General features: G+C 43.5%; 1 long non-coding RNA gene across 1 annotated transcript; it reads left to right on the plus strand.

The window, feature by feature from the left end:
• Window positions 1–115,516: 115,516 nt before the first annotated feature.
• On the plus strand, window positions 115,517–118,241 carry LOC115346364. The gene is made up of 2 exons (XR_003925114.2): window positions 115,517–115,722; window positions 116,600–118,241. It is a non-coding gene; the product is annotated as an uncharacterized LOC115346364 (long non-coding RNA).
• Window positions 118,242–144,179: the final 25,938 nt, after the last annotated feature.

Below are 144,179 nucleotides of genomic sequence, written 5' to 3' on the forward strand. Positions count from 1 at the left end.
TTATGAAAAGCTGTTGCTAGATACCATGTGTCACACATTAGGATGGATCTGTCCCTGTGTGCCCAAACACCTGAGACCCCGAGCAAAGGTAACGTGTATCTGGAGAGACAGAAGGAAAGGGTATTTCACCCTTTGGTCCTCCAGCAGCATGAAAGAGCGGCTCAAGTCTGGGCTGATAGTGGTTGTCCCGGCCAAACCAGCGTATAAGCAGCAGCACGCACAATGTAGAGGAAAGCACGTGATGATGAGGGTCCCAGAGGATGCATCTGCATTTGGAGAGAAGTTTATTCTATCCCATCTGAGACTGCAAGATCCTTCGCTCAGTATCTGCGTGTGTGTGTGTCTGTCTATAGGCGGTTTTTGGCCCCGGGTGAGAACAAGTACAGCTAATTCTAAAATATAAATGCACGCACGCGCGTGCAGAGGGAAACCTGCTGATCTGAGCAGTGACTGTCGGTCTCAGCAATCGCTTTGGTGTCTGAATCACCGTCAGCAATGTCAGGGGCTTGAAAAGGAGCCAGGAGCCCTTCGCGGCAAGAAGTGACATGCTTTGCTGGCCGTGCCGGCGGCAGCAGCGGAGGTCCTCGCCAGCACCAGCAGCTGCCACCCCACCCTCACCATCATGCCCCCATTCTTCCCAGCAAGGGGGAAGGCAAACGCCGTGCAGTCCCTGCAGATTTAATGCTAAACGACTCTTTTTCCAGGTCCGAGAGCTGCCAGGAGGGACTCGGGGGGCTGATGGGCTGCGTGAAAGGTGCTCCTGTCCGCTCAGCACAAAGCCACTGATCAGGGCCAGGAGGTGGGAAGGGGGAGAGTTACTGTACAAACAGTCATTCAAGATTAATTGCTTTTCATCTCTCAAGCAGGAGCTGGCCTTTCAGCCCCGGGATACAATAAGGGCCTGTTCTGATTGTATCTTTTCAGGGGCCGTGTACAGCCAGGGGTGTTTGGCAGGGGCAGGCTGAAGTTTTTGGGAGAAATTAATCGGGCTAGCAAGCCCCGCCGCTGTCCTCCTGGGGCTGGAAACTGTTATGATGCTAATGGCAGTGATTACCGCGTGTTTACAACCACAAACGGGGTGTTTCTGTCATATCATTTCTCTTCTCCCCGGATTTTGTGTTGTGAGACCGTTTTCACCCCCAGCTCCTGCTTGTCATGGTCTGTCACTGCTTGACGTGCCCTGATCTTGCTGATAAATCCCATATATCTGATAGGTGATTCATGCGGCTGAAGTTGTGGTCCTACCAGCTCTGGTGCCTTTCTTACAAATCATGCAACATTCAGTGCTTCCTTTAAAGCTTCAGCAATGAGGGGCAAACAATTACATGAAAATCTCAACATTCATTGAAAAAATGCCTAGGTTGCCTGAGAAAAATCTTGAAAAAAATAACCAAAAAGTGCCTAAATGCATAAACCAAAAAAAGCTGGTATTAAAAAAATCCCAACTTTCACTCTATTTAACTACTGTCATGGGCTTTTGAGGTTGTTTCACCACTATGGAACAGCTGATGGTAACCATCGTGAGAGCTCCTTCTGATCCAGATTATACTGTAAAATCAGTGAAACACAGATCATGGATTGCAGTACAGTGATGATGACTCTGGACCAGAGGACTAGGAGGTCTCTGTGGGTCAGCAAGCCCAGAGCTGTGCCTGTGTGGGCAGCTGTATCATAGCCTTTGGAGTCACCGCACATCCACTCCACACCAATGCTCTTTCCACCAGCCAGAAAATGTAAGACCTTTTGTTCAAATCCCAGCTGCCTCATTCAGCGTAACCTGCTGTCCTTCCCATGGGATGGGCTGTGTTCCCCCAGCGTTGATGCAAAAATTCCAACCACAGAGCAGTCAGGTCCCTACCTGCCCATCTGCCCCACCACTCTGCAGGGCAAAGGGGCACCCTTGAACCTGACAGTGTCCCTACCCTGCCGCTGGGTGTGATGCCGAAAGCTGATGCCAAGAAATAGGGAATATCTTCCTTTACTAGGCTGAATTATGACTGCACCCTCCCAAAACAGTGTCTCTGCCTGCAAAAGGGTCAACAGGTAGTGAAGCAATTTGAGGTTGTTTCTGACATGAAGTATTTTCATTTGTTTCTGAAGTGATTTCGGGCCCTAACTCCACTGTTCTGATTTACCCATATCTCCCCCTGAATTTGCACTGCAGGGGGAAAAAAAAAGTGCTTCAGTAACTTAATTCAAAGCATGTTATAGTAAGTTGCCAGCATAAACCCGTACTGACTTGTGGTTGAGGTCAGTGCTCATCCATATTGACCCAGGAGATAAATATAGACCAAGTTAAAAACCAAGATAAATATTCTCCTTATGGGACAATACATCTTTATATTGGCTAGAAATCTCAAGTCAATTCTTCTTATATCCTCAGAAGAGAAAAACTGGAAAACAATAAAGAGAAACAAGCGCATTTTTAAAGAAGGGAAAGATACACTTTTTAAGGCAACATAGTAATTTTTCTGATTTCAAAACCACTTGCCTCATTGATTTTTGATCCAAACCACATAAACTTCACATAAAAATACAGCCTGTCCCTATAGGGCATTTAAAAATATACACTCCTTAGCTCTTTGCTTTTGTCAATATAGCATGTGTCAGTGTGGAAGAAAAAAACCAGAAATAATAAAAATGATAAGAGGGAATTATCTGCATTAGTCTGGGAGGTGCTGTGGGATCCCACAGCTGGGGACGAACCGTGGTCTCAGGCAGACGATGGGGAAGTCAATGGGATCTTTTTCCCTGGTTTCAGTGGGGCTTTCATTTGCTCTGCTCCTGCCGAGGGCCATCATATGAAGTGTGTTGCTAAAATTATGCTAATATAGAACTGTTTTCTAGTTTGTAGGCCACAGCATGTTAATGAGACCATAACCACCGAAGTTCAGTATGGGAAAGATGTGCACGCTGCAACTAACATGTTTTGTCATACTGATCTCAGTCTTGTGCAGTTGGACTTCCCCTGTTAACCTAAGCTAAGACATTTTGTGTAGGGCTTCACCCAAACCCAGCTGAGAAGAGCAGCAGAATTCCTCATCCACAGCACTGGCCTTTAAATTGGGCCCATCAAAAATGTTGTGTCTCCTCATTTCAACTAATGTTGCTATGTCACTTTGAATTCCTAAATAATTCCACCATTCCAACAGCAACATCTCAGTGTCTTTTAGTAGTTGTCATCTCATCTTTTGCTTACCTCATTTGATCTTTCCACCCTGACCTGGGGTCATTGGTGGTGTTCCTCTCCAACTCCTGGGTTGTTGGATGCAAACCTGAATGCACTCCTGATGCAGATGGGCTAGATGAGCAATGGGAGTGTGGTAGCCTCCTCCCCTCACAAAGCTTCATTTTTGCACATGCAGCCAGGAATCCTTTGGGGTCTGGAGTGTTGTATTCCATTAAAGCAATCTTACCAGAGGAAAAAAGAGCTCTTTGTGACTGAACACTTGCCAAGTGTTTCAAGGGGTTTCTTCTCTGCGGTCCTTGCAGGACAGTGCAGGCAAGTCAGACCCTGTCCTGGAGAAGGCAGATGGACCAGATGACCCCTCCAGGTCCTTTGGAGCTCTGTTTCGTATGGACATTAGAGTCCGTCAACCTCAGGGTCATCTTTGATCTCCAGCTTGCTTTTGTTTTCAATTTTCTTTACACCGTAAAACTTTGCACCCAACCGACTGCTGACCTTGCTGTTCTGGGAGCACACCGAGTCATTTGTTTAGGCCATACAGTTATACCAGATGGCTATATTTGAAATTCATTTATCACAATCATTTTGGGTGGACTGAAATTGCAAGTATGTGACAGCTTCTTGGGAAGCATGATGATTTTCAGTATTCCCATCCTTGATACTCCTGTGTTGAAATTTCTCTGAGTTAACTTCCAGAGAACTAAGTAATTGTCATTGATAGATCTGTGCTGTAAGCATATTCTCATGCTTATTATGGGATAATGGCTCTACTTTCTCTTACATCTTGTTGACTCCATATAGAGGTGTACAGGATGTGCGGGTATTCCTCCTGCACTGGCTAAAGGAGTTCATGTGCCCAGCTTTACTTTGGCTTTGAAAATCTGCCTTGGAATTGCTAGAAGCTCAAAACATGCCGCATCTCATAACTTTCCTGTATGTTCCTAAAATACAAATCCAAAATGGGTTTTGGATTAAATGTTTTTCCCTTGGGCACTCTTAAATCATGTTAAAAAATTAAGCTAGGGGGAGGAGAGCATTTTATAATCAACATTATTTATTTTCTTTTCCTTGTGATAAAGCCTTGATCCAAAACTCATTAGAGACAATAAGAAAACACTCCTACTCATTCGGTGGGTGAGAGTCCAACAAATCATGTCCAGAGGCCCTATGTGGAATCGTACCTTTCTGCTGACTCACTTGGGTTTTTTCCTTACACTTTGGTGAACTGCCTGGAGATCCTTATCAGCTCCATCAAACCCTGCTGGGTGCTGCTGGCTGTAGCAGGGCTGTCAATCAAGCCGGCGACCGTGGGGGTGCATCCAGCGGAAGCGTTTATGAGGGAGCACACCTGGCGCTGAGTAGGTGTGTTTGTTCAAACACTGCCGGGAAAGCTCGTCTCCTGACCCGAAGCCAAACGCCTCCCAGCTCAACGTGCCGACGTGCCGCAGCACCGAGATGTTTGCTTTCGGCTCACCTCCTGCCGCGGGCCAGCCGCGCCGCGCCAAGCGATGCCGTTTGCCTTCAGAGGCTGCCGGCATGAAGAGATGAGCCTATTGCTCTTTTCCTTTGAGGCTGAGCTTCCGTGTCATTTGCAGACACAAGAAATGTGAAATGTGGGGATTAGGGAGGAAGTGGTGACAAAAAGTGCTGGCTTGAATTTTCATGCTCTCAACAACAGGAGGTTTCCCCATCTTTCTCTGCTTCTCCACCATGGCCTTGGTGAACTGGGGCAACCTCTTTGGATGAAAATGAGAGAAGAAAGTGGTGGGAAGACCACTGCTCTCCTGACCTTCTTTTCAGAACATGGTTTTGCCCTGGGGAAATATTTTTTAATGATTAAGCCAACAAAATCTTCTGATTCATGACGCTGTTCCTTCAGTTGCTCCATCCTACTCTGCTCCACCCAAAAGCCTCCTCTGCAAAGGATGGAGTAGAGGAGTAGATCTTCCATGGGATACAGCCCTAAAGAGTCATCAATGGAGCAGAAGTGATACAAGTGGAGTGCCTTATCTGTTGTGCAAAGGGCTTTCATCTGGCATTTTAGAGGTCTCAGCTGGGGTGCAATATGACCAGGCACATGTAGGTGCAAGCTTCCCTAGAGAGCAGGGAGGGCTCAACAGCCCTCCAGGTGGGGCAAGATTTCAAAACTGCTCCAGGCTCCCTTTTAAACCACTTTGTGGTGCCTTATTTAGGCTGTGGGACTCCTTCTGGTAACCTAGAAGAGCTGGTGACCTGAACTGCTCAGGTCATCTCAGTTTATTCTTGCGCTTAGAGACAACAGCTGCTTAAAGAAGGGGCCTGACAGCACATTGCTCAACCACAACAGAAGGTGGCTTTAGGGGCACGCATCCCATTTTCAGGCTGAGATTGTATATGAACAATAGGAAATTATTGCCCAATGAGCTCTGGGTTCATCTGTTTGTAAGACATTAGGTCACTGCAAACAACACATTTAAGATTGCTCAAATTTTCATGGAATTGTTTACTTTGGGAGGGGAACCGACAAACAAACAATAGAAAGAATTCAAAGGAGGGTAATATTTGAGCTGTAAGCTATTCTTGGTCTGCCTGTGGAGGTTGTAGGCACAGCTGGGAACAGAGTGTGTTAAATCTTCCTTAGGTATGGGGAAAAAGACAAACCTAGAAGTAGTCATTATTGTTAAACGCTCTGTACAGAATCAGGGTTGGAGGTCCAGGAAAAGGTTTTTAGCTTGTTGTAAACTGGCTTATCAAGTTATGTGAAACTGGTGAAATTGGCCTGATTTGCAGAATTAAGTGTTGGTAGTGAACAAATCCTTGGAACAGCTCCATTGTAACTGTCTCCAGAAAATTAATAAGGAGCCTGAAGGAAAGATACAACATTTTAATCCCCAGCTGGAGAAGCCTAAGTGTCAAATCCCAGGACTGACACTACAAATGGCTTAGAAAACAGCAGTCACTCAGGTCAAGGAGAACAAATAACCACGTCTGGAAACTGTCTCGGTGCCACTCATCTCAGTAGGAAATGCCACAAAAGTGATGATGAAACAGAGCAGATTGCAACTTCTCCCTGGGAGGTGGGGAGCCCATGGGACCAGACTTAGACAACTTCACTAAAAAAAACCAGACAACTTGTTTTTATTATATAGAATAATATATTACCTTGAAATTAACCTGAGTATTCACACTAGCCAGGTGGCTTACTGTAAGACTGAGATGGCATGGAATTAAAAAAAAAAATCCATCTAAAAATACAGATATTAATCTAGGATAATTGATAGATTGTATCACAAAACATCCAACAGCTTTCTTGACAGCTTGTAGTTTTTCCTCAGCAGACACCATAGTGGTTTCATAGTTGACTGTCTGATCACTCTTTAGCATTATCACATCTAGTCCATGCCAAGTTACACGGCGTTTCCTGTTTACAAAAACAGGAAATCGCTGGAGCAGAAAGGGCAGGTTACAACAACTCATTTATTACTGTTGGGTTTTTCTCAACTCTTGCTAACTACTCTGAAACCAAAAGAAATATTGGCGAGACCGCCCTCCATATCCATGCAACACGGAAAGGGATGTAGTTCACTGCCTCTCATGCTGGCATCAGGCTACGCTGTCATTTATCCATGCGGAGGCATGTTTTGCTTTACTTAGTGCCTTTACTGCTTGTAAAGGCAAATACATCTCCTATATTATTTCTAATCAACATGGAACTTAATGCAATCCATGTATTGCTTGCTTCTCTGTCTGAACAGTGGCTGCAACTCCCCCAAACTTATAGCAGATCCATTAATTTGACTACCTGATTTTGCAAAGGGGCACGACATCATTGTACGCTCTTCATAAAACAATTCAGAGGCCTGAATACGTTTTCTTGCCACCTGTATCTTTTGAAGTGCCACCCTGGTTGGGCAGGTGGAGGGTGTTTGGCCTCTAACCTGCAAGGCTGTGGATGGTTTAAATTCAAGTGCTATGTCTGCAGATGGATCTGGGATGGTTTAAGGAGCTCAGTCTGAGCCTGTGCATCCTGCAGTTCGTGATCTCACACGTCTGGGAGATTCTTGTCCCAGCAGGTGTTGCAATGTGGGACTCGAAGCAGGGAGACAACACAGCAGTTTCAGTTGCCATTACTAAACTTGCCATTTAAATGTTGATTGAGCCTAAGAAAGCAAAAGTGAGGTTTTAGCATTAAGAAGAAAAGCGGCAGAACAGACAAACTTTGAACGCCAGATCATTTTGCATCAGGGTAGTTTCAGTTGCCCTTCTCCTCATTCAACTGCTCTGCGTTAGGCTTCTAGGGATACCTGTGTAAACCACCTATTGTAATTAGGCAGGGAAGGTGTTAAATACAGAGGATGCTTTCTGTGGGTCCTGTCCTAGCCAGTCCTGCTGTTAAGTACAAGGGTGACGAGGGCACATCTGCTCAGCCTGGGGCAGGAGGTGTTAAAAGAGGAAGACGGAATCCTTTGGGTAGGTGCTGAGACATCCCCCACGGCCGCCTGCCCCCTGCTCAGGGCTGGTCCTTGCCCATGGACCTGCCATGGCCAGTGGTGGCCCCCTCCAGCAGCCTGCTGGCACCCATGGGCTGAGCTCCCGGCTCTCCCAGGCTGTCCGGAGAAACTGTCGTGGGAAAGGGCCTTTTTCTCGGCGCTTTAAGGGTTTTCAACAAAAGAGCTTGAAAGGGAAAACCGACAAGGGCTGCTTCCAAAGGAGGCTTGGCAGCGCCGTCTTCCCAGCCTTGCAGCCCATGCCACCCCACCAGCTTGAGACGTGGCCTCAGGCAAGGTCGCCTCAGCTCTGAGGCAGTGGTGAGCTGTGAATATTTTCCATGAGATTAAAAAAAAGAAAAGAAAAGAAAAAAGCCCTAATTCCAGAGACAGTTATCTCCTCCGGGAGGCTTTCCCACTCAGGGTAGGGTCCTGCAGCCCCTGAACCTGGGAGCAGCTGGCATGCAGAGCTGGGGCATGCAGGGCTGGGGAGCCAGTGTGCTGCAAACACTGGTGGTTTGTGACCTGGGGCTTTCTCCGAGGAGTTTTGGACCTTGTGGACCTGGAACCGCTTGGTCCTGGGTACTTTGTTCATAATCAAAAGCCTTTTGTGACTGAGTCGTCTCCGTCCCAAGATGCCCCAGCCGCTGTCCACACTCCGGGGCTCCCCTTATTTCAAGGAATTTTTGTCCACAGTCCTGGACTCCCATTATTTCCCATTATTTCCACGACTTCCTGGTGAATGCAATGGAGCTCCAACTGGCACTCGGAGAACACAAGGACAGGAGAGACCCCCCCCTCACCCTTTCCTTCCCCAGACCCTTTGGGACATTGCATCGCCTGTTTTTGCAGGGGGAGAGCGCTTTTCCTTGAGCATCGGCCTGTGCTGCTGTTGGCAGAAGCATCGCTCGTCTTCGCGTAGCTGTGCTGACACACCGAAACCAGCTCTGCCCTCCCCTCCCCTCCCCGGGGCTGGCTGTCCTCCCCTTCGCTGGCAAAGCCCCCTGCTTTCACGGCCAGCCTGTTAGCATTATAATAGAGGAAAACAGGGAAACGCAGTTCTTCTGGTGCAAAACTGGGAGGAAAAGCCCGGCGGAGAGCTGGAGGAAATCGGGCTGTAATACACAAAGAGTCCCGAAGGCAATGGGAACTGGGGCATTTCTGTGGATTTGGCCTTCAAACAACGCACGAGGTCACACTGGCAAAGCAGGGCTTGGACCTCCAGACCTAAGGGAGGACTGGGCTCTCTTCCTCCACCTCAGGACTGTCAGAGGAGGTGTACAGCAGAGGTTGTCACTTGCTATTGCTTGGATTTAGCAGCTGTCCCATAGGGATCCTACCCCACATCCCTCCGTTGGGACTTGTCTTGACGTAGAGGCGGTAAGGCTGGGCAAACAGAAGCAGCCCTGCCTGTGAGACTATGGCAGTGACAAAACGCTTGACAAGAAAATTGCATGCTTTAACAAGAGCAGGAGTGGTTTGTTTTGTGCTGCTGAAGCAATCTCTCCTGGCAGAGCATGTCAGCTATCTCCAGCTGATAGATGCTGGCAATTAGCAGTGTTTGCAGAAGGGCAATATTCCCCAGGTCTTTATTTGTATAACCTTTATACAGGGAGCAGGAGCACCGAGAGCCAAGATTGCACTTTCTAGCTCGAGCCAGCCCTTCCTCTTGCATATTACGCTGGCGAAGCACAAGAAGAAAATATATATACATTATCCAAGAGACCCACAGGAGCACACAGCTCCTCCTGCCTTTTGGAGGGACCGGCATTGCTATGGCAGATTGCAGTGAAATCCTCTCCTCTGGCTCTGCCGCTGCAAGTGCTACAGACCTGTCAGGTCTCACACGGTGAGGATGAGCATGGGACTGTCTCAGTGTTAGCTGCCTGAATGTTAGGCATGTCATCTGAGTTATTCATTCAGGATCCCTCCAATGAGACCTGGCCTATGAGACAGCCCTGTCCCAGGAAGGATGCCCTTTAGCATCTCAAATGGAGCTGGACACAGATGGGTGGGCAACTTATCTGAGTCCTTAGCTCACTGTAGATGCCTACAAGGTAGACATGTAGAGGTAGATGTGTTGAATCCCACTCTTGGCAAATAATGTCCCGTCAAAGTCAACTGGGAAAGCAGAGCAGGTACTTACAGAAAGCAAAGCATCCACCCAGAGACTCTTAATTTTTAGGGATCTCATGTTAGGTGAGATGAATCCTGGGGTGGCAGGTGGAGACTGGGCCCTGTCTCCTGCTCCCCCATGCCCTGGGCTGTCTCTTGTGGGTTTGCAGTGTAGGGCTGAAGGTTCCTACCGTTTCCCTCCCTCCAGTGGGATGCAGCTGGTGAGGACCATGCTCAACTGTTGGAGAAATGGGGTGGAGGGAAGATGGACAAGAGAGAAAGCATCTGAGAAGAAGCACGAACTCCTGCTGCTGCGAGGGGACGTAAGCCTCACCTCCAGCAGGGTCTGCAGCCCCTGCCCTGCCCCGCTCGCCCCGGCACAGGAGTGCTTCATGCCAGGGACAGCATTACCACAGCGTTGCTACAAGAAATTCCTAAATATAAGAAAGACAAAGTCCTGAACACAACGGATCTGAGGGACATACTCTTTTTCTTGCTGATTTAAAGCTCACCAGGTCCCAGACTCTGGGGTGTTACAGAGAAGGGCGCAGACATCTCATTTTCTTCTTTCTCCTCAAAGAAAAGCAAAATGTTGACAAGGAACCTATGTACCAAGGACCACAAGAGATTATTCAGGTCCCAGTGAGAGCTGCTGGAGCATGGGGGTCAGAGACCGTGAGAGAAATGCAGTTTTTCTGACCCTGTGTGGAAGTTCTGCTATAAACGTTTGTTTCCACACTACGCAATTTCCACGCTGTTGGATTATTTCACACTAACTCTCCATTTCTACATCCTTCATGTCCTTCTCCTCCCAACCAGTCCCAATGAGCCAAGAGACTGTCTCATGGTGTGTTCCTCTGCGCACGGTGAGGCTGATGGGACCGGATCCACTTTGTTGGCCTGTGTTTGGAGGAGCAGCAGGTAGACGAGATGGAGAGAAGGAAAAAGCACCCAGTCACATGCAATTTCTAATCCGGGGAGAAAAAACAGTCTTTGTGGACCTATGTAAATTTAAATGTCCAAATAAATGTTTTTCTCTAACTTAAACCCAGAAGTGGCATTGTCTTTTAAACAGAAGTAGTATTTTCCAAACTTTGTTTTTTGGTCCTTGATTTTACCCTCTAATAGAATGAAGAGCAGGGAAACATTTCCCCCCCACCACCAACAAAATGTGACTGAAACACACAGGGAAAAGAATGAAATTAATTTGAAATTTCCTTGGGACCCTCCTGATTGTTTGGCAAAACAGTTTGTAATGAAACCTGTGATTTCATATGGATTGAAAACCATATGAAATGCTTTGTTTGGAATTGTACTGGACCTAAGTTTAAAATGTTTCCATTGTTATGGAGTGAAGAGGAAGGGCGTAAAAACCAGAGAAATAGGGAAGGAATCAAAACCAAAATGGAAACTTTCTGTATCAGCAGGAACTTTTTTTGGATTGAAATGAAAATGTTTCACAACTGCATTTTTTTTAAACAAGCTAAACAGAATTTGAACAAAATTTAGACAGGTTAAAATAAAACTTAAATAACAGTGTTTCAAGAATTTCTTAAATGAGATCCTCAGCATCCTGTACTGATGTTTAAGAGATGATCTATGTAAGAACAGTATTAGAAGGCTCTTAGTGATGCATTCCTGCCCCCCAAAATAATCACAGGCAAGGAAGTGAAATACCTGGAGTTAAATGAACCTAAGTAAGAGAAAATGGATGTATCTAAAGCTTAGCTAGAGCTGTTCTCAATTGTTTAGTTTTACTAACAAAATTCTAAGTAGGTTGGTGGTGATTTGCAAGGGCAGGCAATCTACTTTTCCTTTAAGTTTGGAAGGTGCCTAGCAAGTTGTTTTTCTCCATTTTTCTCTTCCTCTGCCTTTACTCTATCTTCAGCATTTTGAGAGCTTGCACTATTAGAAAAACTAATGTTGCGCAGACTTGCTGGCTAATAGCCGTGGCTCTTTGGGAGCTTTCAAATAGATCGATTTTTGTCTATGGAAAAAGAAAACCATGAGGGATGTTCCTGTAGCTGCTGGAAGTAAGACCAATGAATCTCATTTGGGGGAAATGCTCTATATGCTGCATAGATCCAATTACAAGTTAGCAACTGTTTGTGGATTTCTACCATGGAATATATAGCCTCCCATATCATAATGCAATAATCAAAATTATATGTGCTTAGCACATCTCAAAGCAATCTCTTTACTCAGCAAATCTACACAAAGGACCATTTTCCAGCTGGGCACTATATCTAGATACCCTTTGGAAAGTGGTTGCAAGGTTTTGGCTCCAACTGTGGCTCATATTCCACAGAAAGCCTGGCTTTGCTTTTGGAGCTGTGGAGAAGCCGAGGGAGGTGTTTCACTTGAATTTGCCCGTGTGCACCTTGATCGGGCAATGGTTGCTGTGCATGCGCTGCCAGCAGATTATTGGTGTGTGGGAAGAAGAAGAGGTTATTGCCAGCCAAAATACAGGTGCATAGAGCTGCTTCTGCAGCCTACGTATGACAGGCATCCAAGAAACGAAGGAAATACACCGTGGGCTGTAATTAGGCCCCGACGACTGATACTTCTTCCCTTTTCTGAAGGTTCTTATGTTTTATCGAACCATATTATCTTTTTAAGAGCAATTGCGCTCAGGGTCAGGCCAAGCACAATACAATAAGCTGGGCTGCTAATTCGAAGCAGATTGCTGCAGCTCTGCAGCAGTGCTGGTGCACATGGCAGGACATCACACTTCCAAACCCGACACAGGCTCCCTGACCCCGCCAGAATAAACTGGGTTCCAGTCATACCTCAGAATAAACTTAAGTAAGTTTAATAAATATTATATTTAAATGTATGCGGCTCTGTGTGTAAACCACCGTAACCAAACTGAAGCAAACTGGAGCTTGTGTTACAAGCGCTGTGGAAATATCAGCATTTGGCTCTTTTAATAGCCCACTGTTTGTACTACCAAGCAACAAGCGCTCCAAATAAGAAGCCATAGCAGACCTCACCTCCTTCTGACGCCTACTATCTAATGGAGACCAGATGCAAAAGGATATCTTGCCTGCAGTGAATCAAAAAGGTGGTATGCATCCAAAAGGGGATAACGTGATGGTACAGGGACCTGGTATTTCAAAGGACCACCACTTGCCTCTTTTGTCCTGGATAATTTAATCAGTCTGTCTTCTCTGACTTGCATGAGAACAGGATGAGGCAAAAGCACTCTCAGGGCATTGTTTAAAGTCCACAGAAGTCTATGATGGGATATGTTTTGATTTGGTGTGTTGGGTTTTTTTTTCCATTTCTGTCAAAAGCTTTTTGACTGGAAGTTCCCCAGTAATTCCCTGGGTTATATTTCATGGTGACTTTAATGGTCATGGTCAGGTGTAAACATTATATTGAAAATGAACAATATCAGCCTCTTATGTTCAACCACCGTTTAGGTTCCAGAAGTTATTCCCCTTGATAAGACGGCAACAGGGTTTTTGGGGTGGGAAAAGCAGTCTGTCTGGCACATGCCAGAATATGCCATTCTCATTGGGAAATCAAAGGATAGTCTAGATGAAAATGCTCATCACTGGGCAAAAAAGGGTTGGAAATATTTACTCAGAAAACAAGTAATAAAAATGGCTTGCACTCAGATTGGAAGATGTACTAAGTGGCCTCCTGAGGCAACAGAATAGAGACAGACATTTTAAATGCTGAGAGAACACCAAGATTAGATGAGCTTGGAAGAAAATGTTAACATTTTCTTTGGAGAACAGTGTTACAATTTAAAATTATCTTTACAAATTGGAGACAGAGACTGAAAAAGCGAGGGAGCAACTCAGGAAGGACAAGACACCCCACTCAGGCATAGGTAATTGTCCAAACAAATGTAACAGCAACAGGTTAGACAGCAAAGTATCTAGGGGCTGTGGTGAGACACAAGCTGATCAGAGTCAGAAACGTCAGGCTGTCCTAAAGGCATGGAGGACATGGCCGTGTATTTAAGCCTGAAACATCCATGAAGGAATTCTTTCATTCTGCTTAACATTGGCAAAACCTCTCCTAGGGTACTGTGTTCAGCCCTGAGCCATCTTCAATGTGTAAAGTGTTGCTAGAAAGGGAAAAGTTGCAGACTCCTTTTTATTCCTGACGTCCATCATGCATAGAGCAAGATGTCATCTTGTTCATGACCATTTTTCTTTGTTTTTCTGTGCTCTGTGTGAGCAGTGCATTTGTTTTTTATTCTCATGCACATTTGGTTAGGAACACAAATTTATTTGGATGGGTGTGGTTACAGATGTGTGTAGACTTTATATAAAATGATGTCCACTTTATATAAAATGTGTGAGACTGTGAATGCAAGTGCTGTAAGGGTTTGGACACATGGACAAGCAAGCACACTTATCACTGGGGTGCAGCATAGCCAGTTGCACATTCGTAGCAGGAAATATGAAATAAAACCCACTTTGGTTGCCGGGTGAGATGCAACTTTAGCAATGGGCCAAAAATACAGACTGTCAGCTCTGCAATGCACACCACCCAGGAGGCCAAAGAAAATGGGTACTCACATGCTGTAGCTTGACATGTTGATCCACCTCTCTTTTTATGCACGTGCACACACACACACACAGAGTTTAGACCTGGATCCTCACCTCTGTGTGCACCAGCAGGAGCCCCACTGGCATCAAGGTGGGAGACAAAGGCATAGGGCAGGAAAAGAAAATCAGACACATCCTACGGGGGGTTTCCTAAGCACTGAAATGTTTTAAGTGTGTAAATCCTATTGATTTCCAAGATGTTTTAGAAAAATGTAACTTTGGATCTGTGGACAGAAATAGGCTGCACTTAGAAATTATTCACAATGGATAATTGAATGCTTTCTTGCACCTACCACAGCATCCCCCTGACCACTGACTTTATCTTGCTAAGCTGAGTGGTGGGAGAAGCAAAACACTTAGAAGGAGATAAATGGGCTATATTTGAGCACTGTACGCTTGATAAATTAGCTGTGCATCCAGGCTGCCTTTCATCTCCATAGGAAGGAAGGGCAATTCAGAGCACTGTGATCTCCCGGCCAGGGAGACAGCTATCTCTGCAGTGCCAGAGACAGCCAGTGCATTAGCCCCTTTGGCTATCAGCGCATTTAAACAAAGCGGTCTCACAATTAGCAATTTGCTATTTCCTCACCATCGCCTGTAATTTGGGGATGTCAGTGGGTTGCTTCGAAGTGGGTTCATGCCCTTCGTGTTGCTGCTCATGACACACAGCTGTGGTTTCCAACCACCGTGGCATGAGGGACCAGTTTTGTAAATGTTACTTGAGCGGTGCATCCTTTTTTAATGGGAGAGATTCCTCTCAACAAAGGCAAAACTGATGCATAAAACGGAATCCCCCATGTCACCATGAACTTATATGTCTTCAGACATCTGTCCATGTGTGAGGATCTGGATGCGGATCTCACTTTCATAAAAATGCCCTTCTGAGAGGATGCAAATGCTCAAAGTCATGTGTGAGATTTTGAGGGGTTTACATCTGTTCCCAAAGTAGACTTCATGAATTACCATCAAGATTGCAGAAGTTGGGATTAAAATAGTGAAAACCTAACATGTGTAGGATCAAGAGGTCAGGACATTAACGACACAAGCTGCTTTTGGAGGATTTTCATCATTTTGAGCATCTCAAGAGTCAAGCAACTTTTGTGCTATTTCTTCTGGCTTCAGGTCAGAACCAGAAGGCAAGTGTCTGACTAGTTTGCACAAACCCTGCATCGAGGCATGGACTCTGAAAGCTAAGCAGGGATTTACCTTGGTTTAATTCTTCTACAGCCAAGCCGTGTGCTCAGGTCCTCCGGTCCAGCTGAGACATGGTGTTTGAACTTCAGAAGTCAGGCTGAGGGTCTTTTAAATTCAGTGGCATCAGAAAGCCCAGCTTGCTTGGAAACAGAAATCCAAACTCCAAAGGCAAAGTTTGCTATCACAGGAGGAAAATGTCCTGATTCAACAGGCAAGACAAGACAAGGCAAGACAAGGCAAGGAAGACTTTTTATGCAGCAAAATCTCTGAAAAGGTTTATTTGGGGAGAATCAAAGTGGATTCTTCTCTGGAAGGTCAAGGTCTTGAGTTACATTTACTTTTTCCTCATAAACAAGACTCAAACTAAAGAAAGGTTTTTTAAGAAGATGTATTAAAAGCGCTCGCCTCAATTTCATTGATGGACAATGGAATTTCAAATGGTTTTTATAGATACCTCTCTTTGGAAAATGTTGGGGTTTTTTTCTGTAAAGGATATTCCTGTTAGAAAATAATTTTTGATCCAGTCCCAGTGAGATCTAGCCCTAATTGCATCTTGTTTAAGGGTGTAATGATAAACAGGTTATAGGAGAAGCAAACCAGGCCCCTATGGAATCTATGCAATTTCATGCAGAATGTTAAATGTGTATTATTATTGTTATTATTTTTTAAATAGCAATTAAGATTTCCAAGTAAGAGGAGAAACATGCTATTAGCCTTTTTCATTAACCTCTGGGATGCCCTTCACTGATTTTTTTTTTTTTCTGATTCTAGCTAACAGCAACTCAAAGAGAGAAAGCACAATCTTGATTCACGGCATGTACTTCCCCAGTTTTCCCTTGAGTGCCTTGGCACCATCTCACAATTAGTGCTGCTTGGTTAATTGGTGTATCACCACTTTAGACTCTGAATAACTTGAATTAAGCTTCATGAACTTGACTTCCAAGGACAAGGGCTCTTAAAGGAGAAACAGCAGCAGAGGAACAGCACTGATCAACAGCTTGAACAATTAAGATACCCAAAATGCTGTGTATGGGAATGTCTCAGTGTTTCCTAACACCAAGGAAAACAAGAGTTTGCAAACTTCATAAGAGGGTGGCCTTTGCTTGAGACAAGGACGAAAAGGATGCACAATTACAAGTTAAAACTGTCAAAATATTTATGTCTTCTTTTTGACCCCAGTAAGCCTGGAATTAAGAAATGTATTTTTGCTTGTGAACACACATTTTATGTACTGTGTACAACTAGGAGATGGCTGCAAGAGGACTCTTATCTACTGCCTATTTCTGTCTAACCCTATTAACCAGAGATGGAAAATAGCCCTACACTGACTACTACTTAAGGGAATACCTAGGCAAAGAGCAAATTGCTTTACCTAAAGAAGAAAAATGTCCTGTTTAAAACAGGGTTAATCTCAAGCATCATGCCTGAGAAAATAGGACCAAATGTTCAGGATACCTGTCAGCCCTTCTGCATCCATTACCAATGATGGGCAAATTTGCTTAGGACAAAACAGAAGTGTCCCTCTGCTCCTCCCCTCAGTGTCCACAATTTGAGGTTACAGCATCACCACCTCAGCAAAGAATTAATGTTATTCTTAATACTAAGTACTTAACTTCTCCCATTTGCATTTATTCATGAGAAAAAGGTCAGCTTTTCCTATTGGAAAATTTTCTACTGGACTAATGACCGAGCTGAAGGATTTTGAATCTTTAATTTTTTCGTTGTTACCACATGATCCTCCTGTCTCTGCCGCTGTGCTGTTAGGTTGGGACCCTAACCCCTGAATCATCACTGGGAAGTGGCTGCTCTGAGCAGTCGAGCAAAAAGCGTGAAGCTCTTTGGTGGTTGCTGTGGTTTCTTCTCTCTGTTCTGCAGGGCTCAGCTCTTTCCTTGTGTTCAGTAAATGACAAATACGTCCTTTTAGTGTGGTTTTGTAGGGAAGTGTGAATTGTCTCTGCTGATAACTGCTTGTCGGTTTAGCCTTTCCAGTAACCGTTAAGCTTATTTCCACCAAATTTGACGGAGGGATGGGAGTCTCGAATATAATTATGTTTCTACAGACTTCATGAAAATCAGCATGTGGGAAGGAAAGAGAAACCCAAATTTGTGTCTCCTTCTGTGGGAAAGCACAGAAGATTCAGTCTTTGCGGCTCTATTTGACAGCATCCAGATAATGAAGCGGCTGATGTCTACTGCTGGCCAAGCTGCACATGGGTAGCTCCAGCACAGCCGTAGCATGACCTGCCTCTTATCCTTGGGCATATATCAGGGGATATGGGACAGAGTTGGGGTGAGTGCGTGTGATGCAGGGCGGTACAGAATGATTTCTTTGAAATGTATTTTTGCCAAAAATCGGATTGGGGTGCAGCTTAGTGTGAAAAAAATGGAATTAAATGTTGGTTCTATTGACGCCAACAGCAAGATTCCTAATCTTGAGTTTTGGCCACATTTTGTAATAATGTGGCAAAAGAAGTTTCTAAGACTGAAAATTTGTGGATGCAATCCTTGCCATAGATAATACCCAAATCATGTGGTGGGTGATTCAAATAGTCTCTCTTTGGGAACTGCTCTTTGTGCATGCAAAGTTTGGGCTTTTGTTTGTCTTCCTGAGACTCCATTGCCTGCACAGATCTAAGCATTTGTCCTCCTAAACTCCTTTTTTTGCCTCAGATGAGTGAAGAAGCCAACTGTCAGTTTGGACCTGAAGGTAGGATGGGTTGACCCAGCTGGGTGTTGGGTGGGACCCAGGTGCTTGTGCTGCCAAAGGACCTCGATAAGGGGAAACACCCACCTGCCTTGGATACTCATCTTAGGGTTCCTGAATCTCTGGCTGGAGGTACCCATCCCTCCCTGGGACTACAAGGGAAACTCTGATGTTGGGCTGGATTCCTCTGCGAGGAGGGGTGGCCTGTTGACACGGGGGCATGCTGGAAAGCTTCATTCATGTATGAAACGCTTGAGGAATCTCCACGGGCAGGGTTTTATGGTGGAAAGTAGAGAGTAACAATCTTCACCTGAGTTTTTCTGAGGTTCACCATCAGTATTTACAAAGCAGTAAAGGTCAGTACCATTCTGTGTTACGCACAGGCAAGAGAGCAAACTCACTTGGTTTTGGAAATGTGAGACATACTGCGATGTTTAAAAAGAAGTTTTCAAATGAGCTTACCCTTTTCTAGCATTTAGGAACAACCATCAGCTATTAGTTGTCCCTCCAACTTTTAATGCCTATGACCAAATACTTGAAGGTATTTCTGGAGTGCCCAGAACTATTACAGTGAAAGTGGTAATTACAGAAACAATACTGCTTCCAGCCAGCAATTTCCCACAAGATGAGAGCACCAGACAGCCCCTGGCCACAAGTAACAGAAATTTGAAAGAAAATAAAGGGTTTATTTAAAAAAGAGAAAGATCATAACTTTATAATAACATTATTATTCAAAGAAAAATACTTCCTTATGAATTTGAAAAACCACTTTAGGCTTCGGTTTTTTTTTTTTCCATGCCCCAATTGCAATTAATTCCAAACCATGAAATAGATCATACAATAACATTAACTGGATGTGGGTGTTGTTGGTTCCCCAAAGGCTGTCATTTTGCCCTGGTCTATTAACTGGTTTTCAGGATTACACCCTGCAGACTTTGAAGGTGTAAGAGAGAACAGGCTAAAATGCTGCTTCCTGGCTTTTCTTCTTGCTGAAAAAGAAACTTTCTTGGGTGACACATCACTACTTCTTATTCATTATTTCAAGTGAGAAGAAGAAATTTTGGTCCATTTAATTTCTTTTAGTTCCTCCCAAATAATTTACACATTTGTTTCAAATTTAAAAAATGTTTAAGACTTGACTGGTTTTGTGGGTACTATTTTTGACTATTCTACTCATTATATCTGTGCAAAATGCTATTGTTTTTGTGTGTAGTGAAAAGCCACCCTCATGCTGAAAGCTGTCCCAGAGTCTTCCTCTGCAGCAGCAAACTTGTCCTTTCTCTCCAGAAGAGTGAATGACAACCTTGTTCCAAACAGACTGAGTTTAAAGGTGCCAAAACCATTTCACGTCCGGTATTTCTAGTTTTCGACTGCAGAGAAGTCGCCTTGTTTTGAGAAAGGCCAAGCAATGAGTGGTAGGCCTATGGATTAATGACTGATAAAGACAGCATTTCTTGGTGATATGACCTAGGTGAAAGAGCAAAGAAACTAAGAGCCAAGACCCAGCTGGTATTTAGCCCTAAAGGAAATGTCATCATGGAGGTTAGTATTCTTATTGCATTTAGTTAAGAAAATACAAAATAATTGCCATTTTTCCTGCTGTGTTTGCTGCCTATCAAACTTATTGTGCTACTGCTGCTGCAAGAGTTTATTTATATCAGGAGCTAATGCACAGCTGAGGAGGAGGCAGGGAAGAGGGACTTTGTTACCACGTTTGCTGTAGTGAGCTGCCATGGATTTATTCCATCATGAGAGGGTGGAAAGGCCTTACAAGGCACCCTTGCAAAAAGCATTGTGCAAAAGTAACAAAATATTGGCTTTCCTGACTCTGGCTTTATCTGACATTTCAGGACACACTGTGATCTCCACAGAGGATGAGAAAAGAAGATTCAGTACACAGCATTTTGTATTTAGGCACTATTTCAGCCAATCTTAACGGCAGTCTTGTTTTTCCAGGGGTTTTAAATATCCTTAAACTTGCATGTGCTCTACCTGTGGACCAAGACTTTGGCTTGTTATTGTACAGGGGTTTGTCAGTAAAGCATCAGGGCTGCTACAGCCTTTGTTAGACTGATTTGGTTTGAGATAGGTCATGCATCTAAAAGTTTATGGCAAAATAAATTGTGAAAATTGAGGTTACTCTTTTATTTTTAAGGCAGTACAGATTGTGCAGCTCTGCTCAGTCACACATGTTGAAGTTGGGCTATTTTTTTGAACAAAATTATTTTTGATGCAATGATTAGTAGGGAGACAAATGGCACAATGTTCTCTGAGTTTCTATTCCCAGCCGGCAGAATGATGAAGGAGCAGATGAAGCAGTGCTGAAGAAACACTCGTCAGAGGAGATCAGAGACCTTTCTTACATAATAAAAATCTTTAGCTGTGGAAAACTCTGTTGGTCTGTGGAAACAAGACTGAAACTTTTGCTTCTTGCAAACACCCACAGATGAAGTGACATGTTCATTTCAAGGCATGTGGTTGTGGGAGAAAATTTCTGAAACTTTTAACTCCCAGATTGTCCTGCTAGTGTATAAAGTGTGTCTTCAGCATGGGCTTGGTCCCAGCTGCTCCCAAAATAATATGAATGTAGGGGAGAGGTGGGCCAAAAGTGGCATTACATGAACCTCATGTCTCCCTAGTCCCAGGTTGGATAAACTTGCTTTCTGGTATGAGTCTGAGCACTATCTAGCAGCTCTAAAATATGCTCACCTACACGTGGCACACAAGGAAGCTTCTTCATGTCTAGCACTGAGTCAGGAAAGACGACCAGGCAACCTCCTTCCCAAAGAAAATGAGTACTAAGAGTGTGGTAAAAATGGCCTTTGTCACAACGAACTTTGAGATCTCTGGATGAAGAGCTGCTTGTTGAGTGACTGGGGTGGAAACAAAGAGGAGAAAAGGGAACAGGAATGGGCCGTATTTGTTCATATCACTTCCCAAACACTGCTCAGTTACTCTAACACCAGCCCATGGTGAAGGGCAGGATCAGAAGCTAGACACTGCAGTAACCTGTCAAACAGCTCTGGACTATATTTTGCTACATTTACCCTAATATTAGGCAATCTCTTAAAAACTTAAGACAGCTGGGGTTTGGGGCTTTTTTTGCACATTTTTATTGAGAACAGATTTTTCCATTGGCTCCCTTGGACAATTTGCCATATTAACTGGCAGATCAGAAATTGCCAAACTAATGAGGGGGGACACAGACACTAAACTCAATCCTGTCTAAGAATGACAGTGCTGCCTCTCGGGGCCATTTTATCAGGCCCTGAAATCTTCCAGCTTCCCAGACTATGGCATTGACATCCTTGACAGAGAGGGGTGTGATTGCCAAGGATATAATGGTCAGAGTACCACCAAGTGAAATCGCTCAGCAATGCATGTTCAGCAAGACCAATGTTCCAGCTTTTTCCATCCATTCTCTGCTTTCTCTGATAAGAACCAGGAGAAATAATGTGTGTTGTTTAAAGCTATTTTTTTCCCATGCAGGTTACAACAAGAAATAACCTTCTAGATTTAATTTCCACCTCTTTGTTACTAATAAGCTTATTTTCAGGGATGGGTTAGAGGGAGGAAGGGTTGAGTGAGTTTGCAATGTCAAAGCATGACAAGTGGATTCTTTTCTGATAAAAAATATTTTGTATGGTGTCACAGAGCTGCCTGTACCAAAAGGTTCACTGCAAGGAAGGAAGACAAAGTAAATTTGTGGTATAGTTATGGTCCCTATTATCAGCCTGTTTAATACATGTAGATGTATGGGTTGGGTGATTGCTTTTGCTTCCAAAGTACAAATCCGGCTGCAGAGGGACATAGGCACCATACTAAGCCTTATATATTTCTGTAGAGGGAAGAAATCACAGTCCTTGCCTATAAGCCATGCTCCCCAGACAGAGATCCTCAGTTACCTACAGGAAATAATACTGGCAGGAATGTACCTTAAATACCGCTCTTTTATAGGGTTTATGCACCTGAGTCCAGGACTCCAGGAAGTTTCTATCTGTGTCCTCTGGGATTCATAGCCTTGAATCCTCCCCCAAAGGGACTTCTATGTCCTTTCTTTCAAGAACTAAGGAGGGACTTGTCTTTTCTTTCAGAACACCACTGTATCAGGGTGACCTGCACTTTGTCAGTGCCCAAGCCTTAAAGCCCTTGTCATGGTGTTCAAGTCCACTCCATAGCCCCAGGGCTGTAGTTTTTTCTGGAGAGAGAAGAGCTGAAGGTTTCTCATTTGGTGAATTATTGGAAGAAGAAAAAGATTTATGAGACCAGACAGAACATGGATGATCTTGACTGTGACTGGTGGGTAAGTGCTCTAAGACTTGCTTGATGTTGTGTTCAAGTATTTTACATTACTTTCAGCAAAACACAGAAACAGTCTTTTGAGCAATGTCAGCATCACGGTCTTGCTCTCCCACATTGAGCCCTTAGGTTATAATGTCATGTTTACTCATTCCCACACGTTCACAGAAATCTTTCATTTTTGTACATAATGGCAGAACTCCTACTGGATAAAAGGACACTGCTTCCCACTCAAGTTGGCTTGTAGCTAGCAATTAAGGCACTGTTCAGAGGAGAAGGGAATTTGGATTTAATCTCTCTGAGGCAAGGACAAGAACTGAATGTTGGTTTCCACATTCTGAGTGATCTCCCACCATCCAAGTGTTGGAAGGGTGAGTTGGGTTTGGTCAGAAATTTTATGGGTATGTATATTTGCATGTATGGGACAGAGGCACAATTAGTAGGACATACATCTGTGCCATATCTGCCAGGCTTATTCAGATGTCTTGAATGCCCTAGGACATGTTGCGCAGCTCCAGACTGTTTAGGCAGATTAATCACACTTCAGCTTTCCATCAAATATCATGGGAACTTAGACAAATGTGGGGACTCCTAGGTAGTACATGCCTAATATTAGAGTGAGTGAATGCCAAACGGGGGAATCTGTGGCACTGTACCAAGCTGAGGTACAGTGCAGGCTGCTTCCTAGGTAGACACCATCCTGGGGAATTATGTTACTGGGCTATGTCTTTCTACACAGAGCAGTTGTTACTGGTTTCATCCATTCCCAGAGGAAGACTTACCCATCTAGGCTGCTCTCCTGTCAGCCCCCTTGATTTGTGATACAGTTTTTTGTAGTGACTGTGCCAAACCTTGCATGCTGAGGGATTCCTCATGATCCCTATCTTCTGTGCTGTGCCCCATGCTACCAATTTCCTTTCTTGACCAGGGAGAGATCCTTTCCTGTGGTTTCCCAGCAGAGACAGGAGGTTATTTATCATCCAGACTTTCATTCCTGGAGTGGGTACAGCCTAATTCCCAACCCAGACTGTCAAATGCCCTTGCCAGGGAGCAGTTGGATGGAAAATCCATTTCTGTCTCCCCTGGGCCACTGACCACCCCATGTTCTCAGCCTTGCTGTACCCAGGCAGCAGGAGTGACTTTCCAGTGAACCCAGAGCCAGCAGCTTTCACTCCAGACAGCAAGGGCTGGATGCAGTTCTCCCAATTTCTGTGCTCAGCTGAGTCAAATAAAAGCCATGACAGTTTTTGTTTGTTTGTTTGTTTGTTTTCTCCTGATTGTGGTTTTATTAGGCATAATGTCTTCTTTTCTTTGAGTATTTCAAATATCCGGGCTCACACACACATTTTGCTGTATTAGTTCCCTGTAAAGCAGATGTTGGTGGCTCATGGTTTCTGGCTTGGTGTCTTCATCACTGTACAGATATATTGATTTTGCCTCTCTCCTCAATAGCTCTACACAAATGAGGCTTAACATGCCAGTGAGACAAATGATAACACGGGGCTGACACCATATCAAATTACCCTTTACAAAGCTGTAACATATGTCCAATACCCGAGTCCATGTAAGCCCTAAAATATGATACTCTGCTAAGACATACCCAAGATACGAACGGGAACTCCTGTGTTTGGATATAGCACAGGTATGAAAGTTTACTTCCCTTTTGTCCCACTACTGCTACCACTGACAAAGAAATCAGACTGACACCTGTGCCTACTAATGTGTTTAAACAAAAAGTAATTTGCTGAATAAATAATTTATTACTGAGTGCAAATAGAAAATTATTCCAAATTATTTGCTCATCTGGGGCCATTGAAGTTCGTGGAGTTAATCTTGCCTGACTGTAAAGGGGTTTATGTCTGAGTTAACGTCCAGAAATATTCTTCATAGTCAATGGAGATAAAGAATCGCTTACAAGGCGTGATTCATATTATCCTGAAAGAAATGTTTAATAGAGGCCGGATGAACTACACCCTAAAAATGTGTCTCTGTTCACTGACTATACAGACCTCTTGTAAAGGGGCTAGCTCAGATGTTGACGTCTACCACAAAGGCACCTAAAGTTGGTGAGATGGGGGATTCATCCCACTTTGGCAGTCTCAGTGGCTGCGTATGAGGTGTCTTCTGCTAAGGAGTATCTTTGGAAACAGCCAATGAAGTTATGCTTTCCTTTTTCCAGATATGGAGTACTCTTGAGCCAGGGAAGAGCTTACACTACAGACTCAATCTCCTCAGCCCCCATTTCCATCTCAAAAAACTGCACCAACCCAAAGAGAGAAGATGGAGCTCTGGTACTTGGCTGAGGCTCCTGAGTGCTGCAAAAATAGCAAATGCTGTTTGCAGAAAACACCACAGTACAATAGCAGAGACTCTCTCCATCTCTAAGGTTTTCAAAGTGTTATGCCAGAGAAACGGCTATCATGGTGTTTAAAAAAAGAGGGAAACAGGTTATGTTAAGGTCATTTATCTGCCATTTGTTGAGACTACTTCTCACAAATGACAAGGAAAGGTGGATAGTTGGGATCATTCACAACACAGATTAAGGAAAATCCATTCCATAGAGAGCAGAAACACAATATCAATATTTGCAGAGGATGGGCCCCACCTTCAGACATGGCATGGGAAGGGGAAGGAGGCAGTGATACTGGAAAATAACCCAACTTCCACACGGTACCAGGGAGTGCTACATTTCCATCCCAGCAAAGGAGAGAAACTCATCCAGCTCTGGTATTTGCTCATTTAAAACCTTGCTGAAACATTGGAGCAGGTGCAGGAAAAAAAACCCCAAACCCAAAACCAAACCTAAATGATTTGATGATTGCAGGAAATGCTGTGCAGTGAGCCCCTCAGCTGAACTCCAATTCCTTATTTCTGTTTATCAGAAAAGTTGAAAGAGGACTTCACTGTAGTGTGTAATTCATTGTTTTACTTAGGAAGAATGTGCTGCCTATCCAGGGCAGGAAGCTAGAACAAGGCAATTCCAACTTGGAAATAAAGCACATTTTAACTGTGAGGTTGATTAACCACTGCAATGAACCATGGAAAGATTGATAGATTCCTTCATTTCTCAATGTCTTCAATTAAAACTGGATGACTTTCTGAAAGAGTTCTTTTAGCCAAACAAAACTTGTTGGAAAATTTAAAGGCAGCATAGCACAGGAGTTGTTGAGGACTTTTCCACAGGGAGGGAGGATTTATATGATCACTGTGTCGTTTATTATTTCTGTTTACTTTCTATAGAAGAGCTCAAATACAAGAGAGATGCTTGAGATATAAGTGCAGAAACAAACAAGCCAAGCCTTGTCTATCTCAGAAAGATAAATGTCAGCCAAAGTTAACGTGGCTAAATCATATATGGAGTTTATCTCAAAGAACCTGCAATGTGAATCTGTTCTGGACAACTTTTTATTTAGACACCCTTATAGATTTTATCTGAATACTTAACAAAAAAAAAAAAAAAGGAACTTCAGAACTTTAGAGTTGCCATAACCAATTAATGAATTTGTCTCTTTTCTCTCTGATTTATAAGTTCCCTTAATCATAAACATTCCTCCAGTTTTGCTAGCTGACCCAAATCAAAAGGACAAAGTCAAAGATCGTTGTTGCACATTTTAAAATGCAAGACTGTCTCCTTCTCAATAAAACATGATGGATTCATGGTCCAGCACAGAATTCACAATCATAAAGCTGGGTGATAGAGGTTAACCACCACATTGTGAATACCAGGACTTTGATTCATAAATTGAAGAATAAAACATACTTAAAACCCCCCTGAAGTTTGCAATTTTGCAAACTATTGACCTCCCTCAAAGCTGGACCTGCCTTTTTGTTGCTTGTGAACTACCAAAATGAAACAAAGACTAAACAAGCGGAACTGTATGAGGGTGCCATACTCAAGAAGTCAAACCCAGTTCTCTTCTATTTGTTTCTCTAGACACTGTTGTGTACATCAAAGCAGACAGTCCTCTTGATCTGTTTAGCAACAGATTTACATAGTGCTTCAGGGATCTCAAGACTCAAAATTGTGGCCAAAAAAAAAAAAAAAGGCACTCAGGAATGTAAAAGAAATGTTCTCTGTGTGCTCATTTTTTATAAAACTATTTATTTTAACTTCATACTTGTCATGATGAGGTGGAAAATCCCCCCCTCCCCTTTTTGAAAAGCTGGGGGAATCTAAAGCCAAATGATGTGCTGATAAGTGCCGTTGTCATCCCACTAATATTTCAGCATCTATGCACTCTGCTGTAGGAATTTCCCCTAGACTGCAATATTTATATTCCTTTTTGCACCTTTCTTTCTATGGAATAATCCAGTGTGGAGCCAAGGTACCCTGGAAGCAAATGGCAGAAGATCCACCGGCTGCAGACAGTAACCTTCAAAGAACCTGTACCAGAGCTATTTCCATTTTTGTTCTCTTACTCTCTTTCTGAGGCACAGAATAACACAATTTACCTTAATTATATTTTTATTCTCCCTCCTTTTCAAGAGACATGTTCTTTATGCTCTTTAGACTTTCTCAAAGAAATTGTTTATGACTAGTCCCTGCCATCTGCAGGGTCCTGAGGGGCGGACTGGGGCCATTAACTTAATTTTGGATGAGTGTGCATGCAAGGTAAACATACTTGAAAAAGCAATGCGGATACAAGGATCACGTTCATGCACACACTGCAATTTCCCATAGCTTAAATGAGGATTCTTTTTATTAAAATAAGAACTTAATTAATACACATGGGCATTTGAGGATCAGACTCCACATACCATTCATATGGACTTGATTTAAAGATCCTGAAATTAATTAAAAGTACTGGTAAAGGAGTCTGTTTCTGGTGGGAATAATACACTGATAACTTTCTTAGTTAGGGTATGCAAAAAGTTATGACTGGCCTCTCATAGATCAAAAATAAAAATAAGAAGGGATGGCTAATGCCTCTTGGAGAGTTTGATCCCATCTAACCTGACTCCCTGGTGTTGGGCTTGTCAGTCCATTACAGTGCTAAATCCAACCCTGAGAAAAGGAAGGGGTATTCTAGGTCCACTTTGCCTGTAAAGAGGGTTTCCACTGGTTGAAAACAGCTCTGTTTTGTCACTTTTCCATCCTAGGATGAACCCATCTCATCCTGTTTGTACCATGGAGCAAAGCAGCACTGGAGCTGTATCATACTTGGATAGGTGACCACATGGAAAACCAAGCTACTGTGGGAAAAAGTCAAGGACTCAAGGGCAAACCCTTGGTAAACACTAGACCACAAGCACTGGATGTTTTTGTCTTCAGTGTCATTTGAGGGCTGCCTGGAAGTTCACTTCAAGACCAGATTTGCTGTCCTTAGAGACAGTGCACCTCGAGTTCACAAGCCATGCAGTGACGTGGGTGGGTGTTGAGGCATTTCAGAAGAGATGCCTAAGAAGGTTAAACCTTTGTCTGCTGTTATCCAGCTCTGACACTGCTGAAAGCATATGAATACAGAAGGGAGATGAGCCAAGAACATTCCCCACAGGCTGTATAGAACTCATCAGTGACTGTTGTGTCCTGCTATAAGAGCTGCACTGTCAGGATGAAGAAAGGAGGAAGGTTTTCTATGGCCCAGCTCTTGCAGGCAGGTATAAGGCACTGTGGGACGTCAGTAGCTGTGTGAGTGAGGGGACATGTCCTGGTAGGAATCACTCTGTGTGTATTCATGTCTCAGACTCTTTCATTGCAACCTCATCTCAAGAGGCTGAGTCATCTCAAAGTCCCCAGAATTGATCCAGACTGTTCCCAACAAAACGCAGCTTTGGACCAGTGTATTTAATAAAACAGTTGAAAAGGCAGCAGGCAATTTTGTGGGGCAGATCCCATTCAGCCCTTGCCTTCGGCCTTCTGGGTTACAAAGGCAACGTGTTCGTGAGTCAGCTACTGCAGCCAATGCTCGTTGGTGGCTTGGAGACAAGTGATGGTGTCAGGCACCCCAGGATCTCTGGTGGGACATCTGGGTTGACAAATATCCAACGGAAAATAGATGAAATAGATCTTTTAAATAAGGTCCCAGTCCAGCTTGCAACATGTCAAAATGTTCTCCATGGACATAAAAGGAAGAAAATGAATAAACCAAATATCCAACATGAAGTCTATACAGGCTACAAATTAATTTTGCTTTAAGTAGGACTTTGGAGTTGTGTAGACCTTCCTCCATTGGATATTTTCATGTGTTTTGCCATAAGCAAAGTAAAAAAGTACTGACTCTCCTAAAAATATAGCATGCAAATCCACTGACCTGTGTTTGTCAGATGAAAGCAAAGTGAGTGTGTGTGTGGGGAAACTCATTGCTGTTGTGCTTGGCCTCCAACTAAAGAAAATCTTTTTTTCAAGTGTTGAATGAGTTTTGGTACTGCCCATGAGGCTGGCACTTTACACAAGTGTGTGCAGCCCTCTCCTGTTTCAAATTTGCCATGTTTTGGGTATGGTAAACAGATTTTTTTCTTTCTCTCAAATATTTTGCTTCCTCTGGGCTTAGGAAAAATAATTAAAAAGTGAAATCCTCTCTGTCACTTACTCTTTGCAAGGGCATGATATGTTTTTGACTCTCTCATCAGCGAGTGTGCTAATTTTTTGGAAAGGTTTCCCTTATTCTTCTTGTAAGTAGAATGTATTGGTAGCCAAAACAAACACAGAAAGAAGCCAAGGAAAGAATAAGATATATCTACTTGTATGAATGCTCCAACAAGGGAAATCTCCAAAAACTACTGTAAGTGCTATAAGATTTCAGATGGCAAACTCATCCAAAATTAATGGCTAACAAAACATTCAGTTCTTAAACACCAATAGGATAAAAAGAACAGCTTCCAACAGTAAAAATATAATCCTTCTTTTAGTGTGGAAGGACTGTCTTGTGGTTAAGGCATTGGCCTTGGAGTCAGGAGACTGATGTTTAGTGCTTTTCTCTCCAGAGTGACCCTATCTAAGTCAATTAATCCTGTTGTATCTTCATTCTTTATCAGAGAATGATCCTGGTGCTTCTTTCTTATCTATTTACTTCTCTTAGATTACCACCTTCTTGGACAATGCGCTTTCTGCTATCATGTCTGTATGGTGCCTTAAACAAGAAGCCTTGATCTTGTTTTGAGCTTTCAAACGGAGTGGACAATTTTTTTCAATTAGATAAAGTGGGTTTTAATAGAAAGTAATCTTTGCTGAAAGTTTTTGCATATGGCCCCCAAATTACACTTTTCGTAAAAAATCAGAATGTGGGAGACATCTTCCATGTTGTAAAAGCATCCTGAAATCTCAGAATATAGCTAAACTCATATTTCCTCTCACATGCAGTCTTTCACAGGAAGGAGCTGGATTGCCATAATGTTCTGTATCTATTTTACCAATTGTGACTTGTTATATGCTAGCCTTTTGGAAAGGTGGTTAGTGTAAATATGCAGTATTAGGTATCTCGTAACAGGGAGTACATGCTCCCTATGGAGATGAAATCTATAAACATGACCTTTTTTTTGCTCTTCTGGATGTCATTGCTATTTACAGAGAAAAAAAGAAACAACAAAACCAACACGACGTGTACTGCTATTTTTGGATGCAAGGGACAAACAAAGACCCAAGAAAATCCTATTGCACATGAACCATTCGGTTTGAATAAACAATCTATTGACCAATCTATTGACCACACACACATGAAACAAACAGGGACTATGCATTGTTGCATGACAAAGATTATGAAAGCAAATGAAGTCTGAATAAACTTGGTCCATCCATAAAAGACTCAAAATGAAGCAGCATTTCAACAAGAAGATGTGAGCGGGGTTTTCTGACACACCCCAAGCTGAGCGATGCGTTGGTGGGGGAATGGTGTGTGCTGACATTTTCCTTTAACATTTCACCAGCTGGCTGAAACCAGACACAGAAAACGTTAACCTCCAGAGAGCCGCTCTGTGAAAGTTAGCGGGGATGGAGCTGCCTTTTCGCAACAATTACAGCCACCAGCCCTGCCTCCCCGTCTCTTTTTCACCCGAGCTCTCAGTCCAATGCTTGGGAAAATCCTCTGGGCAGTGCAGATTTTATAAACTACTTTGTAAAACAGCTGTAATGCTGTTTTGCCCTTGACATTTTTCTTCTTATTTAAATATATTGTACTTCCATTCGCAAGCCTTGGATGCTGTTCTGGTAGGTCCTGAACAAACGGCTGCTAAGAGGAAGATCTGAAATGTAAATAAGCTTGCTAGGCTGGACAGATGGAGAGTAGAGGAGTTATTCACCTTTCAGTCAGGAGCCTGGGTGTGGAGCGGTCAAGGGCATTTCCAAAGGGCATTTGCAGCAAAGGCAGTGGTGGCAGTCCCCTCCAACAAAACCGCATCTGGCAGAGCCTTTGCCATGGTGTGATCCTCCAGCCGCCCCACACCTTCTTCTTCTCCGAAGTCTCTGTTTTATGCGCCATCACGTAGACACGTAGCTGCCGGCAGAGAGCCAGGAGATGTCCTGTCTCAGCTGGAGCCGGAGGAGTTAATACAGCCAAAGGCAGGCTCAGGAGGGCTGTCCCCAGGGCTGCCAGGCCAGGCGGTGGGAGGACACCGGGAAACCTGTCTGCCTTCTGCTAACCTGTCCCACCTTTCTCCACCCTGGCTGGCCTGCCTCACCTCCCTGTAGTTACCGCAAACTTGGACTTGGCTCCATCTCTGTATTTTTTTTTTTTCCTTTAAAATGCAGCAGTTTGTTCTTAAATAGGAACTGATGAAAGCTGTTGCTGTTCTTATTTTTCCTTTCTATGAACTGAAGTGATGACAACAGAGTTTCTAGTAAATTATAACATAGGCAGTGAGTTCCAGATTAGTTTTGAAGTTGGACTTTTTTTTGGGGGAGGGTACAAAATACAGCCAGACAAGATTTAATTAAATACTTGTATTTCATAACTATAATTTATCTAGCTCAGTATGTCCTTTCCCATGGGTTTGTTTGGATACAGGGAATTTTTAGCTTTCAGACTGCCAGATTTGGAAAGCTCTGTATGTCCACAGGACAGGTAGAAAACAGCCAGTAGCAATGCTGACATGTCCACACTGCCCTCTTCATGGTCTTCACCCTGATCTGAAGTAGCCACCTCTGAGGACGAGAGAGGGTAGTTTCCAGGCCACTTAGCATCTGGTCTCTTGCCGAGCCTGCCAAGACTGTGTGTTTACCAACTAAAACAAGCCAACATATTTTCATTATATCTCTTACTACTGTGACTCAGAAATAATTCCATATGGTTGCAGTCTTGCTACAGCTCTTTATGGGCCGGATCTGGAGCTTGTTGGTGTCAGTGGAGAAAGTCCCAGTGATTTCAGTGAGTTTTGGAACGAACCTGTGTATGTGAGTAAGACCTAGAAAAAGATATATGCGATATGTTATCTTCAACCCTGTTAGCAAAGATGTCATTGCTCACCACACAACCCAGCTCTTTGTTCCTGTTGCGGTGGTGAGATCTCCTAAACAATACGTAGCCACCTGGCATGGCTGGTGCTCAGTGCTGCAGTCTTTGTTGAGTGCATTCCTACGCCTGTGTTTGCTGCTTTCCCAGACCTGACCTAAGTCCTGGATCCAGTCCTTCTCATGGAGAGGTCACATTCCTACCCATTGCCTATGCTCATCCCTTTACTGCAGAAATACTGAAATAAGAAACTTACCTCTTTCACAGTATTTTTCTACAACGCTTTCCTAACTAGCAATTTAAAACTTGCATTCATCTGTAATGACTGCTTGAGCTACCCTTATATTTCTCCAGATCAACTGAAGAACACTGCAGTTTTCCTGCCAACCACCCCAGAAATGCATAAGAAAAGATTTATATGTCCATACATACTCTACTATCTAAATACTTTGTGTATGAAACTCATTCTAAGAATTCATTTGTCTGACGGCCTGGAAAATGCCATGTATCCCGCATGTAATGAGGATAAATGAAGAGTTAGTTCTTGCTTGTGATTTCTGTTGAGTGGTCAGCATAGAAGGAGTTTGCTCATGCTTGTCCGATCCCTTGTGGACCGGTGCCTTCCACACAGGGAAGAGCTGGCTGCATGCCCCGAGGCTGTGGGGAGGGGAGTCACACAATTCTTCTGTGGTGATGATTCCTCTGGGAGATGGTTGGGGCCCATGGGCACAGTGTTGGGGGGAAATTTTGCTCTGTTGCAGAGGATAAGCAAAGGACTTTGGTGTTCATGACCTTTTACCTGGCAGCCCTCTTCAACTCCTAAAAAATTAGCTGCCTGGAAAAGATATGGAACAGGATGGAGTTCCACAAAGGGATTCTCCTCTCAGCTGCCGTGGGACCTGCTGACTGAACACATTCTGCCCTCTCTTCTGCCTGGCTCCTAGCTGTCCTCTTTCCTCCTCGACAGATTACAATTGTGCTTTTGCGAAATTTCTTAGCCTCATACTTGGGACTGAAGGATGTTTCATGAAGAGAAAGAGAGTGAACGATGTTCGCTATAACAGATGATACTGAATGTCACCAAGCAAAGGGGAAAAAAAAAAGGTAGGGAGGCTGCAGTAGACATAACCAAAGTATGGCTGCAATTTGCAAGGGGAAAATGATAAACAGAGGTTTGGCTATGCTGAGATTTTCTCTTTTTTGTCCAGGAAAATTTTTAGCACTGGGAGCTGTAGACATAACACATAGCTGGGATGGGACATCTATTCCAGATGCTAAAGCCTGGTCTTGCTGTTGCTTAGTCCTTGCAAGAAAGCACCAAATTCCTTCAAATTCTGTTGATATTGGTGAAAACCAGGGCAACTCAGCATCTTGTGGGGCTGGACATTTAATGACAGGTTCAGGAAAGGGCATCAGCATCTCAAAGCGCTTAACTCATGTGCTTTGCTTCAAGAGGGTTCAACATGGAATAGTTTGGGTCAAAAGACTGAAGTAATTTGGGGAGCATAATTAGAAGCTACACCACTTCCCAGGCAGCTGAACTACGGCATCGTGGCCTCATTGGCAGGTTCTTCTGTTGATGCTTATGTATCACATTCCTAGCCATATTTAAACAGAGTGCAGGGTACCTCATCCATTAGCCTGTAGCACACAGAAGCACTTCCCAGTGAAAGATGCTGATAACAAAATGCTAATTTTATTATTGGAATAAACTGGAAGCCGAAGTTGCTGGTTTAATGTTCTGGAGGAGAAGACATCCTGGTAAGGTGGATGGAGGATGCCATACTAGCTGTGGCACACAACCACAAAGGTCATTGGCAGAGAGAGCTAGGTAGGACAGGAAAGTAGGGAAAGGTGAGGAGAGAAAAGAAAAAGAGAAGAAAGTGACTTCTATCTGTATTCACTTAATTCTTAGATCTGCTCTTTCCTTTGAGTCCGGGCTTGATCAAGGAGTGGGAGAGCCAAGGGACAGGGAACATCATAGCTGAATTTATAATATAGTTGGATGTTATAAAAGTCCCTTGTGCTGTTGGACTTGCTTTTCAGAGCAGCTGTGAACTCCTGACTCCTGCTGGAGGTGAACAACTGCTAAAGTCAAGGTCTTTGCATTTTTAGAAAAACTGACTATTTTTTCCACTTTCGTCAGAGAAAGATCTTGACTCTGAAACAACCAGAGTTTTGTTCCTATTTATGTACAGGATTAACACAAACTCCCATGATCAATATTGCAAACAGTGACTCCACTTTTTGCATTGTGTGACTGAAGTTGGGCTAGAAACTGTGTGGCAAGGCTGCAAGGTTTGGAGGTAGAGCACGTCTTATTTGGTTCTTCTTTCTAAGGATTTACTGCAGTTTTAATGAAAGGACAGTAAAAACATTGCTTGGAGCCTGCCATGGAGCAATTTATAGCAGCTTACAACAGTAATTCATGGAAGTTTATTATATGACCTGCTTTATGAAAGTTCACTATTAGTTCAACATTTAGCGCTCACAGACTTGGCAGAGTTTTATGCAAGCTGGATGCTGAACATCCGGTGAACTTTGTTTACAAACACGGTATATGGTGGTTGCCAGGTCTTGTAGCCAGAGGCCACCACCCAGTTGTGTGCAAGCTAATGAGCCCACTTGCCAGGGGGAATGGAGGGATCCTGCGCAAGGATTTAGAAAGGATAACAACAACAACAATAATAATAATAATGTATTTTCACAGAATCAATTCTGTGCTTGAAACATAGAGAAGAAGAAAGTGGAGAAGCTGCTGAGCACAGGGACGAGGACAATGTTCTCACATACCGAACCTGTGTCATTGCCCCCCAAAAAGGACTGCAGAACTTCCTCAAAGGTGCTTCTGAGGGCTTGTGAGTAGAAAAGAAAATCATGGCCGGGTGATCATAAGACAAAGAAACTACCAGAAAACTAAGGGGGATTTAGAAGGAAACTCTTCCGCTGTTTTGTCTTCCCCTTTTATTTGGCTGCGGTTTACGGCATGATTGACTACAGGCTCTTTTGCTAAGATGTTTATTTTGGAATGATGCTGTCACTTTCATGTCCCAGTTATTGTGTATATCTTGTTTTCATCTTAAAGAATCCCAGAACAAACTGAAAACTTCATAGACCTATAGCTCATGTATTCAGCTGCGGACACAAGGAGAGAGCCCCAAACCACTAAGTTTACGTGTAAAATGGACTATTTGCACAAACATTCCTGCTGGGCAAATTGTGCCTATTCTGTATAAATAAAAGGTAGGAAGCAGTCTGCTCTGGCCCTGCTCTGTAGTGCAGTGTATGGGTTCAGGGGCCCCAGCAGCAGGTCTGCGCAATAACTCAGTGATTGATCCTTCATACTCGCTGGGAAGAGGTACGATGGCAGGCTGTGTGTCTGAAAGGCGTCAGCAAGAACAGTGTCTTCTGCGTGCGTCTTCCAACCACTGGAAAGTACTGCTTAATGGGGACACCCCAAGTTAAGAGGCTTATCTATATCTTGAAGGGAAGAAATCACTGTGCAGGTGAACTTAGAACTTAGCAACTAGACATGGTCAGCATTTGCATCATGTGCAGGCACAGACTGTGCTCTCAATGGGCATCTAGTTTAAAGAGTTTCTCTACTGAAATACCTGTTGAAAGCGTTGCGCTATCTGTGGTGCTCTGCTTCTAAACAGAAACTTTGTTCTCTTCAATCATCTGGCTAAGCAGAGGAGCCCAGAGTCTCCAGCCGAAGTTTGTTTAAAATCACTGAATAGAAAGAAACACATTTCATGCAACCTATTTTAGGGGGGCAGTTCGTCCAGTGCCATTTGAGATATTAACATGGAGTTGACAAATATAGAAGAGGACATATGAGAGACTGTTGAAATGGCATTCTGAATGCAGATGGACAGTCTGGGGTGACAGGGGTGAACAATGTGTTCAAACTGTAGCAATGCGTTCAATCCTTTGCCAGTTGGAGTAAAGAAATGAACACCATCACTAGCCCTGACTATGCAGCCAAATCTGCATTTGCATTAACATTAAAGGTGCAAATACACTTTCTGAAAGTGTATGATCCTCCTAAGAGAGTCTCCGTTCCTGTGGAGCAGTGCTGTTGTGAGAAGCTACCACATGAAGGTCACTTCTCATAATATCTCAGAGAATTAATATTATGCTTATGACACCATACTACCAAACCTGCTGGGAGTGTTATGACTTCTAATATTACTAGGACTTCTAGAAAACTAATTGAATATATGATTAAAACCCTGTGATTAAATTCCTTCTCCTAGTGTCCCAATGCAAGTTAAAATAATAAGGAAGGCACACAACACACTGTCACATAATTAAAGCTGGTAATTTTTTATGAGGTCAAAACACTTGGTGGCAATGCCACCAAAGACTGTGTGTCTCACTGAAGTCTGAAGACCATCTTTACTGATGGTATTAACAATATTTTTAGCCTGTGGGGAATGCAGACTACTTCCTTAAGACATAAAAGGGATAGTCAGCCAAAAGATGGACACTTTTGCAAGTGGGAATTCAGAGCCCTAAGTTAAGCTTTATCTCAAATTAACCTCCTGCTGTTACCATTAGATATAAAGGGGACTGGTTTCTGAATCTGGGCATTTAAATTAGGCAAGTAACATTAAAAAGTGTGAATAGTCCCACCTCCTTTTCTTGTCCCCTGCATTCAGTCTTGAGAAGAAAATATTTCTAATGGATGCCTAAGGAGTGATAATGTTAATTTACAGGATTGGTTGGGAGGCTGTTACTCAAAACCTGCACCAGAGAGTTAGCCACCAACAGGGACTGTCCTTTCTTCTGTAAAGCATCACCGCTGGCCAGGTACCTTCAGTGAGGTGACCTCAGCAATACCTCTCAGCCATTCTGTTCAGGTGGTGGGCCGAGATGATCTTGCCTGTAGGGTACTTGACAGCTGAGAGCACACTTATTCTTCTATATGGATTATTTCATTTCCATTCTTAGCCCTGCTGATGAATAGGAAAAGAGCCATCTCCTGGTAAACAAGATACCCAGACAGAGCTGCAAATCACCGCAAAACCATTGTGTTGTTTGAACAGATCAAAACGGTCCTCAGGGGCTTATTTATGAGCTTATTTTAGACTCTTGTGGCCTCAAATTATGAAAGGGACGTGGTGTTTAATCTACTCCCTACATTTTTGTTTTGATTTGTTTTTCTGAGTTGCTGGCAGTGATAATGACCTCATTTGTATCAAAACCGGGGTAGGGATAGAAAAGTGAGGTCAGGTTGTTTGGCCACATTGAGCATGGTTTCAGTTATTTCGGCAGAGAAGCAAACATTAATGATCATTAACACTTATATGTGCCCAGACGTTACACACACAGAGACACAAAAGCTATTAATAAAAATATTTCTTAATGTTACTGAATTGTTCTTGTGGTAAAAACTTGGGTGGCTTCCAGTTTTCCATAACCAGGGTAGGCTGAGCTAATTGGGATGAAATGAAAACCATCCTCATGCTTCTGTCAAAAATGTTGAGATAAAAAAAAAAAAGATCTGTTCAATATTTCTCCCTCCTTATTTTTCATCTTCTGTTGCCTCTGCTCCTCTGGTCACTAGCCAGGTCTTAAATATATATGCACATCCAGACTATCCAGTTATAATTAATGATAAAAAGCATTTTGGGAGGGATATTAAAGCTAGAGCTTCAGTACTTACCGTACTCTTTCTAAATGTTAGAAATCAGACCTCCGCAGGTCATTCTCCCTTTTGTCTCCACTGTGGCTTTAGGTCTTTCAAACACTCAGAGCTGAGTCAGAGGTAGAATACTAAACTGCATGGATGCTAACCCAGCAAGTTCTTGTTTCTAAGCAAAAATGATGAACAAGTGAATAGCAACATCCGTCTTATTCAGGCCCCGATGCACTAGCCAGTCTGGAATAGGTAGGTCTGCTGCAAATTCCTGGACCTGCTCTGTGTGTGCCATGGATGTGCGTTGCTTGCGTGAGCTTCAGTGATCTCAGGCATCTGTGACACTGTGCACAAGACGGAGTTGATAAGCACATGGAGAGTAACCATTTCTCCCGACAGCTGGTATCTGGAGTCTTTGGGTTGCTAGAAGATCTATGGGCAACTTGTGCTCTACTTAAATCCTGTTTAGGCTTGAGCGTCAGCTGAGATGAAGTAACTGTCAGGGTGTGTGCTCTCAGCCCATGGCTAATGTGAAAGAATGCGACTTATCTTAAACTCCTTCCACTGTGGCTTAAGCTAAATGGCAATAATTCACTTTTGCTGGGTGAGGATAGCCTACCTCAGCTACCATAACTAAGCCGATTTGCTGCTGAATCAGAGGAACGTGCTTCTGTGCCCTTGTCTGCAGTAGTAGCAGCATCCTTCAGTCCTAATTTTGTGATTCAACTGGAAACATTTAGTCCTGTTGAACCCTGAGAAGCACCACGGTCTCCCCAGTGCTTGCCATAAACAGAGCTGCCGTAATCTTCGAAGAGCTCGTGAGTCCTCTCTGGTGCTTTGAGATGAGGCAGGTCTGCATGTGACATAGCTACAAAGACCAGAATGGCTTTTAGTGTAAATTATTTAATCTCTTTCCTTCCTCCAGCAGTTCAGTGCTCCATGATTCATACCAGCCCAAAGGAACACATCTATCTGGCTGAACTTCTGCAGATTACCCTGAATCCTATCTAGATATTTTGGGCAAATACAACATACTAACAAGCTGTATCTGCATCAGGCTGAGCAGTGCTTCCTTACAACAGAACTTTCTGCGCTCAACCAAGATAAACAGTGAAAGAGCGTCTTGTTGTTCCATGGGGAGGAGAAGCTTCAGTTCTTATTTATTTTTTAAAATATTTAGATTTAGTAAATATCTACAGAAAATAGGAAGCAGCCCTTGGCAATCCTGTGCTTGTCAGCAGTATGTGGTTCAGTCACTAGATGTCTCTGCGGGCTGCGCAGAGGGGCCACCAACCTGGGGGTCTCTGGTGAGCAAAGACAAAACTGGGGCTTGGGCAGAAGGGAAAGCCTTGGCTCGCTGTCTGTGGGTCTGCCTGCCAGGCACAGTTGTTTGTGTTTAATAAACCATTTAGGAAGGTCTGTGTTTCTTCGATTGCGTTGGTCCGTGCTGTGTAATCCCACGAGCCCTGCAATTCAACAGGTAGTACTTACTAAACATGGGTTTATGTTTATGAAACACTGGAAGAGCAATGTGAAACTCAGCTTCAGGGGTGTCCTTAAGAAGCTGGTTAACAAATATCACAGGAAGAAAATCAGGCAGAAAGCACATGTAAAGACCAAACCATGGTTTGGTTTGGGGAGGTTTGGAGCTCAGTGAAGGTCCCAACCTAATGCACCCAGGAGTCCTCTCTGTGGGAACAGTCTACTGACAGATCCATACTCAGCCACATCTTCTCACACCACATAGCAACGCAATGAGAAGATGATGGCACCAGAAATCCCACAGCAAAACCTGTATGTTAAGGTCTCCAGGTCAGTCGTGACATTCCACTTCGGTGGCTGAGAATGTTATATGGAGATGAAAAACAAATGCCAGCTCTCATTACACACCTGGACACATGTCTAAAAAAATGGTGAAGGATGTAAAGCATGAATTCATGCATGTCTGTCTTTCTGAGAGAGTGTGAGGAAAGAAACCAGTATTTCACTTCCTCTGGGAAGAAGCAGAAAGAACAGGCTCGTGTTTGAGAAAAGTGTAGTGTAGAAAAATGTAGGCGAAAACTCCTTTGAGGCACAGTAGGAACATACAGGGGTGGGCACAGCTGTGATTCACTACAGTGATAATATTGCATCTTGCTGATGCCACAGTATGTGTGTACACATGTTGAAATTATGTCCCTCAACCCCTGTAAGCAAATGTTTGCATCTCTAGACAGGCAGATAATTAGACACTTAGTTGCCTGTGCCTATCCCTGGTTTTCCTGGGGTAAACAGATATATTGCAACAACACAAAAGTTTAAAAAGCCTTTGATAGGAAACCTCTTCTTCAGTAAAGGAAGAAAAGATAGACAATAGGACAAGGTACAAGCACAGAAACTAGAGATAACCCAGACTGGTAGCAAAGGGATCATCCTACCTCCATCAGAGCAGTGTGTGGCCTTTGAAGAATGCAAAAAAAAAAAAGAAAAAAAGAAAAAAATTCAACTCCCAAGATTACCATGGAGTAATCAATGTCATATTAATTATAGTTGACACTTTAGAGCCAAATGAAGTGACTATCTAATTAAAAGCACAGAATCACCTTAATGAGAACAACCCTCACTTGACACATCACAAGAGAGTTTATAGCTTCCCTCCCCACCCTCTATTCTTTGTGTCCAAGTTCAAATTCAAGGAAAAGTTTGCTTATGGATTAGGTCCAGATGTGTCTGATGTTTTAACTGTTATTTTCAGCAGTTTCCTCTGCATGAAAGATTTGGGCTGTTTCTGAGCATTCTCTTGTTTCATCTGACATGAACACTGGGCTATGAAGTAAGCCTGAGACTGGAGAGCAATGATGGTCTCACTTCCAAATCCTGCTGAACTGGAACATATCAAAAGAACTTGTCCACAGCAACAACTCATATTAATTCTCCTCTCTGTTCAATTAAAATTTGAACTCTTTGTCTCTGTAACTGGACTTGACAGGACACTGCTTTGACTAAGGAAAATTAGCTTAGCTCCTTGGGTTTGCCCTGGATTTAGGCCAGCTGGTCCAAGTTAAAGCCCTACCGAGAGGACTGGAATGGTATCCCAAATGGTATTTAGGGCACTGGAGAGTCTCCACGAGCATCCTAGGTTGCTCAGTCTTTCTAGCCACGAGGACAGGTGTCTCAGCTGTGACAGCTCACCTTTTACGGGTCTCAGTAGCAGTTCCTTGCTCCATGGTGGTTCATGAACACGTGTGTAGGTGGACATCCCCCTCCTCGGTGCCATTGACAAAGATCTTTTAAGATGACTCTTAAGTTATGTCTCTAGAACCCTTCTAGAGTGCCTTCAGCATGTCATTCAGCATATATCCCACCAGTGCTGAGGACATCTCCTGGGCTCTCTTTTTGTCACTTTCTACTCATATTTCCTGAGAAACTCTTCTACAGTCACATATTCAAAACCCACCCTTTTCTTGACACACTCCTTTCATCCAGCAGAATCTCAAAAAACACCAAAGATAATTTCCCTGAATTATTATTTGTGTCATGTTATCACTTGTTTCCACCCTTTTACAGCATAACCCACTTCTGGGCTTTTGTTTGCCATGTTAGTTGTAAATTGTCTGGGGAGAGGACTGTCTCTGCAACCCTTGTTCATACTGCACCAACCACAGCACATATTCTGGTGCTGGGCGCTGCATTGGCAATGACACTTGAATAAAAATCCAACTACAATTTGATAGGCAATACAACTATTCATTAAAAATAACCTTGTTGATATGTGTTTCCAGTTATCTTTTTAAACACTCTGTGATGTTACTGGTCTTTTCCATTACCATACTACTAACACTATCACCTTGTGTTTGATCTCATCCTTCCGTGGTAGGTTGTGATGAAATTTTCCTCACTACTATAGTGCTCTTGTAATTTTGCTCTTGAATATAATGTCAAAACACAAAAGCTTTTTATCTTCTGACACCCTGGAACAAGAAAATGTTGAAGCAACGTGGGGCTGTGGATGAAATGGATCTGTCTGAAACTAAGAGCAGAAAACTGGGAAGCAGTTTCTGAGGGGTAGGAGATCCCTCACAGAGGTCTAAGGACTAAGGTCTAATAGCTAAGGCTCCTTATGCCAGGGAGGATGTCTTTACCATCACTGCTTTTCATTGAATATTTATGATAACATGATGATGGTGGGAAATTTGAGCCCTATCTGAGGTTGGGAGTGGGGAAGAAGCTTCACAGCATGCAGTTGTAAACTGCAAACCAATACATAGGGATTGAGTCTAGTTTCTTTGGCTTCCTTCATAGTCAGTGGCAGGATACATGCTCTGCCAAAGGGCAGTTCAAAGAAATGATGCGGCAGAAAGAGAGAAACTGTGTAGCGCAAACTTATCAAGAGCCTGGAGCTTACATGGCTTTGGGTGACATCAGTTGGGAGAAGTGGGATGCGTCTTCTCGTAAATCTGGTCCATGGGAACGCAGTTCACAGGACTGGAAGTGCTCCAGCAGAGTTCAGCTCCAGCTGACAGAGACAACAGCCTTATATAATCTTGGTCATAAACTTATCAAATCCCTATAAATGTTCTTTTGTTTTTGTTTTTTCTCTGGTTGCTTCTAGTGGGACCTCCAGTTAGGGACTTTATTTTAACTTGTAGCCTAAATTAGTTCATATATCAATTACCATTCACCACTTCCTGCTTTGCTGCCATGTTTTATTAAATAGTTAAAGTGTTAACTCTTCCTTTACTAACACGATGCTCCTTGATTTGAGTTACAGCTGAGACATGGCTGCAAGTGAAGGAAAGGTTTAGGATCTATGGCTTACTGGATAGTGTATGAGCTTTTCTTCTTGCATTGAAAACATTTTTTAAAACACCAGCTGTATTTGTTGATTGCAGGTTGATGACTTATTAGAGCCTTGTTTTAATATTGACACTGCCCTTGGTATTCTATAGCATTTTCCTGACATACCAAGATTTACAGAACTCAGTATCAGTGAGTCAGGGCATCTCCTTAACCAAACACATAGAAAACCAGGATACTTTGCTGTGTTCATTGTTTTCCCCATGAGCTTGGAAACATCTGATTTTCCTCTAGTGGTCTGGATGAGCTCTTGCCTGGCAGATCTGGTATTTTAACTTCCTTAGATCTTTGACCTGAGAGTCATGTCACTGGTAGCACAATTACAATTACAATTCCTCATTTTGATGGAAGGAAGTAAGTAATTAACAGGCAGCTATCAGAAGTTTTTTAGAGTTTGACCTAAGTCAGCAGCAGACACTGTTCTCTCCTCAGTGGACTGTGTCTCAAGAGATCCTAATATAATTAGTAGACATCCTGGGATTTAGCACTTAGGACATATTAGCTAAATAATTTTGTTTGTTTGTTTTTACTGGCCTTTCAGAAGAAAACAAAGGCATTGGTAACCATGTGATGTAGCCTAAAGACCTCATCAAGAGCTGTATTAGATGTTTGAAAAGTGCTATAGAAAGGACATTTTGAATTTGGGGGGAACTTGAAGAAAACTGCCATAGAGAGCAGAGTACCCTGATGTTGCTCCAGGATTGTGGTGTTCAAGCCCATACCAAATGAACTTCAGGCAGGATTCAGCCTTAGGCTCCTGTATCTTTGCTGGCTTACTAACTCCCTCCTGAAACAGTGTTGACCCTGTTACAGCTGCCTAACTTCACAGCTGGTCTCCAGAGGGCACTTTGCATCCTCCAGCAATATGGGAACCACAATCCTTGCATTACTGAGAGGTCTAGGACAGGGATCTTAAGGTATGAGGGCTCATCATACTCGTCAAGGACAAGCTTGGTGGGACAACCTACAACTATGGGAGTCAAAACTCCGTTTTTGAAATTAATGTCCTACAACACTAGTTGTATACTGACATCTAACCCCCCCTCCATTTTTGGTAAATGTGGATTCAGATGTCTTTTAAACACATTGGAAGGAGAGCTAATCTGGATCAAGATTACTGGAAAGGTCCATTTTTAGCTTGAGATGATGAAATTTTGGTATAGAGCTAGTGGATTCAATTTTCTCTTTATAAAAGTAAGACCCTCAGTGCTGCAGAGCTCATTATAAAGTTCTTAGACTAAAAGATTATATGTGGAAGCTGAAGTTCACGTGGTTGTTCAGGCCCCTTATTGTGGTGCAGGTTTGTCTCTGCATCCATGGCTGCAAGTTGAATAGTTGAGTATATGACAGTGAACTACATAGAGTTGTGATCCCTTTAATTTTATCAAAACCTGATTCAAAGGAAGTATCATAACACCTTTAATGCTCAACTTTGTACCAGAAAAGTTCAATGAACAATACATTCATATTCACAGCTGGTAGCCAGCTTTTCTTCTGAAGCATGACAGCTTCTATTTTCCTGGTGTTAAAGGCAATTTTGCCACTAGGTCTTTGGGCTAGACTAAAAGACATGTGCAAAAGTGGCTGAAGAAAGATCTCCTGTAACCCTCTAAAGTATTAACAAAATCTTTCTTTTAAGATCTTTAATCTTTTTTTTTTTTTTTTTTTTTTTTGCCTTCTAATAATTATGTTGTGCCTTTCCTATGGTGAGGACAACAGGAGAAAATTTTAAGCAGTAACTGACTGCAAATGCATGCACCTGTGCGGAGACAGCACATGTTTGCTTATGCTGAATAATTAAGCGCACATCTGCCTCTGCAGTTATCTGTGTTGTACATGCAAACACTTAATTGGGTGGAAAAGTAGAAGCTCCAGTCATGCAAGTGTATGGTGCAAGTTTTATGACTGCTGCTGCTGATGTGCTCCTACTGTCAGGAATACATGGCTCATGTAGGAGGACACAAATGAGCAAACATACCCATAGTCACCTTTGGAGATATCTACAAGCTGATGCAAACTCTCCTTGCCTTTGCTATAGATCTCAAAGCTGTATAACCATGATGTGCTTGCTCACATCATTGTCTTGAGCACAGAAGTGGGTTAACCTCTGCTACTTGCCTCCCAAAGCTCCCTTGCATCTGCCTGTAAAGACAGAGAGATGTGCTCATAAGTTGAAGGATCTTTGACACATGCTGTCCAGCTGTTATCAAGCAGTTATGCATGACTCGCGCACCTTTGCATCATTAACGATACAGCTGGCATCGATGTTTTGCAGCTGGGGAATGGAGGACAAGAGTCCAATTTCCAAGTGCAGCTTCCTTCAGGAGAGCTGAGAACTAGCTGAGAAGCTGTTCACCCTAGTGTCCTGCCTGCCAGTGCTCTCCCAGTGAGGAGAGGGAATGGAATAAGAAGCAACGTGGTCATTCAGCTCTCATTTTGCTGAGGTGGCAAAGGCTGACATTACGGTTTTTTTCTGAGTTAGAAGGGGAGAAAACCAAAAATATCCAATTTTTTGGGAAGGTCTTCTGCAGCTAGGATAGAGTTCAGCGATTTTCTGTGTTTATCCTTGCTGTTTCATGAACTCATAACTTCCATCTGAACCACTAAATGCACAGGTATCTTCAGGCACGCAGGTACCACGCTTATTAGTACGGCAGCAGTACTGAGCATAGTGTAAAAACCCACCAGGGCAAGAACTGTGCCAAGAATCATATCTGGCAGCTCTAATTATTAGAAAATGTCTTTATGCTGTGGTTTTATTTTACACAGTTGACGTTTCCCTCATAATGATCCCATGCCCAGGAATTTCTTAGATTTTTGCAATGTTATAGTTTTTGACCTAATAAATTAAATTTTCTTCTAATTACTAAACAACACATTGTCCAACTGAAGTGCAATTTTCTTTGTGTTCACTAGGAGTCTGTAAATGGGCATTCAGAGCAAGCACTGGTGCAACCAAGGGAGAACTAAAGTCATTAAGTCACCCTCAAAGTTTTTCTTGCAAGTGAAGACACTATGACTGAAAGTTCTTCAATATTTTGTTGTAGAGGTGCTCAAGACTCTGAGTGATACATCAAAACTGCATTTCTGTCAAGAGATAAACCCAGGGGGCTGTTAGGTCAGAAGCAGGCAGCCATGAACCCTGGAGCTCTGCTTAATGAAAAATCTTAATTTCTGTGGCTGTTTTGTGGCTCTAAGCGTGGCAGAACAGCAATCTAATCTCCATCCTGGAAACAAGGTCTTCCCTTGGAGCAGATTTCCCAGGCAGCCGGAGCTGAGCTCCTGCTGGCGTTGCCCTGTCTCCCCGCAAAGCCACTTCTCCTTGTGCTAAGCATCGCCTAATGCTTCTCTGTCATTAAGAGTATTTTCAATGGAATGAAATTGTTAGCATCTGATCCTAAAGGCTCCCCGCAACTCTAACCTACTGCATTTATCATATTTGGCTCATTTCCTCAGATATGAATATCTTCCTAACAGTCTTTTTGAGGGCAGATGGGGAAGCCATCTCCATAGGAAGGAGCCCTCTGCTACCTATGGCAAAGACCTCCTCAGCGTAGTATCTGCACAGCCAAGTTTATGACTTACTAACATATCGGTCTGACTGATAATCCACAGATACTTTCTGTTGCTGGTGCAGACTTTGTAAGATGGGGAAAACTCCCCACGTTGCAAATAATTATCCAGGCAAAGACTTCTGGTGGTGATGAGTTTCATATCCATCTAAAGCATGAGTGCTGGTGGCACGTTTTTGCATCTAAAAAAGGTCAAAGGGGAGACAGACGGTCAGATATCTGGCTATTCTGAACTGTCAGGAAGTCAGTGGCTTCAATGTACAGGGCTGAGGACCTGGCCAGGAGTGGAGGGTGACCAGAGGTGATCAGAGCTCACCATAAACAGACTTTTATGTCAAAAAGCAAACATTGACAGCTAGTTTCAAAGAAGACAGTGTCTAGGGAATGCATTATTGCTCTTAAGTATTTCAGAGAAAGTAGTATGTCTGCATGATGATTTTTGGTAAAAAAAGACACAAAGGAAAATGAAAAGCATGGAAACAATTTCTTAGATGAAAGGCAAAGTTCCTTACATGGCAAACAGGTGAAAGACTACGAAATATCGTCATAGTAAAATATCTGTGGGGCTGGATTCCCCAGGCCCTTTTCCCTCTTCCCCCAGTAAAGTCAGGCTTCGGATTCCTCAAACGTGTTATTTTCTAGATCCAGAAAATATGTATGTACCGGCATATCCTTCTAATTAGCCTAAATTTACATAATTCCATATTACCAACTACTGAGGCATTCACAAAAACCCACAGTTTTATTTTCTGGAATTTCAGGCCTGTTTCCCATTTGTAGTGTGGATGTTTCCTATCATCTGGCAGCATGAGGGCATTGACAAGGAGTGGGCATGTAATTCACACCACTGGGCTGCCAAATACTACCCGGGAGGAGGGCAAAAGCCTTCTCCTGAGTGGTTTTCATTTATTATCCCTATTGCACCAGTTTCTATAAGCCCAGGTCCTTCATGGGGTTGTGACTGTGATAGGTGCTGTGTAAACGAAGCACCATTGGAAACGAAGTGCTCGGAAGCCTATTCCTTTCTCTCTCCTGGTCTTTCTTACACTGATGCGTGAGGATATATTACCTTTGGCTTTTGGCAGCCACTCTGAATTTTTTCATTTCCCTCACCACTTATCTAAAGCAACTCATGGAGATAATTCTCCATGTCAGCAGCTATTCTGATCTATCTGAGATCATATTACTAAACTTTCTATACAAATCTGCTCTTTTTTCCATAGTCCTCTTTAACAATCTCAAACTCTCTAGCTGTTACCGATGTCTACTCCTGAAAGATGCAATTAATTATTACCCAACAGTATATACCAGAAGTCACGGACCTGCTTCTTTAAGCCTTGTTTTCTGTTCAGGAACATAAGCAAGCTGTGGGCGCTCTTTACCTCCTGGTTACATAAAAGATTAAATCATATTTAGCTGACAGAGGCTCCTCTCTGATGCTAAGCAACCCAGGTCTAATCTTGTTTACCGTTTGTGTGTTGAAAGAACTTGAATAATTTCAGAACAACTGGCCTTGAGTTAAATTGGTCCAGCTGAAAAAAGTGTCGGGCCCCTGCTGATTTATTTATTTGCTATGTCAGCAGTCATCTCAGTTCTTGACTCAGCCAAACTAAATACTGCCTGATCTGCATGGCCAAAAAATAGTTACATAGTGGAAGGATTTTTGCATTTAGATATGTTACCTGAATTAATTTATGGTCCTGTTTTGTCTTTCTACTTGATAGACACAAATGCATTGCTCTTCCCTCAAATCTAGACCTTACAGATAAATTATCCTTAATCTCATGCTATTTCTTTCTGTGCTGGAGTACAGACGTACCTTCAGACAACAAATCCTTCCTGATCTACCAAGGCTTCTCCACTGAGTTCAGTATTTCACATTCCTCTTTATCCACTGGGATCTTGAACTTTCACTTAAATTAATATTATTATGAAGACGCTTGCTTTCTCTAAAATGTTTGCCTTAAAACTTTTTTAAAAAACACTTAAAATGACACAATTTTTTATGTTTGTCTGAAAATTAATACTCTATTTTTTGGAAAAGCTAATGTCTGGCTGGAAAACATTTGTTTTGCTCAAATGTTTCCTCAAGGATATCTCCTGCTTCACACTTCAGTGAGTTGTCATCTCCACATTTCATGTCAAAATGAAGCAAAACCTTTGTTATGAAAATTCCTGAACTCTAAAGTTGCAGCCAAAGTCCAGATCACAGTTTTATAATTTGACCTCAACTCTGCAAATATAACTCTCACTTAGGGACACTTTAACTGTTTGTAGCAGTTTGTAGGTGCCCTGAACTAGGCTGTCTGTGGGATTAAACTGGAGTAGTTTTGTTGAATTATTTTGCTCCAGTTAATGATTTACCTCTACCATTCCAATGGATTTGTTCCCCAAAACAAAAGCAAAATTTAGCTGTATTTTATGTTTTCATGGGAAAGTTATGATACTCTGACTTAGTTCTGTACCAGAGCAATAGCAGGATTCATGGCCTCAAAGATGACCATTCAAAAATGAACGGTATCATAATCCTACAAGTCTGACAGTTTAAGCTCTGTGCCTGTTTTTTCCACTCTGATTTTTCTTTTTTGACACAAGAAAGCTGAAGTCTTGAGCTGCTCGTGGTGGCCACCTCTTTTTAGCAGGACTGAGCATCCATCACTTTTTACAGAGAGTAGTCTGCAGTGTCAAGGAAGTGCAGAGCTTCTGCTCACAGATAAAGAACCATTTTTTCACCTCTACAGTGCTTTATGACTTCCAATGTGTTAGGAATAGGTGATATATATGTAGTGCACAGGCTAGATCAGCAGTTATTTCACCACACTCCAGACCTGGTCTTGCTCTATCCTGATTTTGTTTGACCTTATGGCTGGCTCTGGGATCTTTCAGCAAACCCTCCTTTCCTTCATGGTTCTGCCATTAAACTTCTGCATAGATTTGTATACAAAATTGCCAGATAGTTTATGGTTTAGTGTTGTCATACAGATATTTGGCCTTCGTAGCATGGTGATTTGAGGGAAAAAGACAGCTAAAATAACATCCTAACTCCAGTCCTCTGCTTAGGGGTGCTGTGCCCTCATCACTAAGACCGTGATTCTTTGCAGTTTGCAAGTTGAATGGAAGATTACCAGGGTTTTTGGGGGGAAGTTTTAGTTTTAGGGGGGAGGATGAAAGGTTAAAAAACCCCCAAATGTTGCATTCACTGATGATTAATAAAAGCAAAGAAAAATCTACACCAAGAAAAAAATATCAGTCTTCATCCCTCTCTCCCCATCATGCCCTACTTATCTGAAAACTCCTCTTGGGTGTTTAACACAGATTCTGGTCTGCTCCTAGCCTACATCATTCCTGGGCACTGAGCTGTGCCTTACCCGTTGAGACAGGAACCAAGTATTTGTTATCTCACTGGGAGGTCGCTCCTGGTTTCTCTAGCTGAAGCCACTTCTCCATCTCTTAATTGTCTAAATATGCAAAAGGAAGCAGACTTAGAGGATTCCCCACCCACCTTCAGGTGGATGATATCACTACTACACTAGGAGTCAGCCTTTCTTCAGATGAATGAATATTTTATTTACTGGTTTCATCACAGTGAATGATCCCCAAAGCCAGGAGCCCCATGCACCTGGGTTGGGAAGAGTGCATATCATAAATATGTAGGGAGCTGGAGCAAAGCTGAAGTATCCTCTAGCCTTACACCCATCCATAAAGGAGTCTCTAGCCTAAGACTCTGAGTCCTGCTTAGCTCCTGGAGGGGCTGGAACATAGTTACTTTGCTGGCTTGGTCAACAAATGTTTCCTGGCTTTGCACTGACAGACTCGAGCAGGCACGTCCCCTCCCAGACGCTGGGAAGGACTCCATCTCAGGAAATAATGTATGGAGGATGCTTGGGGGAGACGTTGTTCCTGCTTGGACAGAAAGTAAAACTGCTGCTGGTGCATCATACGCTTGGCTGCAGGGTGGAAAGTGCCTTTCTTGCTTCTCCAGTGAGAAACACCCTGGGGTCCATACCGGGTAAGCCTAAGTCAGTGCTCCATCCAGGCAGTCCTGCAGGCTGGGCTCATGCACTGGCAGGGAGACCAGGGGGTCATGCAACACTACAGCTGGTTCTGGCTGCCTGCTGTCTACACAGGCAAAGGGAGCAATTAAGAGTAATCGTTGTAATTATTATATAATAATAAAGACAATGCAATGTCATAGTATATGTGTATCTGTACCCACATCCTTATCCATATCCATTTACATCTACATCTTGCACTGGGACAGACCCATGTCACCCAAGGACTGGTGACCTCATTGGCTCTGTCCACAGTTTGTGTCCTCCCCGATCACTGTGTGTGTAGCTTTTGCCACTTTCTTTCAGGTTCAGGGAACAGCCCACATCTTGCACCCCTTAGATGCGGGGCAGGGAGTGAGAAGAATGATGACGGGGCCAGGGCTGCAGCCCACACACTGCAGAGCACTTGTTCCACCTTTGCATGAACATGCCCCAGGTTTAGCAAATACAAAACCCTGTGCCCTCAAAAGCTTACAGTTGACACACATAGAATTTGTCCTTCCTGTACAAACTTACTGGAAGAACTGCATTAAGCCACAGCACCTCTGACTGAAATAGCTTAACAGTCAGTGATTTAAATGAGTCCATGGTGTAGTGGTGCTGTGCATATGTAATGTAAAATCATTTGTTCTGTGGGATGTGGCTGCAGAGACCAAAGGTTATTGTATGTTTTGGAAGGCAATTTTTTTGAACTGCAGGCAGCAAAACAGACTGGTTGTTGAAGTTTACAAAAGACTGTCATTTCTCTGCTATGTAATTTTAAATAAACACATTTTAGTCATTAAGTACACACTCTTCAAGCCTCAGTAAGAAGAACATCAGAATTGTTAGTCAAGCTTTAATTCATCTGGTATGAGTTATGACTGAGCTAAAGCATGTTGCAAATAAGAGGAGGTATTTCCCAAGGACAATTTATCTGTGATAACCTCTAACACAGCAGGAGACCAAACACTAAACCGTACCCACTTGCTTTACACATTTTGGTTTTGCTCTTCTTGTTGCTATTATTTATTATATAACTCAAGAGAGGACCAGGGGATGTAATTGATCTCTCGAGGCTCCTTTGAGCCCTCCATTTCCATGATTAAATGAGTCTATGAATTGTTATAGAGGTCACCACACAAATGAATGTTTTATTAGGCACCAGTAAATTGCTACAATAGCAAACCAAAGTTGTGTTTGTACAGTATTTCACAAATTACAGACAGCGAGGAGTATCTTTTATATGTGGGCATATTCATTCCCCCCCATCCCCATATCCATGTGGTTTCTTGTTTCATCTGGTTTGTAGTATATGTGAACGGGTCCTGCTTCTCCGAAGGAATATCTTTTCCAAACACAGCTGTTAATTTATAAGTGGTTTGCTTGTAAGCTTATCTGGCATGCCCAGCTTTAACCCACCTATGTAGTCCACAAAAAATTGAGGGCCAGTCAAGAAGGAGGAAAAGTACTGCATAGATAGGGCATGTGATGGAATATATTTCATCTCTCTGAATGTAATGACATTAATTTAATTAAAAATCCAGGCTGGTCAGTACAATTTATAGGCCAACATGACTAATATTGTTATGCTTATGTAAGCAGAGAAATTAATTAAAACTTTGAAGCTTACTCGTTGGCATAATGAAAGCTTATTTTACGCTGGTGAGAGATTAAGGAAATCTTCTTGGTGGGCTTTTTTTACAGAAAGAGAAAGAAACCCTCCCTGTCCCACTTTCACAACCAGGGAGTGTTTAATTAAAATCAGTGGAGAAAGTAACAGCGGGAAAATGAAAGCAGCAAGAAATATTTTTGTTAATATATTAGTTCTGTAGCAAAAGCCTGGGAATAGCCAGAAGGAGTTTGACACTGGCTCTGTTGGTGTGAAAGATAAATGGGAACATCATTTGTTACAGGAGCTGGAGTGATGGGATGCTGAAGGAGGACCGGTGCCAGGGGAACACTGGTGTGGGGGGTGAGCTCTCTGTGGCAACATTACAAGATACTGTAGACGTTGAGTTGGACGGGTTAACTCCCTGCTTGCTTTCGGGAAAGGGATGCCGAAGTCAGGGCCTACTCCTCAGGTCTCTCAGCCTTCACTCTTTTCCTTTAGTTCCCATATCTGCTGTTACCTTTCTGAACAGCATGGAGGTATCACTGGGAGCTACATAACCATAGCGAATTTTTAAAATAGTCAATGTGAAAATGTTGCTGTTAAAAAAAAAATCCATCTAGTACTGCAAAATATATTTGACCATATAGTTTTAGGTTTTTTTGTATATAGATAACTACACATACATATTTTGCCCTCTACACCTTCCTGAGGAGGGGAAGTGAGAGGGAGGTGCCGATCTCTTCTCCCTGGTATCCAGTGATAGGACGCATGGCAATGGTTCAAAGCTGCACCAGGGGAAGTTTAGACTGGACATTAGGCAGCATTTCTTTACTGAGAGGGTGGTCAAACTCTGGAACAGGCTTCCTAGGAGGTGGTCAATGCCCCAAGCCTGTCAGTGTTTAAGAGGCATTTGGACAATACCCTTAACAACATGCTTTAACCTGGTCAGCCCTGACGTGGTCAGGCAGTTGGACTAGATGATCATTGTAGGTCCCTTCCAACTGAAACAGTCTATTCTATTCTATATACACATACATATAGGGTATAGCTGTTAGTGTGGGTTCCTCCTTAGTCTGAATCCAGATTGCCTCACTAAAGCAACTGGGTTCACTACAGAGCCATTTGAACTAACACGAAAAACTCTGCGAATGCTCTGACACATAAGGACAGGTCCAGGCCTTCCCAGTTGCTTGGGCCAAGAAAGGAGTAGGCGGTAAGGGCTTAACCGCGCCAAGCTGAAGACATCTGGAGCCTGAGCTCCCATGTAGAATGGAGGATTGCATGAGAGAGTTGATATTGCTTGGGTGTAAGGAGTGGAACTAAATTCCAGAGGTAGAACGGCTGTAATTCCAAAATCTTCCAGGTCTGGATATTGTTCAGGACTTTCTTCTGGTATAATTTTCCCTTTTGACATAATGATACAAAAAACTTAGTAAAAAAAGAAAAGAAAGAAAATTCCATTCACTTCTAACTAAATCAGCAAGGTAAACATAAGTGCATTGTATATTCTGACAGTGGAAATGATACTCCTGGCAAGTAGAGGGAGCTATTTATGACTCAAGTTATCACCTGGATCTTCCCTGTCCGAATGCCTTGCTTGAAACCCAGCAGCCAGAGTCATGCTTGTGTATGAGTGTCCCACATACCTCCATGTCCAAATGTACAAAGCCAAAGGTCCATGATGGCTGGTTCAGCCAAGGTTGTTGAGGAAAGCTCCAACACAGTTAGGTGGATTTTAGGGTCTGTAAGTCCAAAGGGTAAATGGAAAAAAAAAAAAAAATAGAATTCACCATTTATTAAGAATCAAGCTAATTACCAAGCTTCTTATTTTTGGGGACAAGTGTGTGAGGCTGATGCTAGTAAGGTCTGATTTTAAGTGGTTGTGGTGGGTATTGCCACGCTGTGCCAGAGATCTGAGGGATTCTCCTTTGGGCAATGCTATGCCCTGATCACTTCCCCCTCCACTGGCCAGCCCTGCTGCATGCCAGATGTGCTCTCCCCAAAATCTGGCTAATATAAGCTATTGCTCTTCTTCAGAACTAGATATCCTCCACGTTCAGGTGTCTTTGCTGGGCTGTTCTTCAGCCTCAAGCTGGCCTGACAGTGTTAATTCCCTGTGATGACAGGTGAGATGAGCCTTTTTATGAGTTTTTAGCATAGTATGATCACACTGTAGCAGTTACTGTCAAGTCCAAGATCTCACATGCATTTCTTCTTTCAAAATAAAGGAACAGTTCATCCCAGCAGCCAAAAGAATCGCAAAATGGCAAATGTGGTTAATACTTAGGCCAGGGCTGAGAGTTTGTCTGCCCAGGCAGAGCTGCTCTTCCCTTGCCCGGGCCTTCTGCTGATATACCTTCAGAAAAAACTACTCCAAAACAGCCCTCATTTTCTGCATCTCTGCACACTCTTGGGATGGCATTTTCCAGGTACCAGCTCGAGGCTGCCTCCACAGCAGTAAGAACAATGAACAAGCGCCTGTTACCCTGGCCTTCAGGCAAATAATATGGCACGGCTCATGCCTTAGCAGCTAAACTAGTTCCTTTCCCAAAACAATGTGGCTTTTGTCCACGTGCTGGTTGGATACACACAGTCTCTGAACTGGACCTGGGTGCTATCTGGGAGAGCAGTGGGCCAGAAGCATACCAGGAAGGGTGCCAGCAAATTAACGGTGTATGTGATCGGGGATAGTGCACAAGCCCTGCTTAGTCTGCCTGTATGGATACAGGTACTTAAATACCAGCCTGGAGATATTCATGAGTCTCATAGATCACCTGTGGAAGTGGCTGAAGACTGCTTGTGTGTATACGTTGGGTGAAGAATTCAGCAGGACCTCAGAAATAGCCAGGGAGATGACTCTCCTGAAGACTGTGGTGTCTTCTAAGAGAAGTCAGAATTTCCTCAAAGTGGAGAGGGCTATTTCAGAAGAGAGTCAATGGATCGGTCAAGGCAGCAGTGGGGAGGAGGTGCATCCCCTTCAGCATGGAGATGAGGGCGGCAGCAGTAAATGAAAGGAGGGGTGAACATCTCAGTGTGTCTTGGAAGTGTGGAAGAAAGGACTATGTTCTCCACCTAAACAAATAGCCAGAGACACAATTATCAGCTCCCTGTTGCAGCAAAAAAAAGGTTACCCAGTAATTATGAGTTATTGAATACATGTGTAAGGAAACCAGTCAAAAGTTTTGTCTTCCCATAGAAGGTCCCCCCAAACCACCATCCTGCTGTATCATTTTTTTCACCTGTTCCAGGGGCTCTTCGTTATTCTTATTTCTATTGCAGTAAAGGCCAGCGCTGCTCCCCTCCCCTTAGTACCAGCAGTTTTTAGGAGAGGGTCTCTGAGCTCAAGGGCTCTGGTTGTGGAAGCAGGTACAGTCTTTCTGGACAGCTGGTAAGCAGCTCTCTGTGTGTTACGGCAGGATCCATAGTTAACATTTGACACAGCTCTTGACTGACAAGTGTTATACTAATTGTTTCCTTTAACTGGTTGCATTAAGTATTGGCCCTCTACTACTGAGAAATTAAGACAATTAAACACTGCAACCCTCAGGCAAGAAATCTGCAGAGACACCTGGATGACCATGGTTTTCCTGTCCACCCAAAGAACAAAGTCCCCAGACACAGCAGGTGACCAGCAAATACTAATGAAGCAGCTGATGCACAGAGGAGTCCTTCCCTTGTACACTTGGTCAAACTGGCTGAAACATCTTTCGTCAAAATCTTCCTGCTGGACTACATGGCAGTGCTGGGCTGATATGTTGTGGAGGAAACACTAGAGAGTGTTGTGAGCATACATGTTTTTCTTCAGGGAACTCTTATTTCAAATAACATGTTCAGGTTTTCTGAATTGTGGCATTTTAAACAAAAATTTGGTTTGGGCTTTACCATTTGCCACAAAATACTGGTTTTAATTTCAGAAATTTGAAAACAACCTTTTGTTGTATTTAGGGCTTTTCTTTTTTTTTGTTGTTTTTATGCTCCTGAGCTGACATTTTGTTTGGGGATAATTATTTTGTTTTTTAGTATTTTGATTACTATTTCCATTCCTTAACAGAATCTAATTTAGATAATGTCGACATGTCTAGCAGAATGAAAATATGTTTTCCCAAACAGCTGTGAGAGCTGTTATTACAGATGGGTCTCAACCAGCTCTTGAGCTGTTCCAGTGTAAACCCAAACTCTCTGCCTGGCTCCTAACTTTTGTTACGTACAACATCAAAACCTTGGATCTTCCCCCCTGAAATACTGTGAGTATTTTTCATTGAAGAGTGGAAGCCCGGTCATGGACATGGAGTAAAAAGACAATTGCTACAAGATATTTTATGATTTACATACATTTGTAAGACAAAGACAGTAGATGTGTAGAAATGAAAAAGCTTTGGTCAGAATGATGTACAGCAAAATAAGCTTGCCAGAAAGCTAAGCATCACCAGGGTTTTTTGTAGCACCTGTGACAAAAGGAAGTTTTACAGAGAATTTGGAACTAGGTACGTACTTCATTACATAGACCTTTCTAGATTTCAGCTGCTGTTTAAGCCAGGTCTTCATGAAAGCAGAAGTACATCCACAGAAACACTGTAGGCTAAGGTAAAACTTAATTTAATTCTCAGCTTACTGCCAAGATGGGGGCAAATAATAGAGCATTTTCTGCCCCTTGCTTTCTTGCTATTTATAAAAAAGCAACTGCTGAGAAGAAAAAAGCCGAGCAGCTCCTGCCTGTTGTGCGGCTCAGAGCTGTTCACGAGGTGTGTCAAATATTAACCATGGCTCCTGCCCTAACACACAGAGAGCTGCTTACCAGCTCAACGTGTACACCAGGTGCAGCCAAATATCAGCAGTGCCATTCAGTTCGGACAAATATCATGTGCCAGCGAGGTCTGGCCAAAGGCCACTCCGTCCAGCCATGAAAGCACAGCTCCCGCTGCCCGGCATCTCTATCAGCACCGCAAACTCTCCAAGCAAAGGTGGGCCTAAAGAAACCTCCCGAACATCTAACTTTTGCTCCCAACATTTGTTCTGAAGTCAGTGAGGACTTTGAGGTTAGCTGCCTGTTTATTTGTTTTCAATCCTGGGATGCTGTGTGATCTTGTTTAAGCCCGGAGATGCAAAACGCAGCTTTGTCTTCAACAGTTTGTGTGAGCGGCAGTGACTGATGCCTTTTGGAAGAGCACCCTGGGGGCCAGGAGATGTGTGTAGCTGAGTGTTTGTCCGGGTATTGGTTAGCAGCATTTGTACCGAGCTGGTTTCTATTATTCCATATGTCAGGAAGAACATTTGCACTTCCAGGCCGCTAGATGATGATGGTACTGTAATTACAGCTGCATCTTAATTAACATTCCCACATGAATAAAACATTAGCATGATTATTCTTAGCTTTTGAACCAGTGGGCTGTGGTCTCATCTCATTATAACTACTTTCTTAACCAAACCAAACTACATATTCTAACAAATGAAGAAGAGAGATAAACAGAGTATCAGTTCACCTTTTTCACATTTAAAACTTGGAGTTGGTTAAATAATAATGAACTATCTCTGAAAACCACTGTGTTGGCAGAATTGTGCCCATAATAGGAGATCTGTGAGTTTTAAGCCTTCGCTTCATGCTTCTGCTGGGTCTGGAAAGGTTTGATACACTTGCAACTGAGGACCGCAAATCGCAAATGTTGGACGTGTAATTATGTCTTTTTCCACGTGGAAAAACAATTTGCACAGGCAAATCTTAGTATTTTGCATTTACACAAAAACTTAGGGCCACAGGTGGAATGTCTTCGTACGAGCTTGGAGTCCCAAATGGTACAAAGCCAAGTTGAGGCCCCATTTGTGATGTGCTTGAGGTGCAGGGGTTGCCTTTCATCTGGGTTGCTGCCCTGCATTCCTCATGCTGTGGGCTGGACCAGCAACAGCCCACGAGAGCCTCAGGCTTCAAAAGCCTTTTCAGGTGTGTCTACACTGGAGCCAAAGGTGTGACTACAGCTCGGAGACACATACCTGAGGTAGCTTTACATGGCATGGCCCAAGTGCTGACAGCGATGTGGCTACAGCAGCGTGTAGGTGGACACGAGCTGCAAAAAACCTCAGCCTGTGGAAATACACAAGTTGTCTAAGTTCAGTGTTGTGAACGTCTGCATTTCAGTCCCAGTCGGCTTTGGGAAGTCTGCTCTTGCTGTAATCTTGCCTTTCTCAGCGGCATCAGTAGAGGGAAGAAGGGTATTTGTAGGTTTGTGGGTTAGTGGCTCTCACACTAGTTGAACTGTCCATTGCTGTGATTTCAAACTTGGTAAAAATAGAGATACAAACCAAAGATGACCATTCCTGGTTCTCTGGGAAACCCCGCAATGGCACCACCATCTCCTTCTCTGATGATTTTTTAATATTTGGCTTGTCTGTTTTTACTGGCCCTCTTTAACTCCCTTTTCATCAATAATAACTTTTGAATACTTTTGCGTGTTTCAGCCAAAGCTGACAGGATTGTAAAGGTCTTGAAGATACCAAGTTCTTAGAAGTTTCATAAAAAATGATGTTTCTGTAGAGAAGAAAGAGAGAGAGAAGCCTCATCATCTTTGCATCAGAGGAGAAGTTGGTAGCACGAACACAATTCTATTGCACACCAGGGAATCCTCACCTGAGAGAGAAGGAAAGGCTGGGATTGCTCCAAACACCAGAAAGACATTAGTCAGAGCTCACATTTTCTTAGATACACAGCTCAGATGATGACTAGACACCAGGAAACCATGTTCTGCTGCTACTACCCTGATAATTTAAGAAAGTAAGGTGAGCTTCAGACTCCAGCCCGGTACATTTACACAGTGTGCTGGGAACAAGGGGCTTTGCCATTTGTTTGTGAAGCCTCAGGATGTGAACAAGAGTGCTGCCACTGTCAGGACCTTTCATCATGTGTTTCTGTAAGGATTGAACGCTGGAGATTGCAGGCTGTGAAATCTGTTTATAATGATAGGTTACAAGTTAGTACCATAATGGCTGTGAATAGCCTGAACCCAAGTTTGAGTTATAATAAAAATAATAGTAGGTAGCTACACATTCTCATTTTAGCTATTGCAGTGATAATCTTCCAGGGGATGCATGGTTGTGGCCACGCTTTGCTGACTGGTTTGGCTTCTTCTTGAAAGCTGAGTGCTGAGTTGATTTGGCAGTTACGTGAGCAAAGTAAAACTATAGCTTCTTTTTATAGCAGTTTCAAACTAGATCCACATACCAGGCTAGGTGACATAAATGGCAAGCTCCAGCACCTCATCAAATACTACAAAGAAGGGAACAGTGAGTCTGTCTTGAAGGATTCAGCTGTTTCCATCATTAGCCTTTTGATTCTGATTTAACAAAGGCATCTTCCCATTGTATGCAATGCAAATTAGGTATCTAACATGTCTTTGAGCATCAGCTTTAAACTTCTACTTTGTGCAAGAATTTCCAGTAGCTTTTCAAGACAAAGAATAACAGGAAAGTAAATGGAAATAGCGGCTGAAAACATAAGATAAGGTGGTTTGAGTTTTAGTACGGTTTCACAGCTCACACTTAACCTCAGAATCCCACTTAAATGTGCCTTGTCAAAGGTCTTGTGTTCACTGTTCCTGTAACCCTAGTTAGCATAACGTGACTTAAGAGTGCACCTTCTCTGCCATGGAGATATAGCCTAACTTAATGAGGAAAAATGGCAATAGAGGAAAAATGACAGCAAGTAATTGCTGATCTAGGCTTGAAGGAAGGAAATGTCTCAGTCCTCTGTGGCACTGCTGGCTCAAGTCACCCAAAACAGAAAATGCAATAGTGCTTTCAGTGATTCATTCCTTTTCTTTCCATTTTAACATTCTCCCAAGTCTAAGTGTTTATTCTGCATGTCCAACAAGAAGAAGCTCCACCTGTGACTTACATGGGATTGAGTTGTCTGCACTCTGGGAAACCTGAACTAGTACAAGTTTTGCTTTGACACAGCGAGATATTTATCTTGCAAGTCCCCACCTCCCTGTCCATCCTTCTGTCCATCCCAAGGCACCAAGATTTGCAATACTGGAATTGCTCACCTATTACAAATACCTCCTTGGGCTCACAAACTTCACGTGTGAAGTAGCCAGAAAAAGTTTTGCACTGTAAAAGGTGACATTTTAAGTATATTCCCCCTCCCACATCTCAGCACGGAAGGCAGAGAAGACATTTCTCACAGTGTATAGCCACACACATGTGCAACAGGAACAGTGTTCACCTCCCTCTCAAACATCAAGAACAAGCCAGAAGGAACAAAGAATTGAGTTGTGGAGCCTCCTGCCACAGAAAGTTGCAAATGCCAAATGTATTAAGTGAACCGAAAAGCAGTTTGGCACATTAATGGAAGGTAAGCTCATCAAGGCCACCAAACACATTGCTGTGGATGCAGCCTCTGGGACTGGAAGCACCTACCTGCAAATTGGAATTCCCTGGGAAGGTACTGAGGAGATAGATAGGTTTTTGCTGTATTTGTCTGGTTTTTGCAGTGTTCCCTAAGCAGCTGCACCTAGATCCTGTCAGCAAGTGAACGCACTTCTGGTCTGGGACTGCGTGGCTGCTCTCCTGTCTCTTCATTCCTGCCCAGAGGGCAGAGCTGTGGTCTGAAATGAGCAAGTGACCCCAGGACTGATTTTTTAAGGCACGTCTAAATACTTTATAATTTAGTTCACCCATTCTCTAATTCTTATCTCTTCTGCTCAGTAATTTGGCAATTTCCACCTCTGCAATGTGGTGATGGAGACTTCCATCCTTCATCAAGTTCACTGTTTATTTCAGGTGGTTTTCTGACACCCCTAGATGTTCTGTCCAACTTCAGACTAAGGTCAGTGTTACTCAAATCTGACTGGGAAACTGGACCAAGAATGAAATTATACCTGCATCTCCATCCCACCCTCGAACCAGGATCCAGACCCAAATGTCATGATTGGCCTTTATCCTCGTCATGAGTTTAAGTCTCAAGATCAACTGTGCTGCTGTCTCCCATCAACCACTGAAATGTAATTCTGAACCTTTCAGCTTAGGTAATTTTTAGCTAAGCCACAGAAAAGGCAAATGAGTGTAAATTAAAACTGTCTTGACTCGCCTTTTGCCCATTTCCTGGTACTGTGGCTTTAGGGCTTTCTCCACTAGAGTATGTGTCCAGCCAGCAAGTATATGAAGAGGCACGTTTGAGAGCAGATGGGCCAAGCTGAGCCCAGATCTCATCAGTCCATGGCCAACTCAACAACTGGGGTCTGGGAAATATTCTCTGTTACAATTAAACCTGATTTTTCCTGGCTTCCCATTCAATTGAGGGAAAAGTCTAACTCCTTCAGAGGCTGAAAATGCAAGTTATAGAGGTTCTGTTGGGAGGATGACAGCTTTCGTCACACAAGAGCGTTCTTCCATGGTAGCTGTTTCTGCTTTGTTTTTTGTTTTTTTTTTTTTTTTTTAAAAACCCCACCAACCACATTGGCTACAACAGCAGGAAAAAACCTCATGTTAAAAAAACCTGGATTAACCTCCTGAGAAACTGGCAGGAGAAGCTGTCTTTGCCCTCCCTTAAATTATATGCTTGTGCTCCCCTGCTGGTACGATAAAATAAAATGAAAAAGAATCTTCTCAATTTTTCTTTCACCAGTGTGTTAAGATATTGTCAGGTCAGCCCTGGTGGTGGGGTAGCAGATGACTAATAGCTGTGGTTTTTAATTAAATGTTATCAGAAGAGGATGATAGATTAGCACTGCTACCCCCTGCATTTCCCAGAACATTTCAAAATTACTTTTTGAAAAATGGACTTAAAAAGAAAAAAAGAGGTGAGGGGGGGGGAAGCATGAAACAATGATGGGAATTCCTTGTCCTTCTTGCTGGACTAGAACAAAAGCTTTCTGTCTGTCAGAGAAGGAAAAGCTTATTTATTTGTTACAGCTCAACCCAGTGCAGGCCTGACTTGTACCTGGTTGGGATTTCTGCAGCAGAGTTGGATCTCACCTTCGTAGGTCTCTTACTGCAGGCATTTCTACTGCCACAGAAGAGCTTTTTCTCCTATGAACTATCTCCCTGCAACAAACACTGGTGGTTGTGCTGGTGTAAACTACTTCAGCTGGTGCAAATGACCGTGGAATCCCCTGGCAGCAAAGTGGGAAGGAGGTGGCCCAGAGGTTTTATCCTGCACTGCTTTGAAAGAGGACGTGTTATCTCAGGATGTCCAAGGATGGGTAGTTAAGTTGCACATTGCTTTCTGGTGCAGATGAACACCGAGTATTTCAAAGCCATGATGGGCAGAATTCACCTCGATAACCCTCACATCTGCAATGCTGAATCCATACCTGGACTAATTGTCCAGAGTCTGTCTATGGGCAATGGGGAGAAAAGGGTCATTCTGGAGATACAGGGTTCATACACTAGCCCAAGGATTTTTGCATGTGCCACAGCTGTGAAGTGGGAAAAATACACTAAATTTATCTGATCTGGGCATTGTGTGATGAACATGTTACCCTGCATATGTACCTGCATAAGCAGCGACTCACACAACAGCTTGTTTTGCCTTCACGGGTGGTGACCCCATATTAGAGGCAAACTCTGTTGCCTACTTTACTTTGCCTCTGCAGCAGAAGTACAACATACAAAACACACCAGCTCCTCTTCCTCTTTCTCTCATGACATTATTATGTAAATTTTTGTATCACTAGGAATAAGCACCTTGCCTATCCCTGAGAAGAGATGTTATCTGTGTTTCTCACCTTACATTCTAAAGAAAAAATGAAAAAAGCACTGTAAGCACTGTATCCAAACAAGAAATGTAAGCATTTGTGGTATTTAGAGCTGTAACATCTGAAAATGATAAAACATGGAAGACTGAGAAGCTCCGTGTTTCTACTGCTGAGAGATTTACTGGGAGAGGGTGGCAGAACATCTGAGCACATGGAAAGGAAAAAAATCTCTTTCTTATCCAGAAGTAGCTCATAACTGAGGGCTACTGTTCTGCCCCTACATGAAATAAGGGTTCAGAGTCTGAAATTGTTCTTTAGGCAGGCACCAAAGTCAAATATCTCAGTACAGCTGACAGGATCCCTATATTCTGTTGAAAGACTTCTGGTCCTTTCTCCTCTGCTCACCTTTTTGTTCTGACTATCAGTTAGAGCACTCAGGCCATGAAGACAGAAAGACACAATCTCTAGACCCTCCTTCACCTTGAATAAACAGCTTAAAAACATTTTCATCAGAATATAAAGGCCGTTAAAGTGACTAAAGCCTTTCAGAAGATTGGTTTTGGGTTGTTCGTCTCAATATAGGAGCTTAAACTCTTCCTAAGCTACATTTTAGGTCCCTAAGTGCAATTCTGGATGCTGCCCAGAATGAACAAGTGGTAGGGAATAGGGATGCAATCTACAAATAAAATGAACACATCATTAACTTTTTATCATCATTGTTATTTTTATTAGTCAAGGTTTTGGCCCTCAGAAGATGGGGTATTTGTAATGAAAAAGGCACAAATAGCTTGTAAGGCAAGCTATAAATATGAGAGACTGGAAAACTGGGCTAGTGCCCAGAGGGTTGATTACTTTTTAAAAGAAATTTATTTATATTTCTCCCTTTCAACAGAAAAGGTGTGTCAGTGCTTAGAGATGGAAAAATCTTTATCCTTATCTTTTTTCTGCTGCATGTCTTTTTTTCTGAGTTTCCTCCATCTTTGGCTATGGCTTGTACATCCCATATAACACATATACTATTTCAAAGCAGCAGAGTCCTGGCTATTAACTTTAAAATGCTGACTTCCCAGATGCCTTGTTGCAACAAAGCCTGAGCTGCAGCACACATGCAAATAAAATCCTGCTTACATATAGTGGTGGGTGAAAATATGATAGAGGCTTTTTTCTCTGCCAGCTGTATAATTTTTGTCCAAGGAAACTCAAGTGAGGTGCAGTTCTCCTGCAGATGCTGATTAATTCCTAGGTCCATTTAGAGTGTGTTATTGCATGAAAAACAGAAGAAACTGTGGGAGTTGGTATTTCCTTGAATTTTTTCTCCTGAACACATTTTGAGCACATCAAAACGCCACTTCAGGAGTGAAATAAAAGGAAAAAGCTGCTACGTTGCTGGAAAAGAGCCTGCGTCAGAGTTTACCTACTTTGCATTAAGGATGGTGACACAAACAGAGGGGCCTTGTACGCCTGTCAGGGTGCCCTATGGCCAGTGACAGAAACACGGGCAGTTCTAAATTAAAAGGACATTTTTGTATTAATTTATCACTCGGGTACACACAGGGCTAACTATTTTCCAGAAGCTGGCTACTGAGCCTCATATAGCTGATGGAGCTTAAACTGTTATGAAAGAAATACAGTTGCTTTCTTGATGTGATGTATTTGGCCTCATGAAAGGGCATTTTGTTTAGGTAATGCGTAGAAATCTTAGAAAGTGCCTATGGACACAGATATGATCCCTGGGGGAAGGCAGCAAACCTGAGCAGAGAAAGCAGCGTAAATCACAGGACTTAACGTGCGGCTCATAAATCCAGCGTTTATACGGAGGTCTGATAAGGCAGGGTGATGTCTGAGCACTTTTACTTCACATAACATAGTATGTGGCATTTGGATCCACACAGCAGTGAAACGAGCTAAGATTTGCATCTCATTTTTTACTCCATGTTATGGGTGAATCAGATTCTGATCTTGACTACATCGGTGTAAACAAGAGAAAAGCCTCCAATGGTTTCACAAGTGTGACTCCAAATGTAAACTCTCATATTTGGGATGAGGATTGGACTCTGCTCCCGTTCTGAATTATGCTCATTTGACATGAGATAATAATATCAACCTATAAATTTGGAAGTCAAACATCTCTGCTTGCTGCTCACAGTAATTTGTATGCACACATATGAATGCTTATTTTATATTTGCATATCATATATTTGCATATTTTGAGGGCAAAATGGGAGATACACCAATAAGTTTTCATGTGCCTTGGTCTGTCTGAGCAAAGTTGTTACTAAAACGGTGGCTGGATGCTGCTTAGGTAACAAGAGTCTGATAGCCAAATAAACCCAGGTTTTCACAAGCAGTCCGTGCATAACTCCTTGGGATTTAGGCACTGAAGTGCCTTTCCAAATGACAGCATTTGCAATAATTTTGGGTTTGGCTCTGTCAGTTGAAGTAAACATCATCCCTTTAATTTTTTAAATAAACCTTCCTAGATATCTTCTTTCCCTCAAAGGTTTAACCCACAGACAAAGGAGGTGAAGGGGGAGACAATTATTATCCTCTTTTCTGCATTTTGAGGATTATTTTAATGAAAAATCTCCCTGTTCAAGGTAAGGTACCCCCATGGGACCCACTGAAAGGAAAGGGAGTTGTTATGCGTTCCCTCTTCCTCTCCCTAAATGGTGAAAAACCAGGATTTTCTTGGCTCCCAGCATTGGTGATGGTGATTCAGAGTGCACTGTGACGTGTATCATCCCTGTAGGTGCCCCACCATGGAGACCCCAGCAGCATTTAGGGCTGTGGGTTCAGGCCATCCTGTGTGGTTTGACTTCTCCCACCCATGTGCAGAGGGGGACACGGACACTGCCCTGACACATTACACATTTCAGCAGTTGCAGCTGTAACTCCCTCAGACGAAGCTGTTCAGGTATGCAGGGAGTCTGCTGTTATTTACGGTCATGTAAATTAGGAGAAAGTCCATGCGCCTCTCAGATTTATTCTTTACTTACATCAATGTATGTCAATAGATTTTGACCCCAGGGACTGGACATGGTAAAAATATTCTTGCCGGCATGGTGCAGGCTAGACAAGTAATCAAATATCCTCCCTTCTTTGTTATTTCTTCTTGCTCAGGCATTGGAAGAATTATTAAATAATCCCTCTAAATTAAATTTCTTTTTCCTTTTGTAAATGCAACATGGATATCTATGGTTTCAAGACATAACTGGAAGAGTGGCTATGAAGCTAATTCATTTTTCTTATCCATTTTAACTTGTTAACCATGGAAGGCAGTAGATGCTTTCTTCTTTTCCAGTACAATTAGCAGTAGCATATGTTTGCTGCATAGTAATTTATTTTAACAGAGCAAAATGGTATTTCCCTAATGATGCATGCTTCTGAGAAAAGATGAAGCGTCTCTCCCTTAACAAGCATAGGCTTTTGGATGAGAAATCACTGTTTTCTTTAATCTGTCTCAGACAGACCCAACAAAGTTACTAAAATGGGTCCAACTCTCTGTGTTCTCAAGAAGTGTAGCAATGACCTCTTCTCCTTGTAGCATCAAGCGCTTCGCTTTTACTTTTGGTGATAGAAAATGATAAGCCTGGAAGAATTTTAGTCTATTTTCTGGCCACTGTAAAGTTGATTTATCTCCTGCAGCAAGCTGTTGTGTAAAGTTTTGTGATTTGGGTCTTAATCTATATAATTAGCTGTCTTTAAAGAAAACTCACTCCAAAGTGTAGCTCCAGCTTCCACACAGTATTCCATACAGAAGAGGAAGATACACAACAAATCTGGAAGTGTATGTTGCTCATTACCACTTCTTCCCTGTGTCTAGAACCTTTTTTCTAATTTTCAAAGTATTTTTTTGAAGAAAAAAAAAAAATTTCAATCCCTGGGGCTCTCACTTTGCCCTCGTTGCTGAAGGGTCCTGATGAAGTCATTGGAGGACCAATATACTGAAAAATGACAATGTTATCTTGTACTCCACATTAAGAAAGGAAGGGTGCTTGTTCGTATGCTGTCTGAATGCTAAAAGTTAGACCAAATTACTGGAAGATCGTAGGAAAAATCTGTACTAGTAGAAAGCCACCGCTTCATAAACATTCGGTGCCAGTTTGCGGTGAGCAGCAACATGTCAGATGTCAGTAGTCCTCTGGTGAGCTAGGCGTCAGCGTGGGATATTATGTCTTCATGAAATCAAAGGCATCACAAACAAAAAAAAGAGAAAACAGCCCAAAAGGGAGGCCATTCTGCACCCCTTATCCAGTGGAGGGCCTCGCCTCTTGGAGGGGAAGAACTATTTGCATCTCTGTGTCAAGATTTTCATACTGAGAACTAGAGGCAGCAGAGCAAGTACATGGACACGGTGGATGGGCTGCAGATACAGAAAACCAGTCTCTGCCTCGTGTCATTGTTCTTTATGGTATTAGACCCTCAGCTGAAGGTACCGTACCTGCCGCCTGCTTTGCTGTGCCTGGCTGCCCGTCTCTGCTTGCTAGCCCCCAGCATCACTGCTGTCTCAGCACAGTAGGAATCTCCTGCTAACCCCCCTCTCCTCCACGCAGGAAACTGTGAGCAGGTTCTCCCACTCCGCAGCACACAGAAGGTATCCAAAATATCCCACTTCCTTCCCCCCCCCCCGCCGTTGTTCCCAACCCTGGGAGCAATGCCTTAACTTAGGTGTAGTTTTTGGCCCAGGTTCTTTACGCTGTTGCAGTTAAAAACTCTTAATCTCATCATGATATGCTGCCTTTTCTTTTTTTATGAGAAACGCTTCTCCAACACAATAAAACAACATCTGTAAAATAGATTTCAGACTTCTCCAGGGTCTCTTTTATTTCTTTCCACTTTTCTCCATTATGGTGTTCTTCCTTTTCGACTCCCCTTCTCCTGGGAATTATTTAGGGATACAGAGGCATCTCCTTTCTCTTTCACAAGTTCATAAAAGTTTAAATCATCGTTTGTTGCTGGGAAACAAGAAGTGTTTTCTTTATCTAATGATGGGCCAGAATCAACTGGCGTTCAGGTTCTTGGCATTTCAGGGTCTTAGAAATCGTTGTGAAAGCCTTCTCGGCAATGCCATGCAGCAGTCCCACCGCATGGTGGGGGCAAGGCTGGCTCCACTGGTGCCCTCAGTCCAAGGTAATGGACCAGGCGGTGCATCACACAGGTCAGAGCTGTCCTTAAGTTTGAAATAAATCAGGGAAATGCCAAGTAATGTAATGCAAAGGAGCAATGCCCCACTGGAGAGCTCACAAGCGGTTACCAGAAAGAGCCCAGAGGGAGGATGTGTTGCGTGGGGTCTGTGCATCTCTTTTGGAGGCTGGTGGCACCAACTGACGACTCCCGGTCCACACAGCACTTCCCAGTGCAAACCTCTGATGGGGTCTGGATCCCTCCTGGAGTTCTGAATAGCTGCGTTTTGACGATCAGGTTTTATTTATTTTGGGGATTTTATTCTCTTTATCTCCCCTTGCTTGCAGAGGTGCTAAGTATTAAAATAACAACAAGGAAGGGGAGAAATCACATCTTGGCATTTCTCAGTGAAAGTCTGCCAGACATTTAATAAACTGTTTTATGTTGAAAACATTTGAAGAATGACTCTGCAAACAGTGATAATACTTAATCGTTAAGCTTTCAAACAGCCTGGCCTGACAGCCTTAACCTTTGCACTGTGCAAGTGAAAACATAAGGCATAAGTAAAACCCCTTCCTGCAGTAACTCCAGTGGACTGCGTAGCGGATTACACCAGGTATGAATTTACCCCCTGGCATTTGGTTCATTTCTAACACCAAGTCATCATGGCTTAGTTTGAACCCCAATGCCTGATATAAGACTCCCAATAGAGTTAATTACTCAGCTCTTTATAATAATCCATCGCCCAGTCAACCCACAAAACATTTTGTCACAGTAGCAGCCTGAATGTTCAGTTAGGGGACCAATTAATCAAGCTGGCATTTAAAAAAATATAAAACCACATTTTATAATAGTGTAAAACATTCAAGGTATTATTTTTAGTTGCATTTGGCATACATAGACATGCACACACAGTATCTCTCTACAGCTTGATTTATTACATTTAAAACTGAATGGCTTTTGAAATCAATTTTATTAGACTTCATTATTTTAAAACATAAAATAAAGTGAAAGCATTACTTAATAATGGCTTTTAAATTCTAGATAAAGATGCCCAAAGGGAAAATACAGAAACCCTGGTGCATTGTATATTGTTCACTTTTTTGCATGGACTGGCTCAGTGATTTGGAAAAAGAAATGATGTAAATTAAGCAGTGTATAAGGAGATGAAGTTTGTAGGTATTACTACTTGTCCAGTGTGTGTGGGAATGAATGGAAATCATTCTATTGTCCCCACCATGCTTTGGATCAGAAAACATAAATACGTGGCATCTGTCTCATTTAATGACAACAATAACAACTGAAAGGGAAAATGAATGAGGGGTTGTCTTTTAAAAGACAAGAGCAAATCCCTTCTTTCTTTGGAGATGTTTCCCCATCCAGAGCTATATGGAGGGGGGGAAGGGGTAGATTAGAAATTAATGAGAGATAAAGGTGTTGCAGCACTGAGAAACTCAGCCATGAGCCGTTCCCAGAAGCGTGTTAACAGGATCTCTCTCCACCTGTGTAACGGGGGGGGCCAAAACCAAAGATTTGCTCAAAGTTTATAGCAGCGAGGTGGGCAGCGGTTCACATCAAAGTGGTCGACGTGCAGGTTGGTGGAGCAGCCAGCGGAGGTCACCATGTCCTGGCCACCGCACGGCCCTCATGGGCGAGGTCTTGCTAGACAGTGAGCATGGCTTGGGGATTGGTTTGCCAAGGTGGTGTTGGCCATAGAGTGCAGCTCCTGCCTTTGGCCCTTTGCGCGTCCTCTCCCTGCCTCAGCTGCTTCTGCTGGGAGGTGAGGAATCTGCTACGGCTGGCAATTGCTCGTCAATAGAACTGTTATTCTGGGGAAGAACTTTCCCCAAGAAGGGTCACTGCCTTTTTCTGGGGTATCGATTAGAAACAAAAAAGAAGCAAAACATTGTCCACGTTTAAAAACTTTGAACATACACGCACATGTATATATTTGTAGATATACACATATATGTGTATATATATATATAAATTTTCCTAGCAAAACATCACTACTTAGAATGAAATGAATGTTTTTTATGACTATTCTTCACCTCCAAACAAGACAAACGTTTCACAGGAAATTTTTAACCACTCATAGGTGTAAAGTACACTTGCTTTTGAGATCTGCAGCTGACAACATATAACTGACACTGGGGAGATTTGGCTCAGGAACGAAGTCAGAGGGAGCGCAGGACAGTTTGACACAGTTTGGTGCTGACAGAGATATGGCAGCCAGTGGCAGGTATACGGCCATGGAAAGATGAAAAATCAAAGGATGATTATGGACATGCTGGTGAAATTCCCGTTACCAACATCAACCTATCCTAGTAAGAAATCTCTATGTACGAAGGATCTTGAAAGGCAGAAATGGGGACTACTGTGGTACACCTATTAATGCTTTTTTTTTAAAAGCAGCATTTGAAGAGGTTCACCTGCTTTTGCCTGCATCCTCAGCAGGCTCTGAGTGCCGAGTTCTGCAGGAGAGTCTGGACTTATGGCCAAGAACAATGCCTGCTTTACTGTGTATATTTAATCCTGTTGGCATTACTAATGATTTGCACCAAGGAACAGAGCAGGGCTGTGGGTGCTGGCAAACCAAGACCTCAGTGAAACCCAAACTCCGTTCTCCCCCCAGTGCGTACATCAGGCAGCTTCCCTATGTGCCACCGATATTGTGTGGGTTTAACCCTGAGAGAGGTCTCCGTCTGCTTCCTTTATTTCCACTAAGCCTCCTTCCTTTTGCTGCAGGTTCAGCTTCTCAAAATGTGGACTGTTTTTTTTCCAAGGGTTTCTCTCTTTAATATAAGATTCCTCCTTTGTTTTTTTCTTTTGGAGATGGCGTAATCTCAGGATCTTGTCTGAACTCTCTTGTGCTAAGACATTAATCTGCATTGCATAATGTTTCAGAGCAAACAGTGCTGGAGTGAAAGCAAGCTCTCCCCATCTTTATTTTACTCACTTCGCTCCTCTCAGCAAACAGAGATGACATTTTTGTGCACAATAGGCCAACACAAGAAATAGAGGCGTTCATTCTGGTAGGGGTTTTGTGTTTGTAAATTTCTCCTACTATTTTATAAAATGAAGACAAGTCCAGCTGGGCCTCAAATGCCAAGCGACATGCCAAATGGCTTGTTAGCTAAGGGGCAGCATCAATCCCTCTGGGATGGGGTCAGAGGACAGGGAAAAATTGGTTTAGGAGAAATTGGAGCAAATAAAGCTTCCAGCTAGGATTTATTAAACTTATTCCCCCTTTACATTAATCCTGGTGTTTTATTTTCATCCCAGCTCTCTTCCCAGTATTTGTAGCTGCTACCTACTCTGCTGACTGGTGCTGCTTAAGCTCTAGAGATAGCTGGCCAAAGTCATCTGACGTTATAACTGGTCTGGTACCCATGGGTTCATAGTCCTGGAAACTACCTTAACCAGGCCACTCTAGGTATGGCTCTGGGTGGGGGTTACATTACTCTAAGGGAGGGACTCTTTCCCGGTTAAGGTGACTCCTCTCCAAGAAAAAGGGTCTTGGTGTCCCACAGCTGAGAAAGGGCCTGCTGGCACCACGAGCAGCCCAGGGCTGTGAGGAGACACAAAGCTGGCTGGGAAGAGAAGGGAAAGGGCAAGTCTAATGTCTGTGGGACAGCCACTGCTTCCCCCAAACAGCATCCCTCCAGTGAGAGCGAGAGCAGCAGACTCAGCTCTGCGAGTCTTCTGTTCCACTTAGAGCCTTCTCTCTTTCTCACCTTCTTATGAGAGGGTCACAAGAGAGGTTCTTGGCATCTGTGACTTGGCAGCATTCAGCTTTGCATATAGGGCTGAGAAACCTTCAGCATGTCCCGCTGAGCGCAGGCTATTGGAGCTAGCTTGGGCTTGCTGGGGGTGGCTCTGGGATTTAGGCCCCTCACTTGTTTAGTCTTGACTTGCCTTCAGCGCCTGCTTTGCAAGCATGACCATCCATTTTTCCTTGCCCTCAAAAGCTGCCATGAACAATTCCCTACATAAAACTGGCAGCATATGAAAATTGCAAGTGGAAGGAAGGACTTATCTGAAAAAACCTCAATGTCTTGTGATATGGACAAATGTGCTACAAGGATCTAAACCCAAACAAAATTTCCTGTCCCAGGGTATTTAGAAACCGATTCCTCTTTTGAAAGGCAGAATAATGGTGGAAGGAGAATACATCTCTACTGTCTAAAGTTGTCACACAACATGGCCAGGACATACCCTCCAGAGCACACATGTGCCCACCATATCCAGACCATGTCTATATGAAACACTGTTATGGCCAGAAATCAAACAGAAGGTACCGTATTCACAGCTGCTTTCGACACTGTTTTCATAGTGTGCCTATGCTTATATTGCCAAAAAAAAGAGGTGTGGGTAACGTTCCCTGTTCCTGAAGCCAAGTTAGATAGATAGGATTTCATCCATAGTGCTTAACTCTAGCTATACTTTACAGCTTTTTGCCTTGGCTCTCCTCTAAGCTCCATGTGGTCCTATGCCGTATAGATCCTTTCTGTGTGTTTCCAGCTCACGGTGTCCAAATACATATGAGGGCTGACCTGCGGCCACAACAGTAGTATTGTTTATAGCGTAATATTGAGATAGTGTGGTCCAAGCCCTGGAGTGTGACATGAGAGTGTATTTGAGAGAACAAAGCATTCTTGGAGGACTGTGCCAGGCTGCGGAGTCCAAACCTGGTGCCATTGCACTCCCATGCAGTGCTGTCTTCCCAGCATGCTCCAGGGAGTTAAGTGTCCCCAGAACCAAGGTTGGGCTTGGTCCACACCGAGGCAGGGAGCCTGCTAATCATGAAGCCATGTGGCTGAGCAGTTGTCCAGGGCCTGAGTTTGTCTCACAACGCTGTGTTATTTAGCACTGTGCATATAGTCCTCAATCAATTTGAGTTCATGAACCCATGGCAGAGCTAGGACATGAGCCCAGCTCTCTGGAGCCCAGTTCCTTCATCTGGTTTTATTTGTTCAGTCCCCAGCTTTTCTGTAACATGGAGATACATTTCCGTGGTCCTGGGATGGAAATAGTAATTGCCCCACTGTTGGGAAGAGGTACCGAAAACATAGTAGTGACCCGATACCTCCTGACAAGTTGGGACCGTTTCAGCAGCGTACCTCTGGGAGGGGGAAAGTGGAGGTCAGGCTGCCCTGGGCCACGTTTGGCCACTGCCTAGGTCGCCTCCTGCCAAAGCTGGCCTTTGATAATGCTGTTGGCAGCACAGCCCATGAAAAGCTCGTCTAAGTCCAGGTGATGGTCACACATGGCTGGGTCCAAGCAGATGAGCGTTCAGGGGATTGCAGGTGGCTCTGCATGATCTTCTCTCAAAAAAAACCCCATTTGTCACTGCTTGGCCACTGGCCTCCTTCCAAAAAATTCTTGTCCTCTCTGAGAACTCCCCTCTGCCTGGGTAACCCCAAAGAGCTGAAATTCATCCCTCCTGAATCCTGCAAAAGCCCAAGCCCATGAGATGAGCTGAAATGAGACTCTGGCTGCAAAACACAGCCCCAGACTTGAATTCTCTTAAAGTTCGGTGGATTCAATGCTGGGAATTTGCTTCCACCCACACCAGAGGTAAAGGGATTAGCTGTGAAGCCCTGATCCCACTCCACACTCTTCCCAAAGCTCAGGGCAGCCTGGGCTCCTGGGCTGAGGTTCAGGCCTCTGCAGCTGAAAGTGTTTAAATAGGAACGTCCATCACTCGGTGTGAATAAAAGCAAAAGTGGCCCTTTTAAAAGAGAGCGATGACTTGATCAAAATGCTGCTTTGTCATATCTGTTTCATAAAAATTTGCCCCCTCTGGGCCAATCCGGCTTGATGTCAATGGTGAACGCCAACCACAGCCTTGTCTCGGTGAGCACCACACAAAGCCTTAATTTCACAGCCTTCAAACAACAGTGAAAAATCACCAGGAACTTTCTCCTCGGCTCGGGGATCTCCCTAGCAACCGCAGGCCAAGCATACTGTAATTCAATTTATGCCTTGAACTCCTTCAGGAGTCTCTTCTTTAAAATCTGTCACAGTCAACGTGCCTTGGGAAACTATTATAAGTGCCTGAACCTTTGACCAGCCGGAGAAAGTAAGCGTTAGTATAAATCTCGTAAGCATGTTTGGTCTGTTTTTATGTTGGGCGTATGGTACATTTAACATTCAGCCCGTAGCCTCTATCTCTTTTCTGCTTGGGAAATGCACCCTGCATCTGTCATACTGTCTGCGCTGAAACCGGGCGACCAGCCCCGAAAAGAGGCGCGGGGGAAATGCCTCCGCTCAGCCAGAAGAATTGCTTTATGTGGAAATGCACTGACATGGCCCTCGGCTCGTTGGGAGACTGGGGGGTGTCATGGGAAAGATAAGCAGGAGTGACCTGGCAGGTTTGTGAATGTCTCAATCCGGGACTGAAGTGGGTTTAACAAAAGAGTGAAAGCTTAGCAGGAAAACACAAATGATAATGAACTGCTCGCTGTGTTTAAATAGCCATCCCCAAATAGTTCTGCAGCGAACATTGTCAAGTTACTTGAGTCAACGTGAGGTTTATAGGCCTGTAATTTTCGGGGCTATTTGCTCACGAACCCTCTGTGAGCATCTTGAAAAAATTACTGCTTTTGCTGACGAATGCCATTTTTAAATTAGCCATATGACACAATGTCTTATAAATAGGATCCCTCTCTGCGCCTTAGCTCCGTGTCTCGAGTGTGGTCAGAAAGAGAAGGGATGAGCCTTTAACGAGTAATGCTTGACTGGAAACTTGTTGGCATTGCAAATCTAGGGGCAGATTCGGGCTAGCATCAGTCGGGGGGGTTACAGCCAGGGAGAAGGAGGGGATCTGCTCCCCTGGGGGGGCCGAGAACCTTCACACACTCTGGCTTTGATGGAATGGGCAGGTGCTCTGCTAAAGAGAATTTTCAAGTCATTACTAACTGGCCATATTCCAACCCAATCTGAGTATTTTATCCCAGGAGCCTCACCCCATCACACTGTGTCAGCTGGGAATAGTAAGTCTGTGCAGGGAGAGGGGATTTTCCAGCTGGATCAAAAATAGATGTCGCATTTCTACCCTGCTCTCTCACTTGACTGCGGGACAGCATCCTAAATAAAGTGACGTAGCATAGTAACTCTAGCTATTATGGATGTCTGGTACAAGTTGAAATTGCTGCTTTCAGAGCATCACGGGGCAGCTCCGAAGGAAGACGCCATGCTCGGCCCATGCAGCCTCTGTAGCTGTGTTGCAAGCCACGGAGCAGCAGTCGGCAGCTAGTGGAGAACCTGTGTGAAATCCCATCGGCCCTTGAACGGGGAGGGTTTCGTGCTCGGTGCAGGGCTAGGTTTGATCTCGGCAGTATTTCTTCATATTGCTTAATATGACCATATTTATATTTTCAGTCCCGCTGTTTGCTTTGATCTCAGGGAAGCTTTGTCATGCAGGCTGGGGACAGTATTTAGCCAGGCGGCATCTCCATCTACCGTCAGACAACAACAGCCTGCAGCTTTTTCCAACACTTGGAGAAGCACTGATATAAGGACAGTTTAAAATCAGTAAGGGTCTCAATGCTTGTCTGTGGCTGAGTAGAGACTTGGCATCATTTTATGCTGGAAGAACCTGTTTTGACTTTAGTAAGGCTTACAGGGATTTGGCATTGCAAAATAAGTGGCTGCTGAAAGGCAGACAAGGCCATAAAGAAATGACACAGCAACATGTAAAGCCATGGAGCTGGCAACTGCAGTGGTACAATTTAGTGCAGCAAAGCTGGAGCGAATGCCCGCTCAGGGCAAATGTAAATCTGTTTTGAGTTTTACCTTTCCCCTGGCATTTCTGCTTTTCCCATATAGTTCTACTCGTTGGCCATGCAGATCTGAGTCACGGCCCTTTTGCTGTGCTTCTATGTACAGTCACTGGTACAGGGAGGGCTTAGGTGTAATAACACCCTGTCACTATTCATTACAAACACAAAATCACTGCTGGAATACCCACAGGTTCCCATGAAAGCAGGGCTGTCTTTCATCTTGTTGTGTCCGATTTAAATAATTCCTCACTGTTCAGTCTGAGGAAATAGGTGTAGGAAAAACACACATATTACTAATTAACCAGACATCATTGTTGTACACCAAACAATAATATCAAAACTCATCAGTTTCAATGGAGTGGGACTGTTTATAGAGGCATCAATGAGTGAAACATTAGCAACATCCCTTTAACTGTTTGTGTCCCTAGAAGAAATCTAATCATTATATAAAAGACAGGGATAGATTTCATTCCCAGAGTGGTATAGAAGCGGGTGTACTACATCGAAGTTAAATCTGGGCTCCCATTTATTTAAGGTAAATCATGCACGAGCAGCTGATGGCGTTGGGTAGCTTTGCGAGCTGCCCGTAGTGAAGACAGCATAGGTCTGCCAGGGCTGCCGTCCCCATCCGCGACTACTCTCAGAGGCCGTTTAGTTGCCAGTCAGGGCACGGGGGATGCCTGGATGCTTCAGACCAAAACCTGAGGCATCTGCAAGGCCAGGGAAGCAGATTATAATAGCTCCTTTGCACCAGGGGCACGTTGCTGGCTCTACATCAAGAGAAAAAAAAATTAAATATCATTTATCTTTCTCTGGGGAGTTTACGGGCCAAGTTTTGAGGGAATTATCTTTTTCGAATCGCCTGTTCGCTTGACTGTATAAATACAATACCTGCTTGAAAAAGGAACAACAGTGCTCCTTTCAGCCTTGCAGGATTTCAATTCACAGTAAGTTTATCTGACATCTCTCATGATTAGCTGTGAACTTATCTCAAGCAAGAGAGAGGGGTGGAGAGAGAGCAAGAGCGAAGAAGATAAGCACCAAACAAAAGATGGTTGTCTCTCTCTGGGTGCTGCCTTAAACAAGTCAGGTACTGTAAACTTTGCAGCAGGGAGCAGGGGGAAAGCATGGGATATAAACCCATTTTAGACATCAAATATGTCTTACTATTATTTGTGTTCCTTGACAAATTGTACGGCTAATTCCATGCACTTAGTGGGAAAAATGCTGTTAGCAAGTAAGAGCTTGCTTTAATGCGCACTAAAAGATTCGCAGTGATTACAGCTAAGTCTGGATCAGAGGAGAATTGATTCCGTTTCCAGCTAAGTCCTGAAGCATACAGGCATGAGAATGCAAGGTGGAGGTTTTCCTCTAGGGGCTGCAGGAATCTCTTTGTGATCAGTTTTAGAGCATGATCCAATTCCCAGTGAAGGTAATGAGAAGGTCTGGTTTATCTGAGCGGTTTGAAGAGAGAACTGGGCATTTTTACTCAGTCTCCACCACCTGCAAAACAGAGGACATCAAATGAAGTGATAACACAAATTCTGTCGTTCTTACCACCACAGGGTGTTATGCCAAAAGTATAAATTTATTCAAAAGTGTTTAAACAAAGCTGTGAAGGAAAATTCCTTCAAAAGCTAGTAAAAATAAAAATGCAAAAAAAATTGTCTTCAAGAGAGCAGGAAATCCCTGAGCTACAGCCAGCAGGAGCTTCAGGCAAGTGCCACAGGAGGTGTCATGCTTGTCTGCTTGAGGCTCCTTCTCTCGGTGTCTGCTCCTGGCCACCTCTGAAGAAGGACACCAGCGGAGCTGAACATTTGTTCTATCATCTCCATTCTTAGAGAATCCAAAATAGAAGCAGAAAATCTCTTGCACAATTGCCCATGATTTTTCAATAGAAAAGAAAAATAGCTTTATTTTTAATGAAATGGAGCATAATGTTCACTACTGGCTGGATGCCTGCAAGATAGCTGTTTTCACGTGCTCTGTGCTGTAGTATCTTACATTAATCATTAATCCCCCTCCTATAGACGTGAAGTTATTCCAGAATAGCCCTGAAGGAGTAGTTGTTCCTGAAATAACTATCCCTGAGTAACTCCATGTGTGGACATTGTTATTCACGTTACCAGAATCTTCTGCTGGTGGACTAATCTAAAAGGTGTCTCTTTTTACCAGAGTCTTCACCTATGTGTTATCCAATAACTATTGCTCTCTGAATTCACCTCACCTTTAACTTGACAGACCTATGAAGTATAAAGGGGCCCAAGGACACAAGTTTATGTGGTAACAGCTGGCACATGTTGATTATTCATCATTTCACAATATTAATAATGTTTTGTTCGCAAATGGCCTTTGCTGGAGTCACTGAAAGTACTTTGAGAAATCACGATGGAGTAAGCAGTCTTATTTCCATTGCACAATCAGGAAAAAGTGAGGAACGAACACAATAAGGCATGATTTTCTAAAATGATTAGTAATCTGAGATGTTCCATCTTGGGCAAAACCTAAGTGGAGAGCAAGAAGAGTCTGACCTTAAGATAATGGTGAGCATCTACACTTGGAAAACCAGACCTTCTGAAGGGTCCCCTATTGGTACCCAAGACTGGAGGCAAGAAAACGTTCTTGTCAGTCCTGAAGGTGTCGGCTTATAAACTGGTCATGCAGATACTATTATTAGCATCATTCTTGTGGTTACACGCAAATATAGATTTGGGGGTTCTCATTGCTCTACACACTTGTCAAACATATGGCAAATAGTGGTCCCTGGCCACGAGAGCTTGTTCTCCAAACAGCAACACATAATCAGTGGGAGAGACGCTGGGCTGAAAGTGAGGCAAAGAAAAATAAGATTTGTCCAGCTCTGAGATGCTCAGGGAAATAGCGGCATGCTACCTGCTCAGCTGCTGTTGGGCTGAAATTTCTCGTCTGTTTTACAGAAGAGGAGGGAGCTGGCAGGAAACAGAGGGCAGACTTTCCAGTGATTTGGTGGGAACTCTTCCTTTTTCCCTATTTGGCAGGAAAAATGGTCTGAAAAGCACTTGTTAGAAAGAGCGGGGCTGGCCTCATCTCCCCCACCTGCCTAGCAACTTTGGGGAAGGTTTGGGAAGCAACACTAAACCATTTTCTTTCTCCCTCAGCCTTTTTCCCTTCTCCCGGGCCACAGCCTGCATTGAATTTTGTCTCCTTCCCACTTTCTTTCTTCTGTTGCAACTCCAGTGGCGTATCCTGGCACTTTCCGAAGTGAAGTCAGATTTTGGCACCGTCCCTTCAGCTGTGATGAAAGTTACAACAGGGAGGGTAAGTGGAATTTGATAACAAAAAGCCTCTTGAGGCCTTTTCATCTTTGAACCACTGGCAGTCCCAGTAAAGTCCTGTTTCTGTCTCAACATCAACATTCACGATTCTGCAAAAAAAAAAGAAAATGGAAGATAAAATAAATAGGAATTACTGCAGCAGATCCGTTAAAAGATTTTCCTTTTACTAGATTCCAACAAATTGCTTAAAACACATCTTAAACTGCCTGCATTTTCAGGAATGTAAATACACTGAAGGACAGATTATACAGTCACAGCTCTCGGGGCCCGCATGTCAGGAGTACCGAAGATGGAGTCATAATCCTCCCCCTTATTCTTCCTGGCTAAATATTCTTACGTGGTCAGAGTGACCTACTGTGCAGTCATGTCAACTCCTAAGTGGTTTAAGATAAGTGTCCCTTGATCACAATGGAAAGTTTGTGGAAATTTTCTGAGAAATAAGCATTTTGAAAAACCATCAATGGCTGGCAATGAAGAAAATAGGCTCTCCTTCCCTGCCCATGCTGAAATTCTATGCTCAAATGTAAATATAATTTGAGCATAGAGCAGTAAATTTTTTCAAGCACCAATCTAAATAACTGCTAGAAAAGAGAAAAAAAATCAGACTGAACTCTAATGACCTTTGTGTATGTGTATTTGACAATATAGCATCTCTAGCCAAGGTTTTAAAAATGGTGCAGTCTTGCATCAGAGGGTAGACTGGACCATATTTCTAAACTGTGCTGCAGTATTAGACATACTCATTTATCTTCTGTTTCTTCAGTTGGATTTCACAGAAATAAAGAGGACGTCCTTGCCAAAGCACATGTTTCAGAGTAAATAATGATGAAAAAAATGTGTTGTTTTGTTTGCCAAAGTCCAGTATTTTGCATTAATGCACAGAGGACTCCTGTGCTGGGAATGTCTAAACTGGGAGGACCTCCTGGGTCAGGGACAGTAGGTGGTAGGGCTGTTTAGAGGACCTCAAAAGGTCCAACACCAACCTGGAGAGAGGAGGCACTGGGCTAGGAGCAGCCCTCTTTTTGCTCCTCAGATGGGGTCCCTTTGCCTCTGCCCCACGCTACATTGGTGGTAGGGCACAGCTCCCCAGTGTCACAGTCTGCAAGGACTGAGGTATAACGGAGATTACTGGGACAGCCTTCCTTGGAAAAGTAACTAGAAACTTTGCTGGACTGGGACACAAACATTTTTGGTTTGTTGTATTTTGGTTTTAGTCCATAACCTTCTTCAATAGTGCTGTTCTGACTACCCAGGGGAGATCAGAAGATTCTCCACATTGAGTTTTCCATGTTGCCCCTGCAGGTCTCCAGCTATATCCAGAGGGAGAAGAAGCCTATGGATTAGATAATTCCTCTGCGTGGACATTGCCATGGTGTCCTCTCGGTGGTGCCCAAAACATTTGCCATCAGTTGCTAGAACAGTCTCTGGACACTGGAAGAAGAAGAGGCTTAGCCAGCCTGTGCTGCATACCTTGCTAAGCACCTATGGCTCTGGCTATGTCAGCTTGAGCCAAACTTGTGAGCAGTAATTGTGAAAAATGCTTTCTCAGCCACCTCTGGAGACTCATCATCCATTGGCCTTTTGAGTGTAGCTGTCTCCAGGAATATACCCTCTGGATTTGCAGGACCAAGTCCTTGTCTCCCCTGTGGTGTACTTACCTCCTCCCATCTCAGAAAGAGGAGTGAAGAAAACTTTGCCAAGTTACTTCAGCCATTTTTGTTCACAGATGTTTTGACACTGAAGGGTTAGCTATATCTCATCATTTTTCCAGAGGCAACTAAAATCTTGCATCTGTTAATAAAAATATATTGTGTGTGAATCCCATTTGGTCTGGAGTATATAAAGCTGCTCTACTGCAAAAGATCATGTTGAATTTATTTTTTTACATAATACAAGAATCCAAGAGGGAGGACAAATTTTCCACTGAGTATTGTTTGCATTGTGGTAGTGATAGTGATGGTGATTAACGGTCTCTCTATTTTGCTCCTGAACTTTGTTTGCACTGCCCAGCAAAGGATGGATTCAGTGGCTGGTAGATCTTGCCCTGTAGTTTTCTTGGGCATCAGGTTTCTTTGCAGGAGTCTCTGACATGAGTAATACACACAATAGAGTGACATCAGCCCAGGTTTGGGGGGAAGAATGCTCTCAGGCCTTCCGTGTTTATAAGACAGGCGATAAGCCAGATTTCACCCTGGTCTACATCAAATTCAAGGTTAGGTGATGTAATGTAGGTCAGGATTCAGCTGTGCAAAACCTGAGAGAGGACAGAAAAGACCGTACTGGCTTCCAAATGCCTTAATAAGGGCATCTTCTTTTAAAGAGAGGTTAGTCTAAAGTAACTACTCTTATGCTAACAGTTATGACTAGGCAACTGTGAGTGTTTAAATCAAGTGGGATTTTCTATTCAAGGCACTGCTAAAGATGACAGTTTTCAACTGCTTAATCTAGTAGCCCATGCCTGCTCAGGAGTGTCATTTGTTAGGGGTACGAAGATTTAAAGTGGAGAAATGTATATAAATGGCTTTAGTCATAAAAACTAGCCCAGATAGTTCATGACTATATTAATGTGAAACTATAAATTACTAAACCCACAGCTATGTTTTAAGGGGAAAAAAAAATTAGAAGCTTTAATTCAGCAAGGCCTGCAAAGCTTCATGCTTTCTGCAATTATCTAAGGAGCTTCAGAAGGAAGACTTTATGCCCACAACGCACACAGTCATACACGAACACACATGGAAAATCTCCATTAATGGGTGTTTCAAACTGCTGCAGCATCACCAAACCCCACAGAGCCCTTCACAGAAGGGGGCTGGAAATGCTTCTCCAGCATTGCTCCTGCTGGTTTGCAACTGCACATCCAGGCGTTATAATGCCTGTGCCAGACTGATGAGACTTCAAAGGCTGGGGACAGTCTTTGGTGAGGCTTGGCCAAATTTTGTACTTTGCCCAAATTGTGCATTTGCCCTGCAGCTTTGCTCCGTGGCTGCCAAGAGAAGGTGAAATAAATGAAATAATGGAATAAAGGAAAATAATCAGGGAAAGATGCCAGTTGGTATAGCTGGCACTTGCCCTTCATTTTCACCTGAGACAGACGTAGGTGTGTTGGAGAAGGTTTATTTCAATTAACACAAAGTATGCACAGCCTGCTTCTGCTCTGTTACACTACAGCCTGCCCACAAGAGGAGCATTGATTTAGGGGACTGGTTTCACAGTCCTGCTGCAGTAAAATATTAGTGGGTCTGAGGAGGGATTTGCCCTGACACCTTTTGTCTGCAGCTTGCAGACACCATTGTCTGTGGTGCATAATCTGATTTAGCCTAATCCAGCCCTAATGGGAACTCCCACCTAGGAGCCGGGGGAACAGGAGATATTGCAAGATTTCCAATAGGTCATGGTGGTCTGTTTTGTTTTCATTGTTTGCTACTTAAAAAAAAGAAACCTAACCTGAGCTCCCCTTGGAGTGGATGGAGAGAGGAAGGCACCTCCAGAAGGTGGTGAACTGATCTCCCATATAAAACAAGTCTGAGAATTTAACCCGATGACTCCTTGTGGGTTTGTGTGCGCATGTTTGTGTGCTATTCTTTTGGACCACAGAAGCAAACACTATGAAAATCTGAACTAAAGGATCTTTGCAAAGACAATCCAATCTCCATGCAAGACCCCTTTGGCAGGACAACGAGGTTTATGCCAGACTTGAAACCCTGAAATTGTTCCTAAAAATCCAGCACATACTGCAATACCTTGCTGAATTGGGACCTTCCAAAGTACAGAGACGATGCTTTTCTTTGTAGTCTTAATTGTTTGCCTCAACCCTATTCCGACTCTCTCCTTGTTTTGTCCTTGATAGAATAGAGAAATCCCTAAAGCTCCCTTTTATCTCCTTCCTCTCTAAATAAATTTGGCCTTAAGAGATGCCTCCTTTTTAAATTAAAAAAAAAGATAACATTTAGTACTGTTTACTATATCATGCTGATTCTGAGAAAATTATCAATAAAGAAACTTGTGCAAATCAAAACCGTGGATAACACTAAAGATCTTTATCACCAGGCTACTAACTGTTGTAGTGCTAAATAAGTAAGTGAACGCATGTTACATTAAAATTAATTCCAGAAGCAAAAGTGAATCTTCTCTCTGTGGAAACCAACTGTTTTTCTTAGATATTATGTTTATGTGCCCAAATGCTAATAATTTTTTTTCTGCTTTTATACCCCCTTCCCCGCTCCCCATTAATCTGTCAGGCTTCCCTATCGGTCATGATGTCTGTGCATCTCTCAGAGACAGTCACACACCCCTGAGGATGGTTGGTCCCAGATGAGGCTGAAACAGAAGATTGATGGAGCAATCGCGTAAAATACCACTTTTTCTTCTGAGAGTGCCTTCCCTGGGAGAGAGCGGGAGAGGAAGCTTCTTCCCTGAGAGCATCTCAGATTTGTAGCTGTCTGCTCCCAATGCCAGGGCTTTGATCTAGCAAAACCCGTAAGTATCCACTTACCTCTGGATACACGATTAAGTGCTATGAACTTTGCGGGGTCTCAAGCACCTACTTAAAACACGGCACGTGCCAAAGTGCCTGGCTGAACTGGAATCCAAGGCCTGGATCCAACCTGACACACTTGAGAACTGAAAATACATCTCCCTGTGTAGTCAAAGAAGGGAAGAAAGTGCTCCTCCAAAAGCTTTAGGGGATAATCCAGCCTGTCACCTGAATTAGATGTATTGCAGAGGAGCCTGATTTTTTACACTTGCTCCTGTTTTGCGGATTGTTGGCTAGTCGAACGGTCCTGAGCGTAAATACCTAAAAGTACTTACCCATAAGTACTTTAGCCTGCAGCAAAGGTGCATGGGATAGGACTGTCCTGCTGCTGAAGGCAGGATGGTGGCAACCTGCAAGGGGATGATCACAGAGAGGAAGAGAGGTCACCAACTCCATCCCTAAGGTTGCCGCCTCTCCCACCCATCGTTTGGAAGGGGAGGGAGAGGAGCGTGGTCCATGAGCCCTGTGGTCCCCGTGTGATGGGTGCGGAAGGGTGCATGGAGCCTCTGTGACCCTGGGAGATGACTGCCTGCTCCCAGCACGTTTAGTGATCTCCCCAGCCTCTAGCCCTCCCAACTCCGCTTGCCCCCTGCTCAGTTTGGTTCAAAGCAGAAAAGGAGGAAGGTATTCAGGGTCCTCACTTCTCTCCAGGAGCCCCTCTGTTTGGGTCTGTGTCCTTTTGCTCAACACTTAGCAGAAAGTGAAAACAACAACAAAATAAACTTTCAGCAGTTCCAATTAAAAGAAAAAAGAGTCCAGTGTTTCCTCTCTCAGAAGCACAGAGAGCTAAAATGTCAGCCAGCTATCAGTGATACCTGGAAAATACTGCGTTCGGTGCCAGCAAAGCTGGTGAGGGTTTTTTATTTTAATGGCTGTGCTCTGAAAGAGCTAGTTGTTAGGTACATTGTACACCATGGGAATGAGGTGTGGGGTATTTTTGGTCCTGGCATTCTGTACTTTTTTTTCACATATCCCAGTAATCTCCAAGGGGCGAACAAAGCAGTGAGCTCTCTGGGTTAGTCTGAGGGGCTATGTCTGCTGTTCCCATCATACCCGTGTTGCTGAAGGGATGAAGAACTTTTCTTATGCACATCTGTGTTTCACGATGTGATTAAATCAAGTGTTTTGTGCCAGCACAATAGTGGCAGTAGAAAGAGGTGGGGAGATTAACACACCACGTAATCAGAGAGAGCTTACAGCAAAGTAAGATGCAACCAGTAAAGCACAGCATTGTCTACTGTGCCCCACAGAGTGGGAGTTTGGGTTAGATAAGGTGTCCTAGACTTTTAGAAGAGAGGACGGTATAGCATTGCTTGGGATAAATATCAGCTATTCTAGAAAATTCAGTCTCTTGCTGTAAACCTACTCCCTGGCAGAAGAGCTGGGAACCTGTACAGTGCATCTGCTTACAGGGCAGCAGGCTCCAAATATTGATAGTTACTGGAAAAGCCTTCCCCCCCCCCCAGCCTGAAAAATGAAAAAAGAAAAGGCAAAATTCTGCATTATCCACTTGGACACTGCCTAATTGCGTCCTTTTGACCTCGTATGAGACACACTGGCTACCCACCAGTAAGTCAGTGGGCATTGCTGAGCACCTTACAAACGTGTCCTGGGAGTGAGATGTTCCTACATTAAAGGAAAACTTTTTCCAGCAGTACTTTTTTCCTGCACCCAACTTGCTGCCTGTACAACCCCAGACACTGGTGCCGTAATTTTCTGTTGTCCCTATTTGCTAAGTCCTGAGTCACAGGGTTGGTAGAAACAAGGACAAATCATCATGAAGTCTCAAACGCAGTGGAAATCCTGCATTAAGAGTGAGGGGTGACCAGGCTTTCGTTTGTCCCTAAAGGGAAATGTTTGCCATCTGCACTGCCCCTTTCTCAGAGACAACTGGGGAATGGGGAATGTGGCCTGATGAACTAGGACTGATCCTGCCTGTGCTCGGTCCAGTGCAGACCCGCTAACGCAGCTCTCTGGGAAAAGAGTCTCCATCCATATATGTTTCCCCTCCCTCTCCTGAAATACAAGCAGGTGCTCATACTTTTGCTTGCTTTTCTTAGCTCTTTGTGCTAGGCTTTCTCTCGACCAAGCAAAGCAGTGATTTATGGTCAGATACAGCCTTTAGCTTTTAAGCACCCATATAAGGCACTGCCGCTATTTCTGCTTTTGTGCTTTTGTTCCCAGGTGAACTGTGAGGTCTCCCACGTACAGAGGTTGCTGCCGTGCACCGTTCACCAATCCACAGAAACCTCTGGACAGCTGCAGGTAAATGGTGATAGCATTATCTACCCTTAGTTATATGTTTCAGGGCAGCATGGGGTGAGTCAAACCTTCTCAGAGCTCTGCGCTGAAATGAGCCCTGCTGGTGAGTGAAATGCTTTGCAGAGCAATGCACGTGAGTAAGGGCTGAGTTAAGCCTTAAATAATTAGAAAAATTCCAAACAAATCCCTCCTCCAGGTTTCTCAGCCACATCCTGCCTTTCCGAGGCCTGACACGTAGAGTGCAAGTCCTGGGAGATGGCACTGTCTCTGTTATAGCATCCTGGTCAGGACTGAGCAGCCTGCCAGCATTTAACTAAATGTGAGACATCCCTCACTGTAACAGCTCCCATAGTACAGCCCCATCCCACACAGATACCAGTTTACTCATAGTGTGCCCTGTTCGTTACAACCAGTAGGCTAGCGCATGGCTATATTTAATAGCCCTGCAGTCTCAGAGACGTGAGCAGTGATGGTCCCAAAGCACGTGAGGCATTATTTTATGAGGAATTGCTACTCTCACGTATAGTTAAGCGATCTTCCATCAGGGTGACGCTCTTGATGATGAACTTGCACAGTACAAGGATTAGAAAAGTGTCTATTTCTTGTGAGGCGCTTCTGCAAGGGTGACTTTGTGAGGCAAAGCCACTGTTTGACACATATTTTGAAAATTGGTTATTTGGACTTACCCAGAAATAACACCTTTTCTTTGACCCAATTTGACTTTCTTCAGAAGTTGCTTCTTCAGAAATTTTTCAGAAATGTTTTCTTTTTTTCTTTTGGGAGTATTAACAAAAATGAAAGCAGTGCTGTTTTCATTAGTATTTTCCACAGAAAAGTTTAAGCTTTTCCCAGTGAAGGGCAATTTTTTCTGCAGCTGAAAGCTGGGGTTTTTTTCATCTTTTCTTTTTTTAAATTTAGAAATGCTAATGTGCTACCCTGCAGGAATTGCCATTTAAGTGCCTTATACTCACATTTACCTCAATTCACTAGACTCGCTCAGATTCTCTTTCCTGTGATACAATACAGTCTTCTCCCATGATGTGAAAAACCAGTTGTGTTCTGGGAGATAAAACTTGGCCAAGCCCATAAAAGAAAATGGGGATAAAAAGGGATCTGAAACCTCCACCATTTGCTGTGGAAAGCAAGCTGAATCTAAACATTTTATTTTCAAAGTAAGTATTTGAATTATGAAGGAATACTTGGCATTTTCCTCAAAAAGCAGAACTTTCACAAATAAATTAAGTCTGAAAAAAAAAAAAAAAATGACCCTTGCCCCGAAATACCTAACAGCTAATTTTCTACTGGAAAACGTCTTTTGTGGAAAGTTTTGATGATCTCCATATTTGTGTACTTAAACCTACATATGTGCTAAAGTGGCTTTGCTGATCAGGACCTCAAAATTTTGCATGTTGTAGAATTTATACATTTGTTCCCAGCCAAACCATACCATATAAAAGCTGGCTTATTAGTAGTAATATTGAAAAAACTGGCTAACAAGACATCCTGGATACTGCACACATACTGATGCTCTTTATAGAATAAATGCTCTGTGCTCTGATGTGGCAAATGAGGTCATTTGAGTGCACTAACTCTGGTCTTCCTCTCCCTGTTCTGCTTGAGAGAGATTTGAATGTGAAAAGGTTTTGGCACTCGGGGCTTCATGGTTTGGAACAGCTTTCAAAATCGGAGACTTAAAGGTCACTTTTCTCTGAAGAAGTAAGGGACCCAACCCCAATACAGCCATCAAAGAAACTCTAAAAAAAGAGATGTTTTCAAAAACACATTGAGTAGGCTAGGGATGTAGCTGTTCCCAATAAACATGTGAGACCTCTGCGTTGAAAGTATATTGTTTTATCCCTGCAGCATGACCCCGTCTGTCAGATAAGGAGAAGCAGTAAAACAGGGAGGATGTGGTCGCTGTCTTGGAAGTTGGAAAACAAATTCAAGCTTAGGAGGGTTGTTTTTTCTCCCCTAAAATTAAAACCAGTGCTCCTGTTAGCTTACTAAACTCCATCCAAATTCAGCTGATGTTCTGACAGGGAAAAACAGGATTTCCAAAGCTATTTCTCATTTACCCGTGGTGACAACTGGCCAGGAGATGGGGGCAAAAGCATGGGAGAGTAAGATAGGCTCATACCACCTTTCCCCGCTGCTCATAGCTAACTAAGGGATGTGTTTGCCCCAGGAAAAGGCATAAGGCACTGAGAGCCCTGGGCACCCTAAAGCAAGGGCCACGGTGCAATTTTGCTTGGCAGGGAGCTGCCTCGGCCAGCCATAGGACGTGCTGGTGGCCTTGGTGTGGTGCCACCACTGTCCTCCTCAGGGAGCCAAAGTGCTTACTTCTGGGCTGGAGGGAGATACCTGACAGCAGCTGAAATCCACAGCAGCAGATCCTTTTGTGAGGGGCCTGAATATAACCTTTCTCACCCCAGCAGAAGCAGGAGGACGTGCTCCCCCTTGGGGATCTTGCCCCTTGCTTTACACTTAACAGCCTGGTGGTTCCCACAGTTTTGAATTCAGATCCAAATCTTTCTTCTGGCAGATGCAGAGCAGGATTTGTGCTGTGCCCTCCTGTCTGTCTGTGAATGAGTAAGTCAGGGGCGTTCTTGCCTCTCTTCGCTAGCAGTTCGCTGTGCACCATCAGGTCTAGCAGGACACGTTCAGAAAATAATTCCCAGCTTAGGAGAATCCCCTTGTTTGTCCAGCAGACTGGGCTTAGCTCTCCAACAGCCCAGCACTAGCACCCATCTCCATGTCTAATGCATGTGTAGATGTCCCTTTGAAGACCTAGCTCCTACACATTCTCCTTCATCTACCACCCCTCAGCTCTGTGACTCATCTCTATGCCCCCAGCTCTATGACTTGTGGAGGCTAATCCTTTAACAGTAACATGTAGGGCCTGAATCGGGAGGCCTGATGAATATATTAAATGACACAAGTTTTAAAAATACCAGTTTGTTTGATAATTGTAAATGCTGCAGTTTTCCTATTCAAGCAATCATAGCTGATAATTTCTCTCTCACCATAATGCTGCATTTTAATTGTACTTTCTGAGCCTGTAGTAGTATCTCAGTCAAGTTTTTGGGATTACTGAATTGCTTGACAGGCTTTCACCCACAGTCAGGAGAGGTACTGTAGATGGCTCTTTGCTCTTCGAGGAGTGAATCACCGGTATAGTGAGGAAGGTGTTTCTGCAGCCCCCAAACTGCCTTTTCCAGCACTGGCTAGCCTGCACCCCAGTTGGGTGGGCTGACAGCAAATCACCGTGTTCAAGCCTATGGCACATTGAGCTGGTTTTAAATTTCCTGCTCTCTAAACCATGCTGCAAACTGAATCAAAACACTTTCATTAGAGGGATGAAAATAAATCCCACTGAAGCTGGATTTTATCATGCGGATCTATCAGAGACTAGCAGACTGGGTTATGTGGGGTTCAAGGATGTGGCCATCGGTCACGAGAGCCAAATGTGAAGCTGTGGGGAATCTGCTGCATGCCCAGATACTAGACTCAGCAACCAGTGTCACCACCTAGGAGGACTAAAACTGGCACGCTGTATCTCCTCCATTCAGTTTTTGGGAAACCTTAATTTCCATCATTGGAAATGGGGCTGGCAGCATCATAAAACTGGCTTTGAATTAAGCTGAATTTCCAGAACTGAAGCAACATTTTGGTGGCATTTCTACTTGTGATTACCATCCAAATGCAAACATCAGCCTTGCAGCACGTTTGAGAAGGGAGGTGGGCTCTTTCAGGCATATCTTCACATCAGGATGAGCACAAGCCCTAGCTCAGGAGCTGCTCCGGACCTTTTCCTTGCCCCCACTGAGAACACTATCCCGGTTAGCTGGTGCTCCCAGCTGGGACAAGCTACCCCAGCATGATGCATTGCCTAGAGTGTTTCTTTTGCTTTTACTTAGCAACCTGCCACCACCCCTGGGAAGATTTGGATTACATTACTCAGCTGCTTATAACTCTCTCATCCCTTCCCCAGCCTCCATCCTGAACCCAGGAGAAGAGTCCCAGTTCGCTGAGATTAGTCCCCACAGAGCAGCGTAAGGCATGTGCATCAGAAGAAATAACCACTTAATTCTGGGTTTGTAGCCCCTGGGCTAACCTGGGGCCTGCTCTGACCAACATCCTAGGTGGAGATGTTCCTATCTGGAGACAGGTCTTTCTGGGAGGGAGGTGAAGGTGTCTTTAGCAGAGCACAGCTTTCCTACCATGCCAGCACTGGCTGTTTGCAAGAACAATTTCAAGATACAATGTAATGTACATAAGTCATTGACTATACTTTTAGCTACAACAGCAAAAATGCACAAGCATGTAGGCACAAATGTACACAAATGCATATTATTATGATTTGCAGCTGTCAGAGCAGTTCCTATCACCGAAAGAACTAAACTTAATTACCAATCTGGAACGAATCACGATCTTAAAATAAAAAAAGAGTAAGCTGCCTAAGTGTATGCACATTCTTTCATTGTAAATCACTTGCCAAGAATAGAGGGCCAAATCCTCAGTTGTTATAGGCTGGTGTCAAATTTTGACAGCTAAATCAAGTCAAGAGAAGCTGGATTTCCTGATGGGTGCTAGCTACAGATCTGATTCTGTACATTTTCTAATCTATTCGCCAGGAGACCGTTCAGATCCTACAGGAATATCACAAGGGTGATGTTTATTAGGGGCCACCTGCATCCTCCAACACCGATTTGCCTTGGCATCTAGATGAGGCTGAGGAGGTCTGGGTTTTATTCCTGACTGAGCCTCTAATGTTCAGTGTGACCCTGAGCGTGTCCTTCATCACTTTTGTCACCGTTGGTCATAACATTCAGACCAGAGACATGAAACTTCAGACCACTAGACGGAGCAGAAAATGCCCTAGATCAGAACGAACCATTGCACAAACACAAGACTGTGCCCAATCCTATCTGTCCTTGTCACATATATCATAGCCTTCAAATGCAGACTCCTGACTGATGCCTCCAAGCGCTTCCCCCATTGCATTCCCTCTCATTGGGAACCTGATTTTTCATTGTGGTGGGGATTTCTTGGCTGCACAAGGAAATGTCTTCTCCAGACTGCAGAGAGATGCTTCTGTGTACCTCCTGGAGATGGTCTGCATACCACTAGCCGTACATGAGACGCACTTCGCAGCCCCCTTTTACAGACTGCGAGCCTTTGGCCGAGGCTGTCCTCACTGTGTTTGTACAAGACTTCATGCACCAAGGCTCTGCCTCAGCTGAGGCCTCAAAAACATGGCTATAAAACCAGCTATAAATAATGGCAGCACAGGACAGGGTGTTAAACTCACTGATGGCATCTGAGTCATCACTTCTGCCTCTCGATGGCATGACCTTGGAGGTAGGCTGTTAAGTCTGTAAAAAACATTTAGAAAAATAATAAAAAAAGTCTCTCAAGTCCAGTGTCTTGCTCCAGTGATAGCAAAAAGGGTAACAGGAGACTGTTGTTTTAACGCTATGCTGCCTTTTCAGATCTTGTTTTTGTTTTCCTGCAAGGAGCAGGACTTTATTGGCTTGTTTCTGAGCGCACACATGAAGCCTTTCATCAGTGCGTGTTTCAGTAATGGGCCCCTGGATATCAGTAACATTGACACATTCATACAATATCACACTCCGTGATTTGCAGCGCTCCTACAGCTCGGCACTATTAATGTATGAGTGACTCTTTTCATTACCTTGCCATAGATCAAGTGCTGGCCTCTGATTTTGACAGATGATTCAAATACATCTGGCTTTCCTAACTTGAGCCCGTTCAGCTCCTCCAGCTAGTGCTAAACGATGTTGTTTGCCAGAGAAGAATAAACTATTTTGGAGGGACGTACAAAAGGCACTTTGATGGCTGAACTGCAGTCCGGGCTGGAAGCGAACATGGCTGCGCCTGAAAGGTGCATCTCAATGGCGAGAAAATCTGCTTGGGTGAATTTTTTTCTGGGACCACTGATGTTTTGTTGGGGAGCAGGCAACCTTTGCATGAAGACTGTCAACAACAGTCCCATTTATAACCTATGATGACCATGTAAAGTTTCATTTTCTGTGCACAGTGAAAGATCCCTCTATCTATTGGGGTTCCCTTTGACATTATGTGACAAACGCACCCCAATGAGATGCCAGCAGCTACATTTTTCTTTGACTTCTGACATACCACATCCTAAATTTAATTGCTTTAATTTGTTAACATTATTTTATACTTGACAAGCATCCTTTCTAAGGTGTTCACTGAGCCATGGCAGCTCACTCGCCACCTTAATACTGTTGAGAAACTAAGAGATCCCTGTTGAAGTCTGCTCTGGGGCAGAAGACTGCTGTACCTACTTCAACTAGCATATGTATTTGCTTAAAATAGGAATAGGATAAAATTCAGGAACAAACTCAAAGAGGAAAAAACACGTTTTGCTTCCTCTAGAGGACCCCAGCCATCAGAGCACAGAGGTGTGTTCCCATACCATGTCTGACTCACTAGTGTAATGCAGTTCAAACACTTAGCCTACACTGGAGCAGTTGTATTCAGAAGAGTTGAAATAGGCCCTTGTCCCCCTACATAGCCTGGGGGAGGCAGGCACTGCCCCCCAAGATGGAAAAAGGGGCGTTTGCACTCTCTAAGCTAAAGGAGAGTGGGTGTCCTGACTCCTGAGAAAGAGTTCAGCTGATGTATAAAGGATGGGCAGCAGGCGGGAAGGACAGCCGTCCAAAGGAAGTGTTCCTGGCTGTGTTTTGGGGATCTGGATTTAATGGGCATGAGGACAATGAGGTTCTGCACACCAGGAGGCATGGCTCCATCTCCCTGGGGAGCGCTTGCACTTTTGCTTCAAGCCAAGGACCCTTCGCTGAGCTAGTCTGGCACCTGTGACCAGCTCTGGAGTGGGTACCGAACAGAGAAGGATATTGAAGGTTACCAAAAAAGTGGCAAATCTTAAAGCTGCACTCTGAACATACAGTTCAACCTGCTTCAACCTCTCCTGCCTCCAGCAGCATCCGCAGCACACTGTCACAAACATCTCTGGGCCCTGCCAAGGCTCTACCAGTGACCCATCTATCTGGATGCCTCCAGCTGTGTCTATACTTCAAGGACTGGGTATTGTATGTCATGCACAAGTAGAGCCAAAGAAACTCAGCTGGTTCATTTGGTGCTGGAATAGGGTACCCACCATGAGGAGGGTGTGCAATTATCTGAGAGACCAAGGTAGCCCAAGCTAAAACTGACCCGGGCATCTTTATGAGTGCCTCAGTTCCTGCGGTATCCAAATCAGTGGCTCTTTGCAGGATCCCCTGTGCAGGGTAAGAGGGCCAAGCTGTGATTACGTTCATTGCCAGCAATCTGGGGACGTGCTTGAGAAGGGCGAGTCACAGAGACAAGCAGGCTTTGCATTTGCTCTCAGTGTAGAGGCTTGATAGCTATGGCTTTTCTAAGAGGATTTTAGGCTGAGGAAGCAGCAGCTAAGATAAATGTATCTTGCAATAAAGGATATTGTGCTCAGCCAAAAATAAAATCTGCATGAATACAAAGGACCAGAAAAACCTGGGCTTTACAACCCTAGAAACTTCATGTGAGGAAATCCTTATCCTATCCAGCTCTTACCATTGGCCTGAGAGATAGTACTTCACCCTGAGACGCTGGCAAGGCTCTTACCTAATACCTAACAAGCTATAAAGGGGCTTAAAACTACCGAAAGATTTTCAGGAAAGCCTCCAAGGTATTTGGATTTGCAGGGATGCAGAGGGGAAATCTTAGGTACTTACAGAGTTACATGCCTGACTACCTCTAAAAATCCACCATTTAGTCTGCAGTTAGTATAGAGCAGCCCAGGCCTCCGCACACACAGCATTGCCACCTGGATACTGGCCGCCGGGTGATCTCTTGGTCTCCACTACCCATGGCACAGCCTCCAGCCCTGGGGAGACAAGCATCTGTGCCCAGCTCAGGGCATTGGCTTGAGGCGTGACCGAAACCAAGAGAAAAACCACGAAAAAAGGAGCTAGGTGTCCCCCTAGAGAAGAACAGTCTTTGCAAGACCAGACTGGCCAATTAAGTCCAATAAGCAATAAAAATATTCACACTTTGGAACTTAAACCTGCTCCCTCTAATTGTCCACTAGAGGGTTTCTTGTACTTTCCACCAAAACGTGCCCGGCACCGCCGGCTCTTAGAGACAGGGTTCGGGGACCCCAGAGGCAGGATGGCAAGGACGGATGCAGGAACAGCCCCCACACCAAGGGCCACCAGAGCCTGCGCCCACACTGGCATCCCGAGGTGGGACTGGTGCACGTAGGTGTATATCCACGCAGGCTTCCCTGCGAGCTCTGACATTGGCAGGAGCAAGTGCAGTCCCATCTCGGGGGTGCCAAGTCTAGACGTCCCTTATTAAAACCCACAGAAGCGTGGCTTTCCCAGAGAAAGTGGCGTGTACCCAGATATTAGCTGCATTTGCCACCGCATTAATGGTCATTTCTCACACTGAGTCCGTGCAAAACTCCCCCCCCCCCCTCCTGGCATTGCTTTTGCCCCTGTCTTGTGGCCCAGGGATGAGCCAAACATTCTGCTCCCCTTCTCTGCTTCTCCCTAAAACCTGGCCACACTCCCACCATGAAGGAGGATGAGACTCACGTCCAGGTTTACCATGGGGTCCCAGTACGTGAGGAAGAGCCAGAGAGAAGGGACAGCGAACCGGTGATTTTTGAGCTTGATGTCTAGAACAGTATTTAGGAGATGTCCTTATTCAGATTAATTCCCTGATGCTTACAGGCACCGGTAATGCACATTTCAGTTACTTTCTCATGTTCATGAAGACTTGGCAAGTAGAGGAATAGATATGAGAAACAGTGCTTTAAAATAGATCAGTGGACATTTTCACAAATGTTGTAGGTCCAGGGTGGCAGGGTGAGGTACTGAAAGCTTTATTAGCTCCTGTGTACATACCCATAGACTCTCTCCATCTATCAGGAGTGTGAGCATTTTAATCTCCAAGCACTTACAAAGCACGTCAGCATCACTTTCCCCTTTAACCATCAACAGAACAGAGCTGGAAAGGGGTAAAGTGTTTTCCTTCAGGCCATCCAGAGGGCTGATGACAAAGGTGGAGCAGTCCTTGGCAAATGCGAAACAAAAATCCTTTAAGTTAAATGACATGTTTTGAGTGCGTTTTTTTAAATGACAACATGAAATTGAAAAAAAAAAAAAAAGATGGCAGAAGAACCTGAAAAAAATCAGCATTTCCTTAAAAAGTTAAGTAAAATGTTTTGATTTTAGGAAAAATTAACAGCAAATGTAAATGCCTGGTTTTCTCTCGATACAATCCCGAGGTTTTCACAGTGAGGCATTTTTGGTGGCAAATTTACACAGATCTGTTGGTCAGCTGGGGATATTTGGCTGCTCCCTGAGGCTGTGCCCGCGCTGCAGAGCCCCCCTAACGCGTACTAGCTGGTGGTATGAAGAGGTGCGATCCTACCCCAGAATAGCTGCCTTGGCAAAGCCCCAAGCCTGTGCTGTGTCTCTGCTGCGAGCACTTTGCCTGTATGACTATGCCATTATCATCAGACTTGTTTGTAAAATGTCTAGCCGACACTGAACGCGAGGGTCAGATTTTCAAAGCACGTAGTGCTCATAATTGGAGCCAGATTTCTGGAGGAGCTCTGCTCCCATTTAAACACCTAAAGAGAGTGACTGGATTGTCTCCCCCAGCTGTTCCCGCTGAGGGAAATGAGAGCTGCTACAGGCTGACTCCGGCCCTAGATAAATAAAAATGAATGAAAGTCATTACAGGGGATGAATTTGCAAATATTGAAAGTTTCAGAGCATGATTTTTGTTAATTAAATAGTGCTAATAATGCAACATCGGTCTGACCTGAAGGTTAATGTAAAATCGCTGTCTTTGGTGAGAATCTTTCTCTTCACAAATTCCCTGCAGTAAATGAAACTTTTTCAGATTTCATCTGGCTTTGAAAGCTGAAATGATTGAACTGAAACTTTTCTATGGGGTTCGTTCATCCCTTCTGTATGCCTCCAGATAAACCCACGGCCATCAAGAAATAACATAGCCTGCACAGATTATGTATTAAAAAGTTTGTCTTTCTTAATAACTTTGCTCAATTCCTGTTTTGCTTGTCTTACGTAGGACAGTATTGTGAAAGACAGCTATGATGATTTATCGGCAACCCATGTTAGGATGTTAGAAAACCCAGTTACTTGTGTGGAAAAATGAAATAAAAGGAGCAGTCTCGCATTATGTAATGTAATTGAGTTTAAATACTACAAAAATAATTCTGTGGCTCTCGTTTAATTTGTCTGGTTTTCACTGTCTTCTTTTTTTCCCTCCCCAGACCTTTCCATATGCAGTGAGAGACAGATACCATAGTGACATGTGTGCTAAGGAAACTTTAGCTACAATATTAGAAAACTCCATTTAATTTGATTATGGGTGTCACTGGGTTCAGAAATATTTATATGATTTTGTAGCTGTTACAAAAATTTTCATTTGTAAGTCTAGGACTGTAATTTCACTTTAGAGCCTCAAAGGGGCTATATTAAAATTATGAAAAAGCCTTTAAAATGCAGGAGTAGCCCTGTGCCTTTAGAGATGGGTTTGGGAGAGAAAAACCCTGCTCTATCATGCTCTTCTTGGGTCATTTTTGTGGGACTGGATTTTTAAAACGTGAATAACATGTCTATACATTCATAATCTTTTCAAAACCCGACCTGAGACTTTGCCCTTCAATTTCTCACCTCTAATCCCATACCTCAGAGGGCTGATGTGACGATAAACACATTAAAAGCTGGGAAACGATTAGACAGTACAGTACTTGGAGAGATGTGTTTGCCCCCTCCCCACAAGTCACAAGATAACTCACAGCACAGACACCAGAGATACGCAGTTAGTGCTACAACATTTACTCTGAGATGCCCCTATTTTGCCCAAGAAGGTTGATGATTCCTAAATGTGAATGTGAGCTCCTAGCTCACTTCTCAAGGCTGAGAAGCATTTGTTGTGGGATGTGTATCATGCCAAGCATGAGTTTTAAGTGAGCTCCCCTCTCCCATCAAGACCTCCAGCACGTGGTTGCAGATTGAAGCATGAAAATCAAATCTCAAATGTGCAAGAGACATGAGAAAGGGAACAGATACTTAAATCTCTGCTTGAAATGTTGAGAAGAAATCCTGGCTCTGTCTCTCATCTCTATACACTGTTTGGAAAAGTTGGAGTGTTTTGAACCCCCCCGATTTCTGCAAGAAGAGGGTTGCTGGCTGCTGGACTAACACAATTGTACAGCTTTTGAGGCCCAGACTGATGCCTCTGGGCAATGGCTCCCTGCTTTCAGCAAAATAAGATCTTCATTTAGGTTTGGGCACTTGCAGTCTTCTCTCCCTGGGCTTCGTGTGCATCAACAGACAGAAATGGGTTCTCCCAGCCATTAGGAGTTTAAAGTCAGTGAATTCCTCCATCCCTCTCCAAACCCCTTGGAGACACTCCAGATAAGAAGCAGCTTTTGATAGCCTGCGACTATATAGCCCTTATCACTCCCCTCTAAACACCAGTCAGATTTTCTGCACCGCTTTGGTCTGGCAAGGCTCGGATCTGGATATAGCATTTTAGGTCACGCCGCAAGCTTGATATCACGGGTCTGCAGAGCAATCGAAGACCATGCTGTCTAATTGCAACCTTGTCCAACCACTAAATAGTGTTCTGTGGAGCAAAAGCCTATCTTTAGTCTTTCCCAAAAAACACTGGGCCTTTGCCAGGAGGGGAAAATGCTGGGAACATAAACAGAACTGAAGAACAAAAAATGGCAGGACTGAGAGGAGATATTTTCCAATAGACAGCCTGTAATTTGCCATGGATGTGGTAATTTAGCCAAAATAATTGAATTCTATGTGTTTCCAAAGGGTTTCTGTTAATTTTGTTGGCACACTTGGGTTGAGTGGTTGGTAATATGATATGAAATCTTTCATCTCGGGTTTGCTGCCCTGAGAACCACCCCAATCATCGTTGATCATAAGTATCACGCAATCATAAACATCATAGATGTTCCCCTCTGGTGGCTTTTTTGGTGGTATTTGTGAAATACATGAACATTTCTCATTCCACAAGTAGAGGAGTGTATTCCCCACATCCAAGAATGCCATTACTGACTGGTAATATCATTGGACTTCAACTTACCCAGCTCCTCTTTGACAGTCTTAGTCAAAGTGGATGGCGGCCAGTTCATGTGTTCAAGGGGTTTGAATGGCAAGCTTTCTGCTGAGTGGACAGACAGCTTCCCAACTGCTTCTTAAGGGAAAATAGGAAACAAAGACATCACAGTTTTCTGAAAATATTTTGTAGGTGGAAAAATGGAAAATATGGCTGAAAGAGAGCTTTAGAAGGCATTTCATCCTTTCCCTGCCCCAAGGCAAGATCAGTTAGACCTGGCCAACTTGTTACAGAGATTTGTCTAGTCCCTTTGTAAAAATCTCCTGTGATGGGCACTGCATGACTTGCCCAAACTCAGCCACTAGCCTTTTTCCTAATCTAAATCTTTCTTCTTGCAGGGTCAGCCCTCCTCTTCCTGTCCCCAGGGAGATGTGGAGAATAGTTTATTGCTTTCCTCAAGTAGCGTTTTTTCAGTCTGAGGTCAACTCAGTGGTGGAAAATGATTTGCCACACTCTCTCTGTCTGTATAACGTCTTCCTAGACAACAGGTATGGTTGTGCTACTGCTATGAGCAAATGTAATCAATACAGGAGCTCATTTGTGTAAACTACATTAACTACTCCAGTGGATACTGACAATCACAAATTCCATGGAGGTGGAGACTCTTTGACATACTTCACTTTTCCCTACAATCCTTCTCCACTTTATCCTCTTGGTTTCACAGGTGATTTTGTCTATCCCACAAGGGCTTGTGAACTTTCTGCCTCATTGGCTAATGGCCACAGCTACTAACCACCCTTTTCTCTCTAATTGTTTCCCTGTTGAGTATAATTAAGCTAAACTGGATGGAGGAAGACAGAAACCGCTCCCAGCCGCTGCTTAGTTTGGAGTGTGCTGCTCAGTCTCCCGAAGACCTGAAGAAGTACTTCTGTGTCCACTGGTGTATCTGCTTTTTCCAAGGTCTCATAGAGGATGCCATGTCCCATAGTAACCTAACCTCCCTTTAAAGAGTAGTAAATGGATAAATTGATCCTCTTCCAAATCCTCATTCCTCACAGAGGTGACCTGAAGTCCATGAAACACATCTCTGGTGGGGTGTGCTGATGCCAAAGGGATGCCAGGAATCAAAGCCCAAGCTAAGGTGCACTGCAGGGCACACTCACCTATGGTTTGGGCAGAGCCAGCGATGCTGGGAGTTGCATCAAGAAGGCAGAGAAGAGTATGGGTAGAGGCTGTGGGCTGCCCAAAGGGAGTGTAGAGAGGTGTAAGACTGGAGGTTGGAGGCAGACATGGGGACCACGGAAAGGTGGGATGAACAGAGAAACGAGAACACAGCAAGAAAAAGATCTATTTAAAGTGAAATAGTCCCCCTTTTCCCTAGGAATGCCTCTTCTCCATCCGCTGCTGTGACCTATTTTGTACCCCCGCACAGCCAAGGGCTGGGTCCGCATTAGGGTTTGGGTGCTTCACTGCCCTTTCCAATTACTGTGCCATGTCCCCCTCCCAACCCAGAATGGCTATGGAGCTTGACCTGAGAACATCACAGGTGTTTAAATGAAAAATAAAAACCACCCTGAGGCTGGAAAAGCCCAGGCTTGCCTTGCTGCTTTCCAGCTTTGCTGTGGAGTACTGCCTCTCACCTTAAGTGACTTTCTCTGCTGTGGGCAAAAGGAGAATCAGGGCCATTCTCTCAGCCTGGTGCATCCCTCAGAGATGTTATCTGCCTTTTTTGTGTCTTTATTGGCTTGACCAAATGACGTTCCCTGCATGTGTACAGCACCGGCTGTAGGAGCAGACTCTATTGTTCTCTGGGCTGAGACCCGCTGGCTATTTAAATAAAACAACTCATTATCTGCGACTTCCTACTCTGTAACCTACTGGTAATTTTGAATTGCTGTCAGAACATACTGTCCCCACAATCACTTCCCTCCTGCTGAGACATCTTTTCCTGTGTTTACCCATGTCCTTTAAGTAATACTTAGAGCCAAGCATCCATGCTGTGAGAGAAACACATATTTTAATGGTTTAGCTTCTGTAAAGCTAGGAGCACGCAGCAGAAAGTAGAGAGATCATTAAACTACAGTGATATGCCCACAAATACTGCATTGAATCTACAAGGACATCAAAGAAAGTAATTTTGATAAGGACACTCTCAAACGGAGCAGTTTTCCTTCATTCTTTTTAGAGAAAGATCTGCAGAGCCAAACTTGGTGAGCGGGACTGTGGGATGCAGGGTATCTGTGCAGCATCGTCTCGGTATGCAGTGAGGCCTTGAAATGTCTGAAAAGATACTAATGTGACATACTCACAGATCTAACCATCGATCTGGATAGCAGATCTGGTTATTCAGGGATGACAGAGTCCTGGGGTAGATTTTGATATTGGTGGAGCCATTACCTGCATTCCTGCAACACCTGCCCTACCTGCATCTATTTCATTTTACAATCTTGATGAAAGATCATCTTCATTTCTTTCTGACACAAGTCAGAAGTATCAACCTGTTTGGCATAACACAAAAACCTTCTGTCCTCAAAATCCTGTTAATAGTCTGTCTGCAAAGAGATATAGGGCAATAAGCTGTAAAAAACCTGGACTGTTAGGGCACATACACGGGGACTTTTGCCACACACTTTGCCTGAGGTCCATCTCTTTTGCTATGCACAGAAAAAACTAAAAGTAATAGCCTCTGTCCTTGGAAATTCCCTGCACGGGAGAACAGGAGCAGGTGTTTTTGCACAGACATTGGATTTATGCAAAGGCACTTTGATCCTCGTGTGAATACAAACAAAAGAGTGGCCAAACACACTGTTTTTATTTCTTCCTTGTTAGAAAGGTGCGGGGGGAAAGCAGCAAAAAACCTGTTCTTTCAGTGTTGGAAACTGAAACTCTTCACACTGCACTGTGTATTGCAGTCACAGACGCATGCAAATGTGGGCAGTAACCAGAGCAGTTTGCTGCTTCCCTTAGCCTGAACCTATAAGTGTCTATGAAATTGTACTTCAAAGTCAGCAGTAATGTAATGCTCGATAAAACTTATGCCAAAGATGGAGCTTAATATGACATGGATCATACAGTAAAACAGCAGCATGGGGAGTGTAAGTGGCTCTTTTTTAAATGACACTATATAAAATTAAAGCTGAAACATAATTTATCCCTTTACAGGAAAAGTAAGGAACTGCTGACTGTAAAATGACAAAACTAAATTGCATTGGCCCGTGACTGCATCAAGTGCTGTTACAGAGTTTTTGTTAATGATGGGCTATGACTGGAACCATATGACAGTTGCTACTGTTTTAACAGTTTGTAGAGGCAAACACACACTTCACTGTGATGTCTGATAACCATCATGCTGTAATTCCAAATGGGGCTTGCTTTTGTCATTGTGCTTTGCTCCTTTCCAGGGGACTATTTTTGTTTCACTTCCCAATTTCAGCAACTCCATTCTGATCTTGGCTCTCCATCAGCCATGCTGAGGGCTCCGGGCTCGAGGAGTTGTGAAGTAATTCTATATCCTCCGAGGCTTCAGAGAGGAAATAGTCACAGATTTATTGGGCTTTAAGGGAGTTTGCGGGGGAAACCATATGAAGGCATCCTGCATCTTGGCTTAGATTCAGAAGAAAGTCAATATGTGTTATTACACATAAAAGATGTCACTTAGAAAAGTTATTTTGGAATAAAAGTAGGATGAAGACTTAGAAAAAAGTTAATAACAAAATTCACTCTTATGTGTAAAATTCAGCATACAACTGCAATCTCTATTTAAAATTTATCAAATTGTTCAGACCAACTTTATATGTAACCTCAAGTAAAGAAAAGATGATCTTTAAATCAATACGTATTTCAGCAGGAGGTAGTTGTGTTCCTATATTATATTTCAGTGAAAAAAAGTTGACTTGTCCTGTAATTCGGGGTGAGCACAGCGCTGCCTACCACCATGGCCAAAGCAAGATACCGTAGCTGCCACGACGGTGCACCGCTTCCCCTCTGTGCAAGCATCCAGCACGAGGTCAGCCACCACAGCAGCCAGCAATCCAGCATGCTCGGAGGGAGAGTAATTCCCTCTCATCTGGCTTATGCACTGATGGCCCCTGTTTGTTGTGGTTCGTTTGGTTTTCATTCGTTTTCCCCAGGTGCCCTTACTGAACTTGTCGATCGGTCTTTGGGAAGAGCGTAAGAAGGTTTCGGGAGATATCTCAAAGGCTTCAGACCTTCCAGTGTGTCATTGCTCACTATGATGACCTTCATTGCTTCTCTTTTCCCTCATGGTTCAATAATAAATTGAGCTAAAGTGTTTGATCCACGTTGTCCCCTTAAGGAGAGGGAAACTATGTGCATGTAGGAAGAGCTAACCCCTTCTACAAAGAGCACTAACCAAGTTTCTTTGGCATGTTTTCCCTGCCTTCCCAGCTCCTGCTTGCCTAGAGCTGTCTCACCCTCTTAGCTCCTGAGAGGCAGTTTGATGAATTCATCAGGGAAGGGATTCAAATGAGAAGTGGAGAAAACCAGTACAAATATTCCGGAAAGCTATGCGTGTACAAGGTTATTCCTGGATAAGCAACATGACAAACTCTTTTTTGTGAGCAGAAGCAGAAGAAGGGAATGGGAGAGAGTGGGGGATATTTTGGGGTGAAGAGCACAACTGCAGAAACGGAGAAGGTACACAAGGTATCACACTCTTTGCCTCTTGGTGATGGAGACTAGCCATGCCATAAACCTTGGCAGAAGAAGCTACACAGTGAGGGTGTAATTGCTCTGATAACAGAAGAAATATCTGCTAGACAGTATCTCATTCAAAACTTGCAATTAGCAGGGTGACACGTTTTTGCTGTGGAGGAGGTGGTCATGGTTGACTCAAGGCTCTAGGAGGTTCTCTGCCTGCAATTTTTATTGGGCTTTTCACACAAGTACCAGAGCCCCGTGGAAGGCAGCGGTGAGTCCACATACGAGCACGGTTGATAATAATTTCAGCAGTGCCTCACAGATCTAACTACTGCCCATGAAATTGGAAGATGGAAACTCTTGTGCCTAAGCAACAACCAAAACCCTGGAGAAACCATTAGATGCAGAGTAATTTTCTGGACAACTGCCCAGACAGTTAATCTAAAATGCTGTTGCACTCTGATAGGTTCCCAGGTAAAGAAGACTTCTTCATATGGAGGACATCTGGTCCTGGGCCTTTTCTCAGATTAAGATAAATGGAATTACAAGTCTGGAAAACTATGGCAAAGTGTGTGATAGCACAGTGCAGGAGCTCAGCTGACATTGTCAGATAGCAAGATTTTTGTCTGTGCTCACAAGTGTGTCTACCAGTATGGTCACATCTCTAGTCAGCAAAAATGGGATGCTCTTTAAAGGAATGAACCTGAAATTTAATAAAAAAAAAAAAGTCGTGCTACTTCTTGAATAAGCTTAATTTCACCTAACTTTCTGTGTAGACTACATGGCGAGTTGCCCTTGGCTCCTCTTATGGAAAGAAAAAGGCTTTTGTCGGGCAAGGTTCATTTTGCTAGAAAGCACCAGATGAAGTTAAATGACCTGAACTGTAGAGGCTCCTATTTTTCTCCATGGACCATAAAACGAGCTGAGGGAGACTAGCTGTACTGGAATTAAGTCAGAGGGGTTTATCTGAATCGGGATCTCTGAGATGGTTCCTGGGACAGACATACCAGCAAAATTTACAACTTTAAAGGTTCATAAGTTTCTATTGAACTATGAAAAGCTCAGAGATGGGCATCAAAGATTATGAAGTTGGCTTAGAAGAAATAAATTCTTGAGACGGAAGGGTTTGCAAACCAACTTTACTCTGCAAATGTGAGAGTTAGGGTTATACTTAAAAAACTGGTCTCATTACACCTTTCCAAGAGCTGTGACTCTGAGTCCTCCTGTCCTCTCAAATACTGTGAGTCATGATTACATCCTCAGAGGCAGTTATGTTTCTCTGGACTCGTCTAAGCCCGTCTGAAGTAATGGAGCTGCAAAAATGTCAGCACTAACTGAATCTGGACATCATGAGGTTGCACATAATGAAGAGTGTTTGGCTTCCATCACTGGTGGTGATGAGGCAAAAGAGGGAAAGAATCCAGCAGGGAGTTGGCAGGGCTGCCAGAAGAGGGGGAAAATGTGTAAACGTAAAGCATTTGCTGCAAAATGTAGGGAGAGACTACAAACATGGAGTCCCAGGAGAGGTGTCCTGACAGTTGCCGTTTGGAGGAGAGCTGGGTTTTGCATTAGCAGATCTTCCCTTCATGCATCTCAGCATGCTTTGCTTTACTTAGGAAAATGAGTGAAGATTGATCTGCAGCATCCTGATACTCTTGCCCAGATGTGAAAATGTCTCTCTAGGCTTTCAAAAACACCCTGTCATGCCTACAAAAAATGTGGCAGTGCTTACAGCCGAGCAGTTTTCCGCGGTGTCTTCCAAGATCATCTCATTGTTTTCTGTCCGTTTATACCCCTGTTGGTTCTTGTCCCGCTTATATTATACATTTTTTGGTGGGGAGGGACATTCTTTTAGTGATATGTTTGTAGAGTGCTGTGCACTTCAGGGCTCTCAACGGGTCACTGCAATAGTAATATTATGTTTTCTTAACTTGGGACAACCTGCCGCGTTCCCTGGTACAATCTGATGAGCTCAGAGAATGAGTGGAAGTCATTCTGCAGAAAATGTATCATTCTACAGTTTCAGGATCCTGCAAGCCCCAGCATGACATTTCTATACCGTTTGGAAATTTGTATGCTGAAGCTGTGCCTGTACCAGTAAAGGAAATGACCCTGGGAACGTCCCTGGCCCCCCACCAGCTGCCTGCTAGGAACAGCTCCTGGAGTGTTTTATGTCCTCAGCCTTGCTGGGGCATCGCCTGGGAGCGTTTTAGTTGGCACAGGGTGAAAATTTGGAAAGGACCATTTTACTGACTTCATGGAGTGGGTGATTGTGTTTCATTTAAACTACTAGTATGGGCACAGTCACAGGTCAGAGCAAAGGGTCCTATCTGCAAAGTGGTTTATTAAAATTCTATTCTATTCAGAAAGGCATGGGAGCCTTCTTGCCACCCTTTTTATACTGGTACCAACAGACAATTTGATCATGCTGGGCACATTATGCTTCTTGAGTGGTGAGGAATGTGTTAATCTGTAGATGAACTCAATTGCTTTCAGGTACCTCATTGACAGAACAACCAAGAGAATTGCCTGCTCGTAATCAATGCGTCCTGTAAACCTTACATCGTGTTCAACCATTGACTTCATTGCTTTTCCAATGTGCATGAGTGACCTTCCAAAATAACGGTGGTATGAAGTCAATACAGTGTAGTAGGAACCAATTTACCAGCTGCTGCTTGACATGATCAACATTTTGTGTGTTAAAATTGTCAGCCCTCATAGACTATACAGTCCTAAATTCAGGTGGTTGCCTGTTTTGGCAAGTAACTACTTTTGCATAGCTTCCAGAAATTTACAGAAATTTACGATTAGAAGACTAGAGAGAAGTTTTTATAAATATTCATTCACATGAATACTTTTTTAAAGTTTCCTTTTTTCTTTAAACAAACCATCTGCTTACAAGCCAGTAATTCAAATCCAGCTCAGTTTCTAGAGATTCATGATCGTTGGGTATCTCTTGAGTTCTGTTCCCTGAGGATTTGTGGTTATGCCTGAACTCTTTTCAGTGCTGAAATAATCTGCAGTGCATGAGGAAAGTATAACATTGGATGCAATTAGTTTATTATGCCCACAGAGAATTTTGTGGGTGAATTGGCTGTATTCAGTAACAAAAGCAAGAAGGAGAAAGTATGTGCCAGTTTCCATCCGTGAGCAAGAATTTCGGAGGAGAATAATGATTCAGGTCACATACAGCTTATGGGAAGGGATTTGGGATGAGCTGACATTCTGAAGCTGAACTTTGTGACTGGGTACACTTTGTGCCCTTTTTCTGTTAATTCTGGGCATGTCTCAGTGACCGATAGCCATTTGCTTGGAAGGTATCTGCAAAAAAAGTCCTCTGGGATGCGCAGTCACAACGTTATTTCTAGACATTGTTTCCCAGAGATCATCACCACAGCTGACAGTGGGTGAGGTCTCACGGTACATGGGCAGACTAGACAGCAGGAATCAAAATACCAGTCTATGCCTTACGAGATGTTCATGGCCTGATTTAGCTGAGAAATCCATTTTATTAGGCACTGCTTTGAGAAACTGTCCAAGCTCAGATGTCTCATCTCATATTTGAAAGAATAAGACACTTTGAAAGACACTAGTTCCAGAAGACATGTAATTTGGGGGAACTGTGCCTTTCAGCCTTTTGGACTGTTTTCAACTGAATTCTTTGTTTTAAGATGCATTTAGACTTCAGAAGTGTCAATCTGGTTAAAGAACTAAACAGAAACTTTTTTTCACTGGCATCAAACTTTTCTTTCTCACCAAGGTCAGGATTGGAGCTGGAAGGTATTTTTCACTTGGTTTATATTTTTTAGCCTAAGAAATGCAGATCTGGATCAAGCAAAATCATTTACGTCTTACATATTGGCAAGAAAAACCAAAAATAACTTCTGAGTCTACCTGACACAAAATTTTCCATTCGGGTTCTTTAGTTTGGTCAACAAACTTGGGCTACCCCATAATTAACGCCTTTCTACTGAGAGCTACACAAATGTGGCTTCAACCTGTGTCCTATCTGGCTATGTTGGTGAAAAGGCTGTGCTCCAACTTCCATGTTCTCTTGCGTGCTTCCCTGCATTCTGTCATTCCACTAGGTACCTGTCACTGGCCTCATGACTTAGCTGAAAAAATAAATATTTCTCAAAAAAATCTGTCAGCGCTGCTAAAAGAGCAGCTTGTCACAGCAGCACTGTGCTGAGCTGCCAAGCTGAAACTGTCCTTTGGAAAAATTAGTTTCCCATGGAAAATAAGCATCAGCTTCCCATAAAATATACAGACTTGGGACAAAACACTTCTTAGTTCAGACTTGTTTAGCCTGAAGTTATGGCAGCGTGTAAGTTTTACAGAGAAACCTCTGACGACTGGTCTTCATTGTGTACATCAAGGTTGGTTTTAGTTTAATTGATTATTTATTTATGGGGTAGGCATTTTTCATTTATGCTTAGGTAGCTGAGATTGCAAATTCAGATACCGCAGTTATCGAAAAAACAGGGCAAAATGCACAGCCCAGACTCAACGATCCTTTTCTATACAATGTTCACCAGCATCTAACAGAAACAGCTGTTTCTCACAGCTGGATCAGTCTCCTTTGGGTTTCATGAGGAAAACTCCTGGTCTTCCCTTGCCACAGCACAGGAGTATTGCTGAGCCGGGCGACCTGGAGGACATTCCCCAGCACCCATGACACAGGTCACGGTTTCCCAGGAGCTCCCTCTGCCTCCGAATTACAAATTATTGTGGCAGTTGCCACAGCCCATCGGCAAGGCTTTCAAGAAACACAAGAAGCACAAAGCAAGAGAAATGCAACAAAAGCAAAAAAAGCAAATACCACACTGGAGACAGCACAAAATGCTGCCTCAGCCTTCATATATCATAGCAACCCTAATATAGTCCTGGCGATGAGCCGCTCTCCGCGTAAATGCTGGGCATGGCTTGGCAAGTTGTGGGTCAGGAATGCACTTTGTGCACTCCAGCAGCCAAGGAAAGTTCAGTCCTTAGGCATGGACGGGAGCTACACTAGATTAAAACCTCCTCAGACATAGAGAAGTGTAGGTGTTGAGTCCTTGGTACCACATGGTCAAATCCACTCCTTGCTGGGGCAAGGCAATTGTAAAAGTAAGCCTTAAAGGACATAGACACTACTATCAGCTGTTACCGTTGGGCAGCCTGGGACAAGTCATACCTTCCTCCTTTGCCTCAGCTTCTCTGCCTTATAAGCATGGGTAATCCTAACAGTCTTTAAAGTAGCTTGTGATTTTCTGATAATAGTAACAATTATTACAATGATGCCGTCGTTTTGATATTATGATCATCATGCCTACATTGTTAGGAGATTTAAAAGACTTTGTCTTTTTTTATTTTCTTTTTTATTCTTGTTACTGCCCCCTGGCTAGAGTAGGTAGAAAAGCCAAAAACCTGCTTTATTTGAAACACCACTCTACATTAAAAGAGGAAGAAAACACAGCAAATCAGAATGCAGCAACTGTATTCCACATCTTGCAAAAGTCCAGTTTAAATAAAAATATTTGCAGCCAGAAAGTGAAATATTCAAATCCTGAGCACTGACAATAACTGTTAACCTACATTTAAAGATTTTTAATAGTGCTTACTGGACAGTTTCGGATTTCTTTCTATATGAAAATGTCAGATTGTTGAAGCTTTTCATGGGAACATACACGTTCCTACAAAGACGGAATTTTGGGTCAGAGGGAAAAGGGTGAGACTTACCTATCCTAGAACAGCATGAGAGACATACATACCCCTCACACAGTAGCCTATCAATTGAGCATCCATGTGAGATGTAGCAACCCACATTCAAGTCTGTTTTGCCTAATTTAGACCACGCTCTTGATTCTGACCTCCCATCTGTCCTGGTTTTGGCTGGGATAGAGTTAATTTTCATTCTAGTAGCTGGTATATTGTTATGTTTTAGTGTGTGTTATGATTTAGTATGAAAATAATGTTGATAACACCCTGATGTTTTCAGTTGTTGCTAAGCAGTGTTTATACTAAGTCAAGGATTTTTCAGCTTCTCATGCCCAGCCAGCAAGAAGGCTGGAGGGGCACAAGGAGTTGGGAGGGGACACAGCCAGGGCAGCTGACCCAAACTGGCCAAAGGGGTATTCCATACCATGTGATGTCATGCCCAGTATATAAACTGGGGGGGAGTTGGCTGGGGCGGGTAAATCACTGCTTGGCGACTAACTGGGCATTGGTTGGCGAGTGGTGAGCAACTGCATTGTGCATCACTTGTGTTGTATATTCCAATTCTATTATTATTATTATTATTATTATTATTATTATTATTATTGTCATTTTTTATTATCATTATCATTATTTTCTTTCTTTCTGTCCTATTATACTGTCTTTATCTCCACCCACGAGTTTTACTTTTTTTCCCGATTCAATCCTCCATCCCACTGGGTGGGGGGGAAGTGAGTGAGAGGCTCTGTGGTGCTTGGTTGCTGGCTGGGCTTAATCCACAACTCTGTCCTATGTAGAGTGCTCTGTTTCTGGGCTTTGGAAGCAGTTTTGCTCTTGCCCAGTGAACATTTGGTCACTTACATGACAAGCAAAGTAGCTTTGTAGACTCTCGGTGACCAGGTAGTTAGGGAGATGACAAGAACCATGTGGGATTAATTTATACACCTTTGGTCAAATCAAGCAGAGTTTGTGTGCTGGGATCCTGCATCCCATAACAGTACTCTTATGCCAGGCTAAGCCTTATTCTGCAGATAAAGTGCTGCTTGTTGCTGCTCTGAATGATCTCTTGTTCATCCCGATGTGGAGCATCTTCTATTAAATGGCAAAATCTTGCTAGGATATAAAAATCTCCCTTGGTCAATGACTCTTTATAAGTCATAGAATCATAGAATATCTTGAGTTGGAAGGGACCCATAAAGATCATTGAGTCCAACTCCCTGACTCAACATGCATACAAGATTGTCAACAAATACCAAGTTGCTCTTGGCACCACATTGGCATAGGCTGAGAAGAAACTATAGCCTCTGAATGGTGTGTTCGCATGTGATTTAGGGTATTCTCCACTGAATCAGCCCGGCAGAACCCACATAGCATGAATGTTCCTTCAGAGACTGGGTCCTGGCTCTCATGCTCACACGCCATGCAAAAGCACAGAGCGCATGCTGAAAACATCAGTTTACTTTTTTCCTAGAGTCCTAAAAAGCCTGCTATACAATATGGTGGAGGTAGTTATGGGCAAAAGACAAAACAGGTTAAAATAAAGTACAGGCTGAGATTTTAACATTTAAACAAACACATGCTAAGCCAAAACAAATGTTACCTGACGTCTAATTTCTCATGGTAGCTATCTGGTGCTCTGTGCCTGTGACTGATGGATGAAATGCCTGGAAGCTGGAAATGAGAAGAACAGCTTGCCTTACACCATTCAAAGGTGTCTTTGAAATTAATAGGTTGCACACTCCAACCTGAAAAAACGGGAGATGGGGAAATGGCTTCAGTCAGAGAAGACAGGGTTCATCGGAGAATGCGCCCAACAGCCAAGTCTGTATTGCAGACAGGGATGTGTTTGGCTCAGCTGGGGGATGCTGATGAGAAGGTGTGAATACCTGGGCTGTCTGTTGCAGAAGAAATAAGTTCCCTCTTGCTCCACAGCTTGGAGGATCACTGCCACCAGCAAAGACCAGGATGGTGAGGAGACCTTCCAGGTCCTCTGTCCTAATGGTAAGCGGCCGTGCAGGGAGAGGGGTGACAGAGTCAAGCCCTCTCTCCGTGGCATGAGCAGCCACTTCTTCCATCTTCTTCCATCCTTCTCTGGTGCAACGGGACAAAGAGGGAGGAGAGGCGTTACTGCACCAGCTGGAAACTCTTGCAGGAGGCTTCATGGACCTAAGTCTATGGTGTTTCCAGGTAGTAGATTTATTTAAAAAAAAAACAAACCAAAACCAACTTCACAGACTGCAGTTAATGCTCCCTGGTGAGATCTAAAGGCTTCCTCCTAAATTCTGGGAAAGTTCACTCTGAGATTCAAGCACGGTGACTCAGATTCACCTCTAGCAGTAAGACGAACTATACTGCAATATTCCCCAACATATACTCTCAACACTACTGCACAAATAAATCACTTTGATCCACTTCTAATTGAATGTATATTTTTCACGTTTTTGAAATGGTTCTAGTTTCATTCCATACATTTTTTACTTTATGAACTCAGGCCAGTTGTGCATATGAAACTTTATACTGAAAATACTGAGTTGAACTTTTCTTCGGGCTCACAAAGCAAACTCCAGCATTGTGAGTGGGAGGAAATGGGTTTATTTCTTACCACCCCAGGAAGGCTCTAGGTTGCCATGATGGGATACACAGAGAAAATTGTTTATCGGTGGCCAAAAGGTTATTGCAGAGAGGGTGTCTTTCTATCTGTGTTTGTGGATATTGTGATACAAAGAAGGGAGGAAAACCAAAGGCTAAGGAGCAGAATGGGTCTTGAGAAAGCCTAGTCTCTAGCCTTGCTTCATCATCCATTTCCCATAGGACAAATCCTCAACCTCTCATTACTGCAGCGCTCTTAGTGTTAAGCAAGGACAGCTATTCTGGAGATCTGTGAAGTGCCTTGAGGTACCAACATGGGAAATAATAGTTGAAAAATGTCACCCTCATTGCTCTCATGTTGTATTTTCATGCTGGCTGTGGCACTGTTTTTTTTCCAACTGGAAGAAGAAACTCAAATGCGATAATAGCGATTTACATCAAAATAGTAATGGATCTTCCTGTCTGTGAAAACCCAGTGCTACACAGATGATAAGGGAGAAATCCTGTGTCCTGTGAAGTGTGTGGCAGTTTGCCAGAGTAACTTCTTTTCAAAAGCAATGAAGAAAGCATTTTTTTATTTTATTTTATAAAAGCAGCCTGAAGAATTTGGAATAGACAGACCCGTGCCAAAATTAGAGGCTCTACTGAAAGAGTTTCTATGGCCCAAATCGTGATCTGGTGTGTGTATATATATGTTCTGGTATAATAATACTGATAATACGACTAACCATAATACAAAAAGATGCCAGTTCCCATTAGCTGTTACAGATACCATTCTTGCATCCCATGTGCAAACATATAATTTGACATCCCTTTACCACACAATTCCCCCTTGTGAGAGCAAGAAATAAAACCTCAGAAAAAAACGGAACCAGATATATACAGGCAGTATAACCACGTGGTTGTATCTATTAAAGCCCTTTCCAAGGTCCTCCAGAATCAGGTTTTTTCCATTGTTTGTTTCCTTTAAATTAATTATTTTGGAGAATGACAGAGGACATATTGACATATTTGGGCCTGTGGACTCAGAAAAAGGAAGAAACCTGTGTCAAACTGGTAGAAAACTACTCCAAATTACCCATTGATTGTATGTGATCCTCAGCCATCCCTATGCCTCCCCACACACCCACTGAGTTCATCTCTCCTCAAGGTCAGCCATTTTTCACAGTGTTTTTTGTTCTTTTTATTGTTCCTAGAATTACATTCATGCTCAGGGGGTTTTGATAAGTTTCTTTGAAGTGCTTTAGCAGTGTTACACAGGTTGTAGGGCATCTCCAAAACAACAACAACAAAAGGGTTAACTGTGTTGAGAACAGAGCATGGAAAGGGACTGCAGGAGATGTAAGGATTTTTTAAAAATACATAACATTTCCTCCATTACAGAGTCAAAGAAACTGAAGAGGAGCATGTAAAAAAGGCAGATTTGTGAGAATTTTTATTTTTGTGGGAATTATGTATTTTGTGTCCATGGGATTTACTCTCCTAAACTCTCTATGCCTTTTAGAAAAGTATTCTTTAGTTTCCTACTTCAGCTTTTACAGGCTAGAAATTCCAGCCTTTCTCTTGAGCATGGTACCAGTTACTGTAGACTGTGGAAATGAATTAACATGTTTTTGGAAGCTAAGATCCATGCGTAGCTGTCAGAGTCTGTCTAGTCCAGTAGCCCATTCCCAGCAGGAGCTATGCCAGTGGTTCCAGGTGAACTGCTTTCCTTGAGGATGACTCCTGCCCACTTGCACTGTTGCTCTGAGGACACATATGATCATCCTGACATCACACATGTCAAGCACTGGATTACTGAATTGCCAGGTGGGATTCACCAGACTGCTGGGTGGGATTTGGTGCGCAGATTCGAGCTCTAAAATTAAGTGTCAAAGCATGGACCAGAGGCACAAGTCACAGGTGTATGGTGCTATCTCAGATGCTCTTGCTGTCTCATGTGACTGCCTTCGGAACACAGGTCTCCATGGCCTGTTCGTACCTACCAGCCCTGGACAGTTGTCTGACGCTCCATTGCATCTGAAAGGTTACGAAACGCCTGTGCTTACACAGCTGAATCATGCTGTAGAGCTTCATTAATTATAATGGAAAATTAGAAAGAGCTTCTGTGTCAATCTCCATATATGGGTACAAAATTTTTTTCTTTATTTTCAAGCTGAGTCCCTCTCCTGATGGAAAAGATCCACTTGTACATCTTATTGTAAAGCAAAATTGTCTTCCATCAAGGAGAAAGGCAGATAAGGAAAATCTGCAGTGATGGTAGTCCTTGTGCCCTGAGCAGCTGAAATCCCACTGCTGATGGAGTGCTTATGAAGGATAGAAGGATTAATTAAACTACAGATCTGTGCCTTTTGGTAGCCTACCTTGACTTGAGGAGCTGGCAGTGCTCTGCACTGATTGTTTACTTTCATACTTGGTGATTAGACGTGTTTGGGAGTGTTTTCAGGCCCTACCACCAAGTGGTGCAGGACAGCCCAAGTCTCGCCTCCAGGACAGGGGAAGCGACCTGCAAGCTGCCTCTTGGGCTGGCACACTTGGGTTCTCCAGTGGAGATGCATCTGCTGCATTCCATAAGAACAAGCCTGGTGCAGCTGTGCACACTGGTTCAAGCCTGCCCCATGCCCGCATGTAATGAGTTCATCCTTGGCCAGTGAGGCCATCACTGCATTGGGAGCCCACCACTCTGAATCACAGCATCAAAGCCATGCTCCAAGGGCAACAGATTCAATAGGAGCATGTCACCTTTTCTGTGGAGCAGAAGCAGCAGGGCACATGCCATATATTGCCAAACAAGCTAAATACCCTGATACAGCACTCCTCTTAGGACAAGGGTATCTTAGTTTGCCAAAACACCAAATAAATCCTTGGAGATTTGCTTCTTCATCTATAATGGCCGGATCTCAGCAGTTCAGCTTCAGTGAGGAACCTGATTCAAAATTTTTTGTGAACTTGCCCACCTTTCATTTGTGTTCCACATGGCTTGAGAAATATTTCACAATATCTCTTCTAGCTTATTGACACCTACAAAGCAAGGGAACAGGGGGTTTCAGAAAGGTAAACATGAATCAGACCTTTTCCTCCAAAAATGATGTCATGTATTCGGGGTAAGAGATCAGTTCTTGATTCCCTTGGACTTAAGCTGCCTCAGTTCAGATCTGGGATAACAACCAAATGGGCATGACAGAGGGGAGGATAACGTGCAGCAAGAAGAGAGAGAGGGGATGGGTGGCTGTGGATGGGAGTGGAAAGGTACTTCTTGGACTGATTCTGCTGCTGGAGAATTCAGCAAATGCAGCTTCACCCCCCAAGGAATTAAGCAGACGCCTGGGTTCGCTCTAGAGCTGGATCCAGCTCCATTACGGTGCAAGGTCCATTCAGCTATCTCAGCACTGTGTGCTTTGCTCCATGTGCAGGACTCTTGACAACTAGCAGAAACACAGTGACTTCTGATATCCCTTCCTTTGCAATTAAATGATTTTTTAGTGTGTTATCTGCTACCTGGGACCTTTATCATTCATTTATTTGCCTCTAAGTGGCTGTCTCCACCACTGTGTCTGCTCCGCCTGACATATCCCTAATCTTTTTTCCAAGGAGTGGAACTTCCTGGCTTGCTTTAAAAACTAGATATGTGTCTGTATGCATAAATCTCTAAGCCTTAATAATTTGACTGCTTGGTTATCTCTAGGATTGCCATTTCCATTTTGCTTGGCACAAGAAAAGCAGAACAGAGTTGCTAAAGCAGACAAGCTTTGGCCCTCAAATCTTGCAATAGCTTTTAGTTTCTGATCAACTGAAGAAAAACCTGGAAGTCTTTTAGCCTGTCTTGTTACCCAACATACACCTTTCTGGCCCCAGCTGTACATCTGGAAGTGGTTCCAATCCCCACCTGATCATTTTTGCACAGTTGCCACTCCCTGGCATCTTCCAGCAAATGGGAGCATGCCAATATGGCCTATGACACTTCAACAAGATCAGCTGTGTTAGCTGAGCCCAGTAATTGAAAAGGCTGGATCAGCCACCTTGGCTAATTTACCTAGAGGGTGTCAACAGAGCTTTCACGTGAACTGCTCTGCAAATGGGGCTGGGAGGTTACCCCTGGCAGTGTGCTGGTAGAAGCTGCTATGAGAGAGAACATTTCCTAGCAGCATAGCTCAGTCTGGTGTGCTTGCCAATAAAAAGCAAAGCAAAACACCCCTGCAAAACATACCTGCACCCTGGAAAGGTATTGATCTCTGGTATTTTCTATTCAGTAGAGGGAGATGAGTACCATCAACCCATGCTAAGATAGGTGGAAATTACTATTTATTGGAAAGTGTCTTTCCTTCCATTGATTATAGGGACTTTGTTAAAGCACATATCAAACCTTTTTGATGGCTAAAGCTGGGCAAGATGTCTGCCACTCACTCTGTCACTATCTGAACTGGCATTATGAGGCCTCAGACATGTAAGGCAGTGCACTTGTGAGCAGCATGAAAGTAGACTGGTATACCCTCCAGTATGGGTCCTCTGTATAATTGCTAAGCGAAGTGGAAGGAATAGGTGAGTGGACTAGCTTTTTCTTGCATAAACACACTTACTATCAACTATATAATAGTTGTTATTTCTCCCCTCTCCCTAACAGCATCCTGGGTGATCAGCAGATGAGCTGAAGAGAGGTGGAAGGAGAGACGTGGAAGGAACCACTGCGGAGCTGCTGCTCCTTTCCATATGGGTGCAAAGGGATGAGCTTGTGACCCCGCACACAATGGCCAGTACAGCTGAGCCAGTGCGGCTGGAGAGTTCATCCAGGTTATTCTTCCCTGGATTGAGAAAAAAAAAAAAAAAAAAAGAAAAAAAAAAAAAAGAAAAAAAAAACCAGACAGAAAAAAAGGGGACTCTGCCTCCTCGTGTCCCAGCGCTTCCCCAAGCGGTTCAGCTGACACTGCCCCTCCCTCCTGGCCCACAAAACTCTCAGGCTTGGGCTGTGCGTGGGCACAAAGTAGTATGCTATTCAAACAAACGAATGTACAATTTGAGATGCCTGTGGCCTTGCTGTGTCCCAGCTAGATATATTAATAGGTCACAAGTTAAACCTGGGTGTCTGCTTGCTCTCTTTTTGAAAATAAAACTTATGTGCCAAGCGTTGTCAATAAGGTCACTTGCACAAGGCGTCTATTTAGTCCCAGAGTCAGCAAAGCCAGATCAGTGGTCTGGGGAGAAGAAACAGCTACTTGAACTTTATAGGTTAAGAAAATCCCCAGCTAAAGTGGATCATCATTAATAAGTTTCCAGTTACATCCAAAGAAACGTCAACACTGATGTTTTGCGATCAGGAGGGTGAGTAATTTTACCTACGCACATTTTTCTTGGCTTTGGTTTTACAAGGTGTTCCTGGATTGAAGCTGTATTGTTCCTTCTTAGGTCCAGTTTGCAAATTTCAAGTGCAAAGCAGAATTTCTCTCTTCCACTCCTTTCTTTTTATATCTAATCTACACTTAAAGAGGAGTCTCAAAGTCTCCCTTTTTTTTAAACAGCAAGTCATTGCTGACAACTGGGAACTGTAAACATGATCTTTTGGGCTCAGCTGACCCCTTTTTAAAGGACCGAACTGAGCTGTGACTTCATATTAAAACTGTGCAAAAATCAACCAGTGATTCAGTCATTTTCTAATCTTGAGCTTTCATGTGTGATACTATAATAAAAGACAGTCTGAGGGACAGCCATAGCAACACTTGTACTTCTCTGTCATATTTCATGGTTTTACTGAAATTAATTAATTATGGCTTCTAGAGATGCAGATGACCGATATTATGACAGTTATAATCAAAAGCCTCACTGAGGACTGGCCAGAAAAATCACAGAGAATGAACAGAGTAGTGGGAAACAATAAAAACCATCCAGAAACCAAACCTTGGTGGATTTATCTGGGATACCTACCACATGTGTTGGCTATTGTCCTTATTCTTTTACTTATTACTTATTTATGTCCATATATCTGTGTGATACTTCATAAAAGAAATAAACATTACATGCAGGGTTATAGACACTGGACACACTAAGTTGATGATTTCTTTTTGTTGGATTTACACAGACAATTAGGTCAAAGACAAAAATGTTTGTTCACACCAATGAGCCAGTCTCAGCTTCCTGATAGACTCATCAAAGGGCAATAATTACTTTCCCTGAGACCTTCCAATCTGCTCCATTCTTACAGCTGGAGGAGGAAATTGCTTTCCCATCCTGGGAAAATTTAGAAGATTTAGATTGCTTCCTCCTATTCAGAGGGATCCTTGGGATGTATCATATTACCAGCTTCCAGTGCCTGACACAAGAACTCGCTCAGAGTACAGAGTGCCTTCAGAATTTGGCCCAGCTACGGAGTCAGTCCTTCAGCCAGATCTGTCACAAGAGACTTGGACTGAATGGAGACGTGGCCTTCTCCAAAACAGTGAAGAAAAAGCTGATGAAGTACTGCGGACCTAGGCTTTGGGCATCTTTTTTGCCCATCTCTGAGATTGGAAAAGCCTTTCATCTGCTCCAAGACAGAGAGTAAGTAGAAAGTGAGGAGAGCAGCAGTTTCCCATGCAACCCCCAGCTTGGGAAAGCAGGTGGAGTGGAGAGGAGAAGCCACCTTTCAATTGTGTTTTAATGAACAAGTTGTTTGTTCTCCCATGTCCTTTGATGAATGGGTGTTTTCCTTCAAAAGCTGACGTTTGTCTTTCATTACACCCAGCATATGCTCTACTAGGCAGGACCGTTTTTCTACTCTAGATAAACAAACATGAAAATGAATTTATCTCGCAGAAGCATGTTCTCTTTCAAGTCTGGCACAAGCCTGCCCTCTCCCCCAATAAATCTCTGGGTAAATGTGAACTCCTCAGCAAGGCCCCCCCCTTACATCAAATGGAGACATTTTGTAAGCTCCCATCTCCGCACAGCTCAGGAAAGTTGCCACTGACTCCAGGCATTTAGAGGCAGCGATTTAACTATAACTCACAGCTGAATTTGAGAGCTCTTTATCATGAAAAAGAAACTTTTCCAAACCAGAAAGCATCCAAATCCTTTTCCCAGCTAGTGGTGGATAGCATTTTAACCCTCAAATTGTGGGGGTGATGTGAAACAGCACTGCCTGCAGGGTCTTGCATGGTATCTACTGTTGGATGGAAGTTGGGTAGTATATTATGATGCCAGTTAAAGTCTCCGCTTTGAGAAACAGCCTGTTCATTTGGTGCACAGGCCTGTGGATAAAGCTAGTTGAATCTTTAAATGCAGTTTGGTTTCCTTCCAAACTTAATCCTATCTGCTGTTTGTACTTTATTGGTTCACAACCTGATCCTGCAGATAGTTTCTTTGTGTTTAGACATGGCAAAATATGTCCAGAAATTACAGTCCCTGAACCTCCCTGTCATTGCGTGCCTTAAACCCACTGAAATGTACACCGAAACCAAAGCACACTGGAGCTCTTTGCAGTTACTCACCTTCAACACAGGAGAGATGTATCTTTTGAACGAGTTCAGACAAAGACAGAAAGCTGGATGGTAGTCCTTCACATTTCTGGACAAATAATCATTCAACCTTATGTCAATTAAACTTTCGCAATCTGTCAGTATTTTCACAAATGTGACAAGTAGTTTAACCAAATAATGGTCCTGATTTATGAAAGTACTTAAGCATGTGCTTGACTCTAACTGCATGTTGGTATCTCCTTGAAGTCAATGATACTGAGGGGTATCTGTGATTACGTGCACGTTTAAGTGCCTTTGAATGCTTAACTGATATCTTGAATAGGGCCAGTATTAGTCATTTGGTAACACCTGTCCTACTGTAGGAGCATATTAATAAATCAACCTGGTCAAGCTGTCTCTGAGCTCATCTATGAAACATGTTGTGATGGCAACCACTGAGCAGTGCTGCTCCTTGAGCAGATTGTGCCTATTACAGGCATGTCCCTGATGTGCGGGAGGTGGAGGGCAATCCAGGTCTTTTTGGGAAGCCTGACTTTGCAACAGGATGTCCAAACTTGAGATGATTTGATCTGTTTCCCTCACTCAAGATTTTGGATTCTGAGGCCCGTAAGAGAATTTAGTTTAACATAAATGGGGATTGTGCTCCCTGAAGCTTCCAAGCTGCATTGCAGACAAACCCATTATAACTCTTTTGCAAGCCCCTGCTAAGTTTCAACCCCCTTAATTAAAGAATAGCATCACTGAAAACAACTCAAATAATTGCAAAGATTTGTGTGATGGCTTGGCCTGGACCATGCCTCAACCTTACCCTTCAGTCCCTCCCAAATTTGCACCACTCACACGTCAGTATCGGCACCGCTGCTCACAATTTGTACAGCAAAGGAGGGAGAACATCACTTCACTTCGCTAAGTTTGACTCCATCCTCCCTCGTTGGAGAAGAATGACTTTGTCTGGCTTGCTGGCGATTTCTTTCCCAGTAATGGTTTTATTGAGTATATGAAAGTGTTCAGCTATGTCTCACTTAGCCTGTATTTTGCTCTTAACTGGTTTACCATACAAAGAATGTTACAATGAGGCTCCGAGGTCTGCCAGGTCAGCTTGGTAAATGATAGCACCTCTTGAAGCTATAATGGATGAGAGGATCCTTGATAAAATTTGACACTTGTACTATATACGCTGTCACAGCAGACATTTTGCTTTTTTCTTGATGTTTTTAAGGCCATAAATACTGGTCTCTAATGTTAAGTATGTGAACCTCACATTAATCACACTGTCAGGGAGAGCAAAGAGCTTTGCTCATAAACTGAAATGGAGCACAGTTAATCTATCAATGTTCTGTAATGAGGACTATTATAACAAAAGTATTCAGGTTGATTTACTGATGGGCTACCCATCTCTGCTAATGATCACACATCAGTAAAAGAGCAAAGGGACCATCTGGATCACCAGGAGTTCGAGATTTATTGAATAATGTGCAGATCAGATCCTTCCTTATCTCTACTGTAAAGTTCTTTCTTAAACTCATTCTGTATCTGTTCACTTTCTCAAGATCAGTCTGCTCACTGGGGCATCACTGCTATCGGAGTGCTATGTGCAATTTATATGTCTGGGTAGCCTGGCCACTCAATTTCATTATTTTCAGTTATTGCCTTCACTTTCAGAGACAGGACAAGAGAAGACAAAGGTACTTCACTGATCATAGAGCTACCTCAAAATAAAGTAAGCAATTAAAAAAAAAAGTAAAAAATTAACCAGCCTGAACAATACTTTTATTTATTCTTTATACTGTGTAATCTCTGTCTCGCATCCTCCCATAGACATCTGATCCCTGTCAGGTGATGATGCTAAATAGATACAGAACACATCTGCAATCCCTACCTTGGGAATTTTAAATCTGAATAACATCAGGTATTTAATCAGAGTAACAGTCATGGGCTCAGCAGGTGGGAATAATCTCACTTTCCCTTAGATGTCTGCATTAGAAATACCTACACCTAATGAGCTACTTACTTATCCTTGGCTTGATTTATGGTTCATGGACACCTCTGGAGCATCTTAAAAAAATACCCACATGACAGCAGGTGAATCATGCACAGTAAAGTATGCCACGTCTTAGAATTACATTGGTTTTCCTCCTCATGAAAGATTCCCACCATAGGGTCGCTATCCCTGTCCAAGAAGCACCGAACAGTACACTGCCAAGTCTAGGAGCGGGACCTGGGGGGACCTGTCTTGGAGGAACAGTCCTAGATGTACATGGTGGGAAGGCAGTGACAAGTGAAGAACCAGGTCTCCTAAACCCCAAACCAGTTTAACTTGAGGTGCTTTGCAACTGGGTCAGTCTTCATAGCACTCACATAAGACTAGGAATGAAAGCTCCTGCTTTCAGCTGTGCCTTATCTAGGAGAAACTTCAACATATTAATATAAGTACACTTGCTTTAGGATCCTTGTTCTGGTGGGTATTAAAATGAAGACACCAGGTTTATGCACAAGCTCTTCACCTTTCCTGTATGGGACCATCTGTGGATCATCCACACAAGTGTGAACACAGACACTCCCTTTCTAGTATGGAAATCATGGCTGTGCATGAATGCATTTTGATTGCTGCAGGTGAATTCAGTCTTGCTGGGGGATCAGTAGATCTGATTTTCAGAAACCAGCTGATGAAATGAGTTCATTGAAGGCATCAGGTGAATAAAGCAGTCTTAAAAAAAAAAATAAAAAAATCCCTTACTCCATTTACACAGGCAAGCAGTGGAAGGAGCATGACCTCTCAGGAAAACAAGGCAGTGAGTTCTCAAAAAACCGTATGCAACTGCGGACTGTCAGGCTCCTCCTGCCTGTGGGTGCTCTTCTGCCACTGGATGCAAAGCAATCACCCCAGCTGCACACTTATCAAGCCTGTGCAATGCAAGACAGGCCAAATTCGGTAGAAGTAATGGGACAGGACAGTCATTTCTTCTAAAAGGTCATCAGTAATACGAACATATTTCTTAAAAGACCTCCTTAGTCCCACTTTGGCTCCAGTTCCACAGGAGAGATGATCGCGTACACCCTTGCCTGTTCTGTGTTCTGGTCTGTGCTGGACACGTTGTACCACCGCTTGCTTGTAATGAAAAGCTGTTGCCTGCTCCAAACTGGCCAAGGGATCAGAAAAGATGCCAGATCAGAAAATAGAAATGGCCACGAAGCAGCTGGGACAAGAAGTGCCAGTGTATGTGGGTAAGCAAAAGTACATGCTTCTCTCACTTGGCACATTCGTAGTTATCAGCCATGGATGAAGACCCAGAGAGGAGAAAATGCTAACAGGGGCCCAGACTGGGGTCCCTGGTTAGAGCAAAAATAGTTGGCAGGCATTGCTTGCTGCACCTTACACTTAAAGAATAGTGGGAAGCTATATTTCTTTTGCAGATTGAGAGATAGCTAGATTGATGAAAGGAATAATACAGGCAAAGGAGTTAGAAGAGAAACTCAAAAGAAACATTCAGCCTAAAATTAATGTTATCATTAACATTTAATAAAGTGCTTTGCCTTGCCCTCTTCAAGATGTAGTAAAGAATTTTTTTCCCCTGCTTTTTTTCTTCACTCTCCTTTCCTACATTTTCTCTCTCCTCCTCCCCTCCCCCCCCCCCCCCCCCCCAATTTTTGCATCTCTTGGGTCTGAATATACCAAGAGTTCTGGGCCTGAGCCTGAACTCAGATCCATATTTCACAGCTTGCCTCTCTATTTTTCTAGCAGGTGACTCTGGATGTGAATGTCCTCAGCAGACTACAGGGGGACACAGAGTAGATCTCATCCTGTGTGCTGGGGTTCAATGCCAGCTCTGGTTCTTGTATTTCTCTTCTGACCAGAGCTAATTAATACTAAAAATGAATTAATCTAAAATTTTTTGAGTGATAAGAATGGTAGCTTGGTGAGGAATAGGCCAAGTCTAAATCTCCCAGCTCCTCGCAAGCGCATCCAGATCCCAGGTAGCTCATCAGGTTGGTATGACAGTCCTCACCAAATTCACTGCTGCAGCCCCTGCAAGCACCAAACACACTTAAAATAGTTACTATTATCTGTGTCAGGGTAGCATCTAAGAAATCTGATTCTTGTGCCTACCTGCAAGAGATGGCGATAGCTAATTAGACAAAGGGGAACAAGGTGATATTAAGATAACTATGACTGGTATGATAAGGAGTGGTCAACAGCTCTGTGATAGCTGCATGGGTCATGACAAGGGTCATGGTAAGGGTGAGGTTTAGGGAAGGATTAGAAAGGGACACATGGAGTTTCTTCCCAGTATGAACACATCATAAAAAAAGTCAAAGCCTGTTGGCAAGAAACTGAACACGTAGGTGAAAAACAATCGGTAATTTGGGGATTTTTACCTCTCGTTGCTTGGACAATCTTTGAAGGTATGCCAAAAAAGGTAGCTTTAATCTCCTTCTAGAGATGTGTAAGTGCTGGGCATTTGTTTTTTTCATATATTCTTCTTATGAAGGTCCTTACCGAGCTAACCTCAAGAGATTGCTGCAGCAGCTTGTCTCTGTGCCCACAAAGAGGATGAAGATTTGCAATCTGCCTGCAGCTGATGCAGGAGCTAGGCTACAGCCAGTCCCTGTCACCACTTCTCCCACCGAGCAGTGGTGACCCTGCTCGATGTCACCACTGCACGTACGTAATGCTTAGTGAGCTTGTCTGGAAGGGCTGCAGCTAGAGGCTGTTAAGACTTCATGTTGCAGGACCTAGGTGAAGAGACACACAGGGAGATCTGAGCAGCCCCATGGCCTTCAGCTTCCGAAGGGGGAAGATGAGCATTAGCAGTGGAGTTTTGGTAGCACAGTAGTTGTGCTAATAATGCAGACACGTGGGCAAGCCTGGTGGCAAAACAGTTATAGGTGGGTCAGCCACAAGCCCCATCTATGAAAGCAACCTTAGGAGCTTTGAACATTGTTCAAACACACTGCTGTTTGTTGGCTAGTGATCTTGACAGGAGATTTTCTTAACCCATTTTGGACAGATAAATAACAACATCCTGGTTGTGCCATCTCAGAGACGCACTCTGTCCCTGGTGGACACTGGGAAACGTGTAAAGCAAACAGCATTTCTTTCTTGGCATAGAACACCTGTGAAGCCTCTGGATATCTCAAAGGTGCCGAGGGGGTTAACAAATGATTTGTAAAAATGCCTTGGCTTGATTCATCTGTTACAAGTGTAGTTATTTAAGCAAGGGACACTATCACTCAAGGTCTCCTCCTTAGATAGCAGAAAGAATGAGGCACTGCCAGAAGATGCAAGACAGACCAGCTCACTCTCTGGGCAACCTCTGCAGACTACAGCAACGGTCTAAACTGACTAAGTTTAGTTTGGGTATTTCAATGAAATATCTAATTTTAGAAAGAAATTAATCTGGGTTTATTCAAGTGCTGTATTCACTCTTCAGAAGTGTCACTGCCAATGCAAGTGCTTAAATATGCCATCAACATCTTCCCTCTACATTGACCTAGATTGGAAGTTAAACCTATGATGTGATAGCACTTATGATGATTAATATTTTCTAGTGCCTTACAGAATTGCTAATTTGCAGGTAGGGATTGCTAGTAATTAGGACAATGCTGGAAATATTTTACCTCATGCAATCTTCAGTAGAAAAGCCTTGTATGGAAGGCAAGGCATGTTACACTTTTGGCAGACAAATCATCCTGGAAATAGATGCAATGATATGTTAAAATAGCCTTGCTTCAATTAGGTTTATTCAACAAGCCTGGGGGGTTGGAAATAGCTCAGAGAATATATGGCTAAGTATGGGCTGCCATATATTCTATACTTTAGAGACCGGTTCCTCCTCTGGAGTCACAGCATGTGTGCTCTCCAAAAATCCAGCTATACCCTCAGCTGCTCTAAATCAAGCAGCTGGGGCTTAGTTTGATTGTGTATTCAGGCAGTGGAAAGGGCCTTGGTACAGATGGGAATATTGGGCCCCACGTCTCATGAAAATCCTAGCCATGTTTTCCTACAAGTCTCTCCACTGAAGAGGCTGCCCAGCACCCCTGCTTTGTATAAAAGGGCTGGTGAAACCCCAAGGAGCAGAGAAATATATTATAGGCCCAAATTTGGAGTTGACATAGAGCAGAGCCATCAGAAAGAGTGTAAATCAGAGATGAAATCCCCACTTAACCCTGACAATGAGGTCTAATGAATAAGCACCCAGCCCTGTCTCGACTTGCATGCAGTGTTTGCCCGTTGAGCTCCATGAGCCCCTCCGGACCCTCACCCTCTCGTCTGCAGAGTGCCTTTTTGAAGGGCAGTGCAAACTGTGATTTCTACACCTTAAAAAAATAAAATGAGCTGCAGAGTAAAAATAAGTGGAGAAGAGTCGGGCTTCTTGAGGCGGCGGGAGGCAAGGGCCAAGCACCTCCATCCTCCAACACCTCATGGACTCACCTTGCCAATCTCCAGCCCAGCCGCTATGCAAGTTGTCAAGCGTGAAGGTGTGGGAGAGGAGCGACACTCGCTGTCAGCTGCAAGGGAAGGGAAAGGAGACACGTCAGCGCCGGGCGCCTCGATGAGCCGATGAGCGCTGGAGAGAAAACACGGGCAGCGATTGCTGCATGTCAGCCAGCAGAAGACCCTGTTTGCCAAGGGACAGGGTGGACAGGGATGTGAGCACCGGCTCTGTTGTTATTCTCATGTCGTAAGGAGTAAGTGCACTGCATTCTACATGCCTGTGTGTTTGATCAGGAAAGCACTGCTGACAGAGGATAAATAAACAGAGATAAAAACAAGATTAAGCAGGTCCTTCTCCTTATTGCTGCCTCTTTATCCCTATTGATCTCTGCCCAGTCCCTTTTCATCTAGCTTGGAATTCCTCACATGCTTGAACCCTGAGCTGTCACATCTAATTAAAAACATTGTACAAGGCTTTGCATGAAGCAGTGGGTATTTTCCAGTTCTGGGCAGCTGTGTGTTCAGCCTTTTTCCTTTCTCTATGAAAACTCATCTTTCCTCTGTGAAACCTACTTGGGTTGGTAGCCAAGGCATGGTAGAAGTGAACAAGAGAAAAACAACCTGCTTTTTAGTTCAATCTTCTTCAGAAGAAGATTGAACAGATCCAGCCCTAAGGGTAGAAATGGTGGCCACCTTGTCCAAGCAACGTAGCCCTCTTGCCCTGGGAGAGAGAAGATGTTATTTCTACCTCTGTTTGTTTGATGGGGCCATTCCTCCCTTCTTGGGGATACCAAGGTCTCTGCGGCAGATAGACCAAAGTGACACATAAATCCACCTCCCTTCCCTGCTGATGGGCCAGCAGTTTCCATCCTTTGGGATGTTTCCAAAGAAATAGTGGTCACTGGCTGCCTCATTTCAACCCCATCCCTGCTTCTGCATGTTGCCAATTTTCCTTCAAGGCTCCTCAGCTGTCTCGGTTAGCTACTGCCTTCATGCCCACCAGATCACTCTGGACTCACTGAATGAGCATTTTTTGCTTAAAACAATTAAAAGTTGACACGGGTCAGTATCACTGGGGCAGTGTGTCCTTCTTCATAGAGAAGATGTCTTCCATGCACTGAGCAGGACATTCAGAGGTGGGCCCATAAATGCCTACAGTCTGCATGGATGTCTAACAACATCCAGGACATTGCTTCGGGTTGAAAATGAAGTCCCTCATGTTGTGCACCTAACATTGCTGAGACAAACAAGGCTAAAATAGAAGGAGGTTACCAGGGTAAGGGTAAACAACGCAGAAAAAGAAACACAAATAGCACTGTTTATTTTCTGCCTTTTTTTTCTCTACATTCTACCATATTCTGTTTGATTTTGTTAAAACATTCAATAAAAGATCACTTGGACGTGGCTTTCCCTCATGCTCTCATGATCTCTGGAAACTATTAGAACTTTGGTTTTGGCTTTGGTTTTCAAAAGTGGCTGGTGGCTTTAGGTGAGGCAAGATTTGTAAAGGGGGAGGGCAGGGGGCAATGCTATTTAGGAGATTGGCAGAGCTAGGAAGTAAAACCAGGCATGAGTACAGAGAGTCTGATCCCCCCAAGTCTGATCCCCCATAGGTGTAGCACTAGGCACCTTCATTTTTCAGGGCTAAAACATGCTAGCAATTTGGAGACTGCTGAGCTCTTCCCCTGTCTGAAATCAGGCCCCTTGACAGTGTCTCAGGCTGGGCATCCAAAATCATAGGCATTTTGGAAAAGATAGATCATGTCACTCCATTGCTTTTGCAACCTTTTTGCCTGTCCCTATGAACAAGACACTTTCCTTCAGATTTACTATGTGATCCAACAGGCAATCAGTGTGAGCAGTGCTTTTATTTATTCTTTCCTATTCCGTCATTCAAGACCCCACAGTTTATTGCTCACCACTAAAACAATATCATTAGACATGAAATATATGTTGCCAGGCTCTCCCCCATCTCAGCTTTCTCCCCCATCTCCCCCATCATTTTTTTCTGAGGAGAAAGGAAAGAAAACTTCTTTTCAGGATACATTGTAGGGAGTGCTCATGAACTGGCAATTTATTTTCTCCTGGGTTTGACACTGCCAGGCCCTTAGTGCTTTTATTGACTCTGGCTAAACACAGTGACAATTATTTTTGTTGGTTTCAAATCGCCTTCTCCTGCAGAGTGTGAAGTCAGCAGGTTTTTTTTGCATGCTGAGCATGCCCTTTCAGATACCCTAAGAGGAGCAGAAGGAAAGATGATGGCTTTTTTTCATTTTTATACAGTTGTACTTTGGCATTCCCTGAACGGACCTTTTGTTTCAAAGCAGGGAAAGCAAGGGAGAGGCTCGTGGCTGCAAAGCGGGATTGATAGTTGTGGGGGAAAGCAGAGCCGGGACATCCTTATCTGAAGGATCCTGCTGCAGAAAGCTGCTTTCCCGCATGTCCCTGCCAGCAGCCCCACATCTGTGCCTCTGCATGTGCACACAAACTGCATGCCCACAGAGGAGGGGGGTCCTCCCACCCCTCCATGGTCATGCACAACCACCTGAGGACCCAGCCAGCAACCTCCAGTCCTTCATCTTCCTCCCTCTTGGTGGTCTCAGGAGCACGGTGTCTCCCAGACCACCCTAAAACTCCATTTGGCTGTAAGGGGCCAGGATGATGATGAAGAGGGGCTGTTTCTTGGAAAAGATGTTTAAGCAACCTTTGGCAAAGGTCCCCTGAAGCATTCGTGGCCTGTGGGATGTGCATTAACAAAAGCATTTGTTTAAAGCTTTTCATGTTATCCCCTCCGTCTCCACCTATCTGTTACTGGCAATGCCCAGGAAAGGCAAAAAGCCCCAAAATAATGGCACTGTAGCCTGGGGACACTCAAGCCTGGGGGACGCTCCACAAACTGACCTGCATATCAGTTACAGCCATTTTGAACATCATCTGTAGAGGTTTACAGGCTAGCAAAGCTTCTTGGGAAGGAAATAATAAAATAAGCCAATCTTTCAGTCTACTGCTTGGATGAACAAGATGTGCTTCTTCACTGCTTTGTGACGGTGAAATTTAGATTTCAAACACTATAGATCAGTTTTTCTCTGCCTAACCACTCTGCAAAGGGGTTTTGACCATTTTCTGTTCTTCAAAGTGATACAAAAAGCCATTCAGTTTCTGACTTGGAAACACTGTGGATTAAGGTATGTCTTCTCTGGGGGAAGAGTTGGGGAAATATCCAAAAATGATTTTTCATTTAAATTTCTTCTTCAGACTTTTTTGCTGTTTTTGAACAAATGTTCCCCCCCAATTCTGAAAAATTTTAAAAACTAAAACCTCCCAAATTTACCCCGAAAAGAAACTGTCATAGTGAGCATTGCTGCTTACTTGGGAAGAAAAACTACCTGTCGGTTAAAAAAGCATTTGTTACAGATAATAACCCACTTCTACAGCTCTGATATCGAGTAAAGTCTGAAGTTTCCATTGCTATCTGAGGATTCTCTCCTATTACTCCTATTACTATCACCTTGTCCCAAACTGTGAAAAAACACAGATGTAAACAACCTTTTTCAGATAGTGTCACCTACCTGAGGCAACTGAACAGCCTCCATCGATAGACATCAATATCTCCCTCCAGACAAAATCTGTTGAAAAGCAGAAGGGTTTTACTTGCACTTTACGCGGGAGAATGGAGAGTCCCCTAAGCTAAAGAAAAAGGACAGTTTTATAAAATGCTGGGTCTGGTGGAGAGGTTGGTCTGAGATGTCCCTATTTCCCAGCAATCCCACTCTTTCCTGCCCATGTCCTACCATTAGCTGTTGCCCCTGGTGTGTCAGGACAGATAGCTGTGGGCTGATGCTGCGGGTCCTTGAAATGGCGTTAAAAACATCCTTTCAGAAAAAAGCTACAGATTGATGTTTTACCCCTGGTGCTGTGGTGCATGGCCAAACAGTGGTCCTACCGTGTGGTGGGGCAGTGAGTGGTGGGGCAGGAGCAGAGGCGAATGTCCAAGGTGCAAGAGGTGATGGGAACTTTGCAGTCTGCCTTTGCCCACCCTCGGGGCCCATCTCAGGTCACGCAGGACAGAGATCTGAGTAAAATTCCCCTACTCCCAGGCAAAGGCCTTAGTGCTGTTGAACTGAAGTCACCCAGAGAGTTTTGAAAGCAGGATGGATCTTGTCTCCGAGATAAATGGTTATTTCAGCAATGAAAAGGGGAATTTCTATTCACCTACAAGAACAAACAAGCAAACAAATATTTCTGGTTTTATTGCCTCTCTGCCTTTGCACAAAACCACAGCACAGGCTGTGCAGAAGACATCCCTCCCCATACCCCTCTGCCTTCTACGTCCCACCACCCTGAGGGGCTTTCTTCTTGGACTTGCATCACAAATCGGTGGGTTGGTGCAATTGCTGCCTTGGTCCAAGGACAGACTCTGGAGCCCATCATCCAATCAGTCCTCATACTGCTGCCTTTCCATCTCCATGGCAGACAAAAACCACAGTTCACAGGAGATATCTGTGGTTCTGATCCAGCTGCCACCTCCTGCAGGAGCCTCCCGAGGGGCTGATCCAAATTGCTCCTCATTAGCTGTTGTCGGGCTCCTGCCAGCAGTTTTCAGTTCAGATTAAAAACTATTTCTAGTTGTTGGTGTTTCCCCATAAGGGACACGTTATGACAAATAGTGTGTTCGTGAGCTGGGGATGGAGGAAGGGAGAGAACATCACTTTTAAATCGACGGTGCTCCACAGCACCGAGCCAGTGTCTTTGCTGGAGGCCACTTCTGCTGGCCGACCTCTCCAAGCTGTCTCATCATGCTTTTTGCTTTGATAGCCCATCCCTTTCACCACAGTGGTATGACTGGCACCGACCGCTGCCTGTCCCCAGCAGGCAGGGAGAGCCAGCTGGGCACCTCGGAGGGTCCCAATAACAGCCGCCAGTGGGGCGAGCTGACCCTGCCAGAGTTTCCAACGCTTCATGAACTGAGCATTAAGTCAATTTGAGAGGGATTACTGTGCCAAAGGCAATAATTAATTAGACAGACATGCATAGGCACCAAGATTTTAATTATCTAAAGCGCTCAACGTGCCTTTATAGGGGCTGCGCTAGCACTGTCAAGGCCCGTCAAGCTCCAGCCCTTTCCACTGTGCGTGTTTTGCCAATTCATGTACCACTTTCCCCTCACTGTCTCTTTTCCCCTGCAGCACCTGTCTTCACCATGGTTGCTTGCCTCCTTCACAGTGATACTGCTCCTACCCAAAACCCTCCCATCCCTGAAGATGATACCAACCTCGCACCCTTCTGTCCTCGTAGCACCTCAGCATGACGCTATGCTAGTACATGAAATCTGCTTTTTCTTGTCCTCTCCTCTGATGCTGCAAAGATGACATCCAGCTGTGTGAGCTGTCCTGGGGAACCCACCACCCACTTTTGGCTGCCCATGAGCATCAAGGCATTTCCAGAGCTCAGCACCCTGCTGTCAGCAGTGCCTCTCCCTGGAGGTGGTATAGCATCTCTCTTCACCTTGCCTGGCCATGCTCAGAAGGATCCAGAGTATGCAGGAAGCAATCCTTTTCATTTCTAAAATTCTGCCATTCAGACAAGAAGCTGTTCATAAAAAGAAATAAGATCTCCAAAACTAGATAACCTCCTTTTTTCCCCCAGGAAGAATCTGGATATCTCTCCACAGAATCTGTTCCCTGCCATTTGTATTTGCTCTGCATCTTCTTGTTCTTTCAAGGAGCACAGCTGAAACGGAGCAGTGAGAGGCTATGGAGGTCTTCCTGACCCCCTCTGAACCAAAGCAACTCTGGCAGTGAGAGAGGTGGGACTTGCACTGCTCTATTTCAATGTGAAGGATATTCTGAGGAAGGTGAAAGCACTGCAGCCCACCAGAGTTGTTCTGGCAGTGAAGGACATATATCCTTTTTCTGTGCTTTCTAGCAGAAATGACAGCCTCATATTTGCAGCCCAGGCATGTGCCTGTCCCTACTCCTGATATGGAGTCTCTGTGCAGCTCTTAGCAAGTCATTTGGTTCCCTGAACCTTGCTCTGTGATGTGGAGACATAAATTTCATCCCCTCTCCTAACCAAAAATTTACAGATTTGGATACTTAAACTTTGCCGGTTCAGTCCTGGTTTCAGCACCTATTCAGAAACACGGCACGCTGGTCTTCTGCAGCACTAAAAAAAAGGTCAGCCTCCTTCTGTGTGTTTTTAACTCAGTGACAGGTCTTCTTGGTATAAGTGTGACCAAGACAAGGTGTACCGTCCTTGCTGTTGTGTGAACACATAGTGAGAAACAGTTCCTGCTGGAATAAGTGGACAGACATTCTTAGAACAGAAGTATTGCTGTCATGGTCTTACAGATAGGGCATGAGGCAAACAGAGCAAGTCCTTTGCCAAAATTCAGGAAGGAAATTGTCAAAGGGAGTGGTAAAAGAACTCAGGTCTTCCATGACACCTCGAACTGAGTGGCATTATTGCACCTGCTGGGGTATTTCTCCCTAATTTGAGGCAAGCAAAGGCAACAATATTTGGAATTAAATGTTATGTAGATCAGCAGTGCATGACCTTTTGAGTTTTTGAAAAACAAGTATGGATTGGCAAGTAACTAGAGAAATACCTAGAATGTTTATTCTGCCTAAACTTCTAGACATTTTAGTATTAATGGTTAGTATGAGCATTTCCAGTAACTGATCTTTGGGAAGTACAATTCTCAGAACAATCCCATTCATTATTTCAGCCCACTTCACTTGAAGCTCCGATTTCCAAATGAAAATTGAGTGAGGGAAAACACACAGTAAAAGAAAAAATAAATAGAAGGATTCCAACAACTGATTTTCATTTGAGCATCTTATATTGATTTTCCTCCTTTATAATTATGCAAAATAGAGTGCATCTTGTCTTAATTAAATGGGTAATGACTAGTTTGGTAGCCAGCAGAGCAGTGCCTTCAGAGAAAAGATAGTATTTGAAAGCAGAGGTTACGCGCAGAGCCCTCTCAAACAGATCTTTGTGCCAGAGGCTTTGTTTTGATACTAGAAACATTTCCACTACAGCAGCCTCTGATGGCAGTCATGTGCGGGATTAGGAACTGACTCCATTCAAATAACAGACAGCTGTTTGGAGTGAAAACTCGTCTCTGTCAATTTGCACTCAAAGAAGGCAGAAGCAAAGGAGAAAAAAAAGACCCTGGGCCTGGGAATCATTGTAGCTTAATCTCTCCTTTGGCAGGAGATAAAACTAGGGCTTTCCAATGCTCTATAATTTCTTGCATTGACCTGGAAAGAGATTTCTCTATTCACTGGGCTGTAAACCTCCTTTTTTATATTTACTACATGATGTACAAGAACTGAATCTCCAGCAGAGAAAACATGCCGTGTTGGGCTAGGAGCCTGGGAAGAAACTTAGTCTCAGGTTAAGTAACTTAGTACAGCAGGGACGCACAGTAGCTGCTAAAACCACTTACGGATTGTTCTTTTAACTTCCAGCGGAAGGTTTTCTCATTTTCTGCAGAATTGGCTGAGATTTCCAGAAGTGGTTAATGATTTACAGTGGTCTGCTCTTTTGATGCCAAATTTTAAACCCTGGAGGAGGGCCTGATTTTTGAGACCGGGTGCACAGCTCTTACAAAAAGTCAAATATCTTCTGTGCATCTCAAGTCCGTGGTATTTCTAGCCATTCATGCTCTGTGATTTTTTAAAAAAAAACGGCAGTAGAAAAGCAGAGCAGAACCTCTGGCCATGCTCTGCCAAGCGCAACTGCAGACACAGCTAAGGGGTGAGCTGCACTGCTCCCATACAGCACACAGGTATTTTTGGTTAGCTCGGTGCTTCCTGCCAGTGCCATAAACAGGGTCTTGCAAAAGGTGTTTCTGTTGTTTTTCACAGGAAAAACTGGCTGTGCCAAGAGACAGCCCTAAATACGACAGGACAAGTGGCAAAACTGTGACCAGGATTCAGGGTTGTGTGCACCTGGAGTCATCCCTTTTCCCTAGTCCTCCTCCACAGAACTGCATTTTAAAAACCAGGAGAACAGCATTTAATCCATTAGAAAATTAATTTCATTAGGAAATGAAACATCTTTTCTGGGGCTATTTGGAAAAGCTTTGATGGAGGTCTTTCCTCTCAGGGATCTGAGTGTCATCTCAACTGAAAAGTTTTGCACAATCATATGAAAAAGAGAGGAAAAGTTCTGACAGTGTCAAAGTGTGCTATTTTGACATTTTGAAATTAAATTTGCTTTGGATTTATTTTTTTTTTATGTAACTGGATTTCAATTTTCCCTTTCCTGTGCCGCATGCTTTATTATCAAGCTGGCCGTGGCATCTCTGCCACGTGGCTGGTGGAAAAGTGCTGGGGCAGGTGGCTGTAGGTAGGTGTTGCACAGGGCCCTCCAATCCCCTCACCCACAGCCAGACCCTGTAGAAACACTCAATATCTAAAAGAAAAAAAATCCATTTCCTTGAAACAAACCATTTGGAATTGCCCTAGAAAAAATATTTATTTATTTCTCTATCTATTTATTTATTTATTTGAATGGGGTGGGGGCAGTTTCCTTTATGGAAGATTGAAGAGAAGGCTGGGTTTCAAACCTATGTGAAATAAAGCCCGTTTATGAAATCCTGAACCTCCCTGTGAAACAGCATTTCTACCCCTGGGGGCCGCAGAAGCCCACGCGGAGGGTGTACCAGCAGCCAGGCCACGGCCAGGAGAAACATCCTCTGTCAACACGATGCAAAGAGAAAGAGTGGGAAGGAAGGGGATGGAGAAGTGATTTTGCATAACGCTTTCCCTGCTTTGTTTGGATTGGAAGCCTCTCTGCCTGTGTCCCAGCAGACGGCCCTTGGATCGCCTGGAAATTGTGCCCAGTTCATACTTGTATAGAGCCGAAGCCGGGACTGTTTGCTATGGCCGGTGCCAGGGCACTCGGCAACCTACAGGAAGGAAGGTCTTGTTCTTAAAAAAAAAAAAAAAAGCCAACACCCCCCCCCCCCCCCCCCTCCTTGAGCTTGGGAGCGAGGAGACATGGATGCTATTCCAAGCCCTGTGCTCATTCTGGGTGGCCTTGGACAAATCACATTGCTGACTCTGTTCAGCTCTGCCTGAAAAAGCAGGATGAAGCGCGGCAGGGGGGTATCGCTCCCTGCTCGCAGTGATAGCAGAAGGAGTGCTGCACACCAGGAGCTGCCGGCAAAACCCCTGACGGATGAAACAGGCTTTGTAGCTTTGCTTCAGCTGCCTGCCGCTGCATCGACATCGGTATCTTTGGGTATATCCGCACTGCCCTTGGCGGTAGGTCCCAAGAAGATGGTGTAACCTGCCAGAATCCCACTGGGAAGCTGCCACACAGGCAAGTTATTGCCTCGGGGCAGGCTTGGGAGTAGTTGCGTGCACCAAAGGCAGGAGCTTGGTGTGACACAGTGGCACAAAGATTGAGGATTTCTGTTGCCCCACCTGAATTTTCCAGTACCTGCTGCAACAGATTGCATGCTGTATCATCTAGACTGCTCACACTGACAAATAAAATTACTGATCATGTGACTGCGGTTAAAGCCTATGGTAAACTGTTCTTGATTGTAACCTCTGGATGGAAGCTGGTATCACAAAAATGGCAATTGGAATAGGTCCAGGCTCAGTTAAGGAATCTGGACCTTAACTGTAATGCTAACATTTTCTCTGTTGGTGTCAACCATGTAATAACTGCATGAACAAATTGTCCAGCCCCTCAGTGTTAGCCAAAGAAACTCTCCTTTCATGAAATTCAAAATAAAGTGATAGATTGAGATGAATCACCTCCTCAAAGGCAGATTAACAATGACCAATCTTAATTCCTGCTAGTCTGGACTTGCCTCCAAAAGGTGAAATGTTCCTTTGGGGTGCACAACCCAGAATGAAAACATAGAAATCTCCCTACCTTTCCTTTAGCAAAGACTGAGAAGTTTTCTTCCCGTCATCCTTCTGTTAGAAACTTCTCTACCACTTCTACAGGCTTTGGCCCACTCGGTGTTTCAGTCACTTTGTAAATGCTCGGATATTTCCCACCCTCGCCAAAGCAGTATCCAGCTGCAAGATGAGGCTTGTCAGAACAGCTCTTTGTTCTTCTGGGTCTTGAACACTTCAAAACTTAGTCTGAGAATTTTCTGTTTCTTTCCAACTGTACAAGCAAGTCTAAGAAAATATGTGAGCTCTCGCTACCACCCTGCCCTCGCTGCCATCCATCTCCAGTAGAGATCCCCTCTCCGGGAACATGGGAGATACCAGTACCTCCATTCCTCTGGGAACTCACTGAATTTCAGGGATTATTGGAAAGATGTCAATGCTTTCACTTCTCTGAAGAAGAAGAGGGTTAGACCTGTTACAGAGATAGCACAAAAGACTCACAAGAGCAGCTGAATTCCATTTTTTTTTAAACACTGAAGTTCCATAGTTTTAGCGTCTTGATAAAGTCATTACAGTGTCAAAAGGGAAAACACATGCCGTTTCCATGGCTGCAAGCAAACATTAAAGATAGCTACATCCAAGTGACCGGATGCTTCAAAGAACATGATAACATGTTCATATTCTTTACTTGCATGAAGGATATTGTGGATATTTTTTCCTTGGAAAATAGGTCTTATTAAAAAATGAGTATTTTGTTGAATAATAATACTTTTAAAAACAAAGTTTAAATCTGAAATTTAAAAAATAAAAATAATTTATTTTCAATTAAACAGTTTTGTTGTACTATTCTAGGGAATATTACTATTTTAAATTAATTACTCTTTATTCATATACTATTCCTCTTCATTTCTTTACCACTGAAGAAAATATTAAAAATGAGTGATTTTTTTTCCTTCCCGAATCTTTCTTCTTTAGTCTGTGATTTTTGAAATGATCTTTACACTGGAAAGTTATAGACAAAACTGTGTGTGACTTCCACTCTGTAAATCCTGTAATATCAAGGAAGCTTTGAATATTGACAGCATGTTCATTTGCTATTTTGCCTTTTTGTAATTTTTACCAAGGTAAAGGTAGTTTTAAGAAAAATTATAAGCATTAATGTATCCACTGCTGCATTGGGGCAGAGGCAGTGGTGGGTCATCTGACTTGAGGGTTTCTCTGTTCTGTACTTGTGCCAGGTCCTTCACATTATTTTACTTGCTAAATGCTTGCACTGGATGATCTGTATCTGCAAGAAATTATCACATCAACATTTAATTTTGAGAGGAAGTCTAGTCCAGCCAGAGGAGAAATCAGGCCCACCCTCGGTATACGTTGGCTGTATAAATTGAACTGAGAGGATGCTGTCTTCAAAGAACTGTTTATTTACAGAGAACTTTTCTAATCCATGTAGTGGAGATCAAAACCTCACTGCAGACTCTTCGAAACCACGAGACACAACAGAACTTACCCTTCTGTTAGATTTTGGAACATCATCTTGGAACAACATGAAGGGGCAACATTTTTGCAATTTTTTCATCCCCCATGATACTAGCAGCCACAGAGTCTTCAGTACTATGAGGGGAGATACTATGAAGATGTGTACATAGTCTTGAGTTACAAGGAATCATGCATCCACCTGGAGAAAGAAGAGATGGATCATACAGCTCTTAGTTCCCCACATTAGGCTGCTCTTGGAATTAACCTCCCGTTGCTCCTGCACACACAGCACTTCCACATCTGGAAGTGAAAGCCCAGACCAACACAGTTTTGCATGTTAACGAAGCTGTCAGTATATGTACAGCTTCATCAGCATGGCCTCGTGAGCTATCATAATCCATGGAGAACAGTGTCAACAGATGAAAAGCTACAGGCTTTGTCTGCAGGTCTTCCCCATGTGTCTGCTGCCTCTGAAACCTTGTGCTCACGTTTAAGCTTGAAGCTATGACTTAGTGGTGGACTTGGCAGTGTTAAGTTTGTGTTTGGACTCGATGATCTTAAGGGTCTTTTCCAACAGATGTGATTCTGATTTTATGCTTCTAAGGCTTGCTGGCTGCAGTCAGTTGTCACCATGCTGCCTTTTGACTCTGAACTCAACAGTTTGGGCAGCTTCAGCTAATGCATCAGGACATCCTTGAATTATCTTGGGTATCTCTGGCATGTTCCTCTCCCCTGCATTTGGGTCACATGTACAGGAGCTTGGCCATGTAAACTGCTAGTCACTTTGACATCTCATACTCTTAACATCACTGCAACACACTGGTAACGTTCCCTTGGCTTCATTTAGCCCTTAAACTAGGTGAGACCAAAAATGTGCAAGACCAGAGAATTCCTCAGGCAATTAACACCAGATCTTCCTCTAGCATAAAAGAACACTGCTCCTCTGTGGCGTTGTCAGTTGCAATAGGACTACTTTGAGGTGTTCCTACTTTGCACATTATAGACTCATATCCTTTGAGTGAGGACTTTTCAGCAACCTTTCATAAAGAGTTTTCCTTTTACACTGCTGTTGGTTTCTGCAGGATTACACAAGATAACTGGAGTTGCGCTGGGGATGGTGTTTGTTGAGCTGAATGCTGTTATCTCCATGCTTCAGTTTCCATACAAGGGTAGTGATACTTTCCAGCTCTGTGAGCTCCTTTGAACTCTACTGCCAAGAAGAGCTAGATAATAGTGGATAGCATGGTTACAACGAGCTTTGTTGCTCAAACACATCCCTGGGGTAAGACAAATAAAAACAAACAAACCCCCCATAAATATATTTCTTACACTGGAGAAAAGCCATGTTCTGGCACCCCCAAGCAGACACCTGATTGCTGAGCAGTTGGCATCTGCATACTCTCCAAGTGAGAGGCAGCTGGGAAGAAGTGCAGAAAAGTGCTTGCTAGCCCACGGGTCAGTGGGATACCAGCATCAGTGTGCTGCCTCATGGACAGGGCAATGCTGATTTCCACAGGACTGTGCTAAGAAGGTCAGAAGATGCATGGAGGGAGACGCCTTGTTGGTGCTCATTATCAGACACAAAAAGTAGACCCAAATTCATGTTCAGCTCCCCGTGAGCACAGTACGTTTTGTAAAGCTAAGCTAAATGTATGGAAGGAATCAGCAGGAGCCAAAGTCCCCTGGAGCATCTCCTGGGGCACAGCACCGGCACACCTCCCTGTCTCGTACAGCTTTGCTCACTGAGATACTCTATCCTGCCAGGAGACATGCTGAAAGAGAAAGTGGTAGACAAGCCTGGACTCAAACCCAAAGTTTAAAGCGTCTAAAACTGTGTGAGATGAACCCCTAAGCATTGGCTGGAATGTGAAAGAAGAGCCTGGTGACTTAATTATTTCTCTCTTACACTTACCTATGGACTTACTGCTTTTCTTTCAAAGATTCAGTATATGGCTGATGTGATGAAATACAGTATATATTTATTTTCTTTTCATCATCTTTCTTTTCCATTTAACAAGCACACTGAGACTCAGAGGGAAGAGATAAACAAAAATAAACTAAAACCAAAGTAAAATTTGTTTTATTCCTATCAATAATCTGATACATCTTAAATTTGAGAAACCAAACAAATCTTACTTCATTTACCCACTTAGTTAATAATTACAGTTCCTAAATAATAAGACATTCTGTAGCCTGAAGTCCTCATTCTGAGTATATATTTATATTAGCAGTTAAGTATACTTTTCATGGGCAATTAAGACATTATTCGTTCCTAGCTATTCACAGACATCTCAGGAGGGAATGGGGAGAGAAGGAATTGTAAAGTCACGAGGATAATAACAGCCAAAGACCCTTTCCTCTTCTTGTGATATTGATTTTCAGAATATAAACAGAGGCACAGAATGCTGGATCTTGGTAATACACCTATTTTAAATGCCAGTTGTTGAGTAAATAGACCTCTGTGGGGATATGTTTGTTTGAAAAGTCCTTTGGGATTAGAGAATATTAGCCCAGCATTCAGCCTGAGACCTATTTTGTGAGGCGTCTTTGTTACTTTGTCAGCTTTCTAAAGCCCTTTATGATGGGTCTCAGCTCTGGTGATATTTATTCAAGTAAACCTAAGAATAAGAGTTAAGATGCAGCTGTTCCAACATTGTGGACATCTTTGGGTCTCAGTGTTATTTCGGCTCAACCCTGAAGTGCAGGACATCTCAGAGCAGACTGACAAAGTATTCACACTCAGGCTTTCAGTATGCCACTTAGCCATTTTCCACAGTCAATACCTTTTACTAATTAATTCTGGCCCTGTATCATTTTGCTCAGACACATGAACTAGAGAGTTATTTACTTTCCACCAGTTCGCACATAAGGCCCTGATTTTGAACAGGGCTAATCCTGGTGCTTGCTTGCAGCCCTGCATTCTGCCTTTCCTCCAAGGAGTAGGGGGTTTATATATTTGTATTTGCCAGCCAAAGAAAATAAAGTCGTTCTCCGGCAAACAGGGAATCCTCTAGCTCCTTGCATCTCACCTTTGCCACATGGGAAGAGCATTCCCAGGCTAAACTGATCTTCCCTCGCTTGCTATCAATCCAGGTTAGTGAAGCCACATTTATTAACAGTAGTTAATAAAAGGCAGCTCTGGGTTTTTGCTGTGGCTCCCAGTAAGTGTTGGACTTTTTACCAGCTAACCTGAGTCAAAATGGACATATTCACTGATTTCATCCTGCATCGGCTAATTCAGACCATAGGAGACGTGAATCCTAACGTGAACGTGGTCGTGTGCTAACCCAGAGCTAGTTGTCACCAAACAGCCTCTCTTTCTCAGCTTGAGTATTTCATCAGGCCCTTGACATATGGAAGAATTTGACTTTTGTTTGTCATTTGGATGTGCTTATGGTGTCCAATGTGGTAAAACCAAAATATATTATTAAAACCTTCAGTAGGCCCAACTGGATGTCTTCTCCATGTAGTGTACCTACTCTTTCATATATCACACATCACTAGATCGATAAATGAATTGGCAAAAATACAAAATCAATTTTCATAACAAAGATCATTACCTGAACTTTACTACTATGCTGTGTCACGCGGTGACTGAAAATCACAGAGGCACAGCAGTCATGGGCAGCCAGAGCAACCTTGGAGGGGAAAAAACAGAAAACCAGGACTCCCGTAACAACCCGTGTTGCAATCCCACACATTGTTCCTGTCTGTCTCTCTCCCTGTTTTACAGACAAAGGGAAAAGGGAACCTTAAAATCCCCCAGAGCCTACACTCTCTCCAGGGTAGAAGTCTAGTGAGGCCACGAATACCACTGCAGTGAGCACTGTGGTCACGGTGAAATCATGTGTATAATGGACAAGACGAGGGAGACACTGCTGCAGAAATAAGCAAGCCAGCCATGGCTTTTGTTTTCTGGGACTTGGTGTAAGGCTGACATAATGTTCCCAAACTATAACAAATATTAGGCATTATAAAAGACTGTATCCCCATTGGGAAAATATTTAGGGTGTGTGAAAACAGAGGCCTAAGACTGAGCAAATGATACTTAATTGGGGAGAAATGGGTAGCTTAGGATGGTAATTCATTTAATCCTAAAAAAGGGATGTAAAATATGCTAGATTAGATAAAATCAGGTATCTAACTTTAGGCATCTAGGGCTATAGGAAAGGGATGTCAGCTTAAGCATCTAAATAACTTTAAATCTCCAATTTTCACGCACCCCGCCTGTGTAACAGGAGGCTCATGACATTTCCCCCTGTGTATGTCTCATGGGTGTGTTCGGTAAATGAGTACTTGGAAACCGTTTTGAACTCACCATGCAGAAGAAACTGCCTTCCTCAAGTGTTATCATGAATATCCAGTATCCCGCCCAGTGTTTGGAGAGTGTGGCGTTTCATTTCAATAGCAAACCCACAGCTGCAGCGTTGTTTGTTTCCACAGGTGGATTTGAAGTAGATGCCATCTTAATCACTGAACCTGACCATGAGAAATCATGGACCCCTATTCCAAAGGCAAGATCTTCCACAAACACAGGGGTTGCTCCGGGAAGGCTGTTTCTCTGAGCAGAACACAGATGGATTGTAGGAACAGACAGAAACCCACTGTTAGCAAAGCCGAAGAGAAAAACCTGGGCAGAATCCAGAACTTAACTCAGGTAAATAAAATGGTACATTTCTATGAAAAGCTTCATGAATAAGCAAAGATTTTTAAAATAAACCCTTTCTGGAAGTTGCAGCCTACAGTATTCTCTTCCAGGAATGATACTATAAGACACAAGCATTACAACTTCAGTATTTTCTCATTAAGTAACTGAATAGAAGAAATAGAGTTGCAACCCAAAGTAGGCTGGAGTTGGAATACTGCTTACAGTCTATGCTGCTCTGAGTGCTAACCAAGCATAGATTAAGGTTCATCCCCCTAACCCGAGTTTTATTAAAAATCAGGTATCGACCCCCAGCTGGTTCCTTCAGCTCCCTTTGTAGGCATGGAAAGAGGCAGAAGGTGTTCTGCAAAGTGAGGTACCTGTCTTCGGGGAGCTCATCTCCTTCCATTGGCAATGCAGGGACTCCAGCCCCGGCTGCCCACTGAATTTGTAGGCAGGAAAACTTTGGGAATTCCACCCAGACTGCACCCTCCCTGGCTCTGGGGCCAAGGCTCTGCTGCCTCGTTCAAGAAAAACATATGTAAGTAGTTGTTCAACATGAGCACATACCTGAAACTCAGTGGAAATTAGGTGGATGAGGAAGTGTGTCGCTTAAACGCGTAGTGCATGAATATGCGGGGCAGGGGAGGGTGGAAAAACAGTCTTTCACATTCGTTTGGGTTAAAAAATGAATTTGAACTTCACCACAGTCACTTTCTGTTAATATTCAACAGCTGAACTATGCTAGCATGAAAGTTTGTTGACAGCAAATGTTCAGCTATTTTGTGAAAGCAAATTTGGAAGTTTAAAATGTGGGTTGTGTTCGAAATTCGTGTTACTTTCAGTGACCAGAGCTGTGTGTTGCTTCATCTTTGTACAGGGCTGAGCACACTGGCAACGCTGCCAGAATGAAGGAACAATAATTCTTTCATGAGATCACTGAGTAAATATAAGTATCATATTCATGGACTATTCATATAGCAAAAAATAACAATAATTCAAGCTCAGATCAGCTCTAATATAATTACAGCACTGCACCTCCCAACCACTGCCTGTCAACTCTGGTCATGTTGACTATTTATGTGCAGAATTTTTTACTGGCGTCTACATAAGAGAGAGAATCCTCTCCTTGTGGGTCAGTAGGGAGAACTAATTAATAAAAATAAATCTAACCTTTAGAATGTAAATATGTCTGCCAGTAAATTATTAAATTCAACAACCTCATCATTTTGTGCTACACATGACTTCCTGAAAGCAGCTCTCTATAGACCTCAATGGGCCAAATCTGTCTCAACAGCACATCATCTCAGACATTGATAAAGGCTTTTTTTCATATTTCTAAAGTGGTTTTGATCCACGTAGAGGTGTCTGCACTAATATAGTAATAATCTCAGGCTTTTTCTGTGGTTGATAAAGACAGTGGAGTGCAGAGGACGGATTTGATTTTGGAAGATGCCCGTCTAGCTCCCCTTTAATTACAGAGGGTCCATGCGGGGTAACTGAACTCCTAATCACTCTACCAGGCACTTCAGTAAGATATATAAAGCAACTTGGGACTTTCCTCATAAAGTCATCAACTTCAGGTTCCAGAACAAGCAAAACTCCTTCATTTATCTGCATGTATTTCCCCAGCTCCTGCCAAACCCGAAATGACTGACTGACGGAGGACAAGCCAGAGCACGCGGTCGCATTCAAGGGTGCTCGGTGCTAAGTGCATGCAAGAGCAGGGCTTAGGTGGCACGGAGGTAGCTCAGAGCTTCTGCTCACTTTTTTTTTTTCAGTTTCCGTATCCCCACACACCTGCTTTCCAAACATGAGGGATTTATTCTTACAAGCAACACAAGTGCCGCGTTTGTGAGTGCTGCTTTGCTTCTCAATGACCCTCGGCAGGCGGTGGCTGCAGAGCAGAGGGAGTCTGGGGCAGGGAACGCTCCTTTCCGATGTCCCCCCTCATCCACTGGCTCCCCCCAGCAGGCGATGCTGCCGTCCGCCATTTCTCTCTGTCTTCTGGTCTTGGGTCTCTCACCCTGCATCTGGCAGGATTTTTGATGATTTTTCTGGAGACGGTCAGTCTCCCTGACCCATCCCTCATGTCCAAGGATGGGAAGATAACACTTTGCCAGTAACTTTTCCTTGGGGCTGTGGTTGCTGCCAGTCAACTTCTGGCTCCTGAGAAAGACCTTTGCCAAGGAAGATTTCCAAATACACCCTATAAAACTTAAGACCACTTACTCTTGCACTGTTTATCTCATTTGTCTGCCTGTGTTTTCTAGATCGGTGTATCTTCTTTATCCCTTTCCTAAGACTGAGCCTTTTTGCTACTAACAGAGTGCATGAAATATCCATTTCTTAGATGAGGCTAAATGACTTTGATGTCATCCCAGGGAAACTTCGCCAAAGTCAAGTCAGAGAAGGCACCAAGTTTAGATCAGGTCTGCAGGCTCTTTGAAATACAGAAAAAAAATTTTTTCACAAAGAGTTAATAACATTTTTCCCCTTTCCCTCCCTTTTTTTTTTTCAGCCAAACCTTTATAAAGATTAGGTCAGGTCTGAATTTCAAAGAGCAAAACACCACTCCCAAAACTGCACTTAGGAACGGACAGATGCCCCAGACACATGCCCAAGGCTCCCTGCCTGGCAGGAGGGAAGCTGTAGGTATAATGTTCCCAAGAATATTATTAAATAATTAGACATGGATATTGCTATGGCATGTCCACAGAGACATTGTATTGCATAGCTCTACAACAGAAAATATATCAACAAAATATGTAGTGTATATATATATATATATCTCAATTAAAAAATAAATCCTTATGGTTTTAGAAAATCCTTGCTACATTCAGTCTTCTGTCATGACACTTTCTTTTCCCACAGAGATGCTGTAAGAAACAACTTAAAGTGAGACTTCACGTACAAAGGACCACTATGCACAGCACTTACACCCTGCTGCAAACTTCCTCATCAGGGTGAATCTCTTGCCTTGTGTGTTTTTACTGTAGAAAGTAGTAAGTTAGTTCTCTTTTAAGTGGTACATATATACACATAACGCAGTTACCCTGCATCCAGCCAAGTCTCAATGTCTGGAAACATTTATGTCTTTGCAAGTGGTCCGGTTAGCTGGAGCGGGCTGAGTGCTGCTGTGGTCACTTACTGCAGCTCAGCTCCCAGACAGCAATTCACTGAGCTGCACTGTCCTCTTTGCTTGCAACTGTGTGAACACATTGCCAGAAGCATTTCACTTCTGCACCTTATTTCAGGAGCCTTCCAAGCACATTTTCTCTTGCACTGTACCCAGTTTTTATTAAAACTTCTTTAGTTGGAGCTGAACCCATTTAACTCCATCAGGTCAGATCAATAAATTATAGGGCTGTTTCTGACAGCTTAGAAGAACGCATGTGGGAAATGTTCCTTTTTGAAGCAATCGGTAGGAAGTATCCCAGACACACAGATGGAGAGCACGTGTCCACTGAAATTAAATGGAGCTGGGGCTACTCACCCAGAACAAAACACTCAGCCCTTTAGTAGTGGAAGGCCGTTAAAAGAGCTTGGTGATGACACTCATGCAACCTAATATCTCCATTGATGATATACACTTATTTCAACCACCTAATGAAATTGGGTGGTTTTATTACTTTATTGCTTTCTTGAATTTAATAACATATGAAGGAAAAATTAAATGACCATTTTCTCCATGGTGGAGTCTCTGTTTTCAATTGGTATCTTGTTTCATTCATTTTCTTCGTGTTTAAATGCTGTTCTACCCCCCTACATTGGCAAAGTTTGAACAAATATACAACCCACAAAAACTTAGGAAAAGGGTTTCTGGTTTGCAGTCAAATCTTACTGAATCCAGTAAAAAGCCACCTTATGGAAAGATTCAGGAAATCTCTTAAGTATGGTCA

This window comes from Aquila chrysaetos, chromosome 1 (genome assembly GCF_900496995.4).
Source record: "Aquila chrysaetos chrysaetos chromosome 1, bAquChr1.4, whole genome shotgun sequence".
NCBI classification, from domain to species: domain Eukaryota; kingdom Metazoa; phylum Chordata; class Aves; order Accipitriformes; family Accipitridae; genus Aquila; species Aquila chrysaetos.